Here is a 144179-nt window from a genome sequence, read left to right as displayed (position 1 = left end):
TATTCCTTTACAGACCCATAATTTTTCTTAATCAAATGGTTTGGGGTATTTGATTGGAGGTTGGTGATTGTTTTAAACGTTATAGTCACTAAAATTATTTTACATTTAAGCATACACAGCCTCCCTATAGATGAGACAAAGTATGTAGTTCATCCTAGATTCTCCTGAGTTTAGCAATTAATTTGGAGTTCAATGCCAAATCAGTGAAAAACTGAAAGATCATGTGATTACCTTGCAGGAGGTACCAACTTATCAGCTTTTTTTACAAGATTTCTGCCCTCCTGAGCCCATCTGGTTGCATCTGAAACTAGTTACTGTTTAGCTAAAGAGCCCTAGGAAAATCAAAGGAAGCTGTACTGCTAGGGTTTGGTTTGGCACACATCTCTGCTCTCACAGAGCATCTACTAATGTTTGACTCTCACTGTAATATTGGACCATGAGTGGCTTTGGATCCAGACCTAAACTGCAGCTCAACAATACATGGCCCCTACATTATTTAATAAAAGCCGCTGAAAGGTAAAAGGCAGACAATAAATAATTAGCATGTTTTTAGTCTGTTTTGTGCACTTTTCAAGCCAGACTGTAGTTTTTACATCTGCCCCTGTTAACCCAGCATTTTCATGCAGTTTTTCCTGCTTGGACCGTCTTTTGCTAGTGTCCCATGCAGCTAAAACTAGAATAGGTGAATAAACAAGTTGTAATTCAGAACTAGGACACTAGATGGTCTATAACGGGAAGCGCAGGGTCTAAGATAAGCAAATGGTAATTAGTGCAATGTAATCGTCTATGCAAGGACTCAGTTTCATTAAAGATGTGTTAGAGCACACATCCATGGCCATCTGTTTCTATTTTGCCAGCTCACTTGATTGGCCATCACAAGCATTCCCATGTGTGCTGAAGCATTGTTGAGCAGAACATCTGGCAACAACCAACACTGCCATTAAAAAAACATGATAACAACAGAGGCATTAAAGCAAATATATGTACAATAATTTCATTGTTGAAACCTCTACCAAGGCATGCCTGTTTTATAAGAAAGTGAGCATTGAAAATGCTCCTTTCCTAAATTTTTGCTTTACTGGGCATGCTGACACTTCAGTAGGAAGACACTTCAGTGGAAGGCCTTTTTTTTAATGTGGTCCTGGCTTTTGACATTGCTCAGAAAGCAATCAAAAAAAATTAAAGCATTTACAAGGGAATGAAAAACATTAAAGCAAGTCTAAACTTTTGAATAATTTTCCTGTATTAAATAGAAAAGAACATATTCATGCCATATGTTGTCAGAACATAGAACAACTGCATTCTGGAAATGGAACTGAAAAATCAAAACATCTGAATCTTTATCGTGGTGAAATACAGAATAAGTGTTGAAGGAAGCTAATGATCTTTTGGGAGCGAGAAAAATTGCTCTCACTGAAAATGGATGGACTCCTTCCAAATTTACACTGATGTAACTCCAAGCAGAATTTGACCAAAGTTTAGTCAGGAAGTAAATGAATCTATTTACAGCAGTTTTTTGCCACAGATATAGACTTAGTGAATAAGCCACTGTTTTCCTATTTACATTTTTGAGGATAACTTTTAATGAATTATGAAGCTCCTTATGTTGAAAAAAGCATACAGCTTAGAAAAGCAGGATGTCCTCAGTCCTCTTTTATTTCTTGATTCCTGTGTCCTTCTACTTTCCTTTTCTTCATATAGTTTAAGCCCCTCCAGAATAACCAAGCATCTACAAGACAGAAGAAAAAATGGACAAGAGATATGTCTGTCCTTAGAAACTGAGCTATGCTTAACATCCTTAAACAAACACAGCTGACATGCTCACAGTTTGCCTGTTTATGCATTTCAGCATTCACTGCAGAAACCAAGCTGATGTGCATTGATCTCACTTTGTACACTGTAGTGTGTAACAAAGAGCTAAAATTCAAAATGTGTGTGCACAGTCCTGGCATCTCCAAGCCCACAACACATAGGCATAGTAAATATGCCAAAAAAAGGCTTTTTTGATGAGGCCATAGTATCTTTCAACAAGTTACTTAGAAGTGTAAATCCTGAGGCTTCAAAGTTAAGAACCTGCCTCTATATGCTGACAAGCTTTATTGGACTATGATGTTTTACCCAAAGTTCCTGTTATATGGAACTCAAGGATAAAGAAATTTTCTGCTTCTACATATTGTTAAAATAAGGAAATGCAAGGTTTCCACACTCTTTCTTCTGAACAGTACAAGAATAACTTGATCCGTGTCTTTTTCTGGCCTCAGTGCCTGAGGATGGTCCATTTAATTTGCTAACAGCAACATAGTGTGGAACAATGCTACCTTCTGACAGCCAACCATGAGGAGGGCTTAGGGGAAGGAGAAGGGACAAGTACCAAGATGGTTTTGCTTATTAACTCTCAGTGCTGGAAGAGAGGGAACAGAGTTCCCCTTGTATTTGCTATTGGAGACTGTTACTTTAATCATACATATGCAGCATTGTTGGTCTGCTCCACCACTAGCAAAATCCTTTCGTTTCACACCAGATTGGTGGAGAGACCAGACTTTGCACAGGTGCCACATTAAGTTACTCTCTGTTCTCAGATATACTGGTTCACATGGCTGGCTGGGTTTTAGAGAATATGCCCAAGCTGTTCCGGGGATCCCTGCCAGATTTCCACTGGTAGAGGCAGGTTACATCCCTACTGTCAGTCTGGAAGGAGAGGACCTCAGCACGAGCAATTCTCTCATGTTTTGGCTGCTTCTTGCAGAAGATGGTTTGGTTTGTTTCATGGCTGAGCCCCAGAGCAAGCTACTGGTTACATAGAGACCCTGGAACTAAGAGAGTAGGAATGAAGCGGATGGAGCCATCACACCCATGTTGGACTACCCCAGCTGCTTGGACCTGGCCCTTGTTACTACTTTACTCTGGCAAAAGGATTAGGCAGAGTTGTTTTTACTGGCAAAAATGAGACATGGTTGTGAGGGAACATTACTGATGTACAAGGAAGAGCGAAGATGGATGATTGCATTAAAAATACAGTGGTTACAACACAACTGTTAATAACCTCAGTGAATGTGATCACATTTCCCTTGCAACCACCTCTGCTGCCTGAGCATCTGAACCATTCATTTCTTACCCTAGTGCTGGGGGCTCAAGGAGCTGGGATCAACATTTGGCCTTTGCTGAGAAGTGCAGTATGCGTGTCTGCCCCCCAGCTGATTACAGGTTGGATCCACCACTTGAGAAGCCAGAAATATTTGCTTCAGAAACATTAGTTTACTACTGAAGAAAACAGTTCACCAAGGTATTTATTTCCAGATCAAACTCACATCAGTTGGAAATGATGGGCTCTCTGACCTATTGCTCTGACTGCAGTGTCCCTTCAACTCTTCTGGAAGGGTACAAACAGAGGTAAACAGATGCTCTCCTTCTCCCCTTTTGGCTCTTCTGCATGGCTGAGGTTCCCACATAATTTCTAGTATTGAGTTCCCACATCTTTTTTACTACTGAGTTTTGGATCAAGGCCCCTAGTCTTCCTGCAGCTGTAACAACAGCAGCAACTTAGTGGTAAATTCTGTCAGAAGGATTATGAAATTCATTGATAAATGTTTCTTTATAGTATGTCAGATTTGAAGCACAACTGAATAGGAAAAATAGTCTTACTGCAAAAAGAGGGTTTTTTTAAAAAAGTGCAACATGTTGCACCATTATTTGCTCTTTTTTTGTTGCCCGAGGAACCAGTTTGGGTTATATTCATATTTCTTTTGTTGCTGCTATGTTGGACCGGATCTGGTGATGGCTGATGGATCTGTTTTTATGACACTGCCAAGGGAGTCCAGACGTGTGAGGTAGGAGTTCTGGCACTGTGATCTAATAAAAAGGGGGCAAATGCATTCAAAATGTGAATGTATAAGCCCTAATAAGAGTTTAAGAGATGCAACGGGGGTATTTTTTTTTTTTTGTTCTCCCTAAGTAACTTTCATTTATCATGACCCTTGGGATGGCAAACAGCCCTAGCCACATGATTGCATCCCTTCTCTTTTGTGTTTAGGACTTTGGTGTTTTGCTGTATTTGTGACCCGCAAACACCAGCTGATTAAAAAAACAGCAACAAACCACTAGACAAAAAAACAAAACCACCAAACCAAACCAGAAAAAAATCGAAGCAAAACAAAACTCATTTTTCAATACATGGAATCTGTCTGCCTGCCACTGAAGTGGGAAGAAGGTATAGAGAGTATTTCTCTGTGTGAAGGAAGAACAATAGCTTTCCCAGTATGTTGCCAGAGTAGAAGGAGCAGCAACTCTTACATTCAATAGCATATTAAAAAACTATTTATTTCTGCCTATCCATTTTTAGGATTGTTTTTTAAATGTTCAAATTTGGCCTAAGTCTGATCCCATTGACTTCAAAAAGAACAGAAATAATCTATTGGTGAGATCTTCTGCAAAACTTTCTCTTAATTGTCATGGAAGAAAGAAAAATGCAGCCCTATGAGAGCAATGGGTCATGTAAAGAAGCTGAAATGGAGGATCTCTAGAGTCCTAGTTTTTTGTTTAGAAAGCACTTGAATGCAACAGTGACTCAAAGGCATTATAACAGCAGAGCCTGGTATCATGCACACATTATAGATGCCAACCAATTTTCAAGGTAAACTGAGAATAACTAAGAATTCTTATGTGGGAAAGAGAGAGCAAGGACTAGGGAGGAGGTCATATTTCACAGAATGGAAATATGCACTTCTGGAAGTAGGCTGCTGTTTTCTTACTGCAGGCAGCACAGCTAAATAAAATAGTGGAAAGAGAAACAGAAGTGGCCACTCTTGAAGCACATCTAGCTCACAAGCAGCACAGGAGTTTTTCCTAAGCTGAGACTGCTCTGCGTGAATGGCAGCAGCAATGTTTAGGTGGGTAACTGGGATGTGCAGGGACAGGAATAAGGGGCCCATCAGAGGTTACAGCAACTGGTAGTCACCAAATCTGCCAGGATCCTGTTTGCTTCCTTCCTAGTGGAACAGTTGGACACCTGCAGAGCATCTGCCCTCTTACAGTGTTCTTTCTCCCCTTGGCATTTAGAGTTATGTGGTATATACACTGGGCTTTTCACCTAAGTGAAGAGCTTTGTATACTTAGTGGGGCATCAGGGATGGCTGGAGACTTTGTTATAAATCCACTCTACTTGTGGGAGCAGCAGACATAGAAACACCCACAATTAGTCCCCTGTTCACTGTACTTATGAGAATCACTCCTGCCCTACTCACCGTCCATTGACTCAGATGTCTCCATGGGGGAAATGCTTACGGCAATACAGAATTTCTACACAGAGACTGAAGGCTAGCAGACAGGCTATCAGCCTTAACCCCTGCAGGTACATATTGTCCAGTGGTTGGAAGAAAGGTCTCCTACAGTCATTTACCTCAGCTTTGTCTTCAAGTGGAGGAGTGTCCACTTCTGCAGGAAGCACTTCCTGCAGAAGTGCTTGGAAGAAGCTAAGTACAGATTTTTCCCTATTCCATCATACACATTAGATAAATTGGCCATAATATACTGCCTCCCATCTCTGGTTTCTTTCTTCTCAAAGAAGCATGATCTAGATGAATAAAGTCTGGAACAGGTACTTGGATCAATATGGGTGTCAGAGTCAAGCCTACTGTCTCATTTCTTGATACTTTTTTGTATATTTTACACCTATAATGATCCTGGGATGCTTTTACCAGACTATACAGTTGGTGTCAGTAAACTTACCAAGTGAAAACCATGGGAATTTAGAAAGAAAATAATCCAAATCTTCTTCAGAAAAGTATTCTTCTAGGGTTGTGTTAAATCACCTTGCCTTTGTGAATTGTAATTGAAATCAATGAAATTGATGGGGCTTTTGATGGGATGAAAAGAGGAATTCTACAAATTTGCAAGCTGACCCAGTATATCAGAAAACAGAATTCAATCTGGTCCTCGGTGTGCCAGTTATAGCTGAGGCCATTACTCATGGTTTCCCTTGGCTTAGCTCCTTCTAAGTGTTCCCTGCAGGTCTGGGGAGTCATGCTGTTTACTAGTGTCACTGTTTCTGTATCGGAGATGCATCAGAAATGGTCTGAGATTTCATTACAAGTCCCTTATCCAGTCCTTTGGAGTCCTTTGTACTGAATTCTTATTACCATACCCTTCCTGCTTCACTTATGAAGCCCCTAAAAGAAAAATCAGAAGATCTTTGTCACCTCCTCCAGGAAGCATATTCCCATCCTGTCCCAGCAAGGTCCTGCTGATTTCAGCACCTACCCTCATGTACAATGTGCACTTCTCATGAATGTTGTCCACGTTGTCTTTTGATAGCTACAACACTTCTTTGTGTACTGCAAATGCTTAAGTAAATATATTAACCCCAGATATGTAACTTCACAAAGCGTCATTATGGTTTGTACACTTCACTGAAACCCTACCCTGTACTACTTAACATCTGTGATTCAGGGTGTCAAAGTGTTAATTGGCTGGCATGATCAAGATTAAACAAGTAGATTATTTTGATATTGTTCAGTAATATATTAAAAGTGAAACCTGATCCACTGGGCCTTGAGGTTCAAATCTCAACACATGCAATTATACAAGGAGTTCCCTGTAAAAGTGACCTGGAGAATGGAAAAAAAGGAGTCCTTCCCAGATGTGGTCTTAGCACTGGTCCATAGTACCATCAATGAGTTAAACTAAGGAAACTAGTGAAGGCAAACATGTTGGTTTTAAGTTTCAGATGAGGTTTTTGCTTATGCCCACCTCAGGAAATGAATATTGCATTCATAAATTGTTTTTCTTATCCAGGAGATGAACCTTAACATTTTCATTCAGCCCCAGAGTATTAGATTTCTTTAACACTTTGCCACATTAGAATATGTTTTCCATCTGAATCAGATGATGCAATATCTGAAGAAAAAGTTGGCTGAGTGGCATTCCATAACAAGCAATAAAAGTTTATGATGCACAGAGTATGATAATTGGCACAATATGAATTGAATGCTTCCTCATGGATAATATTTGATAAGATATAGCATGTGTAGCTATCATAACATTTCAATCAACCCACGATTGCTACTTTAAACTGTATTTATTTTATTGTATCCATAATGGATTTTACAGTGCCAAAAATTGGTCTGACTTCACTAGAAAGATGAAAAATCAGAGCATTGTTTTCCCTGGTGCATTTATTTCCCACTGAAATCCTTTTCTCTTATTTTCTTCTCATTTTTTTTAACCCGCCTCCTTGCCATGAGCTGTTGACATACGATTTGTTGAAAGTCAAAGTTAGTGGACACCAGTGTTTTACCCCCCCACCCCCACCCCCATTCTGGCATTATATTTGCATAGGGACCTTTACAAGGTTAATTAAACTATAATGGGGAAATCATTCATGGACAATGTGCTTTCCCAGTTTCCAGATTTTATAAACCTCACACCTGTTTTTCTTAGGTTTTTGTGCTACGTCAGCCTATAAATCCTCCTGTATTTCCCAGTGTAGTTTCTTATGAAATAAAACTTTTTTCCCTCCATTTGCTCAACTGTTTTCAATACTTGCAGTCAAGCCTGAAGTTGTCAATCAAGGAACAGCTTATCAGTCTGAGCTTTTCCTTTTCAAGCTTATACTCAGTGACTTTTGAGACCTGTCAACACCCAGTTGATTTTAGCCTTAACAATAAAGTCACACTCTATCTCCCACCTAGTAGCTTTAGATTAAATTCTGATGTCATATACGTCATATTTACATAGTTAAAACTCATAACAAAGCAACCCACAGGCAATAGGATGTAATAACCATGCAACAGAGCCATTTCCTGTCCCCTTTTTTCTCTCACACTATGTTTCGTGTAGTTTATTGGATGTGAATGTTTTGAAAATGAAAATCGTCTGGGAGAAAACTGCTAGCCAGGCGTGAGGTTTAGAAGAATTCAACTAAAAGAATATATAGAGTTGTAAATGCACGGCCACCTCTGGTATTGTAAAATAGAAACTCTTTCAATATTCCTTTCATTTCCACAAGAAGAATAGATGGGAGGCCACAATTATGTGCTTCAGCAGTCGATTTTTAATATCTTTAATTCTGCTCATATTAAAGGAAAACAATTAACTTGGAGTCAGAAAGCCTTAAACACCAAAAGTTTTACAGTTTTCATTTTAAAGCACAAAGGACCAACTTCAAATACAATGCAATGGGAACTTTAACCACGGGCTATGTTTAAAAGACAAATCCACCACGGTACTTTAAACAATCAATTAAGGCAAGTTTAACAATTTTTTTTTCAGCCTCGCAAAATAGCCCCATTAAAAGTAAGAAAATAAAAACCACTGTGTGCTTCTCTCTCTCTCTCTCATTCTCACATGCACACACACAGAGTATTCTTTAACCCCAGTTGTATCAAGAGATTGTGTTTTATTTAAAACTAAAGAAAAGAGTAAGCCTTAAACAGTGAACTTTATGTAGAGCAGTGCTGTACTTTCTGCAAACTGTTGTTTCAAACTGAGAACAATTGAAATGTTGCCATTAATATGGTTATTGCTAGTTCTCTGAGTGAAAGTAAAACATCACTTCAAACTACTTATTTTTCTCTATATTGATTTATTCTAGATTTTGAATCTATTGTCCAAATAAGAGACTAGAAAGAGTGAAGGAAAAAAGCCTCTGTTTCTACCAAAAGGCCAAAGAGTCTTCCTTTCTGGTGGCAAGAACCTGTGACTCTTCCCTTATACCCTTGCTGTGCCCTTCTCCATGATGTTCCATCACGGAAATCATGTGGTCCCTTAACGCTGAAGAGAGACACTCAAGGGGATCCTCCAATTGCTAAAAGCTTACATGTAGGCTGGGCTTAAATGCACATGTCTGTTTGCATTGCGCAGGGCTTGCATCACAGGTTGTGTGGAGTGGGCTTGCCCAGATGTATGGCCAGCATCCAGATCCTGCAAACCTCGCTGCTTCTGTTTTTCTCGCTGCTACAGCTGCTACTATTGTTCCAGCAGCTCTCTTTGCTACAAGAGCCTGGCTAATGGAGGTTAAATCAAAATGGTTTGGGGGCCAGACAGATCTCCATGGGCTTAGGAGAAGTTTTATTTGTGCTGAGTTCCCCAGCTCTTGCTCAGAAAATAATGGTCCATTTCAAAATGAACCATGTGTCAAATCACTGGGTTTCTAGTTTGTCCTGAGTGCTTTATTCCTTAGCAATTGGCAGCTTAAATTCCTTAGGAGGGACAGCTTGTTATAGAGCAGGCCCAACAGAAAAAGGACCGTATGGGTGACCCCGGCTTAGACATCAAATGTGAATGACTGGTGCTGGGAACTGCAGAAAAGGTGAATGTTGGAGTTATAAACAGGAGTGACATTTGTGAGACACCCTTTGGCACACTTGGTGAACTTCTGCTGAAGTGTTGAGTCTGGTCTTGGATGCAGCACTTCAAAATTATGTGAAGAGAGGGACTCAGAGAAAGACAGTAAGAACAAGCAGAGACTGAGAAAACAAGGAGGGAGAAAAAATTTTGTAATGCTTAGCTCAGGAAAAAAAAGAAAATGGAGAAATGGTAATAGGTTTTGAAGGCTTTCAACAGCAGTTGCCAAAGGGAAAGGACTTATTCTCGCTTTTTTCATGTCCCTTTAGAAATGACAAGAAGTAACATGCTTAAATTGGAGCAGGGAATAATGAAGTCAGTTATTAGGAATCCGATGATGCAGCCATAAGGATCTTTAAGTACTGGAAGGTGTTCCTGAAGGATATTGTGCAATTTCTAGTACTAGAAGCCTTTTTAAGAAGAAGTGCATCTGTCAGATAGAGTTTCAGCACAGAAACTCTTGAGTCAAGAAGATGGATAATGTCCTCCCACAGCTTCTCACACCCTTGTTACCTCAAAGTCTGTGCTTGGCCTTTGTCTATATTCCTGACTAAATCTCTATCAACACCTGTTTCTCCTGCTTAGCCATCCTGCTCAACCCCACCAACCCTCCTAAGGTGAAGTTAATCGTCAGCAGGCAGTAGCACCCATTGGAAGTAGCTACCTCTATTCCTCCAGGTCCTTCTGGTGTTTTCTAACAAGAGCTTACAATTGCAGGGAATGGATTGACCAACAGCAATAGCAGAGAAGGAAAGTCACCAGAGGTCAAGTACCAGTCACCAGCTCAGCACTTATCTTGGGCCTCCTGCGCCCACAGACTTGTGAAACCAGTGGATCACATTATGTCAGTCAACTGGCCTTCAATACCAGGGCTTGGCTATCTCTACAGAAGGAAAAAATATATGGGTATAGTTAACATGTGTAACTCTAACGCATAACACATGTAGCCATATATGTAGCCAGAAGGTGTTCATTGTGCTTGCTGGAGTGATGATTGCCTCAGCTTGCACCACATTTTTTGTGCCACTGCTGCATTTCCTCCATCAATTGCCTGTTTGGCCACAAAGCATGAGTGCTTTTTCCTTCCCACATATGAAACAACCAGTCTCATGCCAGCGTCAAACCCACTGTGGACCTCCCTGTACCGCAGGAAACTTCAGGATGTCACGCAGCCAGTCTGACATTCAGCCTTGCTAAGCTCTTGCTGAGCTTTTGCACTGCGCACCAAAGTCAGCAATAACAACAGATGTTCAGCAACTTTGGAAATCAAGCCATGAGCATTTGCTGGGGCTGGTCTGATAGCAGAAGGATCCTATTCTGTGTATGTGATATAAAGCCTAAGCTGTAGACTCCTTCTCCTCAAACGTACATGCCATGTACAGTGGAACTGCAATCCAAGTTTCTTGACTGCTTCATTTCATAAGCAAGGATGTTCATATGAAGCCTTCAGAGAAAATATGAAGCCTACATACTGGAGGGCTTGATTGAGTGGACATAGACTACTTGGGCCTGTAGCAGGCAAATTTTTATGGGCAATGAGGCAGACTTGGTTTTTCTTTCATAGAAATTATATGTTCTCATAGAAATACATGAGATGTTGCTCATTAGAGAAGCATGAGGTCACTGAGCAGCATCTGTCTCTGGACTCCTTATGGATTGAGAGTAATGAAGGCAGGGTACGAGAGCTGGTGCCCCTCACAGACACCCCTATTATGACACTGTGGCTCCCATCTTCAGACCTTGCACCAGTCCTGATGCATGTCAGCCACAACCTGCTAAGTGCCAGCCTTGGCACTGGGGTTGAGACTGTTGACTACCTAGATGTAAGATACTTACAGGATACCAAATTCTTAAGGACTCAGTGGGGGAGCTTTTCAGCTAACCTGAAGTGGCACATGCATGCATGTGTGTGAGAAACAGCTACTTCCGTTCTTGGTTTTTGATCTTATTTAAGGCAATGAATCCCAACAAGAGCTCAAGTTAATACCTGTGTATTTCAGTCCATAATGGCAATCAGCCATCGCAGCTTTGCATACAGAATGACGCTGAGGAACAAAGTCCCTACTGCCCTCTCAGCTAACAGTGACCTGGTGCACAAGGGTTTGTCTCCAGCAGGTGGGACACTGACCACATCTCTGCACTCTTGACCCTCAGCTCTCAAAAGCCTCCCATATTGCCTTCTCTTCTTACTAATGAAGCTTTGTCACAACATTTCAGAGAAAGTATATCTTTCTTCTCAGTTTCCTTACCTTTTCATTTATTTAATCAGAACATTTCCTCTTCTCATTTACCGAGATTTTCATTTGTCTATGATAGAGGCACTTTCTTCTAACATGTCACCTATTTGTAGAGTGGTTGAGACAACAGCATTCTGAACCACTCCTATTCTTTAAATAATAAAAGTAATGCTGATGATAAGAATAATAAACACTTAAGGCTTTATATCTCAGGGAAACATGAAATGGGAGCTCCATGCTTGCAGGAAATATTGGGAAAATGAAGCTAGTGGTGACTTGCTTAGTAAACATATCCCTACATCTTCTTCTATAAGTGTTGCATCATACATTAGACTTTCTGATTCCTTGGAAAATGAAGTGTAGCACATACAATATGGAAAGAAGACATTGTACATAAGAAGTTTAAGGTGGTTACGAAAGCAGAAGCCAGGGTGCAGTGTGAGTTTCCTTCAGCAAGTCTTCTACAAGACAGTCTAATGGGGGGAAATACAGGGTTAAAAAAGCAAGTAAAAGAGAGGAGTAACTGAAATGGAGAAACAAAGCAAACTGACATTCAGCTTGTCTCTATTAGATGTACAAGTGAAAAAATAATCAGGTTAACCAAACAGCCTCAGATACTGCAAACTATTACACAAGTCAACTCTTTGTCTCACATTACTGAGTATTTATGAAAATTAATATGAAACAATGGAAAAGATTAAAAAATGACCTTACAACTTCTTCTACCATTGTTTTCACTACACCCCATGAAACAAAGAACATTTGGAGCCCAGGCCTCTGCTTCATTTTCAGCTCGTCCCAAGCCTGTGATTTGTTTTTGCAATTTTGTCAAGATGCAAGAAAACAGCAGTTGGTTCCACAACCAGCATCTTCCAGTAGGCTCTATAAGGACTTGCTTCTTTGCAGCAACTGTCACATGGAAGTGAACTGTTTCTTCTCAGAAGAGCATTGCATTCTCTAAAGTGGAACCATGGGTATTCTCCTGTCTTTACTTATGCAGGACAAATCCTGGTTTTTTTCCACTAGGAGCTAGGCCTGCAGACACTTATGTTATGAAATGGCAGAGCAGATGGTTAAAAGCCAATATCAAGGCTCAAGCTCTATCTCTACTGCAGCCAATCAGACCTAAGGACCTTACTTGGTATCATCAGCATTCGTCATGTATCTAGAATTCACACTCAAGGATATCTGAGATTAACATGTTTTTTCTTTAGACTTTGGTTAGAAGATATCTGTGGTCACAGTGAGGTAATGACGGGTCGATGCTGATTTTCCAGTGACCTGTAAGGATGCTTGTTCTTGATCTCAATTCAGCACTTCTGCTGGTATGTTTTCTTACCCTTTTTTAACTTACAGTCTTGGACTGGCTCCCACACATCCACACTTAGTTCCCTCAGGCTACATGTAGCAAACACTGTACCCTTTCTGCAAGAGCCTTTTTTCTAAATTACAGTCTAGTCTTCAACATGTTTTACTCCCTTTTTTGTTCACTTCCTTTCTCCCCTTTGTAAATTAGCTTTCCCTGCTGAACAGACAGGTCTCAACTTGCCATTCAGCCTTCACTTCCACCTTGGGCTTTCTGCACTTGTTATGCTTTGCCATCCCTTGTCTTTGTCTGGGGGGCTCCGCTCTCCTTCACCATGCCCTGTTCAGGGCCACAGGAGGAAATCTCTGAGCAGTGCCAATTCCTCCACACCAGCTCTTTTGCTGTATCACATCCCATCCTTCCTATTTTCCAGAGCAAAGGATGAAAAACAGAGTTACAAATCATATTCTTGCCTTGGGGTTTTTCCCTCTCATGGTCCTGGCACCTTCCATTCTCCTTTAATCTTATCCATATGTCCTCCTCAAGCCATTTCAGAAGTCAAATAAAATATGCAACATAGAATCATAGAAGAGTTTGGGTTGGAAGGGACCTTAAAACCATCTAGTTCCTACCACCCTGACATTGGCAGGGACACCTTCCACTAGACCAGGTTGCTCAAAATGCATCTTTTTTTTGCTTCCTGCTTTTGACAGCTTCCTTGCTCTCGAATTTAAAGTGCCAGGACTCTTTTTTAATGTCTGAATCTCATTTTTCTTGATCCCCCTCTTACCTTCAAAAGTTTTGGGTGTGCTATCTGGTCTTTGCCTATGCAATTTATCTTACAGACAATACTTGCCCTTATGAGGATGAAACTGAGATAAATGAGGAACTGGGCAACTGTAATCAAGTGAGAAAACTAATAATTTGAGAAAAAGAATGCCACAGACTTTTAGGAACTTTTGTGGAAAAAAAATTGCTCTGCTTTTTACATAGCTCTTCCTTCCAAAGACAGCTGCAAAGGACAGCTGCAAAGACAGCGGGGCTTTTTTGTTTGTTTCCCTGTCTCAAATGGTAGATTTATAAAGTGACTTAAAAAAAGTTCATCTTGGCTTTAGATACATTCAGTTGTCCCCTACTGTTTTCTCCAGAGATAAACTCAAACCAGTAACACAAGCACAGCTCTGAACACAGGTGGAATCTGAACATAAATCAAACTATGCCCAGCAATCCCAACGCCAGTTCTCCCCCATCTTGGGGTCCCATTGGCATCCCCAGCACAGGCAATGCATGGGGTTTAAACAAAACCAGGAGGGTTGGAGCCAGCCTGGATATTTCAAGTACCTGTTCATATTGCCTTGTGCAAGCTCATTGTCCTCCATAATTGCCATCATATGTTACTACGTGCAATGTGACTGAAAGATAGCTTTATATCCGTCCTGCTATTTGCTTATGCTGCATCACAGTATATACCGCAGAAGTCCCTCACAGCCGCACAAGGCAGAACCAAAGCGTTCATAAACAAGCACAATCGGTAGCCTGGACTAATTTTCACTAGCAAGTATACTTTAGTTGTGCGTTTTGTAAGGGAAAATAGTTAAAATCAACTCTCTACTTCTACTGATAATAAATAAAGATATTATTTTCCCTTCCGTAATTTTGTCTCTTCATTTAACTGTAGTTTGGTTAAAGCAAAAGTGGACTAGGTCACATTTTAAAGTAACATTCCTGTATTTTTTTTTCAAATGTAGCATTAATACTAACTTAATATGGTAGGAAAAAAAACCCACATTATTTAATTCTTAAAAAGCTTATCATGGAATTGAAGCTATGTACATAATTTTTCTCCGATTGTTTCACACTTTATTGACAATAGTGTTGTTTTTCTCACGTGTTTGTTCATTTTGTTTTCAATACTCTCTAATCTCAAAATTCCTATGAGGAAATTTCACAAAAAATCAGGATTTTTCAATCTCTAAATCACATGATCACCAGGGTTCCCTACTTCCTCAACAAATTATTGAGATCCATCAAACAACAAATCGTTCCACTGATAGGGAAGATTGTCTCCAGGCTCAGTAAATACATATCAGAAATGCAGTAATATCAAGAAGATCCTGTGTATAAATAGAGATTAGAAGTCACTTTGTCATAATTTTACACAGCATCACCTAGACAAAAGAAAATTTTTGACTGAAATCAAAGGAACTTTGCATCACTTGGAGAAGCATAGTTCATTCAGCTGGGGAACTGGGGACTTCAGTCGCCATTGAAATATTTATGCCTGCTACCCTGTGCATGGTTAATTATTGCCAAAGTACTCCATTAGACAGAGGTTTTAACGGATTAAACAATTCTGGGGGACTAGACAAACATGTCTTTGTGGATCTCCATCTGCTTCTCTTGGTCAGCTCCTTCTAGATTTCAATGGAACTCTTTTCTTTCTGCATCAAACCATCAAAAGAGGCCAAACACAGTCAGGGAATCCATTAGAAACCTCAAACCATGGTCCAACCTGCTAAATATTTATTGAATTTGGAAAAAATGTGAGACAAATTTAGACTGAACTTGGGTTGATTTATTGTGTTTGGCAAAACATTGTTGTTTTGTATGATTATGATTCTCAAACCAGACAAAGCTAAGTGGTTTAATTTGAATGAAACTAAAGCTTAAATCAAAGCTGGAGAGACATTACTGGAACAAAAGATTTTGGGGTTTTGGGGGGGTTTTTTTCTCTTTTTTTCCACAGGAACAAAAGTTGTTTTGGTTTGGATCTTTTTTCATCTTAAGCCAAACTCTATAAAATGTTTTATCTGTGCCTTGTGTCTGCCTGCACATATGCAAATGGAAAGTCATGCTGATTTTCAGTACAAGTTTTTTCCTGATCATAATTTACCTATCTTCACCAGAACGTAAGAAGTCCTACAATTTTGTCAAAGTTGATGTCTTCACAGTAAATACATTCTTCCAGAACTAAGAACTCTTTTTGCCTAAAATATGCAGAGACTCTCAACTAAAAAGACAGAGGGAAACTCTTATGGTTTCATTGAAAAGGTTAAAACAAATTACTATTCCAAATGTTAAATTACAGGGAATAGGCATGTGAAAGCAACGGTAAAATAGCAACAAAAAGATTAAGGAAAGAGGTTAAGTTTGCTATTCTGGAATTCCCATGGATTGCAAAATTTATAGCACTTCCTTATATTATCATCATTGTTATTATTTGGAATCATCAAGTGGAATGTTGTTTTCCAGACAGAGATTTTGGAGAATGCCAGTTGCAAATAGTTTTATCTTCGTTTCATTGATATTTTTAAATATTTTTTTTTCCTAATGAAATAAATATTTTGAAAATTAAATATATTCATATCTTGAAGCAGGTACGTAGTCAACTACTCACAAACCCAGATATGAAATAGCAAAATTTAAAGAACTTGGACAGGTAGCACTACATTTTTTCTTCATATGTTTGCACAAAATAATTTTCTTTCAGGTTTGAATGATAAAATTCACCAAATCAAACACAACTTTTGCTCTGAAATGCAGATGTTTTCCTTGACAGAAGAATGCATTTAGTTTAATTTATAATGCAGTTGATGCTGGAATAAACATAGCAGCAGTTGTACTGCAATTTGTCTTAAGACAGAATTAAGATATATTTAATATTTTCATCACTGGAGGCTAAAGAAGAACATTTTTGTATCACCATGGTCATGTAAAGCAGAATATGATGTAATTATGAGTTCATTTACACAACTGGCTGTAGAATCAGGGCCCTTTGGGTGTAACTCAAGAAATTCCAAAGACTATGTTTGGTCTTAAAATCAATAAGGTTTTTATATAGATGATGAGACTGTGCAGAAATGCAATGTGTAATGCTTAGGAAAGACACAGTGACAAAAATGTACCTCAGAGTTTCATCCTGGGCTTGTTTACGCCTCTAATTCCATTACCAGAGCATGCCCTTTTTGGAGTTGGACCCTTGCATACAAGCTGGCTATGCTGCCCAAACTTTCCTGTGCTCTCCTGCAAGGCAGATGGGGAGCATGGGCAAGGCATACTGCTGGGACAGGGCCTATAAAATTAAAAACATGGTGTGGCAGTAGGGCCACATGAAGGCCAATGTAAAGAAAAGGCAATTTTATACTCCTCCACAAGTTCATCTAAAATAATACCCACTCCCACTGTGGCGGGAGAGGAGGACTAGCTGTAATTAAGCTGCTGAAGTATAGCACTTTCATTCATTAAAAGCAATTCTTTGATTTAGCGCTCAACACAAAACACCCACAGACCACAGGAAATCTCTGGGCTAATTCTCCTGCCCTTTCACCTCTCACACATTCGAGCTTTCTGCTTTCTTCCTCCTGTCCATCTGCTTTAATCATTAGCAATAGCCTTGTGCAACAGCTCTAACAAGTAAAGTCAGCTGTCATCAGAGCATATTTAAACTCTGACTGTTACTTTCCAGTAAAGCAGCTCTATGCCCACAGGCCTCATTAAACACAGAGAAGGGCAGTGGTGCAGGTCCCAAAAAGCTCCAAGGGGAACCAGCCTTTCCCAGACAAAATTGTGGTCCAAGCAGTCCTCGGACCAGGTTTATTCTTTCCTGAGTTTTCCAATAGCTTTGAAGTGGAAACGCAATCGCTGCAGAAAATAGTCGCTGCGTGATTGGCATGTTGGGGGCAGGTCTGAGGATGGTGGGCTTGCCTTGCAGGCATTTGTGTGCCAAAATATATTATCATTGGGAGGGAAAAATAAGTGCAGCCCTTGACAGTGGTTAATAGGGAAAGTACAGAGAGGACTGCAGTACAAGACCTTGAGAGGGCTTGGGAAATGAGCTCCCCTTTCCTAACCTGCTTGTCTTCCACAGCACGATGGCTGTAGGAAGAGAATGAGGGCAACAGCAGAGGAAGCTCTTGATGACCAACCAGGAGAGACTCAAATCTCCAAAGAGATTTGAAAAAGTCACAATTTTTGCCCTTAAAGCAGCATTGGCATTCATAATGAAGCACATAATGTGAAGATGTAGTCCTACATCATGAAAACATTTATACAGTTGGATTAGCTGTGATGGAGAACAGCAAATGAAAATTCAGAAATGCAATTGAAACTACTGAATTAATCCGAAGAAACAACGGGAAGCAAGTAATCAGGCAAGCTGAAGAGGTACCACAGCACTTTAGTATCCATTGTCTTGGAAGAAGCTTTGGATTTTTTTGCCTGTACTTTTAAGTGTACATATATCACAGAATCACAGAATTTGCTGAGATGGAAGGGATCCACAAGGATCATTGAGTCCAACCCTTAGCCCTGCACTGGAATATCCCCAAGAGTCACACCATGTGCCTGAGAATATTGTCCGAACTCTCCTTGAACTCTTTGGCCTCACAGATTTTCTCCCTACAGTGGCAAGAAGCATCTCCAAATTCTTCCCATGTCACTTGACCTTGCTTCCACTGGGCATACACCTTCTTCTTTTGCCTGATTTCCAAGAGAAGATTTCTGTTCAGCGAAGTTGGCCTTCTGCCTTGCCTGCTTGACTTCAGGCATTTGGGGTTTACCTGCTCCTGTGCCCTTAGGAGGTGATGTTTATTATCTGCTTTGTACATATACTATCCACTGGAGTGTTAAATCAACCATTAGGTAGACCTGAAGAGAACATATCAGTGGAAAAAAATTAAGTAAAAAAATGAAGCATTGGTCCTGCATATTAATTTTAAGTGTATGGATAAGTACACATCTTTGGACCAGGCTCTCAAATGTTGTGAATCTATGTATTAAAATTAGAGAAAATACAAGGACAGACAACCAGAACAATTACACAAAGAATCATTAGAATAATTTGGGTTGTTAGAGACCTTTAAAGGTCACCCAGTCCAACACCCCTGCAATAGAAGGGACATCAACTAGATCAGGTTGCTACAAGCCCTGTCCAATCTGATCCTGAATATTTACAAGGATGGGGTTTCCAGTGTTTCACTAACTTCATCGTCAAATATTTCTTCCTTAAATCTAGTTTAAATCTACCCTCTTTTACTTTAAAACCGTTACCCCAGTCCTATCACCACAGACCCAAATAAAAAGTCTATTTTCACAGCTTTCTTATAAGCCCTCTTTAAGTATTGAAAGACCACAATAATGTCTCCCTAGAGCCTTCTCTTCTCCAGGCTGAAAAATCCCAGCTGTCCCAGCCTTTCTTCATCAGAAGGGTGTTCCAGCCCTTTGATCATCTTCCTGTCCCTCCTCTGGACCTGCTCCAACAGGTCCATGCCTTTCCTGGGTTGAGGACCCCAGAGCCAGACACAGTAGTCACTTCCCTTTACCTGCTGGCCACTCTCCTTTTCATGCAGCCTGGGATATGTTTGGCTTTTTAGGCTGTAAGTGCTGGCTTATATCCATTTTTTCATCCACCAGCATCATCAGGGCTGCTCTCAATCCCTTCATCCTGCAGCCTGTATCAATATCTGGAGCTGCTCTGACACAGGTGCAGCACTTAGCCTTGTGAACCTCATGATGTTCACATAAGCCAACTTCTCAAGCTTGTCCAGGTCTCTCTGAATGGTATCCCATCCTCTGGTGTGTCAACTGCGTCACTTACACAGCACCTGTCATTCAAGAGAATACATAGGTTACATGTCCTCAGTTTGGAAAAGTGGCAGCTGAAAAGTGGTATTACAGAGCAACCAACATTATGGTAAGTGGCTTGGCAAAGATGAATAAGAAATCATTATTTATTGCTTGGAGGTAGCCACAATGTCTTTGAACCTACTCTTTGCCCTGTTCTACCTGTGAAATTTTCAGATGCTTAAGATGCCTGTAGAGAAGTAGTTTTTAACAGTGCATGTGGTTAAGTGACAGAAGCCAAAAAGAACCAAACAGATTTATGGGAAGTAGGTCTGTCTCAGGTTATTAATTACAGAGGACATCAGTGTAGGGCATCACTAAGGCACTGATTACTAAAGACTGGAAGATTGGTGAAACTCTACATACCTTGTATTCTGTCCCTTCATGCCTGCTGCCAACCACTGTTGGAAACAAGATACGATGCTTGAGTGATCTTCAGCTTTCTGCAATGCCAAGACTGTGTTTATACTCTCTAGAGACCTTAACAACTCATAGGACATCTTGCCAGGCATTGAATCCAGACAATAAGGTTATAAACTGAAACAGTAAAAAGCAAACAAATGAATAAGCAGTGAAAACTTTTGTTCCCATTGCAGGATTGCCAAATTATCACCTGGTATCTCAAACAGTGTTTTTAATCTTCAGCATACTTTATTTATTAGCTGGTGCAAGGGTGGCAAGTTCTCAGAGGAAATTACCCTGAGCTTCAGAAAATAAGGTATGCTTCGCTTAGGGCAGCAACAGATTCAGGTTACCTGACTATGCGCTCTATAAATGGGTATATTTAATGAAATTACTTTAAATGCTTCAATAAAGTTGAATCACTAGCATTAAAATAAGCATAATTAAAGTTACATCAGCACCTTTGTTCTGAAATTGCATCTTAGAGGGTCAGTTTCAAAAGCATATTTCAGACTGAAGTTTCATCAAGTAAAAAAAAATAAACCTGTGCTGCGGATGGTCCCAGAGAGACAGCTCCAGAAGGTGCAGCTACACTCACAGCTCCTGACTTCAGGCACCAAGATTCTGCTCTCCACCTCCCTTTGGAGAAGCCTGAGGCTCTCAGTGGTTAGAGAGTGAAGGAGTGCCTTGGACCAGCCTTCAAATAAAGGCATCCTTCCACATGTCTGCTTAAATGAATCTGACTGCTTTCCACCTTCTTACACCTCTCTAAATGGCCACATTTTAAAACAAACACATACATAGCCCACACAAGAACATTTCACGTTAGGTTTTTGCAGTGTAATGGTTTTGCTTTCTTTATGGTGTCTTGCACCAGATGTCAGATCGCTGAGACAGCAAGAATGAGCTACCAGTCATCATTGTAGGTTTAGGTGAATAAGATTAAAATTATATCAATCAACTAGCAGAATGATTCTAAGGAGCACTAGCGTTACCTCTTTCATAATTAGCTCCCCCAGCCCAAAACAACATAATACTTGCTTGGTTCTTCAAGGGAAACAATTCCAGAAAAAAATCTATTATCACAGCCAATAATTATACAATCTATTGTGAAAGTTGTAAGATGATAGCAACTAAAAGAAATTTAAGCCTCTTCACAGCCGAGTTTGGGTCTCTTCACTAAACAATTAGGGAGGTTTAATTGACCTTAGAAATGGTCCACACCACAAACATTAGCAGACAAAGTTTTAAACTCTATACTGAGAGAAAACTTGGATGTAGGCTGAAAATGCTAGTGAGGATCTGCTTAGTCCTGGTTTATGACATAGCACAGTGCCCTACACTGCATCCCCTCGCCTTACTAAATATCATCAGTTCCTCATCCCTGCCTGCCTGGGAGGCTCAGCAGAAACAACACACTTGAACTAGCTTTAATCTCACCAGTCTACTGATCTGTGGCTAAGGACCAGCACAGGCACTGTAATGCCTACAGAGAGCTTGCTAGGGGTGCAGAAAACACCCACCGCTCTGACATCTGACCTGCTGTGCTGCTATCATCCCTGAGGTGGAGACATATGGAGGAATGCCTCTTGCTGAGACAGCTGGCCAGAGTCTTTCTGCAGCACATCCCTGGTCCTCCTCCGCTTCCTCTGTGTGGCAGCAGCATCAGGTAGTATTGCCAAGAAGCTCGGAGGTGGCATGATGCATACAAGCAGCTGTGGTGGTGCAGAGAGCAAGGTGGCTGCCTGCCCATCGTCTTAGCCAGCCTATCTGTTGGGTTTCACAGCCCCATCCTCTGGCCTCCTTTCAATACCTCAGCCACCTTGCTTAAAACTGGCTTAAGTATGCCTGCACTGCATCATGCTTCCAGCCGCACTCGCCATCCCAAACTCACCGCAGACAATCTTGGCTCCAGAGATAACCCACTGCCTGTGGTCATGCACAGAAAACTCTGTTTTTTGAAAGTGTTGACTCAACCCTTCAGGCAGGCATTAGGATCACTTACAGAAGCATACAGAATACTTTGTTTCAGCACTCAATGGTCTGTTTGTGTGTTTACCAACTGGAGGGGGTCATAGGATGCAATTTTGCCAAAGCAAAAAGGTATTCCAAGAAGAGCAGCAGCAGCTGTAAGCAGGCTCTGGGAATTAAATAATGGCATCCTATAAAACTTCACAAATTGAGCCAATAAGTGTGCAATAAGTCAGTTTTGAAATTACTGTCTTATATCAAGTTTCTCTAATAAAAGTCAAATTTGTGCTTAGAAAAGCTTAAAGCCCATATGTAGGAAAATTTTATAACTCTAATGGGAGCCATGATAGAGCAGCATGTTAGTAAATACATGTGTAAGCAGCACAGTACAAAGAGAAAAGTAGCAATATGTTAATTATCTCCCTCCTGTATTATTTTTAGTTGTCACTGTGGATGTAACTGCAGTGAAACACATGCACGTTCTGACAGCTGCTCTGTTCCACAAGGAATAAAACGGCAGGAAGACTGGCAATGTGAAAGAGAGAAAACAGAGGCTTTTATTCTATGAGAATTCATTACGTGTACATTCAGAGGTAGAAATAACATCTTTATGTTCTCAGTGACTGATTCAGAGGCAACGCTTTTCTAAAGGAGATATATGCGTTAGAAAAGAAAGCTGTTTGATGCTGAGGAACTAGTCCATAGGGACAGGTTCCTTATTAACAGCCATAGGTTCTCACTTAGTTTGGATCTGTTGCAAATGGCCATGCCAGCATTGAAAGAGGGGTAATGTCTCACGTCCGAAAGGCCTCTGGCAGGTTCACCCAGCGAGCATGGAGCCAGCCTGGAATCCAGTTCTGCACAGATAATAGGTGAGCAAAGCTGACGTTGCTTTGCAGCTGTGAGACTTGGACACTATGCAGAAGACGTGTCCCACCACTGGAGAGGTTCCAGATATTCCGTGCGGAGCACCACTGAGTAATGACAACTCATCCAGTGGCTAACCGAATTTTCCAAATGAGTAAACTTTCCAGTGCCCTATATAGAAGTGAGCAAACTCTTTTTACTTGCATTTTTCCTTAGCCACAATACAGCACCACTCTGTCCTGTCCAAATGAGGTAACCACTACTCTATCAGTTGAGGTATAATAATAAAAGTTCAGCTGAAATGATGCAGGCAAGGTCTTTGAGGGCAGATACCAGTGCTCTCATTTGAGCTTTTAGAGACAAAAAGCACCTAACGGAGCACCAAGCTAACAGATGTTGTGGGCCTTTTTCCACTGAAAGACCACACCCTTAAATAGGAAAGGTGAAAAGACAAAGCACTGAGCAGTTTGACAAGGTGGTTTCACATGCTGAGTTAATCTAGTAAATTGTGGGATAAATAGAGCACATTTCACATGCAGTCATCCCTGCACCCACCAAACCTCATCAATCTACCACAACACAGAATCACCTTCTCACCTAGAAGACATAAACCATAATGGGGCAAATAAACACAATTGCTTCCAAAGTTATTAAAATCTACTTTGGCTAATCCCCAAAGCTGCACATAACCGAACCAGAGATGTTGCATTAAAAGGGTGACATTAAAGGCTACAAGTCTTAATGAGTCCAGAGTTAATAATCTAAATTCCACACCAGGATGGGCCTTTAAGACATACCTCTCTCTTCACTATTTCTTAGTTTATATGACTCCAATTCAGCCTATTGGATTTTGTGATCTTGGTTCCTAGGCACTTGACCCATGCATTCCACTGCACAAGCACCAATATTAATATCTTTATTAGATAGTGTCTAAAATCTGGGCATTACAATGCCTAATTCTTTTTCAGCAGGTACACTTGGGCTTAATGTAGTAGATCTGGTCACCACTTTAAATTTTGTTTAATAATTTAGAGTTACTAGACAAAGCCACTTCAAAGATTTCCTTTGCCTTTGAGAAAAAAAAAGGGGAAAAAAAAAGTTGCTTATATAACCTTTCCTTATCACTAGGTCTCCTAAAGACCTACTGCTCTTCAAATTATGGCACACTGTGCTTTTGGAAACGGACAAATTATATCCTCTTCCTATGATATGGTAACTAAAACTGTATAAACAAGTGTGTTTCAGATAGTATTGTGTAAACAACATGCCAGGTTGCCCCAGTCTGCAAATATAACAGGAACCCAACATTTGCTGGGCCACAGTGAGGGTGTAAGCAAAGCAATTCCCCAAATATGCAGAAACACTGGACTTGGACGTCAGAAAACTCACTTTACCTGTTATATTCCACATAACTTTGGTCATCACAAGAGTATGCAACTATGGAAGCCTCTTTCCTTAGGATGGTATCTGTCATATATTGCCCATTGTCTGGACAAGAGTTGCAGATGTGGCAGTCATTTATTTTGCTTGGGCTCTTCCTTTGCTTTGCTTTTGGGGTACAACAGAGAGCTTGGGTTTGTTGGAGCAAATGGGTCATAGACGGATACCCTGCTCTTTGGTCAGGTGCAGATGATCCTCCTTTCCTGTAATGGGTTATTCCATGGACATGAAAGATCCCTATCTCTCCAAGAGTCTTCAGGGAGAAGAGCAGCAGTTATCCATAGTCTTTGCTCCCTGACCTCTTAGCCAGTCTTCCAGAAAACCTGTGCTCAGGTCCTGTCTTTTTTTGAAAACAAGCATCAACACCTTGAACCTGATTCATAACTCGGGGGAAAAGCTGTTTTCCTGCCCATCCTTGAGATGCAAGAGCTCCCTACAGCTCCTTGGACCAGATTCGGGAAGCCTAATTTCACATAGATCCCTGCATTTAGGTTTTTCTGTGACTGGCTCTATGCCTTCAGGCATCCAAGGAAATACATAACCACTTAAAAATGGGTTGTGGAGATAAATGAGGCTGACTGACCCTAGGCCTCTAGACTTTCACTCCTAAAGGCATGGAGGGTTTTTTGATGTGTTATTGTACAGCATGATCAAGATGGGCAGGAAGCATCCTGGTTGACAGCAACTTACACAACATCCTGCTGCAACTAGCTTTGAGCTAAAGCACTTGACTTTCAATGGGACTTTCAACTCTAGCACTCGGGATCCAGCTGCTGCTTTTCCATTTTGGCTGCAACACAGCAGCGGAAAGCTGCAGCTTCAGTTGAGTGCAATGAGAGGAGCATCTGGAGATATTTTTGCCAGATGTTGTAAGAAGGGATAAGATAAACAAGAATCGCAAAAACCAGTACCTGAAACAGCCACTCTTGACTACACTTTCACACCGTTTTATCTCTGACATTGCAGATTTTTCACTCATCCTCTTGATTTTTTGTCTGTGCATGTATAGTATGAAATGAAAGAAGGTTCTGGAGCAAATAGTACACTTTGGTTTTGTATAATAATTCATCCAAATTCATGAAGTTGTAGTAGAATTTGATTTGCTACAAATCATTCTGGTAGTACAATAAATACAAGGTGTTTTCAAAAATATTTATATTTTTCCATGAAAATAATATATTGTTTATCCGTAGCTTTAGAAGCTGTCTTGCCTTTGAGATGCTAAGACTCCACAAACATGTAACCCAGGAGTTTTTTCCTAGAATGTCACAACATGCTCTCTCCTAAACTGGAAAATATCACTGTCTACATATTTCATTATATTCTGGGGAATATGAAGTGAGCTTTTTTATGGACCAGGGCAGAGGGGCATTGGAATAGCATGTGCTGGAAGTCACAGTGCGACTACTGGGGATATGGTGAGATGCAAAAAACTCACATTTCTACTTACAGTTCTATCTGGGAAGCAATTTCCAAATAATATAAGAAGATATATGGATAGTCTGACCTATTTTTTTGTAGAAATTCACTGCAGATGAGTATTTCCTGTACTGACCTGGATCCAATATCATAAAACCTAATAAATCACTTAATATTTCAGGTAACTAAAATATTAAAAGATGCCTTGAAGATTTAACATTTTTCCACACATCACACTCCAGTTTAACAAAGATAATGTGAAACATGTAAAAAGTCCCCTCCTTTTTCATTCTTTTTTTTTCCTGAAAGCTATCCAACTAAGAAAGGGGAAGACATGGCCTTAGAAAGAATTTTTCTCCTTACCAGAGTGTTCAGACACAATGTGTGTGGCACATTTAAGTGATACATAATCCCCAGTTCTTCTCCTCAGCCTCTAAGGAATAAAGACTGAACCCCTTTTTGTGGAAAGAACTATTCCTCAGAATACAGATTTCATCTATATGGTGCATCTAATGTTGCTCCAGTTATTAAACATCCTGTTTAGCTCTTATCTATCCCCAAATAGGGGATTTTTCTCTGTGATTTGACTCAAGAAACAAAATTTTCATTTGTGTCACATAGACTCTATGATGACCCTTCAGTTCTCCTGTGTGTGGGGACTCCACATAAGTATGCCAGGAAAAAATACACTTGGAATAGACCCAACTCATTTCACTTTCTTAGGCTCTGCTGACCATGATGTAACTGCACAGGCATCACGCTGCTCAGCCCAGGAGAATCTGTCCATTAAAAACGAAATAAAAATGAAAAGAAAAAGAAGCCTTCTTATTGTTTTCCTAAAACAAAAGGATCACAGTTTCATAGAGCCAAGGGTTTTGTAATAATCCAGCCACTACATTTCCTGGAAGTTCAAGAAACAGTTAATTCAACATGATCTCTTAGAAAGAGCCTAGTAGCAGAAAAGGGTTGGTTGAAGCCCTTTTGCTTTACTCAGGGTTTTAATTTTATACACAACAACCAGGATGACATGCTATTATGGAAAACTTCATAATTCATTCCAGTCCATTTGCAAGCCAGGAATTCTAGGATTTGTGTAATTCTTTTGTAAAGTGGCCAATTTCATGCAGAGCATGCAAACACTCAGAATTGCAACTGTCAGGAGACAAAATTTGCCAACAGCCAAATGGAATTAAACTCAAAAAACATTTCAGTTACTGTCTTCTATACTAGATAAGCACAAAACAAAATTCTACAAAAAATTGGTTATGACATCACAATATTTTGCCATTGATCCATAGATATGAATTCAACCCAAAATCCATAAAACTCACGGCATTTTTCATGAATCTCTGACGCAGGTTCTTCAATTTATCCTGCGTCTCCCAGCCCTTCAGAGAAACAAGCAAATGAAAAACCCTTCATATAGCCATAGCTAACAGCCTAGTTACTGATTTTAGGTTCTTTGTTTTTTTCTATTTACAAGTCTACTAAGAACATGCTGTAATTCGACTGCTTATTTATTTACTGTAAAGTAATTTCAGTTTCATGTTGCAGACTAGACACACAATATTCACTGCAAGTATCAAGCAAAACCTATCTGAGATTTGAGTTAAGATTTCAGGTCATCACTGATAAAGCAATAGACAAAGAGCTAAGTTTGTGTTTCTATGAAATTTAACCATAGTGTCACTATGTTTACACATGTACCTAATGCTATACGATAAGTAGTTAAGCTTCCAGCTGGATCAAGGGACTTGTCACAGGAGGAACATCAAAATGTTCATTGGCATTTTACTTTAGAATAATGAATAAAGGGAATTTTTATTGAATTTATTTGTTTTTTGGGGGGGGTTAATAGATTTGGATCTGACAACAGAAGGTTTATGAACATATAGTTTATGAACACATTTCACTTTAAACAAATTGCTTATATACTGGGAAACATTAAAAAAATTGCTAATTGTTCACAGTGACATTTTATAAAAATATTTTTATGTTTCCTAATTAAAATATAGTATCTTATTCCAAAATATCTTTCCTTTTTTTTTTTTTTGAAAAGTTTTTAAAGTCCACAGACCTATAGGCATTTCTAATGGTTTAGGATTTTAACTGTGTTATCCACCAAAAATATCTGAATGTTTTAGGTTTGGAGTAACTTCATCCCAACCCTGCCACTCCAGCTCCCCTCAATGCCATTAGCAGGGCAAGTGGTGCCCATGGGCTGCTGGTAGCACCTTCCCATAAGAAGCCAGCCCCCTCAGCCAGCCAGAGCACATGGCTGGGGGGCAGGATCCCCTTCAGCCACTCAGTATTATTCCATTGCCACATGTGAGTCAGAGCCTGAAGACTCCCCAGGGCAGAATTGCTATTTCATAGCAACCTACCTCAGTACGCTCTGAATTTGGCTAAGTCAAGCAGCTGCAACCCTACATTAGTTATTTGGCAGGCAGGTTGATCCTGCAATTTGTTGAACACATATAGTAGTGCATTAATGTAGTGCATTAAACAAATCTTGATGCACGTGAAGAGTCCTCAGATTCAGTGAGGATACTGCAGCAATTGATTTGGCTTCAAGAGTTCTATCCTTCCTGGTACTGGTCCATTCCCAGTTCGTGGGAATTTTGCCATTGAATTCCACTGGTGTGGTGGGGGGATACTCGAGAGTCAGGTCAACTCTGTAATAACATGGAGGAAAACATGTTTATAACCATGCCATCTGTGGTTTTACCCAGCATTGTTGTTCTGCTACAGAAAAGTTTTCTGCACACAAAATCTGTATTTTCATTTTGTAATGTTGCAATTACAGTCCTTGCAAGTATATGCTTGGATCCACTATGAAAGTGGGATAAAACTGAAACTACTTGAATTAAAGGTAGTTAATTTGGTTAATTTGCAATGGCTTAAAATGCCTTTGTCTCCAAATTTCTCACAATCCACATCCTCCTGGCTAATCATGTGAATCCAGGAAACAAAAAGCACTTCACACAGTCTGTTTCATCTCGATAATGCAATATCCAGAGGAATTAGGTTTCTGATTTGCAGTTGTTCAAAGGCAGGACAAGTTAATAGTGTCACTGGTGAAGATAATCCAAGGAATTTGAGATAAACAGGAGCCGATATGTTTCTGGTTTAATGGATAGCTGATATTGCACCTTGGTTTTCTTTCTAAAAATCTGCACTTATAAAGACTGTCAACAGCAATGGATACAGTGGACTTGAGCTTCCTCATATCCACCAGACAATCCTGTTCTATCCCAACTATTATATGTTCTTTGACTTGCAGCTACTTTTCAATGTATGCTGCTACACATCATTGCTGACCTACCTCAGTTTTGGTGCACGTGGCTATTGCTGTTCCGTGAGCACTGATAGCTGGCTGGAGGCTCTACTGTGGAGCAGAAGGGAAGGTCACTACTGGAACAGCTTTCCAACTACAGGCCCTGTCTGCAGGGGCAGATTCATCTTCTCACACACACCCTGCATGCCCCTGCAATCAGGGGGCTCCAGTAGGAGCAGCTGGGTCTACCTGTACGGAGAAACAGAAAAAAGTGCAGATACACCCCTGATAGGAGAGATGGGTCAAGTGAAGGGGAAATGAAAATGCATTGGAATAAGCCTTGCTCATTGCAAAGGTCTGCAGGCCAGTTTGGGTGATTTTTTTCCTCTGATTTGCAAATTTGTCTTTGAAAAGAACACATGCTATTTAGAAAAAGTGTATTTTAAGGAAGTGATTAAAAGAAAAGAATATGAAGACAAAGCCAGACAGTCACTACAGGCAAATGAGCCCATATTTATCGATGTTTTATTGGCAGAAAAAAAAATACAATATTGGTCAAGTAATTTCTGAAGACACAAAAATATTAATTGAATAACTTATGTGACAAAAACCTCTGCTATTATTTAGTCAGCTGTAGTTACAGACTAATTTATGTCTGTTTCAAGTCTCATTTTTATGAGAGTATCCCTCAGGAACGAAAAGGGTGAGATAGCACAAAAAATGCTTTCAATTATTTTATTTTATTTTTTGTTTTATTGCCTATACCCAAATACTTGATAATTGTACTAGGTTTTCTCAATATGACAAGAAGACATGCTAAGTGAGAATTTTAATAGCAAAAATTATTTAAGAAACAAAAAATCTTGTTTTCTAAAACTCCCAACTTCTTGGACACCAGCCAATAACTGAGTAGAAGAATGCCAGCCAGAAGGAAGCATTTGTGACCTCAGTGGTACATTAACTGGTTTTAATGAGATGAGTAATGAGATAAGTACCCAGAATCTAGCTGTCTACAGCAAATCTTCCAGGTCATCAAGCTGAGGGTACTTCCAAGTCATAAAACTGACTCTCTATACAGCAGGCTCTGGGATCCCCATTGCAAAGCATCCCTACAACCTCCTGTTTTCACATGCACACAAGGCACACACATAGTTTTTAAAATGGTCAGAAAAGTAACCACGGTATGAAACAAAAAATACAACAAAGCTGGCAGGTATTTGTGGACACTGGAGCATTTCTTCCCTTTACTCTTTTGCTTTCTTCTTCTGCTTTTATCCTCCCCCTCCCCATGGCAGCAACCCTTTCTTGCTCTCCACTCTTAGCTATGCTACCCCTCTGCCACAGCGCTCCTCCTGCCCATCAAGCATTCTCCTACGTCCCTGTACATCCCTGTGCATTCCCACACATCCTGTGGCAACCAGCAAATACTCAGCAGCTGGCCATGGCCTGGCCACCCAAAAGAGAGCAGCTTAAATATTCCCTCCAGGGTTTCTCTTAAGCATCCCCATCAGGAAACCTGCTGCTGACAAAAGCTCTGTGCTGGCCCCAGGAATCAAACACTGGCTGAAGGGCAGGGGCTCTCGCTGTAGCCCAAACACAACTTATTGTAATCCCTTCTGCCTCCTGTGCTTATACAGTACAGACCTTCTTGGATTACAAGACACTTTGAAGATCTCACCTTCTCCCATTACTTGTCTTTTACATAAAACGTCCACAGATGTGAGTCTGCTAGTGTGTCGGAGGGCTGTGGTTAATAATTTATAAACCAATACTTCCTATTGGGCATATTGTTTAACGTAGGGGCGTATGGCAGCGGGATCGTGCTGCCTTGTTGCAGGAGCACCCTCTGCTGACTCCCGTGAGGGGCGACAGCCCCGTGGTGGGATGATGGCCACCATGGCTGCTCGGGGAACAGCCCTCCGCTGCAGGATGCTGTGTCTCAGCTCTGCCAGGGTCATGGAGACTGCTAAACACCTTACTTTGCAGCAAATAGAAAAGCTTAATGTCCCAGCAAAGATCAAATGAAAAGGACTCCAGTGGGAATACACTAACGTGTAATCCTCAGGAACCCCTTGTAATGCAACCCCAACTCGTGAAACATCACCTGCAGAAAACCCAGCATTTTCATTGTGTGCATGCACTAACAATCACACTGAAAAGGCTCCACTTGAGTCAAAGGCACAAACAAGTGGTCCAGACATACAACTGAAAATAGGCTATTGTGTGTAATGGTATATTCCTAATTCATCCCAGGTCTGAGTGAAGTATAGGAGAGGATGGGGACCAACTCTCTAGGTGGGGACTGAAGTTCTGGACCAGCAGTCACAGCCTGAGAAGAAGAGTTCTAGGAATCTGCACTTGGTGGATCTTCAAATCCCTTCCCATCTGTGACAGCTCCAGAGCTGGAAATGTCAGTAATAACGGTGTGAACAGTCGAACAAAGTCTTCCATCAGGGACATGAGGACTAGATCCGCATAAATAAACAAGGTGGCATATCTAGCAATGGCTGCTTAATAAAGAACCATTGTGGAGCTCAAGAATGCTGGTGGCAAGTACTTCCTACTCTTAGCACATCTATCTCTATGAACAGTAAGTCTATTTACTATTTCACTTTTAAAAATATTTTTTTTAATGTTCCAAACACTTTCCAAGTATTTGCTAATTGGTGAGTTAATGGTTATTCACATTATCAGGAATCCATAAGAGATTTTAAAGTGACGATTAATTTCAGATTCCCAAAATGCAATAAGTGATAAAGTGTTACAGAAAAGCTTTCTGGGGCACTGTGCAATTTCAATTTGCTTTCAACTTTGCTTACATCTTAGGACACTTTTTTACTAAAAATGATTACAAACCCAAAACATTCATGGCTCTCTAGGCATACCTTTACTGATCTGAGGAAGGGTGTGTCTGTTGGAAGTTTGTCTGCTTTTTCAGACTAGTGTAATAAAAGATATTGCCTCCCCTTACAAACCTTGCCTCTCTGATCAAAATGTTGAAAACGTCATTTCCAGCAGTGCTTTATTAATCAGATTAGACGGGCAGGTTTAGAAACCTGCACTAAAGCTATGTACTAGGTAGAAAACAAACTGACATCCTCCTGCCTGAAACCTGTGACTGCTTATCTCCAATCTGTGGCACAGGAGCCCATTTTTGCTCCAGCAGAAACCATGAACAATTGCTGGACACCCTTCATGGTAGGATGGAGGCCAAGGCTTCAGTGTCTTCTCACCACGCACCAAAGACCCTGGCTGGGCTACCTCTCCCTTCACACTGCTGCTTGTGAGCCCCAGACCCTTTCCTGCTGTCCTCATGCTGGGATGCTGATGGTTGATGCACAGTTGGAGGTGTCACTGTGCAGTCTGGGCAAGTGGTGTGACACATGGAAGCTGCTGTGCTGATACACAGAGAACTGTCATAGACTCCTTCATATGCACAGCACAGATCTTCACCTCAGTTAAGGGCTACATGTCTTCACAGGCTGCTACACCACCAGGAATTCCTGCAAGGACTGCTGTTACCAAATTTCATTACACTCTGCTTTCTCAGATTATCATACAACATAGGGGGAATGGCTTCAAAGTGAAAGAGGGTAGATTTAGATTAGGTATTGGGAAGATATTCTTTACTGTGAGGGTGGTGAGGCACTGAAACAGGTCGCCCAGAGAAGTTGTGGATGCCCCATCCCTGGAAGTGTTCAAGGCCAGGTTTTGAGCAACCTGGTCTAGTGAAAGGTGTCCCGGCCCATGACAAGGGAAGTTGGAACAGGATGCTCTTTAAAGTCCCTTCCAACCCAAAACATTTTATGATTCTATGATAGAATTTATCTAATTGGTCTGCTATTAACAGGGCAGGGATACAGGCAGATTTGTGGTAAAGGCTGAATTCTTTCCCATTCACTCACCCAGGGACAACCAACACTTTCATAGAGGACAGCCTTGAACCGTTGCAAGGACAGACAGCAAGCCAAGACCAACCGCTATCAGAAATACTGTGTAGGTTATACTGCATGGAGAGGCAATTTATTGATCCCTGCTTCTATATATCAAGATATTTTATATTTTTAAAAGACGTGGAAAACATACAGACAGCCTTCTTCTGCCAAAAAGTACCTGTTAAGAGACCTTGGGCTATACTTAATTGGAAAAATGTTCTGGCTGATCTGACTTTTGGATTTTAATTTCAGTTCTTGTTAGTGCATCAAAACCACACATACCATCTCTCTTCCACACCTATTGTGAACAGCCAGTTGTCAGGTATGGAAAAAGGGTCATTTTAAATACACATTGTTTCACCACTGCTTGTTACAAAGCAGTGTCTATTAAACTCCCTGACTCATTCAGCTCAGCATCCACAGAGAATGAGGGGTACACCGTCTGACATAACAACTCCTTTGCAACAGCAGTAAGAGAACTTGTTCTGAAGGTCTTTTATTTAAGAAGAATAGCAAAATGCTAAGAAGTGTCAAGGCTTTTCTTCTGTGTATAAATCCCTTCCCTTTTTTTATTTCAGGGGTCATGCATCGCTGAGGTATGTGGTGAGGAAATAGCATCTTGAATTTGCCTTATACTGAAAAATGAAACAGATTTTCAATATTCCATGAAGAAGGGGGTGTGCATATTTTCTTGAGAATAAGCCCTTTGTCTCTCTATTATTTTTACAATGCACTTTAATGACCTGAAAGCATGTGTGTGTCTTCTTAAATCATCACATATAAAACTACATTTTGACTATAAAATATATTAAGAATCTTATAGAGGAAGTTATGCCATGTGTAGGGTTTTTTCCTCTTTTCAAAGATAGGATGAGTTTTGTCTGTATAACAAGGGCAAGCTCCAAAAATAAAAAAAAACTAAAGTGGGAAGGCAGGTTGTCTTTTTTTTTTTTGTAAAGAATAAATCCTAGCTCTAGACACCAGTGTTAGAAAAGTCACCCTTACCAGATGGTTAATACAGACAAGGGAAAATAGCCAACTTGATTTCAAATGTGAGAGTGATTTTTAAAATGAATGATAGAAACTACTTCAGATTCATTATTTTAAGCAGGGAAACTCATGTGTTTAGCTTATGGGTCTGGTTTGAATAAAAGTTTGTCTTTCTTGAATAGAAATCAGATGTGATTCCAGGCAGTGGCCTGGACCATTTGCTAATACTAATTGTTGAGGGTTGAAAGTAGGGTAGAAGATTGTTAAAGTCTTCCCTGGCAGTAACTTGATCCATGGAAATGTACTTTACAGGAACTGTGATGAGGTTTACAGCTGGCAGAAGCTTGTGATAGGATGGCCACATAACTTCACATCTTCCTTTTAATAATGGAATAAAAGCACACATGACACAAGTTTGGTAGGTAAAGGATGGCAGGGATAAACTGAAACAGGAATACATATTTTTATAAATATTTCACATCTTGAAAGACACTCAGTGATGTGACTATTTTAAAATAGTATTATCACAATATGCTGAAGTAAAGCTGGCAAGTTAGAAAACCACCAACTGTGGCCAGATGGGCTGCTGAAGTTCTCACATGGAGCACCAGTGGTGAAAAAAAAAGTGTGAGGTTTTAATCGTATCGCTTTGCCATTCCCCAGTCTCAACAGAAACCTGGTCAGTTGGTAAACACTTCATTTGCTGATAAGAAAGAGCTCTAACCTTAGTTAAATAGACAAAATGTGATTATTCCACCTAATTTACATGTTAGCACCAGCATCCTGGTAAATTCCAGAGTGAAACATTATCTTCTGTTTCTGAAATGCCAGTGTTGCACTATATTCAACCTTCTGCCATAGCCCAGAGTGCAGCATTGCTATTCACATTCACATCCAAGCTAGCTGGATCTTACTGCAGTGTGAAACACCTAGGGCATGATTTGGCTGCCCAATAAGTCTTGGTGCCCTTCAAAATGCCCTGCTGTGTCTGAGTCATCCCCAGTGGGCTGGCAGATATGGTGCACCACTCACTGCACTCCATATATCCCTGACTCCCAGCCAGCTGCCTTGGGGACATCCTGCAGCATCACAAACAGAGCCAGACACCAAAGGTTGCAACACTGAATCAAATCCTCTACATGTGTGGTGTAAACTTGCTAAGCCACCTCAGGATCAGGCTCTACAGGGACCTGTAACAGATTTGTGGCTGGGGGGCAGAAAGGAGCTCTGGCTTTGATGCCTGATGGATGCCATGGCTCCTTGCTCATGGGCAGCAAGAAAAGCTCAGCCCATGAGTCAAAGGGATGAGTGGCTTTTTATAGTGTTCATACCAATATCATGTCATTCATGAGCTCATCCAGAAGAATTTCAGCCTGCAGTTTCAGTCAGAGAATCACACTCTTATTTTCATTGCACATGCAATCCGTATCACTGTGTTTCCTGAAGCTTTGTCATGCTTGGGTGGACAGAAACTATTCTTTTCACTAATGTTTGTATTTTTTCACATCTGGTTCATAATAATTCTCATGCTATTGTCAGTGGAATTGCTCTGCCATTTCCTTTCACGATATGCTTGATGGCTGCTCTGGAAAACAGTTTATTTACAGGTTCAAGAAGATGCCATTGGGTGTATTTTCCATTTGGCAAACTACAAAAGTAAAATTTACAGTTATAAATACCTGCATAAACTAACATATATGTTGCATAACTTTCTTCACAGAGAAGTATACAGCATAAATATTATGTAAACAGCTTTCCACGAATCAAAGTGAACACATAAAAACGCCAAGACTCTTAGGGAAATAAAAAATACAGAACTGCAAGTTTTTTGAACTTTTTCACTTCCATTCCTTCCCAATCTTAGTCATGGTTACTTCATATTTTCTCCACTGACTCTCTTTCGAAAGCAGTGAATATTGTGTAGACATTTTATATTCTACTGAAAAATCCCAAACTTTCACAGTCACTGTTTTCCTTTAATTCATGATTTTACTTCTTTATCCATTTGCAGAGTAGCAGCTGGCTGTGAAAATACTCTGCGCTGTGTCCTGTTCTGTGTGGTCCTATAAGAAGTTTCAGTATGCTCTTCTTTGTGAGATGCTGAGCTGCTTGGCTGAGTCACATCCACAGCCAAGGTTGGTACTAAGTTCTTTCACCTCTTGCTGCTTCTCACCTGAGCATTCTCTGGCATTTTCAGGCAGAACAGTGTCCTTGCCCTAAAAACAGCTAATCAGTTTTCAGAAATATTGTTCAGCTGGAGAGCAGATATGTAAATTTTTGAATTAATATTCCTGACATTAAAGGAGTGTCATCAGTCCTGTTGTCTGGCCTAAATCTTGCTCTTCCTTGATGGTTTGTTTGTGGATTCTTGGAAATATCTTGTGACAATGATGATAACCTTAAAACTCTAAAAGAAGACTCTTCTAATATCTTCACAGTTGTCAGGTGGAAATAAATGTAATAGGGTGGGATGTACAAGAAAGTCAATATTTCCATTATTCTGATGTGTTTTGAGCAGTATATTGCAGCATCACATATGTCTTTCATATTTGAGCACAAAACACTACCCATGCAACTACTATGTTTAGATATGTAATAGTCACTTGTGAATAAAGACTGCAGCACCCCTGACTGTGGGGTTTCCAGAATATTGTACCAAACAGCTGCCCACAGTAAAAATACCTGAGAGAAAGTTCAGCTCTTACACTTGTAAACCTGACTGAAATCTGCCTCTTGCCTGCATATCTCTTAAAAGGGATGGAGATGATTCAAAGAACAACATCTCATTTATTTACTTGACCCTCATATTCCTGAAGAAATGCACATTTTTTTCTCCTTGCTCCTTGTATGTCCTTCAGTCTTCTTCCAATGGAGTCTACGAGGGAAAGAGGCACAAAAGGTCCAAGAAAACTCACATCCCTGCCTGTCGAAGGTGGACTGTTAGCCTGTAGAACTCCTGCCTCAGCTCCTGCACACTTCTAGAAGGTGCAAAGCATCTCCAGTGGAGTGAAGAGACAGATCAAAAGACTAGCAATTCATAGCTGTTCATTACAGAGAGGGCTACAGCATGGACCCCTGGGTAGGATCTTGGAAAGAACTTATTTAACTTAACCAGGTCTCCAGAACTGCCAATATTGTACAGAAGACCACTCAGGCCATTGAAAAGGAGAATAAGATAGAACAAGCCACCCGAGCCCCACACTTTGTAAGCCATGCCTGTGAGAGTTTCTGCACGTGTCAGCCTTTCACAGGCAGTTTGGTACAAACGCTGAGCAAATGTTGGCCTTTGCCAGGAATATGCTTTAGAGAACAGTGTGGACAAAGGCTAAGAAAAGCTTTCACAAACAGCACAGAAAACAGGAATTCCTTTCCCAGCTGTAATTCACATGTGTTTTAAGCACTATTAACACAGACAAAAACAAATTTTCAGATAGTTTCTCTAATAGTAAAAGTGGTTGCTATTATAACAGGTTATGATTCAACGTTTCATTTTCTTTTATGCACATTCAGCCATCTTTTAGCTGGCTCTGTCAGCAAGTCCTGACTCCCTGTTAAGCCTCAATCCCTGGCACTCATAACTAAAGCAGCAAGACCAAGTCCTTAAACTTATCCACGAAATGTGTTGGCTCTGAGAGCTTTTTCCAGAATTATGTCAACCCTCCACTTATCACCTATCTTCCTACCTCCTGCATGTGCCCCTACTCACAAGACTTTGTATGTAGCCTGGGACTTTCAGAGATCATCATGCAACATATTAAAACCATCCTAATCTGCTGCTTCACACGTAGCCCCTCAATCAGAGCTCATATTGATTCCAACCATCAGCCTTCAAAGTCTTCGTAGCACATTAGCCAAAAAAAAAAAAAAAGAGAGAGAAAATCCATTTTCTTTCAATCTTATCCACAACATGTGCAAATATTACCTCATCCATCCTTGAGTTGGCTCCAGAGATTAACCCAAATTCGACATGATAGATGTATAATTTAAAAAATAGTCCATTTCCTGGCAGTTGATTTTGTTGTCAGATTTCAGTTTTGTTTTAAACATCGACTTTGGGTGTGACATTGCTACCAGAATTTCATATTTTTAAATACCATTTCACTTTCAAAGGTTGAAGCCAAGGATGATGTCATGTGCACTAGTAGCTTAGCAAATATCTGCAGCGTGACCTTGAAGATTAAAAAGAAAGTTTTCCTTGCAAAAACCAGAACAGGACACATAGGAAAAAGATTTTTGTATGAAAGCAACATGACACTATTTAACCTTCTGATTAGGTAAAGCATTACATGAGTCTTTTAATCGAGGGAATGTCACTTAAGCAGTTTACTAGGCAGGAAGTGGCTGCTGATGCCTGTGGAAAGCAGGCTGCATGAGGTTGGAAGCAGCACCCTTTGAAGTGAATGGAAAGAGTTTTACTGAGCTCAGTGGAGGTACTCTGCATTTGTACTAATGCAATTCCGAGTAAAATTTGACCCATGGGGATGAAGGGAATTGGCTAAATGAAAAAATAGCATGAATCTTTTGTTTATGTTACAGAAAAGCTCTTATTGTATGCAATAGTACTAAGAAATAAAATATCCTTTGCAGTGAAACAGTTTGTTATTCCTAATCCAGTATTATTGTTATGCATGTGCTAAATCATAGGATACACATGGTTGTAAAAGCTGATTTATTAACTAACTAAAAATCAGAGGCATACACCCAAGCGTCACCCAGCATCTGCTGGGACTAATGTCCCTCAAAAATATCCCATATATCAAGGAGGGTATAGGTTCAGAAAAACACTAATCCCAGCTTGTCAAAAGGAGCAAAAGAAAAACAAGTTTAGCTTTATAGACTACAGTATTTTGTTTGTTTTCATTAAACACTCTTACTGATTTTAAACATCTGTATTTGTTAACTTGTCTAGTTCTTTCAAACGTAAAGAGTACAAACAGTGCCATATGTGCTCACTGTTGGCATTTCTGTTCCCCATGCTAACATTTGCCTCCAGAGACTGGTTTATCGCTGACAACTCAGTAAACACAACTCACGGTGAAATCTGAACTATGTGAGGTAGTTAGCTGCCTAGAGAAGGCAGAAGGGACACGTGGAAATCCCTCTCTTAAAACCCATGACACCCCCTGTGGCAATGTCGGCTCAGCTGAAGCAAAGCTGGCATACGGGGGGACTGCGTGTGGCCAGTTCTGCTGTCGCTGGCCGTCAGCTTTCTCATTGTTTGCATTTGCTGCTCAGAGTCCACACGAGCAGGTGGAAGGGCAAACTCCAGTGACTTGCACATCCTGCTGTTATATTATCGTAGATGCTGGTTTAAAATGAAACGAGTAGTTTCCCACAGCAAGTCTGCTTGCCTCAAGTCACAGCTGGTCAAGACGTGGTTTGGCTTCAATGTATTAGTACTTTCACAGAGAAGAAATAGAGTGCACTCCAGAGCTCTTTAATCTAACAGCGGATGGTCTCACAAGTGAAAGGCTCAAGCCAAACACATTTAAGTGATGAATTAGATGGGTTTTTAACAAAAGGATAATCATTATTAGTGACCAGAACCAGTTACTAGGGAAAACAATGTCTTTATGGCTGCTTTCCGAAAGGGCAGGTCATAGTCACACAAGTTATCAGTCTCAGTACCGCAGTACTTCCAAAGATGGGACAACAGATCTATATATTCTGGGAATCCACCAAGATGTGGATATGTTACTCACACTCCCCAGAACTGCAGAGAAATTACAATCATGCTTCTTCTTCCACTATGGGACAAACTGAGAAAAAAATTCCTTAAATTCTGCTGATTTTTGGCGATTTGAACAGCCTGCTCAGAACAAAAAAAAAAAAAAACCAAACAAAAAAACCACCAAAACTCATTTAACGCATTTACCATGGACTGCCCTCCTTTTGAATAGTCAGGCCACGTTTCGCAACCATTACTCTAATTTCAGGTGAATCCCTTTTCTAGATTATTTTGATTTCAACATTTTTTCTCCTGTGATCAACTTCTCATGTCTCATTTCAGTTTCTATCATATGCCTTCCTGGTAGACATGTAATCTTGGAACCTGGCCTGGAATTATTCAACCTAATTTTTGGCACCTATATTTCCTGCGGAATAGCTAATACAAATAGGCATCTCTTTAGAAATGCTTCTTAGCTTCTTTTTCTTAGGTGGTTTGCAGCTTTACACAGAGACTATAGATACTGACATTAAACATCTATCCATGTTCAGAATTACAGAAACATCTATCTTTTTTCCTCAAACGCATTCAAGACCTATACTGCATACTTTGTTTCTTCTAGACTGTGTCCATGCTATTGAGGTACAAGTCCATGCTCACCTCTCCCACTTCATTCTCCATGATCCAGGCAGCCATTCACTCCCCGAGATGGGGTGCACTTATACACAGGAGCATGTGTGTGCACACGTGTCCACACGCACGCACTCACATTTTAAATACATGCACAAGTCTGCCTGCCTCTCTCCAGAAGTGAGATGGGAAATACTGATACTATATAAAAACTTGGGGAGCAGAGGCAGAGAAAGGGGGGGTGATAGACACATGTGTGCATATATTTCCTCAAAGGAGAAGAGGAATGGTTAGTGTAATATATACAGGTTTTTAAATGGGAAGTGAGAGGGAAAAGCAAAGGAATGGCAAAGCTTATTTGTTAAAGGCAGAGGACACAGACAAATTACATTTGTGAACACAGGACTAGGGACAGCTTCTGCTGTTCACGTGCAAGTGTTTATACATGTTGGAGTGAGGGAGAATCAAACTGGGAATAGAGGAAAACTTCTCCTTATCCTCTCTGGACACATCCCATGTGGACCTAACAATAGCTGGATGAAGCAACTAACAGAAGGTGAGGTCAAACAAGTTACAGCCTTGGTTCAGTCTTGGTTCAGTGAACACTTCCCAAAGACAGGAATCCAGTGTTAGAAGAGGTGCATTACAGTCCTTCAGAAGTCTAGTAAACAATCTGTCAGAGCCCCTAAACATCACTACTAGAGACTTTCTGAAGCCTCATTCAACATTTCACTAACAAAAGTGTGTGAGATTGCCTCTTCTCCCCTTGTATGCTTCCCCATGCTTCTTCATATGCACCAGCAACATGAGCTTATCAGAAATAGCACAGATTTATGTATATATGGTCAATACCTTTTTCTTGTTTGTCTTTTTCTTGCAACATCTCTTTCTCACCACTTCATTCTTTAATATGTATCTTTTTTGGATTATTAACATTTGCCGCCAGGACAGTTACTTCTTGGCACATCAGTAAGAATGGGTATGTTGAACTGATTAGACTAAAAGTCCCCTAAATAGGCAAAACAGCATCTGTTGAGATTATCAGAAGTTTCTAGGCAATGCAATATCTCATGAAATTAGGCTTTACTCTCCTGGGTGTGGACTGTGGCTTTGTATACGTTTCTGAAATCAGGGGCAGGTGGCTAGGAATGCTACTGCAAAGAAAATATGCAGGGGGTTCTAATTCGTATCACTTTTCTAAATTTGCACCTCTTTCCACATCCAGCTATTGGGTGGGTTTTATCACTCATTATGTTTTGAACTCGACACTATGAAGATCAAATAAGCAGCCAGTCATCAATTAACTTTCCAGAGCAAATACTTCAATATTCACAACACATATGCATTGCAGGCATAAAGGGGGGTGGAAGGGGTAGCGCTGGGGGAGCAGTGAGGCGTGTGTGCACATGTAGAAAGAGCCAGGGGAATGGGCTGCTCAGTTAACACATAGTTTCCCAAATACATGGATTATACACGCTTCTTGTACCGCTTTTCCCTTCTCTTTCACTCCAAAAGTGGGCAGATACATGTACACACACACATGTTCACCTTTGATATAAAATTAGGCCTGGCTCTTGCTGTGAATGCAAATTTCTTCTGCTCAGTGGCTCTTTTAACACTCTTCTGTAAGTGGTCTGATGGGGGCCACCAGGTAAGGAGAATTTTGGCCCACCATGTTTTAAATCTCATCATACATTACAGCCAGAAGCAGCAATAGCTTCTCATTGTAAATTGTGTCTGTTATTGTAATTTATCAGGATCAAACAGTTGCTGGCAGTCCTTTCCATAAGATCCGGTTGCAGTGTCTATAACAGCATTGAATAAAATCAAACATGGCTTGTGAACAGAGATTTAGCAAAATATAAATCACTCAAGGAGCTTTAGAGAAACAAGTCCTCACACACACCAATGTTATGGTATTTGTCTTTATTTCTCTTCCAGCTTTCCTTTCTTTTCTTTTTTTTTTTTTTAATTTGATTCACAGTGTTCAGATGACATGTGTTTTGCCTTATTCAGCCATTTGGAGTACAGGTGCATGACTGTGTTTTTGATGGAGTGTTGCTATTCTGGAGTGCTCCATCCAAAACACAATCCCACACATGTAATCCAAACTGCAGAAGATGAGTCAACCATCTTCCCTTTTCCATGATAATTAGACATTTTTTTTATTCAGAGTTGCATAGTTATTAGTTGCAGATGCCATGCTTGAATAATATTGCTGAATCTTAGAAGGCTTTCACACTGGGTTATTTTATCCCTCAGAGTAGAGGAAATGAACAAAAAGCCCAAGCTTATCCAAACTTTAATAAAATCAAATATTATTGGACTGCAAGAAAACCGTGACACCTAAATACACTTAGTAGACATGTAAAAATCATATCTTAATATTCTATTAAATAAATATAGCAGCTTGCCAAGAAAGGTTTGTCATAATTAAGGGATTCACGGAACAGCAGCTTCCAGTCTTACTAATCCAGGCAGGCCACACATCTAAGTGTCTTTTCTGTGAAAACATTTCAGTTTCTTATCACATTAAGAAAATGACCACTTCCCAGAAGCCTGAAACAACAAAGAACGTCAATAGGTTTTAAATCCTTAAGCTAGGTATTATTTTCCAGACAAATGCTTGCAAAAGGCTGTTTTCACAGGTCTCAATATACGCTGTCTGAACCCTGGGACTGCTGGTGTTTATTTCTGGCACCTTAAGAGCTAATAGGTGATTAGTGGGGTAGATATGGAGAGAAAGAGAAGACATGGGAATGCAGGTGTCATAGTCCTTTGAGGCTAAGCTTTAAGGACTATTTTAGTCCTTCGACAGGTCAATCTCTTGGTGGCATTTTCGGTACTAGGTGGGTGGTAGACAGACACCAAAGGTTCCACTGCTGGAACACTCTAAGTAATGACAGGTGATATCCCTACCTAAAGCACTGTTTATAGAAAAAAAAAAAAAAATCTGCCTGTCCACATTCGAATTCCAGAGTAGTGAGGTTTTCTGTTCCACAGTACCTATCTGCTGGCTTTTGTTCCCTGTACACAGAACACTCGTTTCGATTATCTTTATTCCCAGATATGGAAAAATTAAACCAAAAAGCAGGCCATGTGCTGACTCCAGAAATATTGCTTCACCTGGTGCAGAATGAGATCTCCTTGTCAAGCGCTGCCAGCACAAGGCAACAAAGGCAGCATGCTAGAAATGTGCTGTAGGTGAGGGATCTGCCTCTAATGGAAACATCCCCAAGTAGGTTGCAGAGAAGGAGACCTCAGATTTCCCTGACTTCCCCATCCCCCATCTCTATACTAACAGCATCTGTACAAACAGCGTGGGACTGGGCCCTCTGTCTCCATGAGCAAAAGTATAACAAGTGAGACAGCTACAATAAATTGACAAAATATGTAAACTTGCTTCTCACAGAGAACAGACTTGCAATACTCATCCTGTCTCCCCCATCAGTATTGGGTTTTTGTTATTACACGTGAACCTGGTTCTAAGGGGGTTATTCCTGCACTGGCCAAAGACAAAAAAGGGTATCCATGTGCACTTATCTACCCTCTTCTATTCAGCAGGGAAAAAAGGCTTCCTTTGTGTTCACCTGGGCAGTCCATGGATCAGCCAGTGGAGCAGAACTTGTATAGGCAACAATTCCTGACAAGGATCTGGTTTTGCCCCCTCAGGTTTAAGATCTGATGCTCAGTTCCCTGTATAGAAATGTAAGACTGAACCTCACAGAGAGATTTCAAAGAAAATAAAAAATGTGGAGCAGATTATTTTTTATGAAATTACAGTGAGAAAAAACTTGAGGAAAAAGATAATAGAGATAAATTTAACACTCCAGCTCTCCTGCCTAAATGTACACCGTAAATACCTCTGCCATGCTGAAAATGCCATGGAAATACCACTTATATGTGCTATTTCACAGGCATATGTTTATAGCAGAGATGAAGTCAGGAAAACTGTGGATTACAAAATTGGTTAAAAAGTTGAATAAAATTTTTGGCAAATAAATAAGTGGTCATTCCAAATTTTCTTTCTAAAACTGTAGGCTAGTATATGGCAAAGCAAGCAATCATCAAATAAAGAAATGACGTTTCAAGCCACTAGAAAATCTTGTCCAGTAATTGACTGCTTAATGAAATAAGTATTACCTTAGCAGCATAACTGCAACAAACCTTTTGCCAGAAGATGCAAAAACTCATCCATCAAGCTTGAATTCCAGTGCTTACAGTTCCACTGCTCCATTTCAGTGCAAGGAGCCACGCAAGTGGCTGAACACCCTCAGCCTGGCAGCGGGGGCTGAACCGCTGGAGGGATGCAAACTGGTATCCGATTAGCATTAATTACCCTACCTGTATGGACCTACCATTACACACCCAGCCTGTCCCAGGGAAGACAGAGTTACCAGGGAAATGCTGGCAGCTACAGGCAGGGAAAGAGCAGGTTGGAGAGACTGTTCTCATACACCTCTAATAGAAAGAACAAGCAGCATGTTTCTTGGTGGGACACAGTGGTGGGCTTCAAACAGGTAATGCTCCCAGCCTCTAACACAAAGTTCAACATCCTGGATGCACAGCAACTTCAAAAACATTTTGACTGATTTTCCTGAGAAAATGCACAAATCTTTCTTTCAATCTCTTCCAACATAAAATAAGCATCCTACACCGAAAATAGGGAAACATAATCCTTAGCCGAGTGGGTGTTCCAGGGTTCCACCACTCCAATAACATATAATTTTTAAATCAACCCCCCAAAAAACTGAAGACTTCCCAGTTGCACTGAACACAATAGTTTGATCCTTTTTTGGACAGTAGGATGCAATGCAGTGTTATGACTAGCTTTATTTTAGGGAGAAATCTCCTAATGTGGCAACTCTTAAGCTAATTTACTTTCTGAGGAAAATGTTGAAAACTGCAAATCTATCCCTTTAAATCTTATACTGTTTCTGTACTGACAAATGTAATTGCAGTTGCCACACTGTGCTTTTTTGGTTACTTATCCGTAGAGAAATGATGTTCCTCTAAACCAGCTTTTTAATATAAACACACATGCATGTGCTGTTTATTGTACTTTAAAAATGCAAAAAAAAAAAAAAAAGTGGAGGCAGAGAAAGTTCTTCAAACTGCATTCGTAGAGTGACCTAAGATGTGGGAAAGTTGTCTATTGCTTATGTTATTTTTTCACCCACTTTTGAGTGCTTTGAGGCTACATTTCCCCTGAGTTATGACAGATATTGCCACCCACCTTAGTTCTTCCTGCCTCTGCCCTAACAGAACCTCTTTGTTGTTTTATCTAATCAGATTCAGAGGCCCTGCTAGAGTTGGCTCTTTCAGACTGTTCAAAGCGGTTATATTTCTTATTTCCCAGGCTTCAGAAGAACTAAAAATAACCAAGTGAAAATCTGAAATGCACAGCTAATATTCCTGCCAGTGTTAAGCAGATATGTTGTCAGGACCAATGAAAGATGTTATGGATCTGCAAAATTTGAATAAATCAAAACACTTAATTTTTCTTTCCAGAATTTTCTGAGTTTAATCTTTCCTAAGCCACCAAGAAATTTTTATAAAAATATTTACCTTAATTTTTTCTAAACCAAACATATGCAGCATGTCTTCACACAAAGAGAAAAATTTATTACAAAACTTTCTATATACAAAGGAGAATATTCATGGCAGAGGGTTTGCAGTTCAAATGACTCTGAGGTGGAAGTGACCCAAGTTGTTTCTCCAGTCCTGTTGAGTGGGATTTGTGATCATGTTGCCTGATGTCAAGAACCAAGAATATTCACTGGCAAAGAAGGACCTGCAGTAGGCATAGGACAACATTAATCTAGTTCAAAAATGTTACAGTTGGTCAAACCAGCTATGTTTGTATCTTTGTGCAACATTTTCCCAGGATTTGTCAAAAGGGAAAGGCTGCAAACAGGAGGGATCTTGCTCCACTAGCTGGATTACACAGTAGAGCAATGTTTTCGAACGAGTTTATGGAGAATCGGGAAATGAAAGAAAGACTAGTGTTAAACGTTGGCAAATGCAGTTCTTTTAATCTGAGTAAGTGAGAAGCAGCTTTAATTATTGACTGCAAACATTTACCCTCTTGAAGGCACTTTTAAATGCTTACTGTTGATGATAGGAAAGTTTCCTTTATGATGGTGAAGGTTTTATTCCTGCAGCCAGTAATTACAGCAACTTTGCACTCTTCCCGAGGAACTGAAAATTTGGCAGGACAAGGCACAACATTAAGGCAATTAAACATTTACACAAATAAGACATAGGGAAGATCCACTTTCAAAAAGTATGAGAAACAGTGCATGTCTGTTAACTTGCCAAAAACAGGAAATGGCCAGAAATGTGACAGCCCAGCTTCCAAACTCCAGACTTTGCAGCTCCCTTCAAGGGACACAAGCGGAAACAAGATTCGCGACCAATCTGGGTCTCTGGGATAATCTGAAACACAGCACAGAATTCAGTTCTCAGCCCGTGGAGAAACTGCACGATGGAAAAAACCCGTAGGGTGAGAAGCTAAGTTCGGTCTAGCTACTGTAACACAGTCAACCATAAATCCAACCCTTGGGATCCAAGGACTATGGTGATCAGTGGCAGAACAAAATAAGACCTGCAGTGAACCAAAAGTGAAAATATTAAAAACGTGCTTCCAAACTGAAATTATAGTGGGGTGAACTATTTTATAACTAATCCTAATTTAACTACCATTTTCTCTCACACAAAATACATTCCACGTGATTTTCCAATTTTCTGTGCAACTTGTAGTTAGGGAATCCTTTTTCTGATGCGTATACTGGAAAGGGTTTTTATTGCATTGTCATTTAAGGAAGTATTAATCACAGTGGGTATACACAGAGAATGCAGTTTTAACTTCTTAGTTCACCACTGTTTGTTTGCTTTTCATTCAGTAGAAAACTGTTAACCCTTAGAAAAACATAACCAAGAATATGGTTAAATATTTATTATCATAATCTCATATTTCACATATCTGCAAGTTCAGTACTGAAATACTATCTGATGCAAAGCTTCAGCCAAACTGAATGTGGCAGACATTTTTGTTTCTTTTTTATTTGATGTCTTTTTCCCCATTGACATTTATAGATGATACAAAACTGAAATTAGACAACGAAACAAAAGTGTGGATATATTATTCCTTTTAATTTTGCTGTTAATATTTTGAAATTACTATACTAACACATGAAGCCTTATATTTTTGCTGTTTTGGCAAGAAAAACATATGTGCTAAGTGCACACATGCCACACATTTAAATGAGAAGCTAATGACTACAGCAGTGAAATCTGGTTTCATAGAAGTCAACAAAGGCTTCCCACACATGCCAGCAGAGCCACAATGTTACCTTATAATTTGGGGCTCTGTCCAGCAGGATCTATTTCAGAATTCGTGTCCATCCTTCTGCTTTACTAGCACTGCTGCCCAAATTGCCATGTTCCTGGCTGAACTTTGTGGTGAGCCCTGCTCTCCCCTTTTTCAAGCTCCACTGTTAAGAGCTCTTGAGAAAACTGCTCCAACTGGTTGGCATTAGAAGGAAATGAAAATCTTTTTAAGTGGCTATTGTGCATGTTATTTGAATGCACTGGATGACATTTCAACACCAGGCTATGCCTCCTCTCCACCACAGTCATCAAGAGTGGTTTGAATTTTTTTTTCTTTCCCATATGGGCACTGAGGTTTCCAACAGCATTGATCCCTCTGCACATTTTTCTATACTTTGTACAAGGCTCTTTGAACATATTTCTGCAAATAGAAAAGCTTCAATGTGCAACAGTTTTTTAGCAGCTTGAAGGACCAAGCCCTTGATGTGATTATTTGATCATATATGAAGTAACTCTCATGATCAATGAATGATGTCACAGCTATCACTTTGAAGTTAACAGCAAAATTTGCATTGGCTTAAATCTGAGCAAGGATCAAGGCATGCAGCATCAGACTGACATTCTTTTAATTAATTTCCATATTTCTCTTTAAATGCTCATGCCTCACTCCATGCTTTTTCATGCGACAAAAGAGTAAATGTTGGAAACTGATGTTTTCACCATCAGTAGGCTGTCACGTGTAACAAATTGTTCTAGTATATTAGTTCATGTGGGCGTCCTGTCCTTGATCAGATCCCACATTTTCTGTAGAGAGGAGCAGAAGTTGCCCACAAAGATGAAAAATAATACTTTGCAAATAGAAATACAATACTCCATCTGCAGACAATAGGCTTGATTGAAAGAAGTGCTGCAGCACCTTTAGCAAAGTAATTCCTGTAGACTTGTGTGGAAAATACAGAGCCCATATTTCTTTGCTTCTTTGAATTTAAACTATAATTTATACTAGCATAAAAAAATCTGGGATACATAAAGACCATATTGGAAGCACTGTCTTTATCTCTCAAGCTAACAGGAAATGAGACAGTAACAGGACTTTAACTAGTTTCTCACTTGCGATGAGTATCCAACACTTACCAAAGAAAACTTCCTTTCAAAATCTTTTTGTTCCAAGTCTGCTGAAGAGAGAATCAAAATGTGTGTGTGTGTGTGTGAACAATGTTCATTTGTATTCTTAAGCGAACTTGTTTTATTTTGCCATTTACTAAATGTTGGCATAAAAATTCTTAAAGCAACGTGACTCTCACAACAAACACAACTGACAGTCCCTCACTGGAGAGCACATGCAAGCACAGACTGCAATTGTTCTGTGGTTATTTGAGAGACAGTGGTCAGGGAAACAGGGGTCATTAATTTCTCTGCCTATTTTAAACATTTCCAGAGATGTGCTAAAACGTATTAAAAGCACAAGGGCCGACAACCAAGGCTGAAACATTAGGAAAGCTTTAGGAGGGGATTTCTGTGTAAAAGCGAAAAGGTTTGCTTTGAGTTTGACCTTTGCATTAGGGAAAGCGACACACTTCTAACTTTTTCCTTCTTGCTTTCCCAAAGGATCACTTGAACGACTTCTGGAGAAGCGTGTGCGGTCGAGCCGGAAGGAAACCTTGTCTGACTGCGTGAGTGTGGGGTGTTGTTGCTGTGGAGGGGCTTCGATCCCAGCTCAGGTGGTGAGAGTGCGACCACCAGAGTGGCTCCTGGATGCTTGGACAGGGAAGTTTACCCAACAAAATCCCGCCGTGGCTGCTCCCGTGGCCGCTCCCGGACCCGCCGGCGCTGCTAATCCGCCGCCCGCCAGGGGGCGCCGCTCCGCACGCCCGGCCACTTCCGCGACTCCCTCCCGCCAGGGCTCTCCCGCGGCGGGAATGGCCAGCGGAGCCCGTCCCCTCCCGCCAGGGCTCTCCCGCGGCGGGAATGGCCAGCGGAGCCCGTCCCCTCCCGTCAGGGCTCTCCCGCGGCGGGAATGGCCAGCGGAGCCCGCCCCCTCCCGCCAGGGCTCTCCCGCGGCGGGAATGGTCAGCGGAGCCCGTCCCCTCCCGTCAGGGCTCTCCCGCGGCGGGAATGGCCGCCAGACCCCGTTCGCTCCTGTCACGTGCGTCCCGCGGCGGGCAGAGCCGAGCCGGCAGATTTGGCGGGATCACGTGGCGCGGTCCCTGCTGGCGGGCGGGACGGTGGCCGGGAGGGTTTCCCAGGCAACCGCGCCGCCGGGGAGCGAGGCAGCCGTCGCCGACTGGGCCCGGCGCGGTCCAGGTGCGCTGCCGGGGCAGCGTCCCGCTCTGAACCGCGTCTCCCCCGTCCTCGCCGCTCCCCGGAGCGGCCCCTCGGGCCGCCGAGCCAAGCCGAGCCGAGCCTTGCCCGCCCGTGTCCGAGCCCCTGCCCTGCCGTGTGCCAGCCTGCGTGTGCTCCAGGGAAAGCCGCCGGAGGATCAGGTCACGGCTGCAATGATTAAAAGGTTACATGAAATGAGTTGGGCTGTTTTAAGCTTTCCCTCATCCCTGTGGTTTAGCCATGCCTCCTCAAAACTACTGCTTCCTTTGCTGCTGTGTTGTAGCATATATCCCAGCAAGTGCCACCTTTGTTTTGTGCACAAAGCCATTTGTGAGCCTCCAAGTCTAAAGGCGTGACTGAAAAGTGTATTTGTTAAGGGCAGTGTTTCTGATCTTCTGTTACGGAAATTTTCTGACGTATTTGTTGTCCTTTTGAAAAATAAAGCTTTATAATGTTAGTTTTTATTAAAGCTGTAGTTATAAGGTAGGCAGAAGTACAGATAAATGTCAGAAGAATCACTTTGTTTTTCTGGCAAGGCTAGGATGAAGTATTTCCCACTTGCTGAATTAGTTGGCACAGCTAGTAAACTGCTAAAGCATCTTACATTTAGCGTCAAGTGTTCTTTGATGCAAAAGTATAAAAGGGTACTGGATTATGTGTGTCCTGAGAGGGAGCATTCTTAATCTCCTTACCATGTTTTCAGAGATATTGTCCAAATGCTTACATAAGGATATCTTATTCAATTCAAAGTCTGGGCAGTCTGCTATATAACTTTTTTTTTTTAACTGCCAAAGCCAAAGTGTCGGGTGGTCCATGGATGCTTAAGGAGTGAAAGCAGGAAGCAGTTGTCACAACTCGCCTGTCAAAATCAATTTACTAGGTAGGTAACAGTCCTGTGCACTGAGTGGGCTCCATATTGGGAGAAGTTTTTATTAATGGTAAAAGCATTTCTGCAAATGTTTAGCCCTTTTATGTTTACATAGCACTTCTCAGCCTGGAAGATGCTAGGGTAGTTTAATGCTGCGATACATGTGCAGTTTTGAAGGCAGCCATATGTGTTGAGCAGTGTGATACACAAAAGCTTTGTAGCCTTTTGAGCGTGGGGCTTATTTTGTACCTGAAAAATCAACGCAGATTCTTGGGAATGGGAGGGAGGCAAGAGCCACTGGCTTTCTGTGTCACGGTGGATCAAAACAAATCTCATTCTCTAATCTTAAAAGATTTTTATATATTTATTGATAACCAAGTCCTAAGTACAGCAGAGATGATGAAACAAAACCTACAGTGCCAGATGTGTCCAGTCTTGGAGAAAGAAAGAAAGGAATTAAAAGCCCCTAAAATGGATGGGAAATATTGTTGCAGAATATTACAAATATTCTTTTTTGATTATTGACAAAATGCTTAACTGTGGGTAGCCAAGAGTGCTGTTTTTTGAAGAAAAATGTAAAGTTGCTGAAGAGAATCATATTTTATTTGTCCCTCAAAGTTTAATTGCTGAAGCTGTTGTTTTGGAAATGAGTACTTTGTTTATAAGAAACTTTGGTAATTTAGGTATATCTGCATTGATTGTCTCATTCAGTAAAAGTTTAATATGTCTCATCCAGTTTAGATTAAGGATGGGAGGAATGATGTTTCATCCCTCAGGACTTTTTATTTTTTTTTGCTTATAACTCTCTATTCAAGCAAATCACCAGGTTACATCTAATTTCAGAATGCATTCAATTAAGTTTATTTTTATTTTAAATTTTAGTTTTTAAACTCAGTTGTGTGGAAGGTAACATCCAGTTGAAGATTATGGCTCATCGATTTTCAAAAGAAGATTTAGATGAGCAGTTTGAAGAGTTTCTGAAAGAGGTATGTTTGAGGGCAAGGTCACATCCCTTTTCTCTGTTAAAATACTGAGAAGATTTGAATCTGGAAGAATATGAAATTGGAGATTCAATGTGCTTTTATCGCATAACTTACATAGCGGTCTTATGTGTGGATCTTTGCAAGGTTTTAATTGCTAAACTTAATTCATGCTATTTTGCTGTATTGAAGTCAAGAGAACAGTTTTGTGATTAAATAAATATTTTGTAATTACTAGGTTGTATCTTCAGAAAGATCCTTTGCTTCTTGATTTTTGCTTTGATTTTATTGCATGTGTTACTTAGTAATAGAAGCTTCAAATTGATATATAATTAAAAATGAGGTTTAAAACTCTTCCTGTGTATAGACACAAGCTATGTTTTAAAAATTTCCTTATTTTTCTATGCAGTACTTACTTTCACTGAAGTCTAGTTAAAAATTCTTGTATAAAATGAAGCACGTTGTAGTGATTAGAAAATTTGAATTAGATTAATTTCCTTCCTCATGGCATTTGATGATTTTGAGTACAGGCAAAATCATGCAAGTCTGTGAGTTATGACTTAAGCTAAGACATGGCCGAAATGCCCTGACTAGGGATGTTTTTTCACTGCAACTAGACCTGTAATTTCAGAACTAGCCCTCCAGTCTATCAGACAAACAGTGTTGTAACTCTAAAATATATATACCACGTACATAAGGCCTTTACTAGATTTTGTACCTTATATAAGCATAGCTAGCGATGGCAGAGAATATTCTTGGAGTCTGTTATATATAATGTATGCCTGAAGTTTTTCTGATGTAGAGGCTGAGCTACAATTTAATGACTACTAAAAGTTATTTAATTTGATGATGTAGCTGAGTTAACACTCCTGAATTCACTGAAAATTATTAATATTAGTAGAATTTAAAAATTAGCCTGTGCAGTTCCTTCAAAAGTTCTTTACTTACTGTTGTTATGAAGGGAGTTGCTCTGGGGAAGAGAAAAAAGGTTTATTCTTTTATTTGTTTTGAGCATCTGTCAAAAATCTGCATATGATTGCTTCTTGTATTTGTTCCTCATTTGACATGCTCTTCTTGCTCCTCAGCTATTGCCCACATTGAGAATGCTTAAGTTAGAAAAAAAATCACAATAGCTGTATTAACTTAGTCTAAGTGGTATTTGGCACATTCCAGATAATGTAACTATTAACAACTCGTATCTTCATTTCAAACTAAAACTATTTTAAACCTACAAAACGAGTCATTAAAAATGTGCATTGTTCTGTGTTTTGCCAGCTGGATACAGACTCACATAACAACCATAGTGTCTACTCTCTGTACTTTTACACATGCATCCTCTTTTATGTTCCTGTCTTTGCTTTTTTTTTTTTTTAATAAAAAGTGTGTGGCCTTTTAATGTGAGAAAGATGAGAAGCTGATGTGTTCCATTGTTTGAAATCTCTCTGTAGGTGATGTTTGTGTTTAGGGGATAATGGTGGGGAGAGTAATAAAAACTGTTTCTCAGTAGTTTGGGGAAGACTTAATATTGTTTAAGCAAATCTCTCAAAAGTTGATTTATTTTTATTTATTTACTTTTTTTCCGAAGGAAGGGGAAAAATCTGGAAGTTTCACTATCAAGATAACTGACATGTTGAGAAAAATGCGCCAATATTTTTGTGTCAGCATTTCTTTCCCAACTGTCTGCAGTTGACAAGATGGGTGGACACAGAAAGTTTCCAGAACTTGAGACCAACCTGTGGGGGTTTCAGGTTCTTCAGTTACAATACACTAAGGCATATGAGCATCACTGAAGTTCTGCTTGCAGAGCAGAGGATACTGTTAGTTGTAAAAGAAAGAGCGAGTGATAACAGAGCTTGCTGCAAGCACCTGTCAGTGCTTCTAGTGCAGGAGGCATTCTGACCTTCAGAGACACTGGCATTAGTACTTGTGGGGTGACTAGTATAAGGAAGTTGTTATTTATAGGATATACGTCAGGAATGTAAAGCTGTTTTGTTCTATGTCACTGAGCCAACTTAAAGAAATTGCAATATATCCGGTTGTCTAGCAGTTTCATAATTTATTAAAATTGTGTTTTATTAAAATGCAAGGCTCAGAGCACTTTTTTCTTTCTTAGTCTGTATGACAAGCATTTATTTTTCTCAAATGAAACCATAAGCTCTAAAGATGTTCTTGGTCAGAGATATTAATAAGAATAGAATGTACCACCTAAGGAGTTCTTCTGCTGTGCCTTTTGCAATCAGACGTGTCTATCTCGTATTGGCCTTAATAGTCACCAGCGTGCCTGTAACAAATGTGGATAGAGCCTTTCCCAAATCTTCGTTCGTGAAGCCTAGCAGTGATGATGATGATGATGATGATATTATAATTTTTCTTAAATCATTGTTTTATGTAATTGTCATTTGATTTATGGATGTTCTTGTTAGGCACATATAGGTTGAAGCATTAATCATATAGTAAAGGTAGGCTTTTATGGTAGTGCTTTTATGTAATAGGAATCAGGCAGTGGACTGCAGAGGCTTGTTTTAATAAAATATACCCTTATGTTTTACATATTAAGTACCCACAATCCTGTTGCCTCTAGCATTCTGTTTATACTATCACATTTTCTTATTTGTGACTGTTACAAAAGTGAAGCTTTTGAAATTTTGCCATATGATACATTTGATTTGTGAATTTGTTGTTTCTTACTGTTTACGGCTTCTGCTAACTATTCGCTGTGTTCTATAAGACACTATAGGACAATTGGTTTCAGCAGTTATAGCTAAAAATTTAGATAAAAAATATTCCACTCTCCTTAACCCCAGTTTACTGCTCAAGCTTAATGAGTGTATTTCCTTGTTCAGTGTCTGGACATATAATTGTGATGCTGAACCTGCTGTAGGCCACAAAGTGCCTTTATTAAATAAAGGAAAAGAGCAGAGGTTAGTTGTGTTTTCCTTCCTGTTACTCTTCAGTAACTTAAATTCATAGGATGTTCATACTCATAGACCTTCTCTGCATTGATTTAAGCCATCAGTCAAAATCAGTGTGGATGACTAACACATAGAAAGCTTAATACACAGTTGGATAGGAATGGCTCTGGCATTTCTATTATATTCCATGAATACAAAGTATAAAATTAATTTCTGAAATATGATTTGCTGGGAGTTAGAATGTTTATTTTTCGAATATTAATAATGTTCATGTACAAAACAAGGCAAAACTGTTTCTGCTTTACTTTATTATCTTCAGGGATGTAGTCAGGATTTTGGGGTTTATGTGTTGTAACTAATTGAAAAAGAGCTGATTATGCTATTCATTTGAACATATACTCTCTATTAGCTTTTAACATATTCAGACTCTGGCAGTGGGGTTACTATAATACTCAGTATTTATACCACATGAATATAGTTATTCTTTCTTAATCAGCTTTGTCATGCATATACAGCAAAGGCAGACAGTGGGGAGTAAAGAAAGGCATCTGGACTCAAAAGTCCAGAATCGAGTGGCTGAAAAACAGTTAAACAATGTGAAAATTTAAAAGCTCTCTTTAACCTTGTATGCAATTGATTCAGTCTCTTTCAGATGATTCACTTGGAAATTCAAAGAAAAAGTCCAGCATCCTTGAGACATTGGGACAGCCCAGGAAAAAAGGAAGGAAGAAAAAGAATTCAATGCCATGGTGGATATCTGAGGAAGATTTGGATGATGGTGGTAATACATAGTTTTGCGATATTTTGGCCACAGGGGGTCAGGCTAGTTCTTTCTCATACTGCATATTAGGCCTGGTTTCAGATCAAGCTGATGCCAGTCAAGTGTTTTAGAACATTACAATGCAAGTTTGTAAAGTATACAACTCAAATAGAGTTGTATTTTTTAAAAGAGTTCATATTCAAACTGTGAGCTGCTGTTTTTTTCTGTAGCTTTTGAGTTACTGAAACTTTTAAAGAATAAGCACATTATAATAGTAAAATAATTAGAAAACGTTACTTATGAATTCTGCTAAAATATTGGTAGATATGTTTTGTAGCCAACCTGTTCTTTATACTGCCTTTTTATATATTTCTGTTTTCAAAACTATAGAGGAAAAAGACCAATTTGTATAGACTTATGCTGACTGCAACATTTGTAATAGGTTGGAAAACCATAGAAAAACTTTTCAACATCAGCTTGATGTATATGTCAGTATCCTCAACATTTGCCTTGCCAAGAGCCATGGCTTAAGGTGAAATGGGCTGTGGTGGCGTGATTGTTCAGTACTGACATGGTCATATAGTTCTGGAAGAAAATATATTATTGTTTGCAAGGTCTCTGCCTCTATTTTTTCATTTCTCCATTGTTTTCTTCTTGGATAGTAAAGTGCACGAGTAGTGAGTTTCCACAGGGTGATTGCCTCTTGTTCTTGTAGTAACTGGGGGCTTAATTTTCATGACTTGTATTTCTTATAACTGGAGCTTAACAGAAAGTTACAAAAATCAGTTTTTCATATGACAGAGTTAAAATACTGTAGGTAGTCTCTAATTTTTAGCATAGCTCTGTCCTGTCGGTGTTGTCCTAGTTAGGAATCAAATCCTAGTCAACACTTGTGCCATTTAGGCATAACCCTAATAGGTGGTGCCTGGACTTCTTATCTGTCTCTGGCCTTTTAAGATGTTGCTGTAAAACTCAGATGGATATGAGCAAGTTCTTATCAGGTAGTTATGAGCTTTTCAAAAAATGGAAGGACAGCGTGTTCTTGCTGGGCAGTGTGAGAATTAAGAGGTTAGCATGACCTCGTCTGGTGATGTTAGAATTTCAGCATGTTTCCATGGTTTTTCTGAGATGCTTGAGGCAACCCAACTTTGATGCTTCTCATGGTACAAAACACACTGGAATGGGTTCTTAAAAGGCAGGATGATTACAAGTTTTAGAGAACAGTGCTTGTGTGGCTTAAGAAAAATTAAAAGCAGAATCAGAAGCAGCAAAGTGATTATATCAAGTTGTTCCATGCAAATTTCACCACTTTCATTTTTTAAATTAAGAGTATCTTATCAGCTATGTAGTTTACCTAGAGGTAAAGCCATTAGAACTGAAACAAGTTTGATCTGCAGTTTATTGATGTATGGAAATATCTGGTAAGCTTTTTAAGGTCTCTCTTAAGAAAACCTCCTTTAACAGAAAAACATTCAAATGGTGAGCCTACCCAGTTTTGCCAGTATGGAATCAATTTACATGCAAAAGAAGCTAGCCTGTTCATATTCATAGTCTTGGTGAGGGGCTGGATTTTTTGGGAGGAAGTTGAAAGTAATCTGTGTAATGCTTTTTGAATCAAAGGTCCAACACGTCTTGGCAGTTGGACATAATAAAAGTGAGAATATAGGAACGTACACCAAATATGCTAGATCTGTGCATTGAGTTCTTATCCAAGCACCACTTTTGCCAGCCAGATTATTAGTTTTATTTCATTTACCCCTCTGTCACCACTCAGCATAGAATTCCACGCTCGTGGGGCATATGCAGTAAACCATGTCCGAGCTAGGACTTTAATATTGCCAGGCAGAGAGGCCTTTAATTCCTACTGGAAGGCTTTCCATTTTCTATCTTGGCAAGACGAGGATAGTCTGTGGCATGAAGTGGATGTCCTGGTTGTATCATCCCAAGAGGAAAGGGCTATATTTGTCATACTGGACACTTGCAAATGGTAGCAATTGCATAATGTGTACTGTGATGAATGCCATTCTGCTAACCAGGGACTTAGTTGGAGGGCAGTTAGCTTAGAGTCAAAAGAGAGACATTTGCAGACACGAACTTGGCCACCTTTGGGATAAACTGAGTTTTCCTTGGCAGTTTTATCTGGCTATAACTGAAAATTATGAATCCCATACATAGAGGAGGATTTAGACGTGTGTACACACCACAAACTGTGCTATGATTTTAGTTCATGTAGATACATTTATGGTGTTTTAAATTGACAGGTCAGGTGATGATAAGAAATTCAGTGTGGATAGGCTTATAGAGCTGCTGATATTTTGCTCTGTGTGTCTCTCTGTTTGTCTTTTATGCTTCCAAGTACTTTATCAAATACAGTTTTGCCAGATCTGATATTCTTCAGCAGGTGTCTGTTGTGTAGTGTGTTGCTCAGATGTATTAATAGTGGATGAAGGCACAGCAGTTTGCAATGTAAGTTACTGCATGGGATGACTGAGAAGATGACAGTTTAGATTTGTAGTTCTTCATAAGGATATTAAATGTCCCCTAAATAGCAAAACAATTGTCCAATGGGAAAAAAATAAAAATACTGATGTGATGGTAACAAATATGAAAATAAGCTGAATTTAATTTCTGAAAAGTGTAATGTTGGCATACTTTGAAATTTTGTGGAGGTCCATGTGTATTCTCCTAGGCTTGAACCTCCGTGTTGGTTGCAGATAGGACATTATCAAAAATTAGTATAGAATTAGTATTTTTAAAGAGTTTTAGAATTAGTATTTTCAAAGAGTTTTATCATGGTGAATCAAACTTATGTAAATGTATAAATCCCAGCTCCACCCACAGTGTGGCAGTGCATTACAAATACATGCTCCATATCTATCAATTGGTGTGTTTGGGTGTCACTGTATAGAGATATATTGTTATCCTAACAAAGTCTGTCTAATTAGCTTGTGCAGTGCACCAAGCTGATAGGTTGTTTCCAGTTTGAGGTTTTAATTTTGAGTTGCTTTGGTATCTATATCATGCTTTCTTGAAAGGCAAAGAGAATAAGACTAAATATGTGCTGTACATTTATTTTTTGTCTTTTTTTTCCCCAACGCATCTTGTGCCAGGTTTTGTAGATTAATGGTAACAGTGTAGGTTACTTCTATTCATTTGGCTGAGAACTATAAAGTTCTTTTAAAACAATTCCATTTTAAGATAACTCCACTAGTTATTCTAGGCACATTTAAACTCTGTTCTTCAGCTTTAAACTGAAATGTGCAAATTATGATTCAAGACACTGTCTTCCATATTGGGCACATTAAAGACCTACCTCTAACTAATGTCCTTTCTACTTGCTTTTGTCGTTTAAATGATAAAAAAGAAATTGGATAATAAGAATTCCTGTCCTGTCTTGCTTGCCTGTCTGTTCCTGCTGTTTGTCTTTTCAAGATTTTCAAACAAAATTTGTTAAAGTGAGAAAAGAGAAGAAACTGACAGAAAACCATGCTGAAATAGTGGAAAATAGTGGACAAAAGAGTCCCCATTCAGATTCCCAGTCTGGTATTTGATTAAATATGTTTTGATATATTTATTTAGTATTAACCTTGTATTACTACTGTGTTTCCTATAGCAAACCCTTAGCAAATTGTCCATTTGACCATTGTGTTCTCACTGAAAACAAGCTGCCACTTACTTCATTTGTCATTTCCAGAAGAAACTAATAACTGCGTGAACTTTTGCTCAGTTGTTGTAACATCCTATATCACTACCTATACTGATGAAGTAGGACAGACAGTGTTGAATGTAAGCCTGGGGAAGAGAGGGGGTAACTTTGAAAGTCTAAACAAAAATCTCTCACCTCTAGTAAATACCTGCTTACTAAACTGTCTGTATTACATACTCAAGAAATATTAATATTCATTGTTTTACTTGTTTAATTTCAAAGACCACAGCCAGATAAGCATTTTACTCATTTTCTATTGGTGTGGTTCTTTTTGCTCTGCTGACCAGTGTGCTGCTCTGTGCATGCTGCCCCTGCAATGGAAACAGTGATTGGTGTAATAATGACAAACTTGAATTGTTTAATCTGTAGGATTATTTTAGTCAGTGTAACTTCAGATTCTGCCTTTCATATGAAGTCACTTCTTATGCTGTCCAAAGAGAAACTCCAAAAAATAATTAAAAATTATGAGCATTGATCCATTAAATACTTTTCTCTAAAAGACACAGTCAATTAACTTGTACTAGTTTAAACATGGCGTTGGTGTTAAATTCAAGCAGATCAATAATGCTTCGGAGAGCCATGGCAATGAAATATTTGGCACTTGGTCTCTAGATCATGTTGGTGAGCTAGTATATAGCCTGTAAAATATTTCCCTGTGTTAGCTTTCTAGAATGTATGTGCTACCCTGTTTTCATAAGCCTCACTTTCATAGAATAGCTCTAAAGCATCTCGGTCTGGGAGATAAACACTAAAAATTAATTTATTTCTCAAATTAGGATTAATATTTGAAATATGAGCAATGGTAAGACTTTGGTAGTTATTTCAAATTACTTTTAAATTTCAAATTACTTTTAAAAGGTATCAGATGTTTGCATTATGTACAACCGAAGGCATGCTGTCAACACTTTGTTTCCCAGTAAATGTTTAGTCATCTTAGATGCTGGAGTTGTGTTAGTTTCTGGTCACATATCCCCATGCTCCTCTTTCTAGGTGGCAGAGGTCTGTAGCCTAATCTCCTAGACTACTCTGTCTCTTGTGCCAAGGTAAATTCAAAAGACCTGTAACTATGAGTTTTCTCTGAATTAGTCAGTTTAGAAGCCTCTTCCACCCTGACAATTTAAACAAGGAAAAAATACTTCATACGAATCATCTGGCTAGCCTAAGGTATATAAAGGATGTAGTGAGACTATCATCTAAGTTTCGTGAGAGCACAGTTTTCAGCATAGGTACTGTTATCTAAAACTTAATTCTGCTAATGTGAATGGAAGGAGCTTGATTGTATTTGCTGCTCAGCAAGTCCCCACAAGGATTTGAGCAAACAGCATGCAGTTCTATACCTGACAATGATAATTTACACTTATGTACCTATGTTTTTCCACTTTCCTTTGAGCTGATCTAGATGCTTGCTTCAAAACACGTTGAAGTAGTTTTACTGATTTCTTTTTCCTTCAGGTAAAATATTGAGCTCCTCAAACAGTATATTTGAATGCAAAGTATACATGGAGCAAGAAGGAATTTCTCTCTTTTTAAAAATGAAAGAGAGAGAAAAGAATTTATATTCTCAGAAGTTACAAGTATTAACTTTAATTTTTAGTTATAGATAGAAAAATTAGACACAATTCAATCTGCAAGAAACTAAACTGTATTACTTTTTCAGAAGTGTTAATTTGAAGTCTCACATCTTATTTTTCTCTTTATTCCCTGTCCATTATGCATAAAAATGTTTAAATGTACACTTAGAAGTAGTTCCCTCTAAACCTTCTTCTAGTGCATCTCGCAGCAAGGCTTTGTCTAAATTCAAAATGTTGGAAAAATTTCATAAGGACAAGAAGGATCCATACTTAAACAAAGAAGAAGGAACCCTTGCTTCTGAGAGTCCAGACAATTCTGAGGGTAACAAATCTACTGCATTCTATATGATATTAAAAAAATAAAATGGCTCAGTTCTGACAGTCTTGGTCAAATTGGGAAAAAAGTTACTTTTTAAGTAGATATTTGTCATTGTCTGTTTGAGTCCTTTTTATTTGTTTTTCAACTTTTCAAATGTGGTGGTTAGAAATACTTTTCTATGTGAAACTCAGGTTCTTATTTTAATTAATTACAAGTGGCAGGACTTTAAAAAAAGAATACTGTATATCACTAGCCTTACAAAATGTTGCATTTGAAGTAACAGGTAGGAATCTTTAGAGTTCAAGAAAACTGCTGCTCTAAGAAGTCTTTACAAAAAATAACAAATACCCTTCTCCTCCAAAAAACAAAAATCACTCTTGCTAGCCCCCCAGAAACAAGTAGAACTGTTCAAACAGCCAAAACACAGTGAAATTACTTCAAAATCCATACAAGTTGATATTTTTTTCCAAGTTTGATAGGTTTCTCAAAGTTCAGGTTGTGTAGGGTGAAGGAAAACAAACAGTCTTACCTTTATTAGCAACAGTAGGTCCCCTGTAATCTGGGGTGTGTGTCTGGGTGTTGAGTGGCTAAATTGCAAAGTTTAATGGCTACAAAAACAGTATTTGTTTTTCAGATTATTATGGGAGGTGCTTTTTTAAAAAACACTGAAAAATACTTAAAAATTTTTAGATAGCTTACATAAATCCAAGGAATCCTTCAAGATCAATGTACATCTGTTCAGAAATGTCATTGAATTTGAGATTATTTAAATAAAACAACACGGGAAAATGTGGGGGGTTTTAATATTTTATTCTATTAAACATTCTAATTGGGTTTTTACTGACGAATTCACTTCTCCTTTCTTGCAAATCTCTACATAGGAGGTCAGTCACAGTTTATCATTTGATTCTGCTAACATATTCTCATTCAAAAATCAGGTGTTTGGGGTCTGGTGAGATTATGGCTAATCTAAAGCTCTGCAAAAAACTTGTGACCCCGCTGCAAACAGACTCCTATTTGCTGCCTTGATAACTAGAATAGAGTTCCATCTGGGTAAATCGCTTTGAATTACTGCATTTGGCTACCTGAGAAATGGGCTATTTGCAGTTTTTTGCCTCTGTTCAGCACTTTGAGCTTTCCATTTTATACTTTTCAGTGTAGTAGCAATATGTATTTATTTAGGCATGAACTTGTATGCATGTGGAGCATCAGATAATGTCTCTGACATTTATTTGTTGCTTGCAAGGGAAATCAGTCAGAGCTCTGTAGTGAGGACAGAGCTGAAGTTACATAAAGTAATGTGGATTTCTAAGATGTAGAATCTTAGACTCCCAATAAAATATGCAAGGGGACTTTGTCATTGAAATAAAGGAAATAAACCTATTCTACTTCTTAGAATAAACATGCTGAGGGCTGCCCAGTAGAGATGAAAAAGGTGTTGAGACTCTTGCTTTCCCCACATTTTCAGTACCAAAGGGAAAGGGCTCTCTCCATTGTCATGATATAGGCAAGTATGGCATTTTTTAAAAGGGACTTGTATGAACCTTTATAGAGGACAGAGGAAGAGCCCAGAGCCAAAGCACTTGGTCAGCACGTGGAAGACTGGTTTAGTGTTATTGATGCACGTATCTCCTCCAGTCTCCTGCAGCAGGAAATGAGCTGTTGTCAATCTCTTTACCAGTCCTGGTATTTTCAGTACAAGGACACAGTCTGAACATCATGTGGCCAGGCAGAACAACAAATTCTGAGTCTTTTACCAACTGAAGATTCATACTGGAAAAGACTGACTTAGATTCTGTTCCCTTCTGTGAGAACTGTTAAATAATTTCATATGTTATTCGATAAAATGCATAAGTAGCTTTTCTCCTACCTGTCCTCCAACAGGAACTTATACAGAATCTAAGTATAAACATGTGTGTTTTACGGGTAAGCAGAAGGGAGTTTTTGAATTAGTAATATCCTGCAATATCTGGCTTTTAATCTTCCTTAAGGAAGTAAATAAGGCAGTGTTGTGCCTGAGACCCAGCATAAAGTTGGTAAAGTGATGTTGAACGCTCACAAGAATGAAATTACAATAAGGAGAGCAACTGCAAGTTGTAGTTGCATAAACATGGAAGAACTGGGTGTTCATCAGTGACCTTTAAGTAAATGTGAGTACTATTTTTTTCCTTAAAGCATTCAAGCAACAAATGAAATGTAGCTGCTAAGGCAATGGCTACCATTTTAAAAAACCTGTGGGGATCTGAGGTAGTAGATCAAATAAAATTAACAGGCTTTTAACAAAGAAATGTAATTTTTGTATAGGGACCTGTGTGTGTGATTGTCTTCAATGAGTAATGTGACAGTAAGTCAGTTTTTACAGTTTCTACATTTGCTTCATGCTGAGCTTTAGGTTTGTGTGCAGATGTGAAGGATAGGAAGACAATATATATAATAGCTTAATTAATTAAACAAGATTTACATATAGAATTATAGCAGTGGAAATAAGGTGAATGTGATTTGTGAGCCTGCATATCTTTGCAGTTGCAACATGACATTTAAACTGGTTCTGGAAGGTGACGGAAAGACCGAAGTGTCGTACAAATAGCTTTTGGATGGTAGTCTAGAATATTGCAACTTTTTTCCTAGGAATTCTTGGAGCCAATGGAAACTTTGCCAAGATACAGAACACTTCGCAGCCTATGGGAGAAAGCTATGAGAATATGCATGTGGAAAAGATGCAGCTTCAGAAAAGTAATGGGGTTGCTGTCTCCTTGAGTAGCGACAGCCTGGAAAAAAATGGTGAGAACTGAATGCCCAACCATTTCATGAAGTTAGGTATATCTAAATAAATTACTATTAAAAGCAGTTTACCATAATTCATTGCAAGATGGGATTCTTCACTTCCCTCAGCTGCATCTCGTGAAGTCTCCTAGTACTAGTTTGTGATTATTTGATACTGTTAATATTTTATAAAAGTCTGTCTGTAATTGTTGCTAACTGTTATGGCTATTCTATGTGGACATTGAGCATAGACAGAGTTTATTCTTTGTTTTGAAATTTAGATTCAGTTTTAGCTTCTGGGCCTAATCAAAGTATTATGGGAGTTGGATTGGATACCTTGGAAGAAAAAGAAGAAAAAGAGATCTTCTTTGCCAAACTTGAACAGGAAGCTTCCTCTACTATTGATTATTCAAGATTAAATAAAGAGCTGGATTCTAATGATTCTTTCATGCTAGCACCATTTGTACGGTAATGTCAAGGGACTAAAAGTTGTGGGCTGTATTAGTGGGCATGTGTGACTTGGGTATGGCCACTGAACTTCTGTGGGGACAACATCCTGTACGATTTCCATCATTTTTTTGTTTGTTTATGGAGGTTTGGCATCTTTTTTTTTTTAAGACAGGGGCAGAAATGAGCTTAATAAATAGAAGAAAGGAGTAAGGTGGAAGCACAACTTGGTGATGAGTCAACATAGCTGCACAGTTTGTGCCTAATTTGATAGTAACAAGTCAGTTTAACATTCTTAATTGTAAGGTGTAACTAAATGAAGAGGAAACAACTGATAGCAACAAGGAAATAGATCAGGAAAGATTCTATGTCCCTTCAGACATAATATTACAAATTAATCTAGAGGAAGGATATAAATTCACAGACTGGGTCACTCCATTTATAATCAGTTATGTGAAAATAATGTCCAAACATCTGTGAGAGAAATGGATGAAAGGGAAGTTCAGGCTGCTGTTGCTGAAAATGGTGAGCTCAAAGGCAACTTCTGATATGAAAACAGTTGAGGGGCAGAATTCTGGAGAGTTTTAGGTAAGGGAAAAACTTTAATTTTATGGGAAAAGGGGAAAGAAAGGAGAGGGTTTATTTTTTATTTATTTTGTTAACACAGAATAAGAAGGTCAGAACAGGAGGCAAACCAGATGGTAAAATATTTTTTGAGAAGCTGATGTAGATTGTTGAAGAGAATGCAGAAAGAGAGTGATTTTAAGAGATAGATTGAGAATTTTAACTATGGGTAGTTTTAAAATCTGAAATACTATATTTTAATAATTGCTGACATTTTTCCACCTTTCTTACGTATGATTTGCTATGTTGGACAAATTCAGGTTTTTTTATTTTATTAATAATTGTAAAAAGTATCAGTGTAGAGTTCCAAGAAAAAAAGTATATTTATTTGCTGTTCAAAATGAGAGTAGAATTTTCATTTTGTTTCTCAGAAATGAAAAAACTGAAAAAGGAGAAGAAGAACCTGGATATGAAGAGAAATCTGGTAATACAATCATTTTTCTTATCAGTAGTTTTTTTTACATCAGCCTCTTAGGCTACCTTTACATCATGACTGTGCAGCTGTTAATCAGACACAGGGGCTTGGGTGTTAACTTCTGCTTTTGTCCTTTTTTTTTTAAGTGGATTTTTAATCTGTTGTAACCCAAAACACAAACAAAAAAGAAAAGGAAAAAAAATTTGTAAAAAACCTCTATCAATCATAAATGAAAAAAAATACTCTGAATGTTTTAATGTTTACTCCAGTGTCTTAACAGTCATCTGTATTTTTGTGCCATCTTCTCATGCCTGAGTTTAATCTCTGTCATCTGCAATATTACTCTTATTTTTTTCCTCAAAATTTCCAGGCTAGAGTCCTTCCATCTTGCTTATTTGCCTTTCCCTTGTCATCTCCCTTTGTTTCATGCTTCATTGGTAGCATATCATAGAATGTATTTCTGTAATTTAACAGATTGTATTTTCAAATTCATACATTTAGCTGAACTTTTGAGATGTCCTGTTGTCAGGCTTGTATTTCCCAAACATATTTGTAAACCGTAATCACAGGAAGTCTCCTCTTCTTGAAAACTTGATTACTCTGTCGACTGCAAGAAATCATGATAGTTGTAGCCTTCTTCCTAACAAAACAGTTGAAATTACTTGATTGTTAAGGTTACTTTTGTGAAATTGACACTTCTGATTTTTAGGAAAACGTTGCCATGGAATACCTGGAATTACCAGTCTGTGTGCTGTGCATGGTTTGGTTTAGTCTTTGTCAAACTGGTATTTCATGAAATAGCAAGCAAAATAGTGGGTAGTAGATGTGCAGGAATAGTATAAGCACTGTGTTTGCCTTAAGTCAGTATGAGAAAGCTGTTTTCAGCTGATCAGACTTATTGTGGTCCAAAACCAAAGAGAATGCTGAAATAGTGATTCTTCATAGAGCAGTTTTTGCATACAAATTAAACTGTGTGTCAGTTGTATTGGTGACAAAACACAGAAAGGACACGTTATGAACCAGGTTTTTTGCAATGCTTCTAGATTTAAGTGTTACAGATAATGCAGACACTGAAGCCTGTGATCACAGGAGCTGAGTGGGAGAGATATAGTAAAAGGGAACTGAAACTTGTGGAAGGATCTAGATAACTGAAGGAAAAGCCTTTGGCTTGCTTCTAAAGTTCATTCCCTGACACGCTTGCGTTTTTAAATAATGGTCACCCTTGAGGGTGGCTGTTTGCCCACCACAGCAGGTCAGAAGAAGCCAAATTACAGATTCTGAGCCTAAAAACTGCTGGAGTTGTCAAAGTGGATGTACAGAGTACTTCATCTACCGGGTAGGAATTGCATCATTTTACCCCTAGGTGAGAGAAAGTGATTGAGTAAAAGGGGTCAATTCAAGTACACCTTGAAGAGACAGAGGTAAACCATATCTGATTGTAAAACAAACTTCATTTGAATTTAGAGAGATTATGTGTGACTTCCACTGTAGCTTTAGTATCACACACAGTTCTGGAACCTTTCTCTTGCCCTTGTAAAAGGAGTAATATTAACAGTAGCTGTTCTTAGATGGGGTATTGAGGAAAAGGAAACAGCTTGCTCTTGCTGCTTTATCTTCAGTGAATATTCATTCTCTTTGATGTTTATTTTACTCTTCAGGTAGCTACAGTGAAGATTTTGAAGAAACAGATGATAATCCTGCCCTTAAAGCTGAGGGAAATGAAGTGAATCAAAACATCACGTCAGAAGTTGATTTAAATCCTCAAGAACAGGTATATCTTACCAAATGTTTCTATTACTTGCATGAATTTTAAAAGCTCTGCAGTGTATAACTGTAAATATAGTAAACCTTTATATAATATGTACTGTCTGAAAGAGTATCATTCTATTAAGGATATACTTTTTCTTGTGAGATATCACTGAAAGAGTTAAGTTCTTCATGGGGTTTCCTGCTTACTCCTTTGAATTAAGAAATGTGGATGGGGTGGCGTAAATGGTGAGCTCAGGTTGGAGACTCAGCCTCAGACTGGGTAGTGAATTATCTCTCTGAGCTGTTAAGGTGGTGTCTATACCAGCAAGTGGTAGACAGATGAAAGTAGTTCTGTACAAAGAAGCACTTTGGGCAGAGGACCCAAAAATCCACCCTGTATGAGATTGCTGTCCACTGGCTTAGTCAGGTCTTTTGATGTATAGCACATGTGGCTGAAGCACATAGGGGCATCCCTGAAGCACATTCAGATTTGGGTTTTTTACAAAAGAAGTCTATAGAGTACCATGTATTCCTCTTCACTAGGTAAACTTTTTTTTTCTTTTTTTTTAGTTCTTTTTAAGTAAACTTATTAGAGTGCTATTTCTAATAAATGTTTGAAAAGAAAAAGTAGAATGGATGTGTAATGTACTTACTGCTACTTTCTTTTCTTTTCTCAAACTATGATAAAAGAAAACCAGGAAGGTGCAAAAATGTTCAATTTATGCAGAGTAGCATTTAATTCTTATTCACTTGTGAGAGGGTTTACAGAGTACAGGAACCTTTTGGCATCCCAAGAAGGGTTTTAGAGAAGTTCATATTCTTGGAGCATGAAGAACTGCTTAGTTCTGAGATCTAAAAACTGGTTTTAGGTTTTGAAACAACTTCTAAAGTTTGTCCATTTTTTTCCCCTGATATTCAAAAAGAGGTTTTTTTCTTTATTTTTGTTAGGAAGAAGCAAACACTGGCATGCTGGCTAAAGGTAAAATATAAACTTTGATCAGTGGGAGAAGACTAAATGCAACTTTTGAAAGTTGCTTATCTGATTTTTACTATTTGGATATTTTTCACCTGATTTTATTGTGTTCTGTGTACTGGAAATCCGTTGGATTGAAGTAATTAAAAAATAATCTACATGTTGACACTTCAGAGTGATCATCAATGTATTTTTATACTTATTATATCTAGTCAGAACTCAGATTTGCAATCAGAGTTCACCAGTTTACCATTAATGGCATTGGAATAATCTGTATAGAATTTTTTTGTATGTTTAGGACATCAAGATAAGTTTTGGTATACTTCTAATTCCAGTACAGAGAGAGTATAAATAGGAGAATTGTGCTTTCTTTAACATTTATCTTCTTGCTCTTAGTTGTGTTACTTGATTCACAAGATTCAACAGAACTTCAGAAGGCCATTGAAACATCAGATGTAGCTGCAGGCGAACATGATCACCCTGAAGAAGTCAGTGGAATTGAAATGAATGATGCAGGTAAGGGGTGCTTAAAAAAAAAAGGAAAAACAAGAAAAAAATCCACCACACAACAAAACTCAAACCCTAAAACCTTACTTTATTAGAACAGGTAACTGATGTCTTCATTTGTTCTTAAGTTATTGGGGAACATGAAACCCTTTTAGCAACAAATCTTGAAAGCAGGAGGACATATCTCAGGAAAAAGTCATGTTTCTGATAAAAAGATACCTTTTTACACTTCATTATTGCAAAGTAGTTTTTGACATTGCAGTTTTGTATTTAAATAGCATCTCCTCTGGTTGTTCATCATAGCTAAAATTCTTCTTTGACTGCATTGAACACAATTATTAAATACATTCTCTTATCAAAATTTGCACAACAGTGTAGGCCACTTACATCCAGAGTATGGCTCTGATGGCTGCTGTTAAAATAGTTATATGACATACACTGTTAGCTTTAGCACTGATAAAATATTGATGTGAGGGAGGATGGTGGAGAGGCATGCAAACTGTAGATGGGACTATTCAGTAGGTATTGATTAACTTGGCAACTGTTTATAGTAACATTGAGATTTTCAGGGGATTTTTTAAGTAACTGAAATCACTGTTTTCACTATGATAGACCAAGCCAGTTACTGAAACACAGGTTCCAGTGGGATGTTCCCCAAAACAGCAAATCCAGTAGTGTCTCTTATGAGCCTGCATTTTTACAGGTACTTCCTATGGACAAACCACCAGTGACATCGAAGCGTTACACCAAGCATATCAGCATGTTGATCAGTCCTTGGGAGACACTGATGAGCAGAAATTGCACAATTCTGCAGTGCCAGTCTCAGAAGGCTTAGGGCAAAGCATTTCACAAAACAATGACATCTACTCAAAAAACATGTCAACTATTGATTCAGGTAAATAGCTGAAAGGAAGGCATGTATTGTACAAGCATGTAGAATGAGTGAGCTAGTAATATCTTTAACACTACATTTATGAAACATTTTTAAGTGTTGTCCTTTTAACAAGTATTTTTCCTAAGTTTCTTTGTATTTATTTTATATTTATCACTAATTAGATTTACCTACTGTGGAAGAATTGATGAAAACAATTAAAGGACATTCATGTAATATCAGAAGTTTTGATGTGGAGCCTGAAAGGTATTTATTTCAAGAAGCATTTTAAGAATTGTAGTAACTTAAATCCACTGTTTGTGGAAAACAGCTTACTATATAACTCATCTGTCTTTTTTCCTAATTAAGTACTGAAATTTTGTTATGTCTTGCACTGTCATTATGGCATTTGTAGGGAACTGTAAAATGAATATACAGTGTTAATAGGTTTAGACCAGGGGTTCCCAAACTTTCTTGAGTGATAAGCAGCGATGTTTGCCAGATCATTTGGAGGAGTGTTCCTTACTCTCACAGCTAGGATCTCTGCTTTCCCAGTCTTCTGCTCTTTACCCTTCCCCATACATGTATTTCAGCCCACATCCTATCCTAGCTCTCCAACCTTCATAATCTTAAGATCAAATCCTCTTATTTTGCCTACTTTTGTGATTCTTACTGACCTATACTCCATACCTCCTCCTTGTTTGTTGCAACTGTTGTGTCTAGAGCAGAAAGCACAGGTCTTGGATCTGTTAGAAATACAGGTTATACTTAGCATATAAATTTTGGGAACTTGTCATGGAGCTGCACCCAGCAGAAATTACCATTCATTGGTTTATTAGTGTTTGCATGCTTACAGGTGTTCATCTGGTAGTCGAGTTTGGTACCTCCACAAAAACAGTCACTGCTGGGAAATGGCTCTTTTTCCACAGTGTGGGAGCAAATCTGTATGACTGAATCTGCAGGATTGTTCTTAAAAGAAGCCTAGTAGCTCCTTGAAGTTCAGGCAGTCTTTACAGCTGATACCTAAAAAAAAAAAAAAAAAGCCCTGTTTTTTCCAGAGTGATAGAAAAGCAAATGGCAAAAGTCTTATTATATATGACTTTTATTCATTTCTCTTATAGTCCTGTGAAACTGATAGGCAGCACAGAAAATGACCTTGTCAGCCACTCACCCTTTGAAGACCCCCAGAGTGATACAGTTTGGGAGACAAACTTAGTTGAGAAGTTCAACAGAGAAAAAAGCATCTTTCTACAGACAAGTGTGAATGATGATAACTTTCAGAGGGTGACTGAGAAAGAAACTCAGACCAGTGAAGTACAGCCTGGCATGCCAAGAGAAAAGGTAGTACAAGACTCTCTGCTTTCACAAGGCAGCAAAACTAAACAAGTAAGTATTATCAGCCAGATTTTTGTTTTGTGGAAGTAAATTTTAAATGTATAGATTTTTAGACTTTGTGTCATTTGATTATGCTCTGATGTTTAGAAATGAGACACTGTTACTCTTTTTCTTGAAACTCTTATGTTGCCATTGCTCTTGTTAGAGATAGCCAAATCCAGTGGACTTCAGGACCAGTGGGATCCTTCCTGTCCCAACCTAACATGTGCAAGGCTGCTGCAGTGCCATGTTCCCAACTTAAGCTAATAATGGGTCTGATCATGTGAACATTGGAGGGGCATGTATAAACACACAACAGGCTCAGAATAGGGAGCATATGTACATAAATAAAGTTCAATAAGAATATAGGAGAGACTGCAATGATCAGTGTCGAGCTCAGTCAGAAAAGTGTTCTGACCAACACCTCGGTCATGTCATCAGCTTTTTTTGTCAGATTTTTCCTTTTATTTCCCAAACTTGCTTCTTTACCTATTTTTTGTTCTTTCCCTAAACTTTCTGCAAGTTTTGCACATTCTTACAATCCTCTCAGACATTCCATAACAAGATTTACACAATCTCAGATCTTCTTCCTGCACCCACAAATTCTTTTCTCTTTGCATCCCCTAAACTAGCTTCACACTTCTTTAGACAATCACCTTTTCTGTCTGCAAGGCATTGCAGGGAGAGAGGTTTGGCTGATTTATCCTGATGGATTTCCCACCAGGGCAAACAGGCTTGGGAGCTGTGTGCTCTGTTTTTGATGATCAAGTTTAGCAGGGTTCCTCTGCCTGCCACTGTTTCTCTCTTCATTGCCAGGTTTCTGTGTTCACTGTCTTTATTCATGACCTACCTGCTTTTTTAAGCAAAAGATCCTGTAATGTAATACAATTTCCCAAAACAATTAAACTGTCAGCACAAAATACTTGCCCTATGTGTACTTTTGAAGTAATGCAATTCTGCAAATTTACATACTGCTAATTTGGTTAAAAATAATGCTTCCCATCATCCTGAGTCTTACAGCTGTGTAGTTTTGGTAAATGGTTCTATGGGTTTTTTATTAGTGAAGGTTACCTTGAGATTACAGTAGAACCTAAAGCTTGTTTTAAACAAATGTGTTCTATCACAGGCTCTTCGGTCTTGTTCCTTGAAGAATGAAAGATCAGAATCAACTAAACCAATGTCATACAATATCAGAACTCCAGCACCCTTACATAGAAAGAAACCTTCATATGGTCCTCATGGGCTGGTTAGAAGTTCTGCCTATGGGAAACCCAGTTCTCTCTCAAAACAGTCTTTTCCAGTTAGTGAGAAGAAAACACCAAAAGAAACTTTCAGAAAGACGTGTATGAAAGCCAAAAGTCCTGCAGATAGAGCAAAGTCTAAAGGTAATTCTATGGTAAGAAGTCTTGAGTTTTAAGAGACAGAGATCTTTGCTGGTCATGCTTCACATTAAAAAAAAAAAAAAAGGAAAAAAAATCCAAATTCCAAATGATGTAGAAGAAATCTAAACCCTGATGCAGGTAAGTACTGATTTTTTTATTTTTTTTTTGTATTAGTGTGAAGTTGCTGGGAGAGAGACTTTCAAATAAATCTTTGCATTGTAGTCTTGTTTCATTTCCACTCACATATACCACCACTATGTTTGAAACTTCTCTACTATTCACTAGTAGGACCAAAACAATAGAAAAAAACTGATGTTTAAAAATTAATACCTACAAGTGGCATTTTTCATTACAGTAAAGATTTGCTGACACACTAACTTCTGTGTTTGAAGCCAAATTTCTGTTCTCAGCTTCTTTTGATCTTTGCTATTCTAGAGCACAAAGAAAATACTAAAAAGGAAGTCCTATTTTTTGTTCATGTCTCTTGTAACACTATGGAAGGGAGAATACCAATATAGTCCTGTGAAAACTGAGTTGCAGGTAAAGGTCTGAACCTTTTTATTTTGGGATAAAGTTTGAAGAGTTTCATGAGATAATTCATCTTAGCGTCTTTGAAGACGCTGTTTGCTATCTCTGAGGCACAGGAAAGTAACTCTACAGATACCCAGGTTTTAGTGCATTTTGAGCATGCAATGCTTTTAAAAACCCTGAAAATAGTGTTGGGAAAAGCAGTTTAGGATTATGTTACCTGTCTTAGGGAGATGCCTCGGTGGCAGCAGTCAGACTGAGGTCCTCAGTGTATTGTTGTGTCATTCCCTGGGGACAGAAGGTTGTACATCCTGGTGAAATTGGTGAAGTGAATGATGAGTACCAAGAAAATCACAGAATCATAGAATGAGGCCACTAGCCTCATTCAAACATGCTCTTCCCTCTCTAGCTGTAACCATTCACCATAGCAATTTCAGGTGATTTCAGAAGTTAATCTCACTTGGCTGCATTCTGCAGGGGCCTCTGTAGTTAAGAAGAGAATGGCATTGAATCAAACAATCCTCATTATCAGCACTAAGGGAGCACCTTTGGGAGGGGATAGTGTGAGAGATGTAAAAAGTATTAAATTTGAAAAAGGATCATTGTCTGGTTTTTTTCAGGTATAGCATTCCTAAGCAGGAGCTCTTTGCTTAAATTAATAGGCAGAAATGAAATGGTAGTTGTAGTTACTATCTGTATTTCAGAGAACTGAGAAGTAAATATTTCATTTATGTTAGTTACTCTAGGGTGAACTTTCCTGATTTTTAACTCCATTCAAGTTGCTATTTGATGCAGAAAGTAAATGTTGCATTTCTTTGTATGCTGTCTGCACTCCAAAGTCCATTTTGAAAATTGCTGTGCCTTATCTTCACCATAGCTTGAAATATGTTGTGTTTATGTATACTTAGAGAATTGGCCACTTCTCAAGCAGAGAAGTTAACCTTGTTTCATGAAGTATTTATTATCCAGATACTTTTTTCAGTTGTTCCATTTGGTTTTATTTTATCTTGTCATCAGTACAAGTCATTCCTTACTTGAAAAAAAAAAAAAACTCCAGTTTTTCCATAGTATCTCATTGCTCTCAAGTTTTTATATTTAATTAAAAATTGAGGTTGTAGAATACTTAATTTATATACCTACAGGGTGGATCACATGAACAGATTTTTTCTAAAGGACATTAAATTCTGTATTTAATTTTGTTCTATTTTACTTTCTGCCTAAATGAAGAAGCCTTATTTGCTACTAGGACAATCAGATCTGCAACGAATGAACCAACTTTGGAGAGAAGTATTAACAGAGTTTTGTCTGGCCAATCAGTTGTTAATAGTCTTGGAAACCAGGCTGTGGATTATAAGAGGCATGTAAGTAAAAACCAGTGATGCTCCTAATTATAGTACGTACAGCTTCATTTGCAAGCCTATTTTGACAAGACTTTTACCAATTATCAAAAGATTGACTAAAGGGAAGTCTTTATTCAGTATTTCAGTATTTGCCAAACACCAGTTTTTGCCTTTAAAATACGCAAGTATAATCATACTGCTTTTCAATTGCTTGCATAATTCTGTTGCTTGGGTGGTTCTATATAATTAAAGTTGCTTATTAAATTCTAAAAATTACTATTTTGGGGTAAAATAAGGTTAAATAAAACTTCTACTTAAAATACTCTGTTATGAGTGTCAAACAGTACTACTGTTTGGGGTTTTTTCCTATTTGCATTGCATTAAATATTTAATACTATCTTCTGACTTCTCCAAGATGACTGAATTTTTGGCACCGTGATGGAGTTTCATTCTCCCTTATCAAATGTGTAAAAAAAAATTATTCATTGAATACCTAAAGCATTAGTGCTTTACAAAAAGTAAGATGCATAATAAAATAATTCTGGTAGCAATGTAGTGGCCCTCATATGCAAGGTATTTTTCTTGTTGGTTTTTTGATTTGTTTTCCTCATGTATAATTTGGAAATGAGAAAGTAGCTCAGTAAAGTAAATGCAGGATGTCTTGCTATTAGAATGTTGGGGAGTTCGTGTTTTGAGTTGTTTTCTGGGGGTTTTTTTCAAGTGCTTTATGTAGGTGCTGAGAGCCAGACAAACAAGTTAAGTGAACTTGATGAGCGGAGTTCTGGTAAACAGTCAGCTGAGTGTAACATTTCCCTGAATTCTCTTCACTAGGAGTTATCATTTTCTCCTATCAAAAGTTGTGATAGAGAACTGTATTTGTTAAAACGATTACAAGCTGCAGAGGAGGACCTGAACACAGCTCGTGATTTGATTCAACAACTGTCCAGCAAGGTTTCACAAAAAGAGAAGGAAATGGAGACAAAGATAGTAGAATTGAAAACACAGCATGAAAAAGAACTTTCTCATCTGGGTCAGGAAAATTATGTTCTTCAGAGTAAGGTACTTTATCAGCTTGTATCCTGTCCCTATAGAAGAGGAGGAACATTGCTTCTGAAAATTAAATTATTGTTACTTTACATGAGCAGAAAATCGAGATTTGCACAGACACTGCTACTTTATAAATGCATACCTGCAGTTATATTTATTGCCTTGTTTTTTTTTCTTCAGAGATAAACTAGGTTATCCTCAGTTCCTTTACTTTGCTATTTTCAGAGTTCTACAGCAAGGTTTTTTGCAAATATTTATCTCTCTCACAGAGATTACCAGATACAACTTGTTATAGATAAGTACAATATAATTTGAGATACTGTTTTTAGCTTTCAATACATTTTTCAGTGTTGTCTTTTGTCTGTATGAAATATTCCCAGAGTTATTCCACTATACCCTCCTGTCTAGATACATGAGAACAAAAGAGGGAATGTAACACTTTAACTTTTCCAAGCATTGTACACCTTGTTTCTGTTTCGTAATGCTTCGGTAAAACTCTAGTAATAAGAGTGGCTCATGGGTCTGCTGTCATACCTTAATGAAGAGATTGAACTATTAATATTATAAAAGTGTAGTCTTGTAGAGAATTCCCTATCACTAACAAAAATTTTTTATTGCTTGTGTGTTCCTTTTCTTTCTGAAAGTTAAGAAGCATGGAAGAAATGGCTCAAGAAAAGAGATGGTCCCACCATACAGCAACAATTCCTGTAACTCAAGAAAAACTAACACAAATACAAAAAGAAATTGAAGACCAGGAGGTCATTATTCAAGGTTATCAGCAGGTATACCACACTGCATGTTGAGCTGTGTTCTAGCCAGTGTCAGAAACAAATTGTTTAATGGTTATTACTTTCACATGAAAACAGTTGTCTTGCTATCTAAAAAGTAGATGAAATTTGGGTGTGATGGGCAAACATATTGCATGTTTAAAAAGTATTTTACATGTGTCTAGTTTGGGCTCAGTTTTTCCACAGTTCTATGTAAAAATCCATTGTAAAAATCACTGACTTGTCAGTTGAGAACTGGGAAAATACTTTATGGCCAATAAATAGCCACAAGCTCTTTTCCCCAAATGTAGAGGAAAAGTAGTATTTTTAAGCAATATTAGAAATCCAGAGAGTTCTGTTTTTTAGATGTTTTTCTCAAAATCTGAGCAGCTGATTTCAAGGTAACTTTATTAAGGTGTCTGATTCTTACTACTTAGTCAAGTGGAGAATAGACGACGCACGCTTAATAATCCTTTTGAATGCTTGCAAATCCAATAGGTAGCTTAACCACCTTCCAGCTGGTGCTCAACGGAGTTTCTTGGTGTAGAAACAAAGTCTTATCAGTATGGCTGTGAGCATCCCAAATTGGTGATGGTTTGTGTCCACGAGATTGGAGAATGGGCAGGCTGAGCTCTGATCTATCAGCACCCACTCATGAACGTGGGTTTTAGAATATAGTTGGGATAGCTTTGGAGAGGAACTGGCTTAGATCCTCCAGAGTGAGCACATGTTTGGATGAAATTGTAGACAATGAAAGTAGATATCCATTTTAGAAGCTTAGTAACAAAATATTTAGTGTTTGCTTCCACTGTTTCAGTAGGCAAACTATGCAAGTCATAGACAATTGTTTTAGAACTGGAGAAAACAGTAATTTATTACCATTCTTTACCTTTGTCTGTCTCAACTTAGGAAAATGAGAGGTTATACAAACAAATGAAAGATCTACAAATCCAAAACAAAAAAAATGAGGAACGAATGTTTAAGGAGAATCAGTGTTTAATGTCTGAATTAAGAGACCTAAGGTAGGCCCTTTTACACATCTGACCTAAAATCTCTGGAGTTTTTAGCTATTTATTATTTTACATATGAAGAACCATTGCAGAGTCTGTCAAGTGCATATTTTCAAGTTTTTCTTGGGTTTGTGGTTTGTTTCTTCTTTTGAGAAATTATTTATGTTGATTATTGGCACTTAATTCTTAGTTTTCTTGATGATGTTGCAAACCTGTGGGAAGACTAGAGTCTCCCACCTGGGGAATATTTAAATTCATACTCATATCAGAATGTGTGACACATACACTACATTTGTTCTGGTATTATGACTCTGCTGATGTGTCAAAATGTTTTGATACTGCTGTAAGACACACAGTAGATTAGGAGACACAAGTGATCCTGGTAGTGGAGGAACCATTCAATTCACTGCACTGTAGGTCCTGTAAGATTTTCATCCTGTGAGGAAAATGAGGAAAAATAACCTAGCAATCATGTGTACTCCTAATCTACAAATCTTTGCTCTGGAGAGGCCCACAGATGAGTTCCACTGATGCAGGGTAGATTTTTATTTCCCTCCCTTCTGTTGTCCCAACAAACAAGTTTGTGTGAGGTGAGAAGATTTCACCTTATAGGTGAATTTTTTTTGTATAAAAATGTTGTGCACCTTTGCTTCTTTCTTTCTTTTGAAGCTGTACGGACTGACTTTGTGGTACCATTTGGGGGGATTGTGTTTGTTTTTCAGTATGCCAGTGTTAGTATGCCGAGTCACCACACTGCATAACTGTTTTTGCTGTTGCTGTTTAGAGAAAAGATAGAGAAGACTAATAACCAGTCACGAATTGTACAGGATTCTGAACCAGCCAGCAATCAGAGTTTCACAGAATTGATTTCAGAGCTTCGAGCAGCACAGGTAGCTACATACCAAGCCTTATTTTCATTAAAAAAACTTGCATGACCATCCATACTGTAGACTAATAATGTAAATTAAGTAGTGGAGCATGCCACTCTTCTACAGCGTTAATTATTTTCCACACATCACAAATATCAAACAAACTTTCAGAAGTAATGCTCTAAGACACAGATTCACTGAAAGAAGTTCAGTGTTTCCATGTTTACTGGCATTTCTGAAAGACCTTGTGAGAGCTTGCAGAAACTAGTGATATACCTCTATAGCTTTCCTGCATAAGACAAAGCCAGAAGATTGCTTGTCCTTGCTGTGTACCAAGTAAGTTCTGGAAAAGAACATCGGAGTAAAAAGAATCTTTTGTTATTCTCTCATGTAACTTTTTTTGTAGTCCTACAGATGCTTCTGGTTATGAAGGGAGTATGTTACATAAGCTTCATGCTAAAATTAAAGGTTTTCTGGAATTTCTATTGCTCTGCTTACTGCAAGTGGGGGGACTGTTCTGGTACACACTTCCTTTGATAGTTAGACCAGAAAATTAAAATCTGCTTCTTCCATTTTTTGTTGTGGTTTGTTGTTGTTATAAACAATAACTGGTTAAGCAAGTGAAAAGATGTTGTGGATCCTGTGAGTTGCAGGACCAGTGGAGACATTCCTGCTCTGGCAAAGCTGGCTTTGAGCTCTTAAGGCACGAGGGGCTACTCTAGTCGTGACCTCAGAGGTGATGCTGTTACACTTCCCTGTTCCTTAGGTCCAGCCTGTAATGAGACTGAACAAAAGATCCAAAGATGGAGAGAGACACACGGACAACACTGATGTGGTCAGGCACACAGATAACAGAGTAGTGCCTTTGCTTGCACCACAGAAATACAAATAATACTGTTGGAAACATGAGGAGCACATGCAGCCTGATATTGTTCAGCAGATCAGGATGGGAGTTCAGTAGCAGTAACACAGATTACATGCACATGCTGGTCCTAGATATCGGACTGTTTACTGGCTGGCCCCAAAATCTCAGCCCCCCAGTTGCTGGTTGCTGTACCTGTGGATCCCTTGGACCAAGGGGCTCCATCTCCAGATGTGACACTGGCACTGAGACCTTTCATCCCATTTCATCCTGAAGTTTGCTAGTGATCATGTGTAGACAAACAGAAGAGAGAGTGTGTGCAGAAAATGGCAAGAAATAGAATGTAATGAGGTGAACCATTGGACAATACCTCTGTCCATTTAACCAACAGTCTTAAGTCTTAGAAATAAGTTAAGCCATTTTCTTTATTGACCCTCTCAAAAGGCAGAGGTTTTCTACTTCTACAACAGTTATGTCAGACTTAAAAAATCTGTTTGGGGGGTTTTTTAATGTTTAGCTTAAGTTTTCCCATGCTCTGCTATGGCAAGGCTGAGAATAATACCAAAATTAGAAGACCTTATGGTTACTGTGGTCTGACACAACTGTTGTGATTTAATCATTTTATGGTGAAAAGGCATGTTCAGGTTCTTTGTGTGACATTATGTGTTTAGTTTTTCTTGTTTTACTGTTTTCTCTAAAATCCAGAAAGAAGAAACTAAATTACAAGAAGAGATAAGACATCTCAAACAAGATAAGCAAGCTCTTGAGGTAGACTTGGTACAAGCAAAGAAGGAGAGAGACTTAGCAAAAATCCAGATTACATCTGCATCAAGTAAAGCACCTTGATTTTGCTGAATAATTTTATCTACTTTGCATATATAAAAAAACTTGTTTCTTATTAAAATATTACTTAGTGAAAGGCATCTAGACCATTTCCAAATATTGTCTAAACTTCTAATAAAAGCATACAGTGAAGGACATGTTACAATACTTTTGGAACTCTATTAGAAAGTGTTTTCCTGTATGGAACCAAACTCTTTGTTGTTGCCTATTAAGTTTGATTTCTTGCCCATCTTTCTCTGGACATGGAAAACAGAAGATTCGAGTTGTATGACAGCTCTGTTCAAAAGAAAATAGTCTCCCGTTTAGGTCTTGCCCATTTTTTTACCTATAGTTTATATCTTGGGACTTTTTTCAGCATTCTTATCAGAGCTTTTTCCAGTTTGAAATAATGAGAAAGGGCCAGAAACTGGACTCTCTCATTTCCAATATCAGGCATCACTAATGCTAAGAGTAGATATTTACCTCGATATCTCTTCTCAAAGTATGATCTGCTAAATGGGAGGAGTATGATCAATATACATCTAAGAATATATTCTATGTTGTCATTCATCTTGTGGCTGAAAATTTGTTTACTGGAGTCTGATCAAGAATATCCCTGAGATTCTGTTTTAAATACTTTCCATGGCGAACTGTAAGCCATTGAGTACTACTATGTATGAGAGAAGAAAAGGGGTTTTTTTCAAATATAGTTGCTTTTAAAATTCTAATTAGGATCTGGTTTAAAAATTTTACTGCAGTAACAGGATTGTTAAAATAGGAAATGTGCTGAGGAGGATAGTGTTGACTAATTACTCCTTCAATACATAATTACTAATAAAATAAATTCTAAGGATTTTTTATTCTTGTAGGTGATAAATCTTATGAATTTAAAGTTATGGAAGAATCATACAAACAGGAAATTACTCATTTAAAAAGAAGACTTCAGTGGTATGCAGAAAATCAAGATCTTCTGGATAAAGATGCAGCCCGTCTTAAAGATGCAAGACAAGAAATTGAGAAACTAAGACTAGAGGTGCTAAGATTTGGTTTTATCTAAGAAGTTGGAACTTGAAATTGTTTCTTTTACTAGTGATGAGTATAATGTAATTCTGTCCTTCATAATAATCCCTTTTTTTTCATGTATTAGTTTTGTTTTATTGGACATCTTAATGATGCTTCTGGAAACAAAAGTAATGTGGTTCCCTAAAACCTGCAAATTTCTTGACCTAAGGAAAAGAAGTATATTATTACATTAAGAACTAGGTTCATTCTCTTTTTCTCTCTTTTTGCTCCATGGTAGCATAGGCAACACTTATTTTTTTCTCTTAAGTACTAGTTCTAAATTCTTTCTTAGAAAAAATCTCTGGTTCCTATAGTAGGAAGGAAAAAGCCAAAACACTCAAAATATAAACAAAACTAATACATAAATCTTGAATACTGCTGAGATTTGCATTGCTGACCTGTCAGTACATAGGATTTAGGATTCACAGAAATGAAGAATTTTACCAGTGATAAAATATATAACTGATCTTGGAATTTTTTCATGATGTTTTATTAGAGAGATCACAGATGAAAGGAGGTGCTTCTGAAGGAGCAACCAGGAAAGGAGATCCCTTAAACACCACTGTACCAAACTTTGATCAGCATATCACTGCTGTGAAAAAAAAATATTTTTATTTGCATTTTCTCCAGGATGAACCAGTGCCTAAAAACAGTGAAGAGCTTTGACTTCATAGACACAATCAAATTAGTTAAACTATGCTGGCATAAAAGCATTACTTATGCTAATATTGCCAGTGTGGGAGAGAAATCAAGATAGGAATACTTCCAAATATTCAGGATGTAATATTGCTGTACAGAGATCATAGTGGCTGATAAGGGTAGGAAATTCAGTTATAGATTATAGCTTTGAGACTTCATGGCCAGACTTCATGGGAGTGCAGGAGCATTGCAGTTCCTTCCCCTGATTCTGGGAGTCAGCATTTATTTAGGCACAGCGTAATGTTGCCTTTTGGCTGTTTCTGTATCTCATCACAGAGCATAGCCTTGGAAATCATGAACTATCTCATAAGCTCACCCTGAATTCATGGAATGCACTGTAGTACTTTATATTATAGCTTATTAACCAAGCCAGCATACTGAAAGTATGAGAGAAAGAAACAGTTCTACTGGTATGAAGACAAGAATGTCCCAGAGCTGATTTCCGTAGCTAGTTTCAGCTGTCACTTAGGTTAAGAACCTGAAGAATGAGTTACTACAGAAATTACCGTTACCAACTTTTAAGTGGCAGAATAGTTCCACTGTGCATGTTTGAAATGCTTTTGTATTATAGAACAATGTCTCTGAATATATATTGCAATTTATCTTCTCATAAATTGAATAGGTTGAGAAGCTGAGAGCTGAAGCAGGAGATCAGTGTGTGCAACAGAAGAAACGTTTGCAAGACAGAGCAGCAGATGCTAAAAGAATTCAGGATCTTGAGCGACAGGTATGCAGTAATATAACTGTGTTTCATTTAACCTTTATTTTAGATAAGGTCTCTTAAAACACCAGTGCTTTCACAGGATAAAACATTGCATGAAGTCCTATGATAAGGTAACTTGTGTTGTTGAACACTCATAAACACAAAAAGCTGCAATTATTTACTTAGAAAGACCTCTTCTTGCTACTGTCTTCTAACAACCTGATATCCCCTTTAAAATCCTTTAAAATACTGTTTAGAATTTCTTGGAAAGGGGAAACAGGGCAAAAGCCAAAACTTGCTATTTATCATCTAAGACTCCTTCTGTCCATGTTCAGTAATCCCTTAATATTATGACCAATTTCAAACAAGTTGATTCAAGAGTAGGATTGGATTCCTACAAGATTCATGAAAACTAGGGGAGTGGAGACCTTAAAATTCATGTTTCTGCTGAGGAAGTGTCAGGTGGAAGTGGGTCTTCCTGAGTTTTAAAAGGTGGCAGCTGCATTAGTTAGGGATGTGGGACTCATGGGAAAGAGCCTCTGCAGAATTTTAAAGCAAAGAATATCTTATCCATATATAAGAGAGGAGTGTGTTATTAATCTTGTATGCAAGGTGTTAGTCTTACTTTATTGCAGACTCCAAAATAAAAGGCATATAATCTGTTATTGGGAGAATAATTTCAATACTGCTATGAAGTATCTCTGTAACAGTTGAAAAAGTACAATGTGAATGCAAATCCAGAGGAAAAGCAAACATATTCACAGCATTGAGCCATATTCAACTTAAAGCTCTTTTATTTACTTTCTTAGTACTTCTGACATAAGGCACTCTAAAGGCCAGAGCAATATTTTGTTTTAAGATTACGCATAAGTCAATCAGTAAGAGATGATGAGTCTTACTTTTCTAGAAACAGTAGCATAAATATAAAGAATGTAAAATAATTCTCAATATATTAATCTCTAGTTTTCTTTCTTCACCGAGCCAACATGGATGAAATTTGTTAACATTCTATCACTTACTTCTGTTCACTTTTCTTTAGAACTTTATTCTTTTTGACTTCTGACTTAATTTTCTAATTGATAGATCAGAGAAATGGAAGGAATTCTAAAAAGAAGGTATCCAAATTCTTTGCCTGCTTTGATTTATGCTGCTGCTGCTGCTGAGAAAACGGCTAAAACAAACACAGTTGAATTTTTGGAGAGAAGAATAAAGAAATTAGAAACAGAACTTGAAGGTAAAGATGATGAAGCTAAGAAAAGTCTCCGTGCCATGGAACAACAGTTTCAAAAAATTAAGGTAAAAGTTGGAGCAAGTAACAGTCACAAGGTAACGGGGGTCTAACACAGGGCAGTGGTTAAAACTAAAGGCAGAGACATTCAAGGGAAAACAAAAATATTCAAAGAATTTATAACCAGAATTTCAGTACCTTCAGCATCTAAGATAAAAATAGCATTGAAATCATTAAGGTAGTATTGAGACTGAGAGGACAGGTTCTTGAGGCCTAATAATTTAATTCTTACAATTAAGAGAGGTGGGTTTCACTCTGTGGGTCAGAGTAGCTGCTTACCTAATTCCTTGCTGTACCAAAGGCTGTGCTTTCAAAGGTCTGCTGACAGAGCATTTCTGCAGGGAACGTCTGGGAACACTAAACATTCTATCAAAAAATTACCTGATCGTGAGCCTAAAGACTTGAGTTAGCAAGCATGGAAATCTGGCATTTTACTTCAAGGAAAAAGTGAACTGCACAGGTTCTTAATGAGCAAGAAAGGAAAGCACTGGCCAGTTGTTCCACGTCTTCTGCATATGAATCACTCATCATACTTTCCTCAAAGGCCATCCAGGCTATTAAGAAGGGTCAGGTTTTCCTCAGTGCATTAGGAAGAAAGATTCTGTGTCTCTCTGAATTCATACTTCTATATTCATACTTACAAATAAATAAAAATGAAGACCTGTTCTGTTAAAATTTAAGATGTTTTGAAATACGTACAATTTTGAGTGTGTGACAGGAATGTTTGCAAACTGACACGTGGCAAATACATAATGACAAAATTATCTACTTCTTGCTATACTAAAATAAGATGTTACTTTGCCTTTCTGAGTTGGAAACATCTGAAGAGAAGTCAGTTATATAAAAATGAAATAGCTTCTTGTCAATACAATTTTTGTCCCATGGTTACTGCATCCATTGTGATAAGATGACTTTGTAGTAAATATTTTGAGAAAGTCTGTTTTACCACAGACTTTTTTCACTCACTAATTTCTGAACTGATTGAGTAGTGTTGTTACTAATAGTGAATAGCAATATTTGAAATCTTGCTTCAGATGTGCAGTATAATAGGAAGAGCTAATAATAAAAGTACACTTACGAAACTGCTTTTTGTTCCCCTCTTTCTACTCCTCTCCTAGATACAGTATGAGCAAAGACTTTCAGAGCTTGAGCAACTGCTTGCCTATGAATTTATGAGCGAAACACCAAAACTGAATGGCAATAAAGCTGGTTCTACAGAACTTCAGCAGGAGCTTCAGAATCTAAAGAAGACCCATCAAATCACTGTTAGAAACCTCCAGACAGAAATTGAAAAACTTAAAAGTCAAAATTCCCAATTAAAACTCAGAAGTAAAAATGATAATAAAGACTTAGAGTGCACAGACTCTAAAATGAAACAAGGTAACGCAAAAGACAGATTGTTAAAACTAAATGAAGAACTGGTCACCAAAAATAAAGAAATACAAGACCTTACAAAAACTGTAGAGAAACTTCAAAAAGAAAGGATGGCGATGCTATCTGATAATAATTTGAGAAACATAACCAATAATAAGGAAAACTGTACAGAAGTCGTGAAAAAGAATACCTCAGCAACAGATGAAAGGAATTCCCACTACAGTGAACCCTTTCTAAACATTTTCAATGATGACAAAATATACCAACCACATACCTTTTCTGATTCTCATCTCTCAGAAGTTCTGAAAGAAAATGCACAGCTGAAAGAGGAGCTAGAGAGATTGTCTCTAGAAATGAGCCAGCAGCGGGTGAAGTCTCAAGCAGCACTGGCTTATTCTGAAAATAACATACGAAGGTAAATGCTCAACATGTTCCTTTAAAACCTTGTTGAAGTGTTGGCTGATGCACAATTGAAGTGGCACATTAACATGTCAGCCATGTGTGAAGCTAGCTTATAGTTTCATTAGTATATTTTGAGAGTGTTTCAGAGGGTTTTTTGTTGTTTTGTTTTGGCTTTTGTTTTAAGCAGTGCACTTTCACAGTTCTTTCTACAGGCAAACCTATATTAATGCTTTTATTAATACTACAATTTGTTATGCTTTTAAGTAAAAATATCTCAATGTAAATCATCTGCTGGAGCTCCCCTGGGAGGGTAGTTGTAGTAGGTGACTCCCTTCTGAGGGGAACTGAGGGCCGTATATGTCAACCAGACCCATCCCACAGGGAGGTCTGCTGCCTTCCAGGGCCCAGGTGAGGGATATTAGTAGGAGACTCCCTCAGCTAATTCAGCTCTCAGGTTATTATCCAGTGTTGGTAGCCCAGGCTGGCAGTGATGACATTAATGGAAGAAGTACCAGGGCGATTAAAAAGGACTTCAAGGCGCTGGGTGGATTAGTTAATGGGACAGGAGCACAGGTGGTGTTCGCCTCAATCCCTGCAGTAGCAGGGATGAATGAGGAGAGGAGTAGGAAAGCCCATCTTATCAATAGGTGACTAAAGGATTGGTGCCACCGGCAGAATTTTGGTTTTTTTGACCATGGGGCAAATTCCAGCAGGTCCAGGGAGGTGATTCTTCCCCTGTACTCAGCACTGGTGAAGCCACACCTCGAGTACTGTGTCCAGCTCTGGGCCCCTCAGTTCAGGAAGGATATTGAGGTGCTGGAGCAGGTCCAGAGAAGAGTAACAAGGCTGGTGAAGGAACTTGAACACAAGTCTTATGAGGAGAGGCTGAGGGAGCTGGGGCTGTTCAGCCTGGAGAAGAGAAGGCTCAGAGGAGACCTCATCACTCTCTACAACTACCTGAGATTGTGGCCAGGTGGGGGTTGGTCTCTTCTCCCAGGCAGCTATCAGTAAGACAAGAGGGCATGGTCTTAAGCTCTGCCAGGGGAGGTTTAGGTTGGATATTAGGAAGAAATTCTTTACAAAGAGAGGTAATCAGGCATTGGAATGGGCTGCCCAGGGAAGTGGTGGATTCTCTGTCCCTGGAAGTTTTTAAGATGAGACTGGATGTGGGACTTAGTGCCATGGTCTAGTAACCACAGCGGTGTTGGATCAGGGGTTGGACTTGATGATCTCAGAGGTCTTTTCCAACCCAGCTGATTCTGTGATTCTGTGATTATATCTTAGATGCTTTGTGTTGTATAGCATTAATACTTGGTACCCATACTTTCCTTCAAACTGAGATATGCTTTCAGCAGGATTTACTTGGCCAACTGTAGATACCTTATATTTATACTTCACCTGGTCTCTCTTAGGTCTGTTCATAGTCAAAGTAGAAGTAAATTGGCATATTTGTATTGCAAAACATTCTTTTCTAAAATAGATACTTAAAAGAGAAAGTGGCTTTATGATTTAAAAGCACATATTTTCTCTCCTTTTTTTTTATAAAAGCAGCTAAAAAAGGTAATTGACTGAATTTTCTGTATCCTAGCTGCCTCTAGTTAAATGAGGCACACCTACAACATTTTTGGCTTCCCACTCTGTCATCCCTCCAGAGCAAGTAATGAAGTGATGGTGCTGGTATCTTGCAAGGTTTTGTTATGAAATATCAAAGACCTGCTGCCTTTACCATTTTTGATATTTTGTATGTTCAAGTGAGAACTGTACTGCATTTTTGAAGAACTATCTGTAGCTGTTTTATTACATATTATTTTCGCCTTGCTCTGTCCAGAATACAGGAGGACACAGCAGAATACATTGCATCTCTGAAAGCTTCCCATCAGAGGGAAGTGGAGAAGATTGTTTGCCAGCATGCAAAGGAGCACTCTACTTCTAAAGTAGCTGAACTAAACAACAGAATTTCAACACAAGAGGTAAGATACAGTAGACGCACTGATTACATATAGATATATCCTGAAGTTATTTCTTTCTATAGTACTGTAAACTTTATCTTTCTTTGAAGCAGGACCTACTGTTTTAAAAATCAGCTTGTGCCACTGTATTCACAGAATCACAGAATGGCTGAGGTTGGAAGGAACCTCTGAAGTTCATCTTGTCCAACCCCCCTGCTCAGGAGGGTCATCCAGAGGCAGTTGCTCAGGACCATGTCCAGATGGCTTTTGAGTATCCCCAAGGAGGGAGATTCCACAGGCTTTCTGGGCTTAGTTTTACACACAGTATGAAGGTAGAAGGAGCTATTGCATTTAGATTATTTAAGAACTTTTTTAATTGAGGAAAGTTACTCGAAGACTGAGACTTGTTTTCATATACTATATATTGTGCTGTGTGCTATTTAACAGTCCATGCAGAAGACTATTCTCTAGCATGCACACATGTTAGAGGCTGTATCGTTAACACACACATCACTTACACCTGCAGTACTACAATACTGTTTATATTTGTGCTTCTCCTGCATAGGTTTTCAGATGTCATCATGGGTATTTATGTTAATGACCAACTATTTTTAATCTTTTTTGTGTAGGTGTTAATAAAACATCTTCAAGAACAAATCAGTGAACAACAGAGACATCAGGAAGCTCTTTTAGTTTCACAGATACGAGAGCAACTCCTACAAAAAGAGGTATATTTAAATTTGGATTGGAGGTACCTTACTCTAGTAAGAGTTTTCACTTTCATCCTTAAAAAGCCTCAAATAATATATAGTAAAATAAGTCTTAGAAACCATATCTTTGTCAGTTGCTTCTACATCAATTATACCTGAGAATGCAATATGTTATTTTAATGTGAGAGAACAACATAGAACAGAAGTAGCACCTTGACCTTTTTTGAATTTTTTTTTTTGTTATAATCCCTAATTTGTTAGAAAAGTCTGATATATCTATGAAAGTTGATCAGCAGGTTAATCCAAGCTTTCATAGCCTCTACCTTGAGAGTTATGATGGGTAGTAAATAGACCACAGGACTTTTTCCTTATTGAGAGGATTTTTTTATTATTGTTTTCAAGTTCTGTGTTCAGATTAAGCCTTCCTTTTTCGATTCCTTCATTGCCATAAAACTCACTTAGGCAATTATATTCTTGGTTTTCTCCTCTGCTATCTATGAAAGTTAAGGTCTCTTAGGAAGGGAAAGTCAGTTGTAATAGTTCTGAAATTCACTGGTTTTTTTCTGATCTTCTATTTCTATTAATAGCATATAACCTAAAAATTACATTTGTTCTTATTTTTGCTTTTGGGTTAATGTTGTGTCAAATTGCTGTCTATCTTTTAGCTCAAGTGTTTTTTAATGTATGCTTTTGTTATTCTTGAAGTACTGCCAGTCTTTTTGTTACCACCTCCTGTTCAGGAAGAGGATATAGCCTGTCTGAGCATTGTGCCTATACTTAATTCACCATCTCCTTGATGTAAGAACATTACTAAGTTTAACTTAATTTTAATAATACTCCAATCTGCAAGGGCTATTAAAAGCAATTGATCTTAATCTCACTAAAGCCACTCAGTATTTATTTTACCCATGCAAAATTCCACCTCTGCTGTGACATATTTATATAAAAGTGAGGGTTTGTAGGGGGACAGAAAAGGTGTTGTATTAACTAAGTTCTGTATTTGCAGCCTAAAGGCTAAGACTTCGGGTTCATATTAAAAATCTAATGATAGATGTTTCCCTTCCATATAAAGTTTGTTTCATTCCAGCGATCTCAGTATATATAATAGTTCTTCCTGGGAAAACAGGGCAAGAGTGCAGTGAAACAAATATTATAAATTTGTTTCCTCTATGACTGCTTTACAGATTATTAATGACAGTAATGATTTAAGAGAGTGGTCATCCAATATGACCCCCATTTTACAGGCCAAATTCAAAGTGCTGGCATTTAAGGAAATGTAAATGAGTGTCTTTGTTACAGAAATCATTGCACAACTATACAGACAGAAATGTCTACATGAAGCCTTGCTTTTGCCCTCTAGTGTGATTGCTGTGCTGCTTATAAAATACATTTTAAGCATTAAATGGTTAAATAAGTTGAGCTGAAAAAAGAAGACAACAAAACCTGCAAATTGAGTTAGTAATGATAGGGAAAAGCACCATTATTGGTAACAGGATGAAGTCCTCTATCTAAAATGATGGTACCTCAAAAAAGGCATATTTTTTCCTGAGGCTTCCTGGAAGATTGTTATTTGAATAGTAATTTCAGAAATGCTGTTTATGGATGTTTTCCATTTACTATGTCCTTCTCTTCCATAACAGCTTGCACGCAGCACAGCGTTGTATTTGACAAGGTTCTGTTGTTGGCAAAATACACGGAGCCCATTTTTCCTGGGCTTTTTTGCCTCATAACATCTTTCCAGCATAACTTTTAAATTATATTTAATTATATATGTGAGATCATGCATCAGCCCTTCCTTTCAGTGGGGCAACTTAGCAGCCAAGCAGCAGACACTCACTTTCATGGACCTTATGAAACTAAGACTTCTGCTCCCAAATGTGGCTGAACTTGGCCCACAGGTTCAAAGCTGCTGGAATAATGGACAGGCAAAAATGCACTAACATAGGCCATGTTATTTTAGAAAGCTACCTTAAAAAATGGAAATGATAGAAGCCAACTTAGAGTCACTTCTCAGTAAGAGTGACAACATCTTATGAAGACACAATGCTTCCAGCTACTTGAATTCAGCAGCAGAGAGCCAAGGATGGCTGAGTGCTTGAAGAGGGTTAGAAGTTCTCAAATGTAATGGTTAAGGGGAGCAAAGGGCTGTCATTAAGGATAAAGACTTCAGTGTTTTCATTTGAGTTTACTTTTATACATATTAAAAGTGACCAAAAAATATCTAGGATGTTAAATGAAGAAATATCAAGTTACTTAAAATAGGCAAAGAATGAGAATAAACCAGTAGGGCTTTATAAGAAAACTTACCTTATCTTCTGGAGGATGAGGAAATCAGTTTTAAGTCATTGGTTGAGTTGATTTGACCTGGTAATTGTTAGACCAAAGGAGGCTTGTAATCATGTCTGTTAGCAGCGTGTCTTTCCTCAATTTAGTCCTTAGAAATACACTGGTACATTTTATATTTGGTCTTTATCCAGGGTGTAAGAAGATCTAATTATAATATTCTCTTTTTTTAATGAAGTATAAAAATTGACTGAATACAATCACTTCATAACATTATGAACAAGATTGGATTTATCAAAGAGGACTAGACTTTCATATTCTCAGGCTACTTCTTAGATGTGAAAAATCTTAATCTAAGTCCCTGAACCCCTGTAAAAGCTTTTGAATAAAGATTTCTCTTTTATATCTTCTGTTCTGCAGCTTTTGAATGGAATGATTAAACAATGCAAATACATTTTGAAAGGAATCTGTTTTATACACTGCATAGCACAATAGCAATTTTCATAATTTCTCTTTAACTCTAGGTGACAAAGTTGTTGGAAGAACTGAGAGAGGCTAAGGAGAGCCAGAGTCCTGAAATGAAACATTTCTTGTGCCTGGAAAACAAAATCAAGCATATAGAGACCAGACATGCAGAAAGAGAGCAAGAAATTCAAAAGGTACACCAGAGTATAACTGCATTTATTTCCAAGAGCAGTTTGTTGGTTTAACTGTAATTTTATGGTATTTGCACAGGCTCATTTAGCTCGCACTGCAGGGAGGGCAAGTACTTTTTCTACAGCCGTGGTTTTGTCTTTGCTGCCTGATGATGCAAGTGAATGTAGATGCAGTCCTGGTCAGCCCATCCTTGGTGTGGTAATTAAAATTACTTGTGCATGATTTGCATATCAGGTGTGTAACTTCCTTGGAACCTGATCTGAAAAGGCCTTGATATTATTGTAGAGGTCTAGATCACATGACCTCTAGAAGCCCCTTGTATCATTTGGTTATCTCATATTTCAGTTACACAAGGAAAGCAAGGTATTGAAAAACTGGTAAGAGTTTGTAATGCAGAGTTTGTTAAGCTATGATATATTCCTCAATTGAACTGTTATTTTATTTTCTAGTCCCAGCAATGCTATTCAGAAAAGCTGCATTAAAAGTGTAGACACATCTTATAGCAGTCTAGCTCATACTGGTTTTAATACCCAAAACAATGAAAAAAGGCCTTTATCCTCCAAAAACTAAAAGTTTGTGATTTTGAAGGTTGGATCTTTGTGATACAGTTTTTTGTAGCTTGAATGGGTAAAACAATTTTTCATTGCTTTTTTTCATCTCTATTCTATGTCATGATCTCCATCCTGATTTTTTATCTTTCGGGGGAGTTTTATCATCTGGAAGAAGTTTTCTTGTTCACATAGATTTTTTTTTCAACGCTTGTATCACTTAAATATATTACTGTCTTTTGTTAGTATTTTAACTTAGGTTTTATTAAATATACGAAGTCAAAATAGGGAAGTTGGACAGGAAGATTGTCAAACCTGTAGTACTTAGTTTGGGGGGGTTGTTCTACAATTCTGTAACCAGATCTCAAGGAATACACTTTTATGTACACAATTTTTTGTGGTAAAGGTTTTACTCTTACACATTTCTACATCAGATATTTCATTTTCTTTCCAAAAAGAGCTCTGCATAAAACAAGTCAAGAACAAACCCAGTTGCTACTAAAGATTTTATTATTTTTGTTCATGTTATGTCCTGCTAAAGGCAACTGTAATACAGTTCATTTTTATGCTATTCATTTGCTTTTGTATAATGTGAGGATTTCTTTACCATTTCTGTAAAGTGTTTGCTGCTGCCTATTCTGAGATCTAACTCCATTGAATACCTATAGTACTTACTAAGATATTTTATAATGTATTGTTTTAAAAAATAGAAATAATAGTATACATAATTACTACTAAGTAATTTCATCTTTCCTCCTGCTGCTGCCCTTATTATGTATTAAGCTTTGGGTTTTGTTTATCCTAGTTTTGCACCTTTAACCATCTCTACTGGGGCATCGAACAGTCCCCCAAATGAATGATATAAAAATGAACAATGTAGAAAAGGTAATTGCTGAGCAAGGAATTAACAGGCTATCCTTAGTATCAAACTGCAAATATAATTATGGCCTTTAAGTGGTACAGCTTTCCTTGAAGAATCTATTACAATTAATAGCAGTATGGAGATTTTGATACCTTATGACACTTCTTATTTTGTGTAATTTAATAGGATTATGTCAGGGATTCATGTCAAAGTTAATTCAGACTTTTATCTGCAGCAGCATCAGATCTTTGTGACTACAGGACATTTTCTAATAATCCATAGGACTTTTGTTTTTTAAAAGTACAGTAGTAGCCTACAATATGTCATCAGATTTCATTTGTTTGTCTTGCAGAGCATTCTTTTAATTAGCACTTTAATTTAAATAGAAATTTAAAAAGTTAATTTTTATTATAGGGGATTGATTTTATGTTATATGCTCAGCTTTGTCTTAAATATTCAAACTTTTATTTGCCACTTTGGAGAGGATAAGTTAAATTCTCCTGAGGCTCACTAGTCAATAATCAGTTCTCCCCTTCTGTCATTAATGGAACTATTTAAAGGAATTTATTGCTATCAGAATGATTTTTGCAGTATTCAGAACAAATTGTTTCCACATGATGTCAGCCTTTCACTGTGAGACTCAGCATCAAATATGACGAAGTGGTGTATTTTTGCAAAGGGGCAGTGGTGGCTGAGTACTGGACTAGGAAGTGGCAACACTGGCTTGCTTCTAATTTACAGGCAACCCAACTAACACATCATGTTACTGAAGCAAGGCAAACCCATGAGGCTCAGAAGTGGCGAAGGCTGGCACAGCAGAAGAATCAAGAACTGGAGAAATTTCGAGTGGAATTGGATTCAATATTAGATGTTTTACGTGAACTGCAGAAACAAGGGGTTGTTATTCCTGCACCTGATTCCAGTGGATTCAGAGTGACAGACAGCTGCTGGAAGACATGATTAGGTAGTAGTTGATTAGAGAAGTAGAATTTTAATATTCAAAGTTCTGTGTAGAAAATGTTATTGAAAATCATTAATGTAACACACATAAATTGAATTGCATTCTGATCTTATCTGTAATCTTGCGTGTCCAAAGGCAGATTTGCATCGAGCAATACTCCAGTCATTTTGTATGTCTTATATTTTGTTAGTAATAAAGTTATATACAAATTTTTTAAAATAATAGGAATGTTGAGGTTATTCCATAAATTCAGTTACCACTGAAAAATTCCCTTTTTCAGATACTGTACTGCATGCCTGAATATTTTTAACTTTTGTTTATAACTTGTGTTACTGTGATTCCTTTGTGAACAATTTGAGTAACTAGCTCAACTACTGAGTAACTATTTGTATGTTTAATATATAATGAATTTCATTCTGTAGGGCAGGAAAATCATCTTTTTCCAGCATTTTGCTTCTCTCCCTCCAATTCATATAATATTCCTTCCCTTCTCTTTAAAATCCCTTCCAACTTAGTGAATGAATGATTGGAGGGCTGGAGCAGACCAGACATTCCCTGGTGATGCTCAGATTCAAACTGTTCTTTGTTTACTTCTCTGGTATTTCCAACTGTGCTGGTCAGAATGATGGCAGAGTGGGTCTAGCTGAATTGTTATGGGGCAGATTTAAAACAGGCTAATAAAATACAGTGTGAGAGTAGTCACTGGTATCCCTTTTAAAAGGGAAGGCCATATTGATAAGGTTTTTACAATGGGCTGTTCAGAATCTGACATAGCAATATCTTTATAGACAATCTTGACAGACCAAAGAGGCCAGTCAGATGTGAAGACAGTGTGCTAAAGCTCAGACTGCAGGGATGTGTCAGTGGGCAAATTTAGAGTTAAAATACTGAGCAACTTACAAAAGGGGCCAGAGAAAAAAATCCAGTGAACTACTATTGTCCTTGAGAGTGACAAAAGAGACAAGTATGCTTAAGCAGGAGTAATCCACTACCCAAATACCAAATGTGGATGTAACTTTCTGCTGAACTGACAGGCATCATGGCAGGTAACAAGCAATGTTAGAGACTACTGCCTTCTCCCTCTCCTCAGGCCCTGCTGGAGTTACACACCTGTGCTGTAGAGCAAGCAATTCCTACTGCATCACCAACGTGTACCTTCGTGTGCTAAGCTTTTGGTCTCCTATTTCAAGAAATGGACCCAGTGGAGGGAAAAGAAAAATCATCCCACTAAAAAACGTAGCCTTAGGAATCTCTGAAGCCACAGGGGCTACCCTGTTCCAGAGAGGAGACTGGGGAGGGAATATGAGCATGGCTATTATACTTGATATATATGAAAAACCTGCTGCTAAAAGGAAGAAGCAGTAAGTTAAAATAAAGAAAATTCAAGATAGCTATTTGGTGGTTGGAAGGAATGGGTGTCCAATAAATCAGTAAATTATTAGTCTGAAGTTTCGGTGCTGCAAGTCCTTAAGAATCCCATAGCACATATCTTGAGGTTGTAGCTCAATCAGCTATACTCATTTAGGGCAAAGAGAAGATAAAAGCTAGAATGTACTCTTCAGGTCCCTGTGGTATTGGTTGAAGCTATCATTTAAATCAAATGTGAAATAGTTCAGGCCTGTGCATGTGTATTTATGTGTCATGTTCTTCAGGGACCAGCAGTAAATATGCACTTTCTCTCATACAAGCATGGGACTGAGCATGCATAAGAACAGCAGAGTGTAACAAATTATACCCAAGTGCAAGGTTTATTATTTTTTCTGGCCCATACACAAACATGAGACTGTATACACACATATCTATATATATTAAAAAAGTTTGGCCAGTTGCCAATTAATATAGTAATCTTGTTTTTTTCCTATTCAGCTACTTTCAGTATTTCTACCATGGATATTTTGATCCTATCTAAAAAATACTACTGTATGTTCATAAAATGTGTAAATATAATAATGCTTTGTATATAAAATATCAGCTCTGTGTAAATATGCTGTATTTTATTGATTTGAGTCTGTTTTGCAAATGAAAAGGATAAAATTGAATAATATTGCAACTTACCATTTACTTCCTGTACAATTTGCTATACATGTAAGACTGTATTAAAGTGTGTGACATGAAGTGTGAACTTTTTAAAAATTAGAGCAACCCTTGTGTTCCCAGAGAGGTCAGTTCCTGGATGGGGGTACTCTAGGGCACTGCCTAGGACAGGAATCCGAGGGGGAATATTTCTGCTTATTGGAAATTCTCTCAAATGTTTAATGCTTAGGTCATCAAAAGAGTGCCTTAGTATAAACCACATTATATCTTACAGTAATGACAAATAATACTGTCCCTGCTCAGTAAAATAGACAGAGAATTTAATTCAAACTATGTAAGATAACAGCATTTGCTGAGAACTGACTATAAGAATTTTTTAAGAAGTGTTTGAATGCCATGAACACTGTGTTCTTACATGTATTTATGTAGTTGTACACTCACTGAAGTTTTTAAGGCATTTAGCATGAAGTGGGCACTCCACACAGTAACAGACTCTGGGCTTGGATGACTGTAGTTGGGGTGTTCCTTTTGGAGAACTAAGGTGCAAGCTTTAAGTTCTTTGCTAAAGTTATTAGTTACTTACTCTCCAGCAGTCTTCACAGTACAGAAAGGGGAAAATACCCTGAAATTGTGCAAAGGCTGACAAAACAAGTGATTAGCTTTTACTAATTGTTTCAGTGAGATCATTCCAGGAGTTACATAATTCTATACTCCTTATGTATGTTTTTCCTCTTCTTGTGCTGTCCTATTTCATCATGCATTTCCAGGAGGCAGCATGATGGATGGATTAAAAGAATCAAACATAATGTCTTCAAATCATTGTCTAATGCTTAGCTGGAATTCGCCTGTTTATAGCAAAGCAGGTGGAGTATAATAATTTGAATTCTCATGTTTGAAGCTTTTAAGAAATCGAGTGAGCAGCTGGCTAGGTGACTCAGGGACCCAGATTACAGAGAATGCATTGCTTCAAGAGAGGTAAACAGGATGTGCAGAAAAGGATCAGATCTCATCATGGCACTCGGGGCAAAGACAGCAGCAATGTGTTCCCTTTCAGGTTCTCTGAAATACATGTCAGAATTGTTCATGTAGCAAATTAAATAGGTTAGCAGGTGTGAAGACTTTATTTGATAGCACATAATACATTTTGAAGTCAGCCACTCTATCCCATATTTCACCTATTTTGGAAAATATAAGGATAAATAATGGGTATACTAGCACTAGCTGTGCAAATCCACTTCTGCAGGGAGGGGAGGACCTTGCATCAAGTGCTGCCCTGACTCTTTTGAACAGAAAGTTCCATGATAACTTTGAATTATAATTAGCCTTTCATAAAGCTAACCACATACCTCTTGTCCAAAAGCAAGAAAGCACATGCCTCCAACTCTTGGTCTTGTTGGAGAATGTGTGGTAGAAGGTTCTGCCTTCTGCTGTCCTTGCTACCTGTCACTACCCAATGTGGGAACAAGCTGAGTCAGATGCATCTTCATTCAGATAATTGGAATCAAAAGGGAGTGTTTCAGCCTTGGAGCTGAGAGGGAGTGTGTGAATCAAAACACTGAGTTTGCAAAAAGTCCTGGGAATTCTAGTTAACTGAATGGCAACAGCAGGCTCTGTTTACCTGAAGAGGTTAATAAAAGGGGAATGCAGAGATTTGTGGAGAAATTCCGAAATCGAATTCTCTGTGTGTGTGTGCAGCCTCATTGCTTCAGCACCCTTATCTGCCATACCTGAGGCTAAGAAGTGGCAAAAAATGTGTTACAGTATTCAAGATCTAGAGCTCAGGTGAATAAATACTTAACTGCATGACAAACATATATCATTTACTTCACCTTTTAGTCTCAACTACTGTATAGCACTAAGATTTTAGTAGAGAAGTTCACAGTTTTACCTTTCCCTTTCTTTTCTATATTGAGCAGGCATTTTCTGATTTTGCATTTTAGGTTTTGGGTTTTTTTTTTTAAAAAAAGGTACACAGCTAAAACTTGTTTACATAGAAGAACATTTTGCAAGTATTCACCTTTGAAAACTGGAATAAATAACTCAACCTAGTAAGTTCTTACAGAATACAAGACATGTTTATGCATGTAGTTATCTTAGAGGAGCTGTCTATCTCTGCAGTTAAATCTACTCACTCATTTATAGTGAGTTTTGAGAAGAGGCTTGAGGCCAAACAATACAAAAACTCACAAAAATTCCATTTTCAAACACCATTAAATTCCAACTATTCATTTTGAAGGATTACTCTGGTCAGAACACTTTCTATTCACTTCATAATGAATGCACTTATTGGTTTTCTGGATAACGATGAATTTTTTTAAACATGTTATATATTGCCCTTTCCCCTGAGGCAAAGTATCTCTGTTAGTTCCTAAAAAGGAAAAAGAAAGGAAAGAAACCTTTAAAATAACTGTTTTTGAAGACTGCAGAACGTTTCTGCATTTGCCTTTGACTCTAATGCAGAGGTAGAACGAAAAACTGAATCAGACTGTGTTGCTGCCACTGTGTCTCTGAAGTGGTGTGAGAGCTTTGCAGTGGGGACTGCCAGGTTATTTTTCTGTAAAAAGTAGCATGAAGGACTTTAAAAATAGAAGAATAGAAGGAAAATAAGGTGAAAAAAGTATAACCATCATCGGGGAATAACAGAGGCAGGAACCAAACACTTAAATAGCTTTACAGGATTAATACATGCTTCAGAAGGACACTTAGAATACAATTCAAATGTGGTGTTAGTTGACATTATCTCTTTGTCATTTTATTAAATACCTTTCATCTAGGCATTGTCACCATCATCCGTACACAAAATGCTTCCCCCTTTTCTCCCCAAAGTAGCACTTACTTATACACCCAAAGAAAAGCCACAAAGGTTTAAGGTAGCAGCAGAAAAAGGCTAGCCTATTGGGAATGGCAGCATTTTCTTTTTCTAAAATCAGACCTGCATTTTTTGAAACATCTGAAACTTTTGAGATTTCTTCCCCAAAAAGCTTGTCAAGCACTGGAACAGGCTTGCTTGGGGAAGTGGTGGAGTCACCATCCCTGGAGGATTTAAAAAGACACATAGATGTGGCACCTGGGGACATGGTTTAGTTGTGGCAGTGCTGAGTTAATGGCTGGACTCAGAAAGATCTTTTTCCAACCTAAATGGTTCTAGGAAGCAGAGTTTTAAATGCTTTTAAAAAACCCTTCATTTCTTGATTGCAGAAGAGAGGGATTCTACAAAGATTTTTCTCTCCTTTAAGCAGCATTTCTGTTTTGAAGCATTGCAATGGAAGAAAAAAAATAAGAAGAATGGCTCAATCATTACTGAAGGCAGCTCACTAATTCAGAAATAGGCTATAAAAGCCACGCTTAGTAAAAGTCCCAGAACTTGTTAGCAAGAACAATGTTGAGCTTCAGTTCAGATAGCTAGCAGTTATTTGAAATGCCTCAGCAGGAAGTAGTTGCCACATTCGGAGGCAGGTTTCCCAAATTTAATTTGGGAAGAGAACAGTCCACAGCTACAGCCTTCAAACTTGTAGTTAACTACTTCCTGTGAAAGAAGGCCTTTTCTGCACTTGAAATGTTTTAGTGGAGATCTGCAGCCCATGGAGCCATGCTCATTTAGAACAGAGTTCACTTCACTCTTCTCCTGGAATATTTTCAACAAAAATCTGCTAGTTTAAAACAGTCTCTGCTTTGTTTTAACTGTAATCCCATTACTTTAAACAACCAGCAAGTAGTGTAAGAATTACATTTGAAAACAGGAAATTTAGCAATAACTGGTTTATAACAAGGGCACAGAAGACAAAAACCAAATATGTTTCCTGCACATTTTTAATTCTTTAAATATTCAACCCATTCTCTACTTTTTCCTATCTGTAAGGTGAAGGAAGAATTAATTAATCAGCATTTAAGTGTCTGGAGAATGTATCAGCAGGCCGCTACTACATTTTCCCTCCGACACAGACATGTTGTGTACAAAGTAGGTCAGTTTCAGAAAAAAAAAATAAAAAACAGGCACAGTATCTGGCATCCACTTATTTTCATTTCAATTAAGAATTTCCTGCAGAGCATACTCCAAATCAAGCAAAAGATTTGAACCTGGTGCCTCTGTATCTTCTGTGCTTGCTCTAAAACCATTTGGTCATTAATTACCATCTTTTGAGGAAAGCTGAAATATAATTTAAGTACTCTCTAAGGTTCAGAACCTTATTCTGTCTCTAAAAAATAAAGGTTGAAACTACACTTATTCAATTCCTTGACAAACCTTTAATTGGGAGAGTAGCTGAGGTTGCAACACCATCCCAATTGAGTACAAAAAGATGGAGCAAGCAGAGCTTAGCTTCACATTTGGAGCTGATGTTCTCAACAATTCAAAGCCTGCTAGCCCTTCCATGGCCCATGAATAAAGAAAGGGCTGTTTATAAAGCCAAAAAGTGTAGGAAGGTTCAGCCTATAAGCAACATATAACACCAGCTTAATGTTACATTTGCATGTAGTAACTGCACTGGCAAAAGAAAAATAGTTTTTCTCTTATTTCCTGTGATTTAGCTACTGAATCCTACACTTACTGAACTGGAAGTTCACATCAGCAATTAAAACAACCAAAAAAAAAAAAGAGTCAAATCCTGGTCTGTATTTGTGTGTAGAATACTAATTCCTCATCATCACTGGGCAGCTGTTGGAATGTCACTCTGAAGTACTGTAAGTACAGGCACCAATTTGCTTTTAGTCAGCAGCATGTGGTGATGGCATTTTGTAAACACTGTAGCCAAACAATTTAATTTGCAAGGTATTCCCTCTGGAAGCTTTGTACATTGGCTTTAACCTACACCAAAAACAGTTAGGAATCAGAAACTGAAGCTAATCCCAAACAGATATTTATTGTGCTGCTTAGTTTCAGGTATCGCTACTGGAAGTAGCAGAAGCTACAGAACCTCCCCAGAGGCTGCCTGTTTATTCCTTACTTCAGTCTCACTTTGAGATACACACTTTTCTTGGCCAAGGAATTTTCATACACTTCCCTGTACCAGGCTCCAGCCTTCACAGTCCTCATAAATTGTTACGGGATCCTTCAGAAGCTGGTCATAAGCAGTCCTTTAAAATCAAAGAACAAAACAAGAAACAAAAAAAAAATCACGAAGCAAAAATAACGCTGGCTGGGCAAAAAGTTTAGACCACAGAAAACATCATAATAAAGCATTTAGTGTTTTACTTCTTGTTTAAACTGAGTTCTAGTAGCACAGCCAGTCTTACGTACAATAAAAAGCACAGGTCTGAAATACCTTCTGTCAGAATAGCAGAAGGCCAAGAAAGGGTCCAAACTGGACAATCTTTTACCTTAACATAAAAGATTTTTTCAGTCAAGGATCCGATGGGAAGATTGCATGACCAATTTGCTTTCCAAAATGATTGGTGGCTCTGAGATGAGGAGATCATCCTCACCTAATGAAGAGTTCTGCTCAGTGTTCACAAAGTTAGGAATGTTAAATTTTGGAAGACAATGTAGGTCTTCCTCGAACACTCCACTGCTTCTGGGAACCTCCTGGAAGTGGATATTACTCTCCAGACCTGGACCTTTCTGACTCTCTTTTGCTTTGTTCGTATGTTCCACTTCATTAATACAGAAATGGAAAAGTGACTGGGATTCTTCAGCCATTTGACGAGAAAAGACCCTCTCAGACTCCAGAGGTCTTCCAAAATCTGCCACAAAACTATTCATGCGAAATCTTTTTTCAGAAGGCTCTGCATTGCTAGGGAGGAAAAAGAAAAATACAGTAAACATGAAAGTAGAACTATTTGAGTCCTTATCAGCAAATTTGGTGGTTTCAACAACCACTATGATCAGGAAGAAAGGAAACCCTATGGTTTATCTACCACAAACTTTTAAAGCTAGCAATATTGATTATTTTCTGCTGAAGCTATTTCAAGTCTTGATTTGTCATGATAATTTTCCATGGGAATAAGTTAATGCCAGCACTCTTAAATGGCACTTCCAGTAAATATACTGTAATAATCACCTCACTGAATGAGCTTAGAAATACTCTTCAGGATTTCCTCTTGATATCAAGTAGTATCAAGTAATAACATTTTTTTAAATGGCTTATAAGAACACTTTGAGAAAAAAATCTTGATAGATAAAATCTTTCTGAGGCACAGGCAGCACTGCTCTCACTAAGGCATAGCTTGAGTACTTGGTTGTCCAGACATCAAACCATCTTTTCTCCTGACTTCGATTGATGACATTCAGATTTACAAATTAGAAGGGCAGGAACTAAAGACTGCTTCAAAGACAATTCAGGCACACAGCCCAGGAAGGACAGTGAAACATATTTCTTTGGAGTTTTCTGTATAAATCTTAGCTCAAATCAGCACCAATCTGCATGGACTTTGCAGGAGCCATAAACACGTGGGAGTGAGAAAAGCTCAAGCTAGATGGAAGTCATACAGATAGCAATACATTCTTTTTCAGGCTGATTTTATATGCTATCATCACAAAGTGCAAGTTATTTGCATCTGAAATGCAGTAGAGGTATTCAGAGGATGAGCAATGAAAATCTAAACATATTCTCAGAATACAGAATTTGTTAAAAAATCATACTGTTTACATCTGAACATGCAGCAAATGACACTGGAGTCAGATAATTGGACACCTAAAGGTGCACCCAGCACTTAAGAGTTTTTCAGAAAAATGCTGTAATTTAATTCTCTCAAGCCTGCAGTAAGAGATAAGTGCCTACATGCTTTTGAAAGCCTCAGATGACACCTTCAGAAATCTACCCTTAAAACCTTCGAGTTCACAGAATGCCTACCATTAGTCTTTCAGGCATAGTTAACCTTAAAGATCTCTGCTTCTTAAATGCTAATTTACTTCCATTAGATGATAGAATCCTGTCCTAACAAAATCACTTCCACTAGCCTTCAAATCAAAGCAGTTCTCTAGTTTGTCAAAACTGTATTGGCTCATTCTGCATGTCAAAGTGAAGCATGTAGAAAAATAACATTTAAACTGATGCAAGACAGACCAGTAACTAATAATCTACTGTATACACACCAGGATGCAAACAGACTGGAATAATTTTGCAGTAGCCTTCAGAACTGACAACTGACATTTATATCTTTGTAATGCAATAAAAAGCACCACTATATAAGTCTCCTACATAGTTTTGCAAATCTGCCCCACGAGTTTCTATGCAGTACTGTGGCACAAACAGGGGAGGTGGCAAATAAGCACAGAAAGAAGAACAAGCACTGTAAGCCTAGGAAGAGGTGACTGCAGAAGAAAGCTTAAAACGCATCCACTAGAGAAGTAAAATTTCTTCATAGGTGTAGAAAGTGCTTTATAATCCAGTGAGCTATAAAGGAGCAAAGGCTGACAGTGCAGAGGGGCACACAAGACTGGCAACAGCAACCTAATCTAAATGGAAGAATAGAAGATGTCAACACATTTTACAATGACCCAGAATGCTGAGGACGTACTATAAGGAATAATCCTGTATTCATGAGCAGGGAACACGTGGTCTAATATACAGTGATATTTTTGGATTCTGAAATTCAAAAACACCATCTCGGTATTTTGGAGAGGAATTTTTTTTAACTAGACTAGAAACTTGCATAGTCTTGCTCATTACAATATGCAAGAACACTTCAGCAGATACCTTTTCAGAACACTTAAAATAAGAAAAGCAGCCTCAGAAATCCTAGTTTTACTGTGTAAGGGAGCACAGCCACCTGGACAATCAAATTCTTTTTGCAATATTTGAGCCAACACAACCCTCTGAGTTCCAAAAGTTGCCAACAAGAAAGCAGAAAGGTGAATGACTTATTCAGGGAGACACCTTGAGCAACATACATACTGAAAACCACTCAAAACAAGTAGCTGCCATTGAACTTACCCAACCTCCCTTTTATGGGAATCTTCCAGCCTATGGGTTCTGGTCTGCTGGACTCAGCACTAAGCTCTCGACTCTGCCCACTGGACTTGAGTGCACTGTCAGGGTACAGACCATTTTACCCAGTATATCATTCTAACAGAACCATACTAGATTGGGACTGACATTTGAGATTCTTCTATAGCTTAAATATCCCTTCTCTCAACAGCCTCTGAAGTGAGGTACTTGGGGTACAAGGGGTACTTGGCAAACAATGGAAAGGAATAAGGAGCCAATCCTCCAAAACAGCAGGGTTTGGTATCCTAAGGGGAACTTGGGCATCTGAACATATCCTTAGTAGCAATCCTGAAGTGCTACCCTGAACCTGAGAAATCTCCCTGAATAAGTATTCAGCAAAAACATACATATATCTGTAGAAGTTTCTGTTTCAATGAGTCTGCATTTCTCTGACTGGGTTTCACCTTAGAATCCTTAACCAAAACCAACTGATTTCTTGGGGAAAAAAAAATTCTCTGTCATTTTTTTACTGCAAGTAGTGGTACAACTTGCCTAAATTGCTGCACGAAGCTTTGACATTACACCAGCCAATATTTTTTACAGATAGGTTATACAAACTCTTGCATTTATTGCAAAAATGTATTTTTAAGGACATTTTCACATGCAGAAACAAAGAAAGCATACTAGCTACTCCTGAGTGATGAATGAGAGCATTTCTCAGATAGAAATTCAGTAAGATTTTCAACAAAATTTTTTTGTCACACAAGCAAATCTTCTACACATCCTAATATGCAGGCAAACAAAAGAGAAATGCAACAGACAAAATTTCCATAACTGATTAAATTTCTGCCTCTCCCCATCAAAATCCTGACCCTTCTGGTCTGAGAATGTATCCAATTCTGAACATCTTTTATAATTCTGGAAAATACATCCTATCATGCCCCTTTATATTAAGCCAAGAAAAGCATATTACTAGAAAAATCAGAGTATTCTACCTTGGATCCATCCATCTGAGACCAGTTACACTTATCTCTCACATTAATGGTACTTTAAAGAACAGCCAAATAGCCTTGCTGAAGTCAGAGACACATCCATCAATCAAGCTGGCTTTCTCCCAAGACCTAGGAATCCCATTAACATCTATCTAAAGGAGGGCTGCAAGACAGCCCGCTAATGAAACGCCAGGTCATGAAGAATCCAGTCAGGTGTAAAAACAGAAGATGCAGGCAAACTAAAATCACACTCTGCACTGGTTTTACAGGTAGGTGTTCTCCAGTTTTTATATACATGTATCAGAAATAAGAGGACACAGGATTCCCTGTACTTAGTGTATTCCTGGATGATCCATGTTCAATACCACACACATTTGATTATCAAACGTCAAAAAAATAGTGCTCAGATTTGTTGAGTGCCAACTCAGTGTACCTAGTAAGTGGGTGAACACTCAAGCACACAGATCCCAAAGCTGCAAAGAGGTTTAAAGCAAATACAGGAAGGAATAATTGGGCTCGCTTCAGAAACTGAAGAAAAATTATATTAAGGTTTAGAAAGGAAGGGACTTCTGGAGGTCTTTAGCCTGATGATAAAGGCAAGGCCTGAGTTCAGATCAGTTTATCTGGATGTAGAAGCTGACCAGAGATGGAGGTTTCACAAACTCTCTAGACAACCTGTTCAAGAAAATTGATGAAAAACAGAAAAACAGTGGGAGACACTAAGCAGGCCTCTGCTACCTAGAAGTACATTTTTACAAGTGTAAAAACTTTTGACAAATATTCATATTAAATTCTCTGTGTTGTATATTTGACTTAATTACTTCTTCCCCTCTCAAATTATTCACCTGGGATACAGATTCAGATGCTCAACTAGGTCTAACAAGGTCTTTAGGGGAAAGGGGCAGCACATCAACACTTAGAAGGACTTTGAATTTGTTTGGGAGCAAGGTTTGTCTGCTTTATAACAGTCTCTAAGGGAAACAAAAATACCAACAAGTCGGATCTGGTAAGCTCAATTCTTCTGCCTCTATTTTCTTCTCACAGAAACAAAACTTCAGGAGCACAGAAGAAGCTCACAATATACATATGCCCTCTCTAATGTGGCCCTGTCTTTAGAGATGTGCTATTATGTGAAGTTTCAGAGCCAGTCTACATATGATTAAATAGCAAAGGGCCTCCAGTAGGCAGAGACAGGCTGCTTTAGGAAGCAATAAGCACTAACAATTGCCTTTCACAATCAGCTTCTCATCATTGCTACCTGTCTGCAAGTGTTCTCACCTCCAGAGAGGCTTTTTATTTCTACTTTATGGCACACAAGTCTGAGAGGAGATGTAGCTTCAAACTTTCTCATACAAAGGAACAATGGCAGCCTGGGTGCTGTGCAAATGCAGATAAATCACTGAGGCAAGGCACAGTCTACACATAATTATCAGCCAGAAAGAATAAGAAATAAAGGACTTTCAAGGCACCCTGGCTTTAAACAAACATGGAGCTGATCTGTACTTCAGCATCTACTGGAACTTCTCAGCAGAAACTAAGACACTCTGAGACCCTGGGGGTTAAGGGAAGATTTTGTACAGACTACTGATATCTACCTTTTGGATTTGAACACACAAACGTGGAAACCTGCCAGATTTCAGCTTCCTTCATTTAGCATCTGCACTATATTTTATTTGTATATACTCCATCAATATTCACACTTCCACTCCAAGATAAATTGAGCTCACCTAGAGCTCGCCATTTATGTGCAGAACAGTAATCTAAAAGCACCTGTACCTGTTTGGCAGCCTACCCACAAACTTCCTTTTAGCATGAGTATGCTCAGATTGTTTGAAATGAAGATAGACTGCACTGATTCATAAGAACGGACTAGAACAAGACCGTGCTGAGCCAGTACAATGTCAGCTTTGTCACTGCTTGTTTGGGGGCTGCAAGAGACCAGATGTGCCACTTAGTAGGCTGGATTTCTTATTCCCATTTTCAAACTCACTCTTGATGAGGTGCTCCTGTCTTCGTCAGCAGGGTCAGGACAAAAAACATGAAGATGACAAAAACTGCAAGACCAACCCAAAATCCAATCACAATGGAATCTGGTGAAAAAAGAGAAAACAGGATGATCAGTATTTTACCTGCACTTGCAGAAAGCTGCCTTCCACATACACCATGACTGCAAATCCAAAATAATTTGCAGCTTATTCCTGGGCAGCAAAGAGGAAGAATGATCAAATTTATCATTATCTATGTTTAAACAGAAAGTTGCCATTGAAATTCTCATTTCTAGCCTGAATTTTACTGATATCTAGACAAACTAGAAAGAAAATTAAAGAGGGAAGATACTTATTTCCCTTGGTTAGTAAAATAAGAGCAGCTACCTTTGTGATGCCTGGCCCATTTCCAAGCATTGTGCTTTGGAAACAACTTCAGTCCTAGAACTCAGAAGAGAGGTTTATCTGATTTGCAGCAAAATCCTTTGTCTTTGTAGAACTGAACTCCTGCTATTTTAAATTATTTCTTCCCCAGACCATTAGGTTTCTGACCTTTAATGGATTTCTTTGACACAATATGTTTAGGAAGACCTAGCTTTCTTTTAGCGGCAAGACAGAGGGTTTTGAAATATACAGAACCACAGATAAAACTATTTGCTACTTCAACAAATATGAATAATCAACATATAAACGATAATTTTGGATAATTTTTGAGTTTCCAACTCGAGTAAAGAAAACTGCAGTACAACGTCAGAGGAGCCAAGCGGATTTGGACAAAAAAGTCAGACCACCAGTTAATCAAAAGGAAAACACCAATGCAATAGCCAAATACAGAAGTCATCGGGAAGAGCATGGCTTTTTACCTGTGTGCATAAAATGTACCTACTGTTCTCATTCGTACCAAATGGACCATAGAAAAATTTGCCAGTCCTACTTAAAACAAGTCTATGTCCACTTACGACTTCAAAGTTGTCTCAGTTTAAGGACACGAAAGTGTTTGCTAAGGAGGGGGGGACAGGCGAAGGGAGGGCCAGGGGAGCGGGGCCGAGCTCCACGAGCCCCGCGTGGCAAATGGCGGATCTCAGCGGCGGGAGCTGCTCCGAGACTCCAAAACGAGCCCCTCCACCCGCCCTCCACGGACTATCTTGCTGCATCCCAGAGGGGGGGTGGTCGGAAGCTCCTCCGCGGATGGTGCCGGCTACAGGCAAGCCGTCTCCGAAAAAATGCTCGCTCCAGGCACTCCACGCCGGGCCCGGGCCCGGGCCCGGGCCCGGCCCCCAGCCCTCAGCCATGGACGCGGCGGCTGGCGAGAGACGGAGCTGCTGGTCCGTCCAGCGAAGAGCAGGGAGACCCTAAAAAAAACCGCACAAGGGAGTGGCAGCCCCTGTGACAAGAGTGGTGTGCGAGCCCCTCTACAGCAAGCACCGCAAGGACTCTCTCTCCGGGGGACGAACAGGAGCTCCTCTGGGCCTCGGCAGCTCCCAAGGGCACCCAGGCAGTGCTGGCAGTCCGCAGAGGAAAAAAAATAAACAAAAACTCCGGTCTCCCTCTCCCCCAGTCTAAAAAGCTCAATGCCTAATGTTCCCCTCCGCCCCCACCCCGCAACTGTGACTGCAGAGGGGATGGAGTTTCTCTTACGCAATTTATGTGGTGTGCCGAGGTTATTTAGCATTAAGGCCCGAGCTAGACAATGTAGTCTAAGCCTACTAGTATGGGAAATTTCACTAGGAAAAATAAAAAAGTATAAAACTATAACAAAAGCTGATCCACAATTGCTCCTGAGGGAAGTTCAAAGTTTCCAGAAGCTTGATTTAGAGAGGTCCAAGTGGGACAAACATATCTCCAGACAACAATCAACTGATAATCAAGGACCAAAGATGCAGAACACCAACACAAAATATGACCTGGTCCAGCTACTTTTTCAACTATCAGTTAGTTATTTTTTGTTTATGCAAGTTTTCAAAACTTCCACAGTAGAAGTTCAAAAAAAATAACACACAAACATGCAAGAAGGAAGTCTTGGTCAGGACTGGAATCCTTTCTACCCTTAACCCCTCATTACACAGCCACTACCAAACCTCAGAGATCCTCACTGGCTGTAAAGCTACACGATGATCTGTCTGACCCAGTGCAGCAGGCACAGCACAGAACTGTTAAATTTCCTACAGCACTAACTAAAGAGAACAAAAACGCAAAGAATCAGCTATCCTGCCTGGTACTTGACCCCAGCTGTTAATCACACTCTCACTGTGAAATATCTTCCATGCTAAAAGGCATATGTGAAAATTGGAAATCAACTCAAATCATTTGTTCTTTCCCTGCAAAGTCAAAATGCCTGCTGCAACCTGAGATTTTCTCCCTGTGAAAATCAAGTCGCTCCTTAATTCCTTTCTCTAGTAAAGTAAGGAGGTTAAGTTTCAAGTCTCCCACTGCAATATTTATTCCATCTCTCCTATGCCACATCTTCCCCTCTCAACACCCTGTGTAAAATAACTAGAGGGCGGTGCAAGTATAGGTCTCCGTGATGGGGGAGTTGAGTTTGTAATACCCCTTTTTACTTAAAGTATACTGGAATGAGTTTATTTCTGTTAATTGTGTGTCCTACTTTCCTTTCAGAACCATTCTGTAAGTATAGCCTGTATGCAGTGGTTCAAGATGCACCTTGTGTTGGACCTTACTAATAGAAAATAATTCATGATTATCTACCATCCTGCTGGACTTTGTAATACCCAAAAATTTCATCTAAAAAGAAATACTCCCATTAAAAAATTTACCACTTAACCAGCTACTAGTAATGACCAGTTAGTCAGACATGCTTGAATTATATGCAACTGCATTGATAACCAGAATGTAAAGTGTGACCAAGATGACTAAAAAATATGCATATAGATTATATTGATCGAGCTGCAAAACTTAATCCATTAACTAAGGTGGCAGGGGGAATTTAAAAAAAAATATAATTCTGATAAACTACTACTCCCCACAAAACTCACACCCACCAGCATTATGTGATGAATAACAAGCCTGTCTTGTGTTTTTTTTGTTGTTCCTCCCCCACAAAGGAATTCCTAAATTTACTGAGCATAAAGCTACATCTGCCTTGCTTAACTGTGCCTCCTGCCACACTTCCAACCCTCTGCTGTGTCAGTTACATTATTTGGATTTGTTTAAAATACAAGATGACGACCTGAGTTCTCTTCAGTATTTCATTTAGGTCTCACTCAAGTGCAAATTATCCAAATCTACTAACTTCTGAACACTTACTCAAAATAAACAGTACATAACACAACTTCTGTTCAAAAAATATGGCATGAAGCACTTACGTTTATAATACTGCCCTAAGTTATGAATAGATTGTAAAAGTATACCATGACTTTCTCAAGTTGCAGTTTCAACCTTCCTTTTCTTCGTAATAGACTCATAACATCCTGACAGCAGATCTGACTGCCCTGATCATTCCTACCTATCTTACCTCTCCAATGTTTCTGAGGTTGTCTCTGTTTCAAAGGCACAAAAAAGGATTTTGTTCTTTTCTCTGCCAGTCACAAGTATCTCTTAATATATTTGTCTATTTACTTTCTAAAGCTTTAATTTATAAAACATCTGGTCTCTACTCTTGTAGATTTTCAGATTTCTAGTTCCTGCTTTCAATCCTCCTCAGACAGAACATCCTTTTTGGTTTGTTTGGGTTTTTTTTCCAGTCATATATTTGAAAAGTCACTGTGGCATTTGAATACCTCATCTTCTCCCCACCTCCACTTTTTTTAAGAAATGTATTTTTGTGTATTAGATTATTTTGTCAATCCTTTTCTTCACAGGTCACTTTGAATAATTTTTCTCTGCTTTCAGAAACAGTCTTCTGAGTTCCTTTATATATACATCAAATATTAGCAATCTCCCCTTGCTTACAGTCAATTAAATCAAAGTTAATCCAAAAGTGTCCTCCAGTTCTCTCTTGTCGAATTCCTCCTACGTTATGGTTGAAAACAGTGCCCTCTCATTTTGGGTTGAATACAGTGTATATCAAATAAATAAGTAATAATAAGAAAAAATCGTACACCTCTATCTTTAAGAAGAGCCAGTGATGTTTTACAGCTGGTCAAGTGTTACTGCCAGCCTGCCTCACCTAGACTGGAGTCCATTCCCCATTGAGATCTCCCACATAAAAGTTACAGGCGTTCATTAACATCTCTTATTTGTAAATATCCAAGGTGTCCCTCCTAATACAACCCCGTGTAATCTCCTCCCCTCCTTCCTCCTTATCTTAGGATTTCAGAGAACTTCATGTCTGATCATATCACCTCCATATTTCACAACAGTCTCAACCCAGTTGCTAATAGCCAGAACAAGGCACATTCCAAGAACACACTGTGTCAAGAAATATCATCACATACACAACACAGACACAGACTGTTCCTTTACTAGATTAAACTCTGCCCTCAGAGGAATGCATGCAGTAACACTGAAGGTAACAGAGCCAACTCCATTCTATCAGTTAAAACAAACACACAAACAAAACTAAAAAACAGAAACAAAAGAAAACCACCAAAAAAACAACCAGAAGGGATTTCCTAGGTCACTGATTCAGTGCTACTAACATCTTTCATCAAGCTCCACCTGAAAAGCAGTTGTTACTTCTGTCATGTTTTCTAGTAAGAGCTGTCCAGAATGTTCCTGCTCTGTGAACGACACAGCCGGACAGGAAAGCTCAGCTGCCACACTTAGCATGGCAATCACTTCAATGGCAATCCAAGATCTGATTTGCAGCTATGCCTTCCACAATCCAGAGACAACTATCATTTATATTTTTTCTCCCATCATGCTGGTTGACACACCGAGCTAAAAAGAAGGTATGTACATAACACTGCAGCTAATCTTTGCAATTGGTGATATTTGCAATCAGGTTTGGCCTCTGATTAAGTGGAAGTATGAAAGATAATTTAGAAACATGACAAAAGCTAACCTAAGTTTTTCAGGTACCGCTCATTTGTAAAAATACAGACACTAACCAGCAGACTTTTCTTCAGAAAGAAAAAAAAAGGTTAAGTACAATTCAGACTAAAAACCAAATTCTACTTTTTTTCTCTTTTTTTTCTTTTTTTTTTAGCATTAATAACTTTAACAAGTATGTATCCCACCCTGGACCAGTGCTCCAGCGCTGAAGAGACCCTTTCCCAGTACTTTGACGACTGATGCTCAAACCCTCTCATAGTGTATCCAAATCAGAAACAAAGAAACAAGATTGTTTGTTTCTGTTTGACAAAGTGCTTGCAAACCATCAGGTAATTCTGAGTTGGTCTCTGTTACTTTTTCCCCCCTCTTTATTTGTTTTTTCCCCCCTCCACAACCATCTCCTCTAAAAAAATAAATCATAAAATCCAAAGCCATTGTCTAGATTTTAGATAAATGTTGGTCTAGCTCTACTAGCTTGTCCTAGCTAAATTTTCTCCCAATTCCAACCCATATTTTTCATCTCCCTGGTCCCTATTGTCCACTTATTACTTCTACTGTAAAACAGTATTATTAGAACACTGAATTTAGCACACTCCTCCCATGAGGAAAGTCCCAATGATAAAAAAGTTTGCTCAAAAGGAGAAAATTCTTCTTTTATTTTAGATCTTATAAAAGCCTTACATTTATTTTCCATGAAGAAAAACAAAAGCAGTAAGGCTGTCCACCACTGCCTTTTTACCATTAAAAGGAGCAAGAGCAAAGCAACACAGATCATACTGAGTAGTCACCAGAAGCAGCAGTGGCTGTGTCTGCTGTTGTAAACTTTTCTGCAGTATTAGTATTGACAAATTTCTACCACAGCCTTGGTTCTTTCATGCACAAGAAAAACAGTCAACAAAAGGACACAAAATAATAAACAATTATAATAATCTAATAAATAGAGTAATACCTCTAATTGCAGAAAATCTTAAGAATTAGGAGAGAGATATTTTTGTGCAATAATCAGTCACAAATGAAGAGTAGGAACATTAAGACAGGAAGCTCAGCTGCAATAAAATATGTCTCTACTGAACTTACATTTATGAGCCTTCAGGCCTTCAAATGACACTGGTCCGTACTCATAGTACTCGTAGTCCCAGGTGTAATCAGAGTTAGACGAGGCCTGCTGGGAAGTTCTATTAGAAGTCAGCCTCAGGGCAGACATCTTGCATCTCAATAAATATGTATCTGTGGATATGAACTGTGTTAATAGAGACTACATACTTCTAGCACATCTTTTGGTTTTATAAAGAATGTTTTCTTATCTATTGGAGCAGCCACTGCCTCATCCAGACAAGGCTATCACATCCCCTCCTATTCCTTCACCCGTCTTGGCTGGCTAACCAACAGTTAACACAGATCTTCTCTTCAGTGGAAAGAAGAAAACTTATTTTCACCTCCACAGAGATGTGTGTAAGTGTACAGAATATCAAAACCAGGTTCCTCTGATTGAATATAGATTTCATAGCTTGAAAATAATACATAATGAACACCACCAACCTCTGCATCTTAGGATGAATGCTGAGTGGAGAATTAGCCAGACTACTACTGTGTTATCCGCACAAAACCCAGCTGGCCGCTGTTTGTCAGTGGTACCCCTCAGGGACTGATACTGTGCTGAAATGGAGCGGACATGTACCAAGTTCACAAATTATGTGGGGGACAGTCAAGAGGCTGGAGGGCACACTGCTGCTTAGAGAGACCAGGACAAGCTGGAGAAAGGGAGCAACAGGAACCTCATGAGGATCATCACTGCAAATGCAAAGTCCTGCATCCAGGAGGGAATAACCCCACACAGCAGTGCAGGCTGGAGGTTGACTGATGGGGAGCAGCTCTGCAGAGAAGGACCTGCAATGAACAACCAGCTGAACACGAGTCAGCCGTGTGCCTTGTGGCAAAGACCACCCAGTGTGTACTGGGCTGAATTAACAGGAGTGTACCAGCAGGTCAGGAGAAGTGTTTACTCTTCTCTACTCACCACTGGGAAGACCATATACCAGGTGGTATCCTAATTATAGAAAGACATAGGTATACTGGGGCAAGTCTAGTGAAAGGCCACGAGGATGGTTAGGGAGCTGAAGCACAGGATGCATGAAAGCTTAAGGATTTGTTCAACCTGGAGAAGAGATGGCTCCAGGGAGACTTTAGTGCTGTCTACAGTTAGAGTTGGAGGGTGCAGAGATGATGGTGCCAGGCTCTTCTCAGAAGTGCAGAGTAAGAGGACAAGAGGCAATGGACAAAAAATTGGGAAACAGGAAATTCAAATTAGATACAAATTAAAATTTACCTATCTAGTCAAACATGCTTTGTGTAGGAGGTTGGATCAAATGACACCAAAGGTCCCTTCCAACCTAAATTTCTCTACGCTGATAAATGGGCTCAATATGTCCCTAAGAAGGAAAATAAAATGAGGGATTTCCCCCATGGATTAACAAAACCCACAGTACAACCCTAAGCATCATTAAATTATCTGGATAGATATTTCTGTCATTACCACCACTCTGTATTAGGGACTTGCATTTTGCAGAGTAATTTTTTCAGAATATGAGACTGTTTTATGCACACCAAAAAAGAGCACATCTCTGCCCAAAACATCTGCTGCTGCAGCAGCTGGAGTCAGGACATCCAACTTAAAACATATTACAAAATACTATTTGTAAAAGTGAGTTGAGCTTTGGGTAATTTTGCATTCAGTTAAAACTGAATTGACCAAGGCTTCAAGTGCTAGGAGAACCATACATAAAGAACAAAAATGAGGCACAAAATGAGAAACGCATTCACCCAGGGAATATGAACAGCATTTCAAATTTAAAAAAATTGTTCTTTCTGCAACTATTTTACCATGAGCAAATGCTGGCAGTAATGCCTCAAAACAATTTTAAATAAATATTATGCCTGAAAAAGTAAAACTTCATACCTATTACAATGTTCATAACCTTAAACACATACCAAAACTTAACTTGTGATAAATCCTTTAAAACAATAAATGGACCTATTTTTCAACCCAAACCAGTTTAGTTTTCACAATAAGCAACCTGACAGCAGGAAAGGTCAGGGGGACAGGGAGAGAAGTGACCAACCCTATTCTTGGATCAGGACAAGAAGATTCTTCACTTTATGCTCACCCCCCTCCTAGCCACCCAGAAAGCCTCCAGCAAAAATAAGCAGCCCAAAGCACAGAGGAGAAAGAAAGATGGCTATAATGGACAACCCAGTTCATGGGATTCCTGTCCTAGTTTGTTCCCATCTCAGCTCTGTCAGTTGTTTCTTACAAGAGCTTGTATTTCATTTTGTGACTGCACTCCAAGAGACTACATGGTGCTACACAAGGTTCCCACCATTTTTCTTCCCCTTCTCCTTCCTCTTTTGTTGATGACGTCTTGACAAATTTTATTAGCCCAGTCCTGTTTAAGGGCTGCTTTTCTCTTTTAGAGCCTTCCAGACAAGTCTATCATTCATATATTCCTCATAGGACATCACTAATATTCAGTCACCTCCCTCCTTTTAGTATCATAAAAAGAGCTGAAATCTACAGGCAGTAAATTTCAGAGTAGGATACATGAACAGTCTGAAAAATTTTGTTTCTTCCATCTCAGGTGCAGGCAGATGGGATTAATTGGGCTACATGCAAATCTCTCTCCCAGTCTAGTCTCTAGTGCCCAATTATGGTTTATGGTGAGCATAGCCACCTCCAGAACACAAAGAATCTGTCCCACCTCAGTATGCAGTTTGGACTGGGTGCTCCAGAGTGTCACCACTGACTGCCAACGTTTCAAGATTTACTTTCACTGTAGACAAGCCACTATCAGAGGGAGAGCTGCTAACTGAAACCTGGGTCACCAGCTCCCAGGCTAATCTGTACTTTGAGGGACATACAAAATATCCCTCTAAATCATCCAGTACAGCTAAGCATTAGCATTGTCCCAAACCAGTTTACAGCTCACTTGTAAGCTCTGTCTGTCCAAATACCTCCAAAACCTCAGCCTGAAGCATGTGAATACCAACCTTTCATTCTACTTAAAAGCCAGTCTAGCATGGTGGTACAAGGAGCACCACAGTGAAAGTAGTGAACACTTAGACCTTGCATCTCCTGGGGAGGAGCAAAGCAGGGTGAGCTGGCATGCTAGCCACTTGTCAGGTGTATTTGCCAGGCTGCAGCAGGTCACAGAGGGACTTCAGGCAAGGGTTTCAAGGAATTAATTCTTCCAGGAGATGCACTAAAACACACTTTCTGCCAGGCGTGGAAAGCAGTGATTCATCCCACAGTCTGAAGCATGACAGAGGGCTTCTCCAAATGACTTTGCTGAGGGTTTTTCTGGGTGGCACAGGAATTGTTTAAGGTAAACATGAAAGCCCCTCTGTTGACTTTGATGTGTATGGATGCAGACAGTCTTTCCTCACTCCAGCTCACTTCTTTCAGGAGCAAGTAAGTAAGCAACACAAAGCTTCACTTTGACTACTCAAGAAACCCCAAAGCAGGGCTGTGTTCAGTGCTGCAAACCACGAGATTCAGGCAGATCAGTTTCCTGGAAACTAAAAAGGGCAAGTGCTCATGGCCTTTTCCTGGAGCATTGGATTGCTCTCTGCAGATGTCAACAGATACCCAGAGACTCCCCGTGGAGACCCAACTGGAACTCCTGGAGTTAAATTATACCTTCATGAAAACTTGTTTGTAACCTGTGGGAAAGTTTGTAAGGCTACAAGCTTGCCTGAGAGCTGCCACTGGTCCTGAGCTAGTTTGACTGTTGGGCTATATTTGCACCACATCCACAACTTTGAACTGCAGCAGCAGGGCATCAAACGCTGTGCAGTTTGACTATTTGCTTCAATCTGGACATCATCCATGCAATTGCATGAGGGTCTCAGCCACTTACCTTTCAAAATGAGTCACTGTAAAAGCAAAACTGAACACACATCACATCTGCAACACAACTTCATGGCTTGCACCATCACTGGGGCCACAAAGGCATATCTGTTTTTGCGTGTATCTCAAATTGGCCTTGTACGTAACCAGCAACAGCTACCTCCGAAGCTGACCTACATGCACAAAATAAAACCATGTGGACTGATCATGTGCTGTTCATTTTTGGAGCAAGAGAAATTACCAGTATGGTAGACACAAACAACTTTTCAATCAAAAAATTTCAACGAAAAACTACATTTATTTTCTACATACTTCTATTCTGCTTACTGCCATGGAATCTAAGCACTTCATAGTCTTCATAGAAGTTGCCCCCTTGCAAATTCTGAAGATCCCAAGAGCTAGACATGGGAAAAAAAGTAGCAACATTTCAAACTGTGAGAAGCCCCAGCCTGAGAAAGCTTAGCACTACACCCTGATGCATCAGCTCCATCATCTGGGCAGTACAATTAAAACAGAAGTTATTGGCTATGAGAAGTTAACAACACAGGCTGTTCCCATATCCCCTAAGTCCCCAGACCAACAACAATATTCTGCAGGGAGGAATATTGCAGCCACCCCCACATTCCTTTTTACTCCATCCCAAAGACTAAGAGGTGAAGTCAGAGAAAAAGCAAATAAAAAAACAAACACAAACTTATTTACTCTGCTGCATTGCATCAGCTGAAAAGTAATACAGACCCCATCTTTCTACAACTCTACCACACAGCTATCACTTTGAACAAGCTGTGCCACTCCCAACCACAGACAAGGAGGTAGTCTGTAGCAAATTCTTACCCTAATGGTCCTTGCTTCTTTCTAATTCTCAAGATCCTAGATGGGCATGATTTGAGATCAAACTTGTGGTCTTTTCAGGGGAATACCCAATCCTACCTGCAATAAAAGAGAGAAAAGTAAGGTATAAAAAAGAAGTGAAATTTAGCAAAAAAAAAGATATCTGGAAACTGATAGTACAATTTAAAATCAATCATACATGCCAACTCTGAGTGCATGACACCTAGGTCTTTTCTTGGAGAGAAAAGGAAGTACAATGGTGACAGTGGTTATGTTTATGACCAATGTTCACAAACAGCATTATCTGCATGGGCTATTGCACTAAAATAACAAGAATAACGTTGGATTCATCACAAAAGGACTTTATAACAATGGAAAGGAAAAAAGCTGGTTTAGTCACTGTTTAACCTGGGAACTAAGGATGAGAAAGGTAACAGAGTTACAGACATCTGCGCTTCATACTACTATATTACACATCATATAACATACATTTTATTATCCTTATAACTGTGCAATGTAAACTAGACTCCAACAGTTAACTATTTATGCATCACACACAAATTCTTATTAAAATATCTTACTTTCCGTGTACTAATGCTTAATATCTTGGTACTAACACTTGATATCCTGCATTATGTGCGCTGTAAAAAGTTTCCACACCATTATACACAATTTTCATGCTAATTGTATAGATACTGTTTGTACTTAGTTTAAAAGTGATAACATTATGACCTTAAAGTAAAATTTAACAAAGACCAAAACAGTTTGCCAACTATTTTCCTAAAGTCAATAACAATATATGCAAACATTAATGCCCACTTAGCAGCTCAATTCGGTAGGGGCCGCATGGAAATTAAGGCAGAAACTAATATGAAATAATATCATAGTATGAGTTCACAGGCAACTGTATGGATCTAAAAACAAATAAAGCAAATACTGTGTAAGCTCACTCATAAGCCTTTCTGAGAAGACAAGGAATTATATACCTAACATAGCATCACAGAAGCTCTGTATTCCTTTTGCTCTTAAAAAGTTTCAGTCCTGCACTAACAGTAAAGGGACATGGAACAGTTAGTATAGAGCTAGTGGGACTTGCTCCCAAAACACACTGAAGCTTAGCGTAACTCCAGCACCAAAAGCTTTAAAAATTACAGCTGACATGCACAGTCTTAAGAGACAGTATTATCTAAAAGTAAAAAGGATTAGCCATAATTCCATTTATTTCCTGCATCTAGGGCAAGATTACACAATTAGTACTGAGCCCATTTTCCCTTCCTCACTAAAAGTCAACCTTCTCATAGATGTGCAGGTATGGCAGCTGCAAACCCAAGTTCCCTCAAGATCAACCAGACTGGAAGAAGCCCTATTAGTGAGCACTAAAATACTGAGGCTTTTTCAGTCCTATATTGTTACAAATGCTGACATCAATGTTATATATAAGTATATTCAACACTTTCCAAGAGAAAGGCTGCCTTTCCCTCAGCTGTTTATAATATTGCCCATTTTAACCTTTCTCACTACAAATTTTTCACTTTTCAGTAATATCACAGAGATCCCAGGCTGATTTGTTATAGAAAACCCTGAAGTGAAAGAGCCCTGGCATATCCACTGATGAGGTAAGAGCGAATTGTAATGCAAGTTTGCAACTGGCCTGCCCCAAAAGTTTCTGCTTTTGGGCTGTATTATTTTCCTTCATTTTCCTGGCTTAGCAAAGTAGTCCTTTTTTTTTTTTTTTTTAATTTTTTTAAAATGTGTCTCTCTGTTAGCTTTATTGTCACAGAAAGCTCAGTGCTTAGATGGGGATCTTCTGATTTCCTTGCTAACCCTGAAGTCTGTCAATATGAAGCCTTATTCTGAGCAGAGAGAAAGGAAAGCACCTCCCCGCCATACTCTTACTGAACAGCACACTGCAGGTCAACTGGAATGGCTCCATCAGAATATGAGTACCTATAAATTGCTTTTAAAATAACTTCTACTTGTTTTATCATGTAAGAACCTATAAAAAATAGCAGCCTCCACAGTAGATACAGAACAAGTACTATCATACTTTTAATAACTAAAAGATGAAATTAACTTTTAAAGTAAAAAAATCTCACTGAGAATTTATCTCAATGCATAAGGTTACTAGACTAGATTTACCCAAACTGGCTAGACTACAAGTCATGAAGAAACACTGGAAGCATAGTCTTGCATGTAGCCAGAAAAACGACTAAATTCAAGAACAGGAGACACCCAGGAATATTTCAAATAGCCACAACTAAACTGACCATTTTTAATAGGGGCAAGGCTGAAAGAAGGAACTACTCTTGTGTGATTGTTCCTGGGAAACTCAGCACTGATAAACAGCTAGAATTCCCTGGGCTCCCTTCCTGCCAATGACCTGGGCCTGCAGATGTCCCGTGCCCTGCAGCAGCTGCTGCTGCACAGGCCTCTCTTACCAACCCCACAGGGAGCCCCACCACAATGTGCAAGGCCCAGGTTTAAATGCAGAGCAGATGTTCATAGGGTTGCACAGCCCAGAAAATGGAAGCGTGTGTTCAGGCACCATTTAAGAGCTCTGTTTTAGCTTTGCATCAGTGAAAAAGCCACCGCAGCAATGAGGCTGACAAGCAGAGTACAATTTCCTCTCTCTCATTACAAAATTAAACCCTAATCTTCACGTAACGTTCATCTGGTCTGAAGTACAGGCCACAGCACACCTCCCATAGCACCTATTTACTTCTTGGTGGTTCTCCCTGCAGAAATAGTTCTGTTCCCAGGTACAAAAGACCATTTGTCAGAGCTACGCCCACACTTGGGTATCTCACAGCTGGGGTCTGACAGTGCTGTGGTGGAAAAATCTTCAGCTGATGCTCTCACCCACACAGGGTCTGTAAAGCGTAATCTCTCTGATGCAAAATAACGCTTAAGCTTTTAAATTTGAAAATACGTAATTCAATTTGAATTATGTATTACATTTCCTCAAGAACTAATAAAATAAAATTATGCAGCTTTTCTTGAAAACTTCCACACCTGTATGACAAGCACTTTCTGAACTTTTGTAGTTAGCCTACGACACGATGCAGAAATTTTGCCTTAATTGGTTCAGTGACAATTTCAAGCACTCACTGAAATGGAGCTGTTCATTAAAAGTCAAATTGCCTTGGGATTTTTCTGAACAAGAACTGGTTTTTTTCCCTGTCTTTAATCTAATTCTTCCCTCCAGTGCTGCTTAAGAAGACAACGATTTATTGTAGTGCCTCAAATGCAGATTTCCTCCCAGGTAAATCAGACAGCAGTACACAACTCACAGGCACACACCTGAATGTTCCCATTCTTAATCCCTTCCATGTTTCTGTGTTACACTAGGCTATAAAAAAGTAACTAGATGCCAAGGAAACATCACTAAAACAGTACAACCATGGCCCATTGCAGTAAGTATGCAGAATAAAGCCTTCATCTATTTGTAATAAGATTTGTAATAAAATTTTACCGGCAATAGCTGCTATTACAGGTTCAAAGACTGGAAATTTGATTTAAACTGTTGAAAAGGTGCAGGAGTATCATCTGTGCTTGACTCAAAACCTCTTCCACCATAATGTGTACATGGATGATCAGCAAAAGAATATGCAGTAAATTACTTTGTCCAGATCTTCATATTCTGGATTTTAATTTCTTTAAAAAAATTATTTTCTTGCAATAGCTTGATTTATTTTATACATATTTGGTTGTGATTCATACACAGAATATCTCCTTATTTTTGTGAAGAATGGAGCCACACTGTCCTCAGCCAATGGAGATCTGCAGTTCCCTTGGCATCTTTCCAGGTATTTACTCCTGTTGTCAAAATTATCTTGACTCTCTGGTTAGGAGCCTGAATAGAAAACCACAAATGGACAAGAAAAACAAGCTGAGTGTGAGACCATTGCCTGATTATCTCCAAGCAGAAGCCAAAACATCTATTTATTTCCACAATACTTACGTAAATCTGCATCCCTGTGAATACAGCCTCTGGAAAGCTCAAATGAGAGGAACGGAGCAAAACAGGAGCAGCTCCAAGACAGAGCAGTGGGCTGGGAAACACACCTGGAAACAGAACCGAAGCCCGACCAGCCTTGCTGAGGCAGTTTGAGACAGCACTGCCACTGCTGCCCCGTCCCTCTACCAGCTATGCCTGTCACAGCAAAAGTGCCAAACCAGCTTTCAGTTACCGTCCAGTTTTAAGTGCCAAACAAGGCTGGTATGATAGGATGAACGAGGCAAATGTCAGAGAACAGAGGCTGCTCAGAGAGTTTTGCCAGCTCGTCACTGAGGTGATCCTCTCCAGCAAAAAGAATGGCAGACAGTTCAGGAGAAAGACCTGAACTGCCGTGAACAGTCACTGTCAACAGAGAGGGCTCACCAGAATAGGAGACCACTGAGATGACAACTATTAAAAAAAGAGACAGTTAAGGGAGAAGGAAGGAAAGGGGGTGGGGGGGAAGGAGTATGGGAATCAACAGAAGACTAGGGAAGAGCAGATAGGGAAAGGGAAGAAGGCAAGACAGAACAGAAGTAATCAAAGGCTGTATGGTATGGAGAAGAGGTGTCATCCCTTCAGCCTGAAAGTACAATGGGAAGGAGATGCCATCTGAAAAAAAAAAAAAAAAAAAAAAAAGGAAAAAACACCACAAGAAACATACAATAAACTTATCTTGCTTTTTTTTTCTTCCCCCCTAAACGTTTTACGTTCAATTTTTAAGCTCATTCAAAGGCTCAGCAGTCAGAGCAAAACACAACATACAATTTGAGAACACTGAAAATAATCTCTATGTATTTCAAACAAGCTCGTGCTTTGTAGTTGTTTTGCTTTTGAATACAGAATAAATCTCTCCGTTGCAAATTCAGAAAGGAAACACAAGCGTTTCTACAGCCGGCATTTTCCATGTCACCCAAACGAACAGTGCCACCTCAGCCTTTTTTTAATTATTATTGTTATTTAACATAAAAGCGCAGCACTCCAGACCTTAAGGCTTGCGGGAGCCGACGGGTCTCTGTTCCAAAACGCTTCAGACACCTGTTAACCGCAGGCTGAACTACGGGCGCTCGGAGCTTCCCAAGCCGCCCAGGCTGGAGCACGCACCAACGTGAGCCTTACTGCGGGGCGGGAAGGGGCGGAAAGGGACGGGAAAGGACAGGGCAGGGAAGGCGGGGCCGTCCCCTCCCAGCTCCGCTCCCTCACCCCCTGCCCCGCAGCGACGTCCCCTCTCCGCGCTTACCGCACCGGGCACGGCCGCGCTGCCGGCTCCCGAAACGCCGCTTCGTCCCGTGCGCAAGGCGCAGCCTCCCGGGAGCTCCCTGGCCCCGCCAGCCCCAGACAAGCCGGCGCTGCGGGGGAGCCGGGCGGGATGCTGCGGGCGGGATGCTGCCGGCGGGCGGGATGCTGCGGGCGGGATGCTGCGGGCGGGATGCTGCGGGCGGGATGCTGCGGGCGGGATGCTGCCGGCGGGATGCTGCCGGCGGCCGGGATGCTGCCGGCGGCCGGGATACTGCGGGCTCGCGCCCCGCCACAGCCAGTGAATCATCAGCAGCCGCGGCTTCCCGGCCCGCGCGCGCGGCATGGATCGGGCGCGTGACGCTCCTGGTCCAATGGGCAGTGCGGGCGGGAGCGACCCCGCGGGCGGCCGCAGGTGCGGGCAGGGCGCGGTGCCAGGAGGAGACGTGGGTGCGGCCGCGGGCAGCGAGCTCCAGGCAGAGCACCAGTCGGGAGTAACCCCTGCGTGTCGCTTGCCTGCCAGGAACTCACACATTCCAGGGGGAACATCAGTTTTGGAAGGAGAGGAATGGCCGGTCCGCACTGGAGGTGCTTGCACAGAGGGAGCCATTGACGGTGGGACCTGGTCGGGGGCAGGGGAGCTTGTGAGAAGTGCTGTCTCGGCTGCCAGGATGTGAAGGGCAGCGCCCTAAATCTATCGGGATTCTGTTCAGGCCTCTTGAACCATTTCACAGAATCACAGAATGGGTAAAGTTGGAAGAGACCAGGTGGGTCACATGGTCCAACCTCCCTGCTCAAGCAGGGTTATCCCAGAGCACATGTCACAGAACTGTATCCAGACAGTTCTTGAACATCTCCAGTGAGAGAGGCTCCACAACCTCTCTGGGCAACCCATCCTGACATCTGATCAGCCTCGCTGCAAAAAACCTCAATTTTTCTTATGTTCAATGGAAGTGTCATCTACTTCAATTTGTCTTTAATGCTTCTTGTCCTGTCACTGGACTCCTCTAAGAGCAATCCTATCCCACCTTCTTTACTCCCACCATCAATTCTTTATACACATTGATAAGAGCACCCTGAGCCTTGTCTAAGCGAAGCAATCACAGCTCCCTTTGTCTTTTCTCATACATCTCTTGCCCAGTCCCTTCACTATCTTCATGCTTTTGATAATCCTCATAGTGATCAAGTGTTGTAATGAACAATATGACTTCATTTTTCTCTCTGTGGCAAGGAAACAAGTCTCACACACCTGTCCAATGAAGCAACTGGCCTGCTGAAATGCTCACACTCTAATGTTACAGCAGATCTTTGATAGTGCTCTGGCACTTACTCATTAGCCCTGTTTTCATCTACTTCTTGATAGGCAGGACTTTGATCTTGGACAGTACTGTCCCTCTCCAGCAATGGTCATAAAAGATATCAATACTGTCATCTTCATCTCAAAAATATAGAACTGACATTTACACATGTTCATGATTATGAACAGGAATGTGATAAGCACAATGGCAAGTTGGGAACATCCCATTTCCTGCTATTTCCACTGTGATTGAAAAGTCAGAATGACTCAGGTTTTTGTTCATTTTTCTGTGCCTTAAAAAAATCTGGCATTCAAATTCCCTCTAAAAGAAAAAAGCCTCGTGAAGCCACTATGTCATTTCTAGCACAACTCCTGTGCTTTGTCCTTTAAGATTTTAGAGCTTTTATACCAAATGCAGAAGAATCCAAACAAAAACCACAGATTAATGAACCAGAATTGTAGCATTTTCTCAAGATTCCTAGTTTTGTTTCTAACACTTCTGATTAGTGAAAATGCAGAATTAATGACTACTCATTAACAGCAACATGACTGATATTGCAGTGGAAGAAACAGTGTTTTTGCCTGATGAGATGTGGAACTGCAGGTGCTCAACTCCAAGTGTAGATAAGGGTGCTGCACAATCTTTTTTCCATTCCTCCTGTCATTTCGTTTTCTGACTCTTCATGCACATCATTAGTGTCTCTTCCACCTAATAGAGACAGCAGTGGGAATTTTTAAAAGGCAAAGGAATTCAGCTGAGGGAAGAGGAGAGGCAGTGCAGGCATTCACATTGTGGCTGACCAGAATGAGGATGGAGCTTCATCTGCAGCAGCTGCCCTCGTATGGCTCAGCAGCTGCAGCATCGGCCCTGGTTTTAGTGAAACAGAGAGAGAAACAGTATCTACAATTAAAGGACGAATTGTACAGAAATTCATTCTGCCATTCATTCTCACTTGCCGAATCTTTAGATTCATGTGTAGTTAGTAGCTGCCTGGGGTTCAGCAGGCGTCTAGAAAGCAATAACAAAGCAAAAAAGCAACCCTTCTCACTGTAGCTTATTTAGAATTGACAAATAAAAAAAGCAGTCTTGAAAAGGAACATTATTACAGAGTGAAGAGCTCTGCAGTTCTTCCAGATTTCTGGTGTTTTAAACAGAAGGCAATAGGGGGATTTTCCTGTGCCACTTGTGACATGTTACAAGAATAAAGTTGTTTGGTTGCATTTGTACGGTAATAAAAATGATATAAAGAAAAAAAACTTCAGCATTTTTATAATTTTTTCATACTACACTATGAAAAATTTTCTCAGGGTTGCAGTTCTGCAACAGGCTGCCCAAGTTATCTTCCCAGTGCTGTTGATAGATTATTGTACTTACAAATTCAGGGTTCAAAGTTGCCAAAAATTGATTTTGATTTTTCCTCAAACTCTGCTGAAATCCTCTCTTTGTCATGTGTTAGGAGAAATATTATAGGGCAAAGCATATTTTATGTACCTTTCAACCTGAAAGTGAATTAGAAGGTAAGACTAAAATATCCATGAATGTAGAGTGAAGTTTTAACAGAAGCCCCCTGTGCAAATCTACAATGAATAAAAAGTGTGTTACTCTCACACTGTGCTCATGTCTTGTAGCCATATCACTTTCACAAGTGATAATTTTTAAGACTGAATTAATAGCTTTAATAGATTTAAGTTAAGATTGCAGAAAAACTATGGGGAAATGCCATGTTGTGCAAGTGGAATAGCTTCTGAGAGACCCTCCTTGCCCACAGTGGCAGTAGAGAATTAACCTTCTCCTATCAGAGCTCTATTCCAGTGCTCTTACACTCAATTTTTGAAAATGCTGTCTCTTTCCCACTGGAGTTTGAAGCTCTTAGTACCATTTCTATGAGTTGTTTCCTAGTATATTCTTATGGTAGCTGTGTAATTATAATTAGCATTCTTTGAATAACGTTCCTAGTCCTGAACACTGCATCTCTTTTTTCCTTTTAGTAACCCATTTTAATTTTTCAATGAAGATAGATCAGAACGTGGGCATTATGCCAGCATCAGCCACAGAAAAAGTAATTATCACCTCTCTACTGATTCTCCATATTCTCCTTTTAAGTAAGGCATAGAGCTGACATATCTCCTTCATAACAGCCTTTATGTCCTTTACTGATAATTTAAAACTGTCTTTAAAACATCTTCAGAATCATAATTTCTAGCATATACTCCTTTTTTCTCTATGTGTGACCTGGAGTCCATGTTCCTCTCTACAGGCTCCATGTTCTAAAGTACCTTTTAATAATAAAATAAAAAAATAGCCAAGTAAGTTTATGCCTGTGCCAACTTGCCACTGATAGGTGTTTAAATCTGAACAAGCACCCCACCTGATATAAGCTTATTTGCATTTTAATGTGATTATCTAAACATGGAGCAGATATTACATGTAACTTGCAGTTATTTTTATGAGCCAAACTTGTAAATCAATGTTAAAACTTATTTATAGTTGTTAGATATACCCTAATTCCCTCAAAAATACTAAGTGATTGTTAAGCTTTGAATAACCTCATCCCTCTACTTACTGTCACAGGTTAAAACAAACAACTCCCTCTGACAGCCAGCAAATATCAGTAATCAAATGTTTGGACAATTGTACTCCAACACTTGCAGTTACTTCTCAGTCAAGTACAACTTCTGAAAAGAAAGAATAAGTTGCCCCCAATACTTGCAGTCTATACTTGAATTTAATAGATTAATCCTTTGCCAGTCTTTATGCTCTTTTGCCCAGCTGTGGTAACTTATCTAGGTTGTGCCTGCACAGATCCTCTCATCTAGTCCTTTTGTTCATGCATTAGCACAGCATCCCTTTCATTTGGTATTTTGACCACAGAATAAATGCTTTTCAGCTATCACATTACACCCTTTCTTGTTCCTGGAACAGCTGCTGTTTCTGCGAGTTGGAGAGGGGTAAAAAAGCCCTCAAAGGTTTCCAGGTCTATCTTGTAAGCCAAGCAAAGAGGAACAGGGGGACTTAATTCCAGCAGAATCCAGATATGGTTTTCTAAATATTGTGTTGGATATGAAAGAGCTTTATTCCCATGAAACTACTCATGAGTCACAGGCATTATATCCTTGTTCATTCTACAGATTATGGTTCTGTCATACTTCAACAAAATGATCTGCAGCGACTGCCAAGCCTAGCATTCATTAGTAAGTAACAAAACAGAAATGTGCTCCATGTCACTGAGATTTGCAGAGCTGCAGCGTGCAAAGCATTACCAGAAAGTCACATTTACCCTCTGTAACTGATAAGACATGTCAACTTGTGAAAATCACGAGTATGTCTAACTGCCCAAAGCAAGAGCTCTTCCAGGTTATGCTTACTTGATTTTGCAGTCTGAGCTGTGCTTTTACTGCATGGATTCTGCTGTGCTGTGCAAAAGAGCCCTTCTGCAGTGGAAGCCAAAGCAGCTTTATCTTGGGGGGTGGGACCCTCTTTAAAGGGAAGGAGGGACCCCAAGTTCAGTTCTGCCTTCAGACATCAGGCTCACAAGTGCTCACAGACCTCTGAACTGAAATTCAACTGTCCCTGAAGTTGCCTGTAAGGAACTGGCTGCTGTGAGGCTGGAGGAAAGGAAATCTTTCACTGTAAGTATCCCCAGTCTTCCTGGCAAGGGCTGCTCTCTCTGCAGTTCTTCTGTTCTCTTTTCACAGATTCATGTTTTTCCTTAGACAGGGATGATCTACCAAGCATATTAATATTGGTATGCCTTGCAGGTATTGACACAGAAGTTTAGGTTATCATAGGCTTTACTTGACCTTACACAATCTGTGTTCTCCCTCTGGTAGCTCAAGTCATAGCTCAGGTGGGCCTGGGAGTGGTGCATTCTCTCCTGCAGGGAGTAAATGGGCATGTGCTCAGATAGGTGAAGGCCACAAAGGCAGAACATGAAAATGATTCCTCATTCCCTTAGACATGAGAGAGGTCATATTCAGATATTCATTCTCTGGTCTAAGGGACCTTGGAGCAGTTTGTGAATCTTCAGTCTATCCCAGAATTTGTAGTATTTTCCTTCCTGCTGGCTCCTCCTTAGTAGAGGAGGATACCTACAGCAGGTATCGCTCTCTGCCAGAAATGTGTTTTCCCACAAAAGATTCATAATCACATGTTCACTACTGAAGAGAAGATCTTGATCAACCAGGGCTGCACCTCTCAAGAAACATTGTCATTGAACTACTATGCAACTCACCATAAAAAATTATTACACTACTTTCTGTGTTGCATTGTTTACTGAGTCACAATGTCTTTTATTAAATAAACCAAGAGAAACTAATATAGTTAGACAGGCAAACTAATGTGCATCCAGTCCTTCTTCTGGTCTGAAGGAGAAGCTACATCCTCAAAGCCAAGTACAATTTGAATGAGATTTTAACTTGATATATGTTAATCTATTAAGTAGTTTGAAAGAAAAGGTGGCTGAAACCTGTAAAGCAGAAGTGGATTCTAGAAAGACATATGACTGTAAGGTTGATAGCTCCAAAAAAAGCTGCCTGCTGTGCCAGAGAGAGGCCACACACTGTTTTTTCTCTGCATGATGAGATTTAAAGTGCTTCAGAGGTCTCCACTCAGCAGGTGGAGAACATGGAGACCAAGGATGATCAATACAGGAATCTCACTGGCCAGCACAAGAACAGGAGGACAGAACTTTTCATCGGCAAGTAAGTGAGGCATATATATATCTGTTCTTTTGGATGAGGCTGACCCCACATCACAGAGGGCTTGCTAGTAAATAGAAAAGGCTGCACTTGCTAACCTGCAGGCCTTTCTTCCCTGAGGGTCTTGCACTTGCGGAATTGAACAGTTCAAAGATAATTTCACAGTCTGAACAAGTATTTCTCTACAGCATTGAAGATCTTGATAGGTAGCATGCAGCCTTACTTCAGTGAAAGTCTCTTGTGTCAGAGGCTGTAGGAGTATGGAATTTATAAGTCTGTACTCAATAAGGAGTAGGGAAAAAAACCCTCTTTTCACCTCACTTAGGTAAAAAATTCAGTCCATGACTTTACCGGGCCTAATACAAGCCACACTGTTTTCAAAGTCAGCACTGTTCCTGAGATCCCCACTGGCAACTTGTTCTCAGATGGAACTTAGTGGGACAGAAAAGAGAAGGACAGAGCTGGGTGCCACCAGCCCTCTGTGTAATCTGAACAAACACATGCATGACCATTCTGAAGAAAGAGTAAAACACCATTGCTACAAGAACATGCTATAATTAAACATATGGTTTAGAAAGCTAAGCTAAAATGAGAACACTAGGTATGTTTAAACCATCAAATATGAAAAAGCCCTTCAGTAACAATAGGCCTGATAAGCTAGTTCTCTTGCTAGGCCGGTGTTTCAGAAGGGAGTGAAGTTCAAACAGCTCAGTAATATAAATAATAGACAGCTTTATGGAATCATACCTCATAATGAAGCTAACTGGTCTTATCTGTATAGATCAAAACGAAATAAGAGTTCAGTATTTAAAAAGAACATAACAGCCATTAATTGGCATCAGCTTGATACGGATATAACCGTGAAACAATTCACAGTACTGTTTTTATGGTCAGTGTGGGTGGAAGTGATATGCCTGAAGTCTCCCTACTGAGAGACACAATTAATACTGAGATGCTTCTCTACAGCAAGAGCTGATTATTAACTTCATGTCACTTTTGCTTATCTTCAAGAAGAATAGTTTTTGGATTACATGTGAGGGAATGAAAATAAAATTGATAATATCCCTACATCTTTCTTGTAACTCAAGTTCCTGGTAAGCAACTTATCATATTTTAAGTCCATTAGGATAATGCAAAGGGACTGATGTCCTATGAGCTTGTAGGGTACAACAATCCTTATGTCTAATTTAGAAGTTTTTTACAATGAGAGTGGTAAAACCCTGTAAACTTTCAAAGTCAGACTGGACAGGGCTCTGAGCAACTTGATCTAGTTGAAGATGTCTCTGCTCACTGCAAGGGGATTGGACTAGGTGACATTTAAAGATCACTTCCAATCCAAACTGTTTTATGTTTCTATGAATCTAACATCAGGAAAAAAAAGTTTGAAATACAAGAAAGCTAAGGAACTCCAAATGAAGTGGAAGAACTTAAGTTCTTCATTTCCTTTTTTTTTTCTTTTAATGTATGCCTTGGCAGTAGCTCCAGATATTGAAGTTTCATTGTAAGAAGCATAGTACAATTCCAAATAATGGGGAAGGCCCTGTCCTGAAGCATGTAGTGGTTAAATGGGGGAGGGCGGATGTTTTAGTAAGATATCCAAAAAGAGATTTGAGAACCCCAAAGCAGAAAAATATCATTACATATTGTGTCCAGGAAAGACATCCTAGATATCAGTACCAAGGGGATATATAAAAATGCACTAGAAAGCCTGTTCCCAACTCTTGCCTTATGACTATTATTAAATCCTCCATCATTAGCAGTGAAAAATTGCTGATGGATTTTTCCTGTCACTGTGCTACACTGATTGGTTTCAAATATTTCTGTGACTTTCCAGGAGAAAAAAAAAAAGCCAACAAGCAAAACAAGACAAATACAGGAATAAAATATAATTTAATTTCATTTTCTTGCCATCTTTATAGAAGAAACAAGGGTGTAAAGGCAAGGTACGTAGGGAGAGCATACGGCTGGAGATACCAATACAACCCCATGGTTAAGAATACCTCTCCCAGATTTTTGGGACAGACAGGCCATCCTTTCTGTTATCTAAATGATGACACACAAAACTGCAAACCAAGCGTGATGGCTCAGGAAGCCTGTCTACCTCAAACCTTAGAGCACTGACTTTTACCCTCCAAGTCTGAAGCATAGCCTCAAGCTCACTTTAGAGTCTCTTTGGACAGTGAAAGCTCTGTTTAGGCAGTCAAATGCCCACTAGAAATTTCACTCCAATATGTTGTGGGTTAGCCCTGATAGGCAGCTGAGTCCCACAGATCCACTCACTCACTCTCCCAGAGGGACTGGGAAAAGGTATAGGTGAGAAAACCTATGGGATGAAATAAGTGCAGTGTGATGGGAAAAGCAAAAGTTGCCAACACAAGTGAGGCAAAATAAAAGATTCATTCTGTACTTCCATGGGCAGGCAGATATTCCACCATCCCTGAGCAAGCAGGACTCCATTACACATAGAGGTTACTTGGAAAGACAAACATCTTAACTCTGATCATTTCCCCCTTCTTCCTTTTTCCTCCAGCTTTATGTGCTGATCATGATGCCATATGCCTAGGAATGTCCCTTTGTTCTGTTGGGGTCAGCTGTCCCAGCTGTGTCCCCTCCCAGCTTTGTGTGCACCCCCAGCCTCCTTGCTGGTGGGGCAGTGTGAGAAGCAGAAGAGAGACCTTGATGCTGCCTAAGTACTGCTCAGCAAGAACAGTCACAAATTCAAAACATAGAGTATGAGCTGCTATGAAGAAAATTAACTCTATCCCAGCCAGAAGCAGTATGCATGGAGAGAAGATTAGGTGGATTAAATTCATGTCCATATGCTTTTTGCATGCAAAAAGATATTCTGTCTGCTCCCTAAGTCAAACAGAAGTTATTTGGCCATGACAGTATTATCAGTGAACATGTAGCTAGGAACTACATAGATATAGGTTAAAGTGAGCAGTTCACACACAGTGTGCAGAATAATATATCTGTCAGGAAGAAGATACAGATGAAGTTCCATGTGTTGGATTGCAAAGCAGACTTTTCACAGTTCTGAAGATGCCTCCAGACAACGTCTCTATTTGACAAGGATTCAGACAGTTACAGACTCCACTAAAATGCTCTTGCAACAAGAACTGATTTGAACTTACTCTTATACTCCTTCCTTACATCTTTCTAGATACATACATATTTTTGGGAACGGTCTTTTCAGACCTTGCACTTGATATCAGAAAAGAAACAAATGTGGTGGCTGAACTAGTCATGATACTACTAGCTAGTGGTGAAAATTCTGGGACTGATGGCATGAAGTCTGCTTCTTTGCTGAGAAGCTGATTCAAAGGTTTCCAAAGTTCATGGATAACACTGGGAAGAATTTATGTCACGAAAACTACTTCATAAGCAAAATACTGGACAGCAGCCAAGAAAGATGGAGAAAAGATTGCTAAAGCTGGGAAATACCATGTTTACTAAGTATAAAATAGCAGGAGAGTGAAGGGAGCTAATGAGTCAGACAATAAACAAGTGATAAGTGGAGCTCTAAATTAATTTGATCAGACAGTAAAAATCATAACAAATTTTGAAGAATGGTAAAAGGAAAATTTCAAGAGGCTGAAAATGAAATAAAGGTGCAGAGAAAGAGCAATGGATTAAAATTGCCTTAATTTAAAAATGAAACCATAGCAAGAAAATTTATCATTGTACTGGGGAAAAAGACAAAGAGCTCTCTATCCTCCTTTGTTCAGCTTCAGATTGGGCAAGTCAGCTTCAAAACATGGGAGAAAATTACTTGTAGCCATAGTGTGTATGGTTATTTAAGCTTGACAGTAAGCTTTTCTGTGACAACTTCCCACTGCCACAGCACTGGAGCAGATGTGTGGAGCCAAGGCACAGATTTGAAGGGTCTTGCCCAAGCAGTCCATTGCTAAGCCAGGAACTGAAACCAGATGGTACCTGAAAAACTATGAGCCAAACCCATCTGGTACTTGAGACCATTCTTTCTTACTCATGTGCCCACATTCTCATGCTTGTTTTTTTTTCAGAAGGTCTATGACTTTCACTGAAGACAGTTGCTTATTGTATTCACTGTTTAGATCTGTCCTGTAAGAGCTGATTGGCTTTGGTGGCTTCAGAGACTTGCTATATACATGCTAATGATTACTATTCCATACAATGCCATATAGAACATGTACTGTTAGGTCTGGAATGAGTTACCTTTGGTAGATGAAAACTCACAGCCATGCTAGTGTGGCTCTGTGTTAGAAATGATGAGCCTTAGTAAGAGACGTAGCAAACAAGTCATCTTCAGGGTCATGCAGACACAGTTTTGGGGATATACTCTAGTGCTCTGTGTACTTTGCAGCTCAGCTGGTGCTAGCTGAAATACACTTAGTATGGGCAGCAGACACATAGTGATGGAGGGCTTGTAACTTGGGATCAACATCATTTGCTTCTTTGTTCTTTCTACTTGTTTCAATTCTTATGTGGCATGGAATATCTCTTTGCTTAGTTTGGGACATCTGCCTGGCTGTGTCCCCTCCCCACCTCTAAACTATTCCCTGGCAGGGGTGGATATGAAGAGTGAGAAACCAAGAAGGCCGTGATTCTGTGCAGACACTATTAGCAATAGCGAAAACATTAGTGTGTTATCAACACTGTTTGATCACCAACCCAAAACAAAGCATCATATGAGCTGCTGTGAAGAAAACAAAGTACATTCCAGCCAGACTCTATACAGGGAAAGGGGAGGAAATGATGGGACTCTATGCCTACAGGAAATGTGTCTGCAATTAAGTGAAACATGCTCTTTCCCATCCTTCTCCCCCTGACTATAGGCATGTTATAGGTTATAAATCCAGGAGTGGAATTTGGGAAGAACGGAGTTCGAATAGGGAAGGGGGAAGGGAGTCGATTAGCTTTACAAAGGGTCTAGCCAGCAAGGCCGCATTCCTAGCTAATGGCCCATCGAAGGCTGGAGTGAGGGTGGGGAAGGAGTTTGGGATTTTGGTAGCTGGCCAGGCTCACAGGGGGGAGTTGCTGGCCGCCCTCACACAGGACAGGTCAGCCTTTGCTGAGCTCTCTCTCTGGGACGGAGACGGGAGGGTCTTGTGTGCGTGCTTTTGGAGAGGAGGCCTGGAGACTGGTCTTTCTGGCTTCCCGCCCTGGTCAGCCCTGACTGCTGGCCTCGACTTGCGGGCAGGCTGTCTTTGTCTCCAGCCCGGACCTGCTGCGTTCTCATCGGAGAGTTTTTGTGCTCACCGGGAGAAGAAAGGAGGAGTCTTGGGACACCGTCATCTGAGGACAACAGTGAGTTTCGTGGGGGTGGACTGTTCTTCCTTTCCCCCTTTCTTCCATTGGGGGAAGGGTCTCCATTTTCTTTTCGGCTTCTCCTGCGATCCAAGACCACCCCCAGACCCCTCCCCGTGTGGTGACCACCAGAGCCCGACAGCGCCCCCTGCAGGACAACACCGAGAACTGCAGGCTCTGCTCCTCCGGCGATCCAACAGCGCCCCCCGGCGACCATGATTAGAACCGCGCTAAAGACAGAGAAGTATTCAGACTGTTTCTTTTGTTTAAGGGGACTTCTGGGTACAGGACTATTGTTTGGTTGTTTTTATGTTCTCTTACTGTTCTTGCCAATATAGATATATCTTTTAATAAAGGGTTGTTATTTCTTCTTTTTTTTCCACACTTCCTTGATAAAAGCCCCTTGATTTTTGAATTCACAATTGCTGAGAGAGAGGAGTTTGGTCTGTCTCATAACTCATCCTCTTTAGCAAACATTCCAGTCTCTTCAAACTGAGACAAGGCAGTAGTGAGCTGAACACCCTACACTTGATTTCTGGATGGTTATGGAGTGTGAACCATGCCTCTCACCTTTCTGTTACCCCACTACATATAAAGGTAGAATACCTTTCTCTTCACTAATGCTTTTGTTTGAAGGCAGATCAACAATTGCAATTACTGGAAAAGACAAATGCTTGATGAGGGTTGTCCCAGTTTTGAGACTCTCATAATCAGAAGCTGAATGAAAAATTCAGATCACACACCATGTGATAACAAGTAAATTACATTGCTATGCAACTCATGAGAAAGAGTTTAAGTTCAAATCTTAGCCTCACAGCAGGGGACAGTAATATTAGGTTTACTTCTAGATGAGCCCTTTTTTTTTCCCTTGCTGTTAGGGATGTGATAACACTTAAAAAGGAACAGGGTGTGTTGTACAGCTTAAAATTTTCCCATCTCAAGTTTGGGCTTTTCAGCTATTAAATCATACAAAGATTTTCTATCCAATTTAAGAGCAAACAGCATTTGCCCACTCCTCTGCTTGCTGAATATGATCATTTGTCAACCAAGTTAATGGACAGTGTCTGGGTACTGCCTAACGTCTAAGGAATGTCAGATTTATAAGTATTAGCTGTCAGAAACAACTACAGGATACAACTCACAATAAAAAAGAAAAGTCTTGGCAGAGGCAGTGGAACTAGATGACCTTTAAGGTTCCTTCCAACCCAAACCATTCTATAATTCTGTGTCAAAACCAGCTGATAAAAAAGTGTGTCCTGGCACATTTTCACTTGTTCAGGCTTTTCTTGCATACAACCCATCTCCTGTCCAGATTGGTCAGTTATGTAATTATCCTTTTTACTCTGGAGAAGATTGTTAAAATTACAGCTGAGAAGGGAACATGGAAATCAGAAGCAATAGCCAGAAGACCCAGGAAAACTGTGATGGTTGAAAAGCTACACCAAGTTAAAGTTCACCTTGTCATTGAAGGCTCACTGGGGAAGAGACTTACGGAACAGTCAGCTCCAGGTTGGCAGGACTCAATAAAGACACTATCAGTAGTCCACACTACAGGACAATGATCACTTTGGAAAAAATACCTTATTTTTAAAGACGACAAAAAAAGATAGCTAAAAGGAAACTTCTTGATGATGCCACTCTACAGTGTCAACCTACCAGAGTCTGGTTTAAAAGAGTATCATGCTGCATAGCAGATAAAATAACAATTTAAATATCAAGCCAGTGTTTCTTTAAAAGAACTAATGGCAATACCAGCCAAACAGTTTGTTTTACTAGATATTTCAGAAAACAACTTAAAAAGACAGGATAGCTCCTTTGTGTCAGTAATAACTCTTCAATGGCAGGTTGCAGAAGCAAAGAGCAGTGTAAACAGGGTCTTGACATATTTGCTCTCTTATGTAAAGTATCTTACCAAGAGACACATAGACTAATTGGAATAAATAAAAGACAGCTTTTCAGGAGATGTAGTTGGAAGGTAAAATAAAGATGTTTTGATTTAGCAGAGACCAGAGGCCAACGACCAGGCAGGCAGGACACACAAGATGTTCACCTCAGACTTCCAGGCCCTTTGAACAGGTCAGAATTTCTTGGAAAAAAAAAATATATCCATGAATAGATTTGAAGGGAAGATGGGGACATATTCCATAAAGAAATCTTCCATCTGTCAGCTCAAACATTCCTTACTGGCAGCTCTGGCCCTAGGCCGCCGATGATCCAGGAGAACATGGTTTACTTTCAGAACACTAGCAGAGACTCTGCTTTAGAAGACGATGTGCACAGAGACTGTTTTCTGCAGATAGTGCATATGCATTCGGATCCTCACATTTACCTCAAACAAAAGCTGAAACGAAGGCCCCACACCCGTGTCTCCCGGGGGTTCACACAGACAAGCCTTGCAATGCTCCTTGGGATGAGTCGAGTCACCACCAAAAAACTGGGTTTCTTTCAAGAAGTTTGCTCTTCCTGAATGATGGGAATGCTTTTAGTAATTAGTTCCTTTTCTTCCATGGGATAAAGGACTTAAATCATGCAATTCTGATGGTGTCTGTGGTAATTATACCTCTGCAATACAGGGCAGATTATTTTAACAGACAAGGCAGTTCTTATTAAAAAAAAGTTTCAGTATTTGTTTTCAGCAGTAGCCCAGACTTGAATAAACTACTATGTTTACAGAAGAAGCAGGAAAACATGAAACAAAATAGCTATTTTATTAAATTCTGTCCATTGCAGACATATTTTTTGCCCAATGCGAAGAGAGGAAGGAGAAGACATACATTTACTGCTTATGTTCATCAAAAGAGCAACCTGCAGGTCTGGATGACAACAGGAATCACAGAATCAGAATCACAGAATATGCCAGGTTGGAAGGATCACACAAGGATCATCAAGTCCAACTCCTGGCCCTGCACAGGACTATTCCCAAATGTCACACCATGTGCCTGAGAATATCATCCAAATGCTTCTTGAACTCTGTCAGGCTTGGTGCTGTGACCACTTCCCTCAGGAGCCTGTTCCAGTGCCCAAGCACCCTCTGGGGAAAGAACTTTTTCCTAATATCCAACCTAAACGTCCCCTGATTCAACTTCAGGCCATTCCCTTGGGTCCTATCAGTGGTCACCACAGAGAAGAGATCAGCGCCTGCCCCTCCTCTTCCCCTCATAAGAAGTTTTAGACTGCAATGAGGTGTCCTCTCAGTCTCCTCTTCTCCAGGCCTTGCCTGCTTGACTTCCAACATTTGGAAATTGCCTGCTCCTGTGCCCTTAGGAGGTGATGTTTGAGAATTGACCAGCACTGTTGGACCCCAGCACCTGCAAAAACATTTTCCCAGGGGACCTTACTTACTAATTCCCTGAGCAGCCTGAAGTTTGCTCTCCTCACTTGAGGTTTGCTCTCCAGAGTTGAGGTTTTGCTGGCACTTTTCCTCCTGTCAGCAGAGATTTTAAACTTGATCCCTTCATGGTCGCAGTGGCCAAGACGGCCACCAATCTCCACTTCACTCATGAGATCTGCTCTGTTGACAAGCAGCAGATCAAGGAGGGCATCTTTATGAGTCAGCTCCCTTAGGACATGTTCCATAAAGTTGAAATCCAGGTTTTTTAGGAATCTTCTGGCCCAGGTCGTACCAGCTGTGTGATGCTCCCAGTTAATTTCTGGTAAGTGGAAATCCCCCAAAAAGACAAGGACAGATGACTTGGAAGTGTCCTTTAGTTCCTCAAAGAATAATTCATCAGCGTCATCATTCTGGCTGGGAGGTCTATAGCAGACTCTCATGATGACATCTGCATTATTTGTTTACTCTTTGACTCTTATCCAGGGCTCTCAACTGTGCCATTGCCAACTGTGAGCTCTATATATTCTAACCCTCCTATTACATGCAGTGTCACCCCTCCACCGCTTCTTCCCTGCTTATCCCTCCTGAACAGCCTGTAACCATCCAACAGGGAACTTCAGTCACAGGTCTCATTCCACCAGGTTTCACTTATGCTAATGATGTCAAAACTCTGAGACTGAGCCAAAACTTCGAGCTCCTCTTGTTTGTTCCTCATGCGGTGTGCATTGGTGTAGAAGCACTTCAGGTGTGGTACATTGTAGTCAATACCTCTTGAGGCAGATTGAGGGATCCCATGAGTTTTCTCAAGTTTTGCACACCATCCCATCACCACTGGCAAGCCTGGTTTTGCCCCTTTCCGCCTTCCAAGTTAGTTTAAAGCTCTGTCAAAGCCACACTAGCTAGTGCATCTTTTCTCCCTCTGAAGTAGATGCATCCTGTCAGGTGTCAGTAGACCAGGTGTTGAGTAGGTCATCCCATGGTCAAAAAACCCCAAATTTTTCCTATTACACCAACCCCAGAGCCAGTCACTGACCTGATGGATCTGCCTATTCTTATTAATATTATTCCTTACTGGAAGGATCAATGAGATTACTACCTGTGCTTCTGATCCCTCTACCAATTACCCTGGGCTCTGAAGTCTCTTTGGATTGTCCTCAGACTTCTCTTTGTTATTTTGTTAGTGCCAGTTTGAATAACCAATAGTGGATACTAATCAAAGGGCCTTACTAGACTGAAGAGTTTTTCAGTAATGTCCCTTACCCAAGCACCTGGGAGACAGCAGACCTCCCTGTGAATTGGATCTGTTCTGGATATTGGGCCCTCCATTCCCCTTAGAAGGGAGTCTCCTATTATAACTACCATTCTCTTCCTGTTGACAGAGGAGGTCTTGGTGTGGGGTACAGGTGGTATTGTTTTAGGAGGCCCCACTACCCCAGAAGGACCTTTGGCCACCTAATCAGTTGTCTGACCTTCTAGTTCGAGAGCCTCATACTGGTTGTAGAAGGTGCCAGTCCTACCTCTCAAAGTCTGAGATGGAGGAAGAACCTTCCTCCTTGTACAGGCAGTACCTGCTTCCAGCCTTCTGGGACAATATGTCTTCAAGGCCTGACCTTGGGCTCATTGAAACCAAAGGAAAAAAGAAGGTAACACTTTGCACCTTGGGATCACCCCTGGATTTCTGCAGGCACATTACAGAATTTCATACTGGTTTCATTTTCTTTTTCAAATCCTTCTTAAGACATCACATTCCCATCTCTAAATACTCTTGTGAAATGTCAGTAAAATAACACCTGCCAGTCAAAACACTTACAAGCACGATTGTTTTCTCTGGTTATTTAGCTTGGCATTTTTCAAGCTATGCTCTGAGGCACTCTGAAATTTCGGGTTGTGTCAAGTTCATGTCCTCCTTAACACCTGTGTTTCTCTATTATGCTGCCATTTCTTCTCTTCAGCAAATGTTGAGGTGAGGAAGAGAGAAGGAATAAAGTGTTTGCTGCCCTCCACCTCCACCAACATAAGAAATTATCTCAAGCTAGTAATAAGACAGTGGGCCCTATTTTCAAGTCCACATTTTTGTAAGTGACAGATACTGAAGAGCCCAAGTCAACTTCCAATAAAGCATTGCAACTCTCATTGTTGTTTCATTCCAGTTTTAAGTACCACCCAGGCTAGGCAGTACATTCACTCCCAGCACAGACATCTATACAGACAATTATGTTTCTCCAAAAAATGATCGACCAAAATCAGTGTGCTCAGCAGGAAATGAGGTAGCTGATGATCCCACAGGTGCACATAAAGCCAACCCCTCTCAAAAAGGCACTAAATGATGGAATACCATGTCCGCCAAGGTGTCATTGCCAAGGTGCCTCACCCGAATGTGGTTCTCCACATCTAAGCCAGCACAGTCTCAGGGCAGAAGCCACACTTAGACTGTTTTAAGGTCACTGTTGCCCCACAGCTCAGTGGCCAGGACTGCTATGAGAAGTAGGGCATGTTAATCCTGTTCCTGCACAAGAAGAAGGGACTGAAAGTCTCTGACATTTATGGATGCTGCCCTGCTCAGTAGTGGCTAATAGGTTTCTTATCCCAAAGGATAAGCATTGTTCAAACTAAGCAGTTTCACAAGTATTAGGACAGACACTATCACAGCGTCAGCCAGCAGTGGGGGGTTTTTCAGTGCCTAGGAGTACACATTCTAGTTGCTGGTGCCACCATTGCTAAAACTGTTTTCAGCACTTTGCAACATGCAAATCTGTGTTGGAAAGAAGAGTTCACTCACTAAACCTTATGACCAGGAGAATCTTTTAGTTCCAAAGGGATAGATGATTAGTGGATGTAGAAGTAGGCTAAGCCAGTTGTACCCTGCATGCTTTTACATTCTTGGCAAAGTTCCTCAGCAATTGCTGGGCAAGGGATGGCCAACAGTTTTCTATTTTGTGAGGAACAAATAGCCAATTTGATGAGAGAAATATAAGAAGACTGAAGCATCTTTATTAAACCAAGTTCTCAATATAGTTGAGTCTCTTAAATCTGAGGTAAGAGCAGAAGGTCAGGACTGAGAATGAAAGAGGAATGTCCTGCTGATGTTGTGGCCTCAAAAAGGACCAGCAAGGTCAGAAAACTCCATCAGAGTGGGGATGAGCCCTGCTTCCTAGACTTGACATTCCTTGAACTGAATGTGCATAGAGCCTAAACAACAAGGAGTCTTTCTGCAGTTGCAGGATCAGTTATCTCCAATGTATAATGGAAAGGAAGTAAACCCTGTGCCTGAGTGAGGGATTTATCCTGCTCACCTGTCAAGCAGCACACATTAATAGATACTCCCAGATAACCCCACTTCTCTCTGGGTCTTGATCAGGCAGTTACTTTTTCAGGTGTTCAAGGTTGTGTGAGGATCCCAATACACAGTTCACAAGCATTGTTGCCATGCTTAGAATTAGATTAAGAGCTTTACCAAAAAGAGATTCCACTGCACTAAAAAATTTATATAATCATTATTTATTGAGTAAATATTTTAAAAATTTATATAATCATCATTTACTGAGTAAAACTTCACTGTCTCTGGTTTTCACTGTACATAGCCTAAAAGGATATAAATTCTGAATTTGCCTCATACTCTCTTGAGCACACAAAATTTATTTGCAAACACTGTGATACCAGTCTGTTTGAAAGGGGAAATAAAAGTAAACATGCTTTCACTTAGGAAGCCGCCTCGACTGCCAAAAGCCCTGTATGCTATTAGTGATACAACTCTGTGTGGAATACAGACAAAAACTGTACTCTGTACCTCTTTCTGTAGGATTTTACCCACCTGAGACATACTCTGGTCTTGTTATTGTCCTGTTTTATTAAGCATGACATTGTTCTGTTGGCTTTATTCCCAGGGAGTGGAATCTGAACTAAGTGCTGTAGCAAACCACCCGTAGCAGGATCCAACAGTCCAGCTATTTTTTTCTCTCGTGCTCAGCAACAGTTTCATTACTATGGTAACTATCCAGTTGTTGCAGGATTACGGTACCACATCACTTTAGGTAATTATTTTTTAATTCCTCAAATCCAAGGGACCTCCTGCTTATTCTGCTATATCTACATCTGTTTTGGGGAGCATAGATATTCACTGATGACTGAACCTCTATATAGCCATGTCTGTAAATGGAAAAAAGCACCCCTGCAACTGCCAAGATGCCCACACCCTCTGCTGTCAAAGGGATCTCTGCTATATGCAGAGAAGAAAGAATACACGCATTTTTCAGGTTCATGGCATAAGCTGGTTTTCAGGGCTGGACTACAGAAACTAATATAGAGAATCAAAGCCAGGCACCTCAAAGAAAAAAGGCTCTGATGCGTTTAGCCTGCATGTCAGATCAGGATACCTCACTGCCTTGTTCTAATACACTGTTTGGCTTTTTAACGGATTAAACTGTTTTAGCAAAATCTAAGCCATCCATCAGTCTTAGTTTACGGCTTTTGGTATAACAACTATGGTTCAGTGACACCACAAAAGCAACCACTATGACGCAGCACAGACAAACCCAGAAGCATTAAATCTGCTGCACGATTTTGCCGGGGGAAATGTTGGGATATCGAAGTAGAGTTCACTGTAAGTTCTCTTAATAGCAACTGATGGGCTGAGGAAGCTGAAAACGGTGTCTTTAGTACTAGTAGTCAACAAAAGGTTAATAACTGATGAAAACGTATTTCAAGCAGTTATTTTTAATCATCCTTAGCTTGCAGTATAAAAATTTAGTTAACTTTTCTGCTAACTTGAAGAATATACAAAACTAGAATTTCTAGTTGAAAATATAAGCAGTTATGCACAGGATTCATGGGTTTTCTTGATTTCTGGCAAAGGATAAAAAAGGAAAGGAGCCACACTCAATTTTTCTTTACAGTCACTTCAAAGTAGTCATAGTAATAATAAACAGGAAGAGACTATGTAAAAGTTTGGCCTCTAGTTACAAGCTTTGTTGCCAGATCTTTATTAGTTATGAATGTTTAGAAATTATTTTCCAAAGCAATTATTTGCTGGGCTGGGAGAAGTTCTTTAGTAGCTATAGATACACTGAGACATTTTATTATTAAATTATTCTTATTTTACTAAAAGAAAGCCAGGGAATGCTACACAGATTTAAGTGCTCACCAAGATAAGTTACACCTTCATTACAAGGCCTTATCAAGAGAGATTGGCAAATCTCTCCCTTACATAGGAAAGACACCATGTTCTTATGTCCTCAACATGTGCTAAAGGGTTGTGGTTTTTTTAATCTTAACAAGATGTGGGTTGCTGGGAGATGCTGTTTCTTGTCTTAGACAAACCTAAATAGGGAAAAAAAAGGAGGGCACACCAGCTTTATGTCTGAAACAGAAAGAAGAGACTTACAGCTGAAATTTGTGATGGTTGATCTGAGTTTAATTTGATTCTGTTTGATTTTGTTTGATTCTGTTTATCAGTTTCTCAGCTTAAGGGGAGAGGAAAGAGAGCAGCATGGAGCAGAGGAGCATGATGCCGAGGAGAATGGTGAGCATAGTGCTAGGCACAGGGGACAGATACACACACATAAGTCATAATTGCTGTGGAGTATATAAGCTGTGTTCATGCATATGAGGTGATTTGAGACCTTAAATTGAAGGGAGTAACGTAGAGAGACATTTTGAGACAACAGCGCTGATGAGGCAACCTAAACTAGAGATTAGTCTCACTGGACAAAGAGATGTGCAAACAAGTCTGAGAAACAATTCACCAAACATCCTATATAAGCAGAAACTGGTATGTTATCGATACAGAATTCCCTTCCTTGCCCTTGTTCAATGACCATCTGCAGTTCTGCAGCATAGTGCTGCTGTCCTACAAAAAGAGGAGAAGAAAGGTAAACAAATTTCTTCCAAAACTGGACTGATACGACTCAGGAACCATGGTGCACTGCCCAGACAGTCCAGTCTGCCTCCTCTCCTGCACAGCACATAAAACACTTTCAGCAACTCTGGCCTACCCCAACAGGACTCAGCCAGAGAAATCCTACTACTGAAATTCCCTAGATTTTGTTACTTAATATTAGGTAAACAGTATAAAGTTTGCAAAAACATTTTTGCAGGGTCCATTCACAAAGTCCAAAGCTAGTAGAGCACCACTCCTATAGTACCAGTATCCCTCACATTAAGTGCCTGAACAGAGACAAAGCAGCCTACACCAAGCTTCGTGGTTTCCAGGATGCAAGCTTGGGAGGGCTGGTCAAGTCCCTGGTTGTTTCTCAAGAAGAGGACATGGGAATAATTCAGCGTGTAAACTCTGAAGCTTTGTTGGCAAGTTTTCTACAGTTTGTGAAAAAACAACAGGGAAGATATTAAATTATTAAAATTGTTTCACTGGTTTCAATATATGCAGAGGAATCTCTGCATATTAGTATGACTTACACCCAGGAAATTTGTTATTTAAGATTTCACTATTCAGTATTCTTTACAGGAAAATAATTTCACAGGAATCTCTGCACCAAAAAAGAACATTGTTCATTTGACTAGTGCACCAAAATCCTGTTATTAAACTTATTTTTCCTGGGAGGAATGACGTAGAATCTTGAGGGGATAGTAGATGGATTTAAGATGGTTATTTAAACACTTTTTGGACTTAAAACATGCCTGCCACAACAAATCTACTCTGCTTTTATTCACGCATCTTATTGAATGGCTAAGGGGAGGTGACAGGTGAAGACCACCTGTCTTAAGACTCGCAGTGACTGTGGTATTTAGGAGCACAAACAGTCTGAGCTATCAGAGGCTTTGGATGCAATTTTCAGCAGTGGTTCATCCTGCTGTGAATGTAGAAGATGGCTCTTCCTTAAGACACGCATGACAATGACACATGCTCACACTGGTGGGCACTGAGGCACTCAGCTGCTCTTTCTGCCTCTAAGACTTAGTTTTCATGCCCCTGTATTTAGGTACCTACCTTCAGGTTCCTAACTTTTAGAAGTCTTCCGCCAAAAATTTAACACAGTTACATTGTATATACACACTCCTTTCTCTCCCCTCCCTGCAGTCTAGGAGCATTTAGATCTGAATGGATCACTCAAAACATAAAGGCTTTTTTTCATTTTATAGTTAACAAAAGCAACTAGATTATTACCTTCCTGGACATAATTTCTTTCTTTTCATCACCCAAACAGCCTACATTTAGAGCTGTCACTCACATCTCCTGTATTGCCGTTTTGGAGCATGCATCAGAGCAGAACCTCCCTGGAACACTTTTCTTGCAATGATCACCATTCAGGGTGTAGTTTTCACAATTTTAACTGAAATAGATGACCCTTCTCTAAAATGGTTTGTCTCCTCTTCATCTCTTTTGGAGATGATTCTCAAAGTTTGACTTTGTATTCCGCACTGACCTTTGTTTGATCAAGAGGGACACACTTCAGAGCAGAGATCAACAAGACCAAAGGAGAAGCAAGATGACTCCCTTCTCCCCATCCTAATCTGGTCAATTGGTTTAGCAACCTTTCTTTCTCCTTTTTGGAAATGAGCCAGACACCACTTTTGACTTAGTGAGGAGAAAGATCCTATCATACTGTGCTTTAGCTAACACACCTGTCTTTAAATAGACATTGCTAAAAGTTTCTCTTGCATGACTAACAGTTTAGTCAATTCGAGCAGCATGCAGTTAGTTAGTTATCCCTCTATCACATTATCTCAAGTCTTCTTCCCGCACCCCATTTTCTGCCATGTGAATATGTACCTATCTTTGTATCTTCTGTAAGTGTCCTAGTTAGAACAGTTGGGACCATTTCATCACTGGATGGGTGTAACCCAAAATTGTGTATTCTATAGCCCTCCATGCCATTTCCAAGAAACTGTTATCAATAGACCATTTACACCCTCTGCCCAGAGCAGGCCTGACTCCTCAGGCTATAAACTGGGTGTTAAGAGGCCTGAGATGCTCCTCACACCCATTGTGGAACTCCCTGCCCTGAGGGAGTGTCGTAGTTCCTGCCTCAACTGGAGGATATATAACCTTGGGGTCTTGGGACTTTTTTAACCACTCGTGGGATCCAGAGGAA

General features: G+C 39.4%; 2 protein-coding genes and 1 long non-coding RNA gene across 16 annotated transcripts; 2 read left to right on the top strand and 1 right to left on the bottom strand.

The window, feature by feature from the left end:
* Positions 1-49826: 49826 nt before the first annotated feature.
* On the top strand, positions 49827-98429 carry CEP162 (centrosomal protein 162). 4 transcript variants are annotated; one of them, XM_051777923.1, is made up of 28 exons: positions 49827-49940; positions 50551-50636; positions 51507-51610; positions 55159-55294; positions 63501-63653; positions 63917-64103; positions 65078-65130; positions 66780-66892; positions 67819-67849; positions 68240-68359; positions 69054-69245; positions 69407-69488; positions 70343-70607; positions 71722-71980; positions 73733-73866; positions 74677-74904; positions 75537-75674; positions 76569-76681; positions 77454-77559; positions 79106-79232; positions 80092-80255; positions 81606-81710; positions 82770-82982; positions 84093-84763; positions 86579-86720; positions 87329-87427; positions 90217-90351; positions 92501-98429. In XM_051777923.1, the coding sequence occupies exons 3-28, from the start codon at positions 51551-51553 to the stop codon at positions 92717-92719; spliced, it is 4245 nt and encodes a 1414-aa protein (XP_051633883.1). In that variant the 5' UTR covers positions 49827-49940; positions 50551-50636; positions 51507-51550; the 3' UTR covers positions 92720-98429. The 4 variants fall into 4 exon arrangements, with proteins under 4 accessions (XP_051633883.1, XP_051633882.1, XP_051633884.1 ...); XM_051777922.1 differs by having other exon boundaries at positions 55159-55297; XM_051777924.1 differs by lacking the exons at positions 49827-49940; positions 50551-50636; positions 51507-51610; positions 55159-55294 and adding an exon at positions 57780-60875.
* A 117-nt stretch (positions 98430-98546) lies between these two features.
* Positions 98547-132847, bottom strand: MRAP2 (melanocortin 2 receptor accessory protein 2). 11 transcript variants are annotated; one of them, XM_051777986.1, is made up of 7 exons: positions 132753-132847; positions 116287-116382; positions 115765-115850; positions 115463-115625; positions 111627-111776; positions 105602-105701; positions 98547-100483 (listed from the first exon to the last, which is right to left on the bottom strand). In XM_051777986.1, exons 5-7 carry the CDS (start codon positions 111751-111753, stop codon positions 100090-100092), a joined length of 621 nt encoding a protein of 206 aa, XP_051633946.1. In that variant the 5' UTR covers positions 111754-111776; positions 115463-115625; positions 115765-115850; positions 116287-116382; positions 132753-132847; the 3' UTR covers positions 98547-100089. The 11 variants fall into 11 exon arrangements, with proteins under 11 accessions (XP_051633946.1, XP_051633943.1, XP_051633944.1 ...); XM_051777983.1 differs by lacking the exon at positions 115463-115625 and having other exon boundaries at positions 98547-99827; positions 100071-100483; positions 111627-111789; XM_051777984.1 differs by lacking the exon at positions 115463-115625 and having other exon boundaries at positions 98547-99827; positions 100176-100483; positions 111627-111789.
* On the top strand, positions 107303-120950 carry LOC127466758 (uncharacterized). The gene is made up of 4 exons (XR_007902843.1): positions 107303-110446; positions 110704-110878; positions 117823-117899; positions 120008-120950. It is a non-coding gene; the product is annotated as an uncharacterized LOC127466758 (long non-coding RNA).
* Positions 132848-144179: the final 11332 nt, after the last annotated feature.

Source organism: Manacus candei, unplaced genomic scaffold (assembly GCF_025592945.1).
Source record: "Manacus candei isolate 608988 ecotype Guabito, Panama unplaced genomic scaffold, ASM2559294v1 h1tg000011l, whole genome shotgun sequence".
NCBI classification, from domain to species: domain Eukaryota; kingdom Metazoa; phylum Chordata; class Aves; order Passeriformes; family Pipridae; genus Manacus; species Manacus candei.
The sequence above is the reverse complement of the archived record's forward strand: the minus strand, read 5'-3'. Positions and strand labels throughout refer to the sequence as shown.

Excerpts from the sequence above, each read along its gene's own strand:
- CEP162 (XM_051777922.1), top strand. The coding sequence starts at position 51,551 with ATGGCTCATCGATTTTCAAAAGAAGATTTAGATGAGCAGTTTGAAGAG. Across the intron at positions 75,675-76,568 it reads TTATTCAAGGTTATCAGCAG|GAAAATGAGAGGTTATACAA; the intron begins GTATACCACACT and ends GTCTCAACTTAG. Across the intron at positions 76,682-77,453 it reads TCTGAATTAAGAGACCTAAG|AGAAAAGATAGAGAAGACTA; the intron begins GTAGGCCCTTTT and ends GTTGCTGTTTAG.
- MRAP2 (XM_051777980.1), bottom strand. The coding sequence starts at position 115,812 with ATGAAGACTATGAAGTGCTTAGATTCCATGGCAGTAAGCAGAATAGAA. Across the intron at positions 111,790-115,764 it reads TGGCAGTAAGCAGAATAGAA|TTCATATCCACAGATACATA; the intron begins GTATGTAGAAAA and ends CTATTAACACAG. Across the intron at positions 100,484-105,601 it reads ACAGGAGCACCTCATCAAGA|CAATGCAGAGCCTTCTGAAA; the intron begins GTGAGTTTGAAA and ends TTTCCTCCCTAG.